The 144,179-nt window shown below is 39.3% G+C and overlaps 7 protein-coding genes, 1 long non-coding RNA gene and 1 pseudogene across 12 annotated transcripts; 5 read left to right on the top strand and 4 right to left on the bottom strand.

The window, feature by feature from the left end:
• The first annotated feature begins 33,260 nt into the window (after positions 1-33,260).
• LOC132126512 (low affinity immunoglobulin gamma Fc region receptor III-like) lies at positions 33,261-81,242 on the top strand. Its single transcript, XM_059537822.1, has 7 exons — positions 33,261-33,371; positions 33,983-34,018; positions 78,934-79,206; positions 79,279-79,413; positions 80,172-80,339; positions 80,482-80,760; positions 81,078-81,242. Exons 1-7 carry the CDS (start codon positions 33,341-33,343, stop codon positions 81,206-81,208), a joined length of 1,053 nt encoding a protein of 350 aa, XP_059393805.1. The 5' UTR covers positions 33,261-33,340; the 3' UTR covers positions 81,209-81,242.
• On the top strand, positions 59,040-68,540 carry LOC132130259 (Fc receptor-like protein 5). Its single transcript, XM_059541980.1, has 5 exons — positions 59,040-59,078; positions 60,198-60,387; positions 61,252-61,422; positions 67,766-68,047; positions 68,204-68,540. Exons 1-5 carry the CDS (start codon positions 59,040-59,042, stop codon positions 68,464-68,466), a joined length of 945 nt encoding a protein of 314 aa, XP_059397963.1. The 3' UTR covers positions 68,467-68,540.
• A 1,211-nt stretch (positions 81,243-82,453) lies between the features above and the next one.
• On the bottom strand, positions 82,454-83,122 carry LOC132126459 (uncharacterized). Its single transcript, XR_009427399.1, has 2 exons — positions 82,917-83,122; positions 82,454-82,825 (listed from the first exon to the last, which is right to left on the bottom strand). It is a non-coding gene; the product is annotated as an uncharacterized LOC132126459 (long non-coding RNA).
• Positions 83,123-89,909: 6,787 nt separating this feature from the next.
• Positions 89,910-103,959, bottom strand: LOC132152690 (uncharacterized; annotated as a pseudogene).
• Positions 103,960-105,262: 1,303 nt separating this feature from the next.
• On the top strand, positions 105,263-107,704 carry LOC132152699 (small ribosomal subunit protein uS7m). Its single transcript, XM_059561513.1, has 5 exons — positions 105,263-105,423; positions 105,694-105,882; positions 106,130-106,193; positions 106,885-107,052; positions 107,343-107,704. The coding sequence occupies exons 1-5, from the start codon at positions 105,380-105,382 to the stop codon at positions 107,562-107,564; spliced, it is 687 nt and encodes a 228-aa protein (XP_059417496.1). The 5' UTR covers positions 105,263-105,379; the 3' UTR covers positions 107,565-107,704.
• Positions 107,705-108,891: 1,187 nt separating this feature from the next.
• Positions 108,892-111,009, bottom strand: LOC132141949 (MIF4G domain-containing protein B-like). Its single transcript, XM_059551623.1, has 4 exons — positions 110,020-111,009; positions 109,684-109,691; positions 109,452-109,544; positions 108,892-109,357 (listed from the first exon to the last, which is right to left on the bottom strand). Exons 1-4 carry the CDS (start codon positions 110,099-110,101, stop codon positions 109,130-109,132), a joined length of 411 nt encoding a protein of 136 aa, XP_059407606.1. The 5' UTR covers positions 110,102-111,009; the 3' UTR covers positions 108,892-109,129.
• A 7,058-nt stretch (positions 111,010-118,067) lies between these two features.
• LOC132152682 (somatostatin receptor type 5-like) lies at positions 118,068-124,036 on the top strand. The gene is made up of 3 exons (XM_059561493.1): positions 118,068-118,646; positions 120,402-121,550; positions 123,242-124,036. Exons 2-3 carry the CDS (start codon positions 120,459-120,461, stop codon positions 123,320-123,322), a joined length of 1,173 nt encoding a protein of 390 aa, XP_059417476.1. The 5' UTR covers positions 118,068-118,646; positions 120,402-120,458; the 3' UTR covers positions 123,323-124,036.
• Positions 124,037-129,975: 5,939 nt separating this feature from the next.
• On the bottom strand, positions 129,976-133,162 carry LOC132152651 (E3 ubiquitin-protein ligase TRIM35-like). Its single transcript, XM_059561434.1, has 6 exons — positions 132,686-133,162; positions 132,465-132,560; positions 131,431-131,661; positions 131,290-131,312; positions 131,091-131,212; positions 129,976-130,928 (listed from the first exon to the last, which is right to left on the bottom strand). Exons 1-6 carry the CDS (start codon positions 133,076-133,078, stop codon positions 130,444-130,446), a joined length of 1,350 nt encoding a protein of 449 aa, XP_059417417.1. The 5' UTR covers positions 133,079-133,162; the 3' UTR covers positions 129,976-130,443.
• A 1,881-nt stretch (positions 133,163-135,043) lies between these two features.
• LOC132152660 (lipopolysaccharide-induced tumor necrosis factor-alpha factor homolog) lies at positions 135,044-140,407 on the top strand. 5 transcript variants are annotated; one of them, XM_059561446.1, is made up of 7 exons: positions 135,045-135,178; positions 136,176-136,436; positions 137,045-137,077; positions 137,171-137,203; positions 137,288-137,320; positions 138,109-138,256; positions 139,098-140,407. In XM_059561446.1, exons 2-7 carry the CDS (start codon positions 136,187-136,189, stop codon positions 139,201-139,203), a joined length of 603 nt encoding a protein of 200 aa, XP_059417429.1. In that variant the 5' UTR covers positions 135,045-135,178; positions 136,176-136,186; the 3' UTR covers positions 139,204-140,407. The 5 variants fall into 5 exon arrangements, with proteins under 5 accessions (XP_059417456.1, XP_059417446.1, XP_059417466.1 ...); XM_059561454.1 differs by having other exon boundaries at positions 135,104-135,174; XM_059561473.1 differs by lacking the exon at positions 137,045-137,077 and having other exon boundaries at positions 135,044-135,178.
• The last annotated feature ends 3,772 nt before the right edge of the window (positions 140,408-144,179 follow it).

Here is a 144,179-nt window from a genome sequence, read left to right as displayed (position 1 = left end):
TCAGGTCTAATCGTAGGCCATTCTAATGCTTTCTTCATATAAGCAGAACACATGCTGAATTCATCTCCGAAGTTTTTATGTAGCAAATCTCTTGCTCTTTCAAAACCTTTATCTGGGGTCATATGAAGACAACTTATTACCAGATCTCTGGGAAAGCCACTGGTATATTGATCAAGAAAGTACAGTCGGTCAGCACTGCTATTTGTTTTTAGCTCAATGCCATATTCAAAAGCTCTTATGAATGGTCTGTACTTCAGAATATCACCATCGAAGATTGGGATATCTCTCTGAGGAAGACTTGAAAGCTGATGCTGCTTCACTAGAAGGGATGCTATGTCATTTTGCCGTTGAAGGATGTTTACCAAGCTACTCAGATGTACACCAGAACTCGCAACAGACTCTGAAGACTGATCTGAAGACTGGTCAGATGCACTGGCTGTGGCTAGGTTTGACTGTGCATGGAGATTACCTGGACCAGGTGGTTGAACCTCCTTGGCTTTCTTCCTGACTGCATTGTGGCCATTTGAACGCTGTGGGATAGGACTGGGTTAAATATCCTTGGGACGAACACTTGGGGTTTGCACAACAGAAATGGCTTTAGCGACCTTGTCCAAAGAAAGGAATTCACACTCTGAAGCATAACTCTTTAAATAAACTCTGAAGCATAACTCCTTGGCACGTTCACGTCGTGAGGATTAGATGTTAAGCCTGATGCTGCTGAGGCTCCGTGATATTTACCAGCGGACTTCAAAACTGCGAGTTTGGCTGATGAGGCATCTAGCTGTGCTTTCAGCTCCAGAACTTCACATTTTTTCTTTAATGCTTGCCTCTCTTTGTTAAGTGCTTCTTCTCTATCCTCCAAGTCATGTTTTTCTCTGAGTGCAGCCACCTTTGCTAAAACTCTCTGCTTCCACCTGTAGACTTGCAAAAGCAACTGGAAACGCTCTTGATCTGGATTTACTGGAAATTTGAGATATGCTGTCTTTAAGGGCAACTTCAATCTCCTGAGGTTCCACAGCCTTAGATACTCCAGAAAGCCATTCAGAAACAGAAGAGAGAAAAGTGTTAATGTCTGCCATTTTAGGTTTAAACCATTCTACTTCATCTTGCCTTGCTTCCTCTTCTGACAACAACTCCTGATAGGTTTCATGTAGAGATTTAAAATCATCCAATAGACACACAAATTTATTCAAATTTTCTTTCACTTCTTGCACACACGAAGCATCTTCCATAAGTTCAAGCATTATATTTTTTCTTTTCGTTAAGTGGGCAAGCTTTCCTTTTCTAGCATTTCGTAGCTTAGGCGCATGACCACTAATCTCTACATCCATAACAGTGCTTGATAAGTCACCCTTGACTTTCTCTTCATCAAACTCATTAGCGCTGTCTTCCATACTTGCCACTTGTTTGCTAGTTCAGCACATGGAATCAATATGCATGGATTTGCTATGTTGCCCGGCCCAGCAGACTGATATAAAATCATCCAATGATCCACTTTTCCTATAGTAGACTTCCAATAATTTGCACGGTTTTAAAATCAAATCACTCCATAAGCAGATTTCCATTACATATGAATTTCTGTTCTGTTTCCTCTTCTATCATTTCAAGGACTTGATTCAAGAAATGCATAAAGCCGTACATACCATGCGGTCCAAACAAACAGTCAGTCCATGTGTTCATTGATATCCATGCACTTCACTTCTTCAGTTACAAGCACATATTTTGAGATATCTTCAGCTTGTAGGAAGTAGTCTTTGACTTTTGTAGCAGATAAAAATTCCACTTTGGTGGCTGAACAAAAAAAAGGCTTGACGCTCACTTTCCAAAATTATTCCATTGTCTACAGGATAGATTTCCAAACTGAAATAATATTTATTACAAAAAAGTATGTTTATACAAAATCAAAAAATCAAACTCTCATATAAATAAAGGATTGAAAAGATATAAGGTGGATTGAATCAATCTGTTTACTATGGAGTCAGGCCATGAGGTCAAAGACTGTTACTTCCGGTTCTGGCCACGCCCTCAGGTGAAGTCACAGGTCCTTTATTTCCATCTCCTGCTTCAACCCCTAGGTGGTGCCAACTCACATACTATTGGGTGCAATAGTTAATTATTTAACAAACAAAAATAAACCTTATTTTAGCTCCTACAACATTTAATCATTTAACAGATGCTTTTATCCAAAGCGACTTACAAATGAGAACAATAGCAGTAGTCAGGTCAACAAGAGAACAACAACAGTATACAAGTGCCCTGACAAGTCTCAGTTAGTGTAGTACAGAACGCATAACATATATATATATATATATATATATATATATATATAAATATGAAAGACAAAAAAAGAAGGAAAAGTGCTTGTATTAGTTGGTTAAGTTCTGGTGAAAAAGATGAGTCTTTAGATGTTTCTTGAAGATGAGTAAAGACTCGAATTGAATTGCTGTACGAATTGAGATAGGGAGGTCATTCCACCAGCTGGGCCAGGAAAAGGTCCGTGAAGTGATTTTGAACCGCTTTGGTATGGCACCACAAGCTGTCGTTCACTTGCAGAGCGCAATCTTCTGGAGGGCACATAAGATTTAACCAGTGAGTTTAGGTATGTTCACAATTTTTCACAATAACTTTGATATTGTAAAATATATTTAACTGAAAACTGAATGCAAAATAAATCACAGATAATTTTCACTTTACAGTTCAGCAACAGTGAGGTTGGAAACAAAGTGGACAACACTTTTCATTAAACACTTATTTAATGTATTCAGATGAAAATGTACAATATTAACAAATTATTCATAAGCAGTGTTTTCAGAGCCCCCAGTTACAGTACACTCTTTTAATCAGAACACTAGCAATACAGTGTAATAAAACAAGTAAAATCAAATTCAGTAAATTTTTATTAAACTAAGTACAATCAGGCGTGCAGATGGCACTAGGGACGGGGGGGAACCTTGACCCCCCCCAGATTCATAGTAACTCGATCCGTCCCCCTCACTGTCTCGATGAAATGCTCTATTGGTAAACAGAGGATTAATCTGAGGTTCCGCTATGTACATTAGTCTAAGTAGTGGCGAGCCGGCCCGCCGCTCCTTAAAGGTGTACTAAACTATTTTTGAAACACGCTTTTGACCGCAGTGGCTGACCGAGTCCCAAAACACACTTGTAGCCAATCAGCATTAAGGGGGCGTGTCTTGTCCTGATGGCGAGAAGAGAGCGCTCAATTTGAGTGCATAGGACGCATATTACATTACAATTACATTTAGTCATTTAGCACACGCTTTTGTTCAGATTGAGAGAGATGGCAGATAAGAAAGAGGGTTTACAATCAGGCAAGAGGTAGGACCCGCGTAAATATCGAACCAGCTTTCCAGCAGTGGAGAGAAACTCAAGGATTGGGAACGAATTGGATGCCGAAGTTAATTTGTTTCTTTTTGATAGGTGAGTAACGTTGATTTTGCATTGTTTCACACAACCTATCCATGTTGGCTTTTGTTTGAATATGTTTTTTGTTGAATTATGTCATCTTCGCTTGTTTCTGCAATCGTTTTTGCCAAGGTTGTGTATGTACGGAGATGGGTATAAACAGAGGTCGGAGCCAGCTCCAAATGGGCGGGTCAGCTCCAAATGGGTGGGACTTCAGCTACAAGTGGGCTGTACAAACCTCCAGAGTCTTTTGATTGGTTTATTTAATGTCATGGGGTTAATGCACGCTGCGAACCCCGACACCCCCCACCCCCACCCAAAAAAAAAAAAGGCAACGTCAACTTCCCTGAGACAGGGGTAGCTGCAGCCTGGAGCAATGGGCGCGCCGAAAGGTAAGGGTGTGCCAAAGGTAGGGGCGTGCCAAAAGGTTTCTCATTGCTGAAAGGACTTTTACTGTGCTGGCCAATCAGCAGTAAATATACATTTACGTAATTTCCTTAGACAAGGTGGCGGCGATAAGACGTGAGGTAATTATTCGTCGTTTATACGTTTATCTATACTTTATATACCACAAATATGTATATTAAGATAAGTTTGTTACAATACGATCATAATTTTTCCTTTGCGTTATATCTTGCAGCTTTAGTAATTAGTTTATTGTTGTTGACAGACATATGTACATCGAGACAAAACGATGACTGCATCATCTGCGAATCCTTCAGAGATGATAATTTATATATGCATCCTTTTTGTACAATAGAGTACAGAATACATCCTGTAAGTATAATAATTATTACCACCTTTATTGCAACTGCACTATGATCAATTCACAATCAGAAGACGATTAGACAAAATAAAAATAAAAAAACTCTAATTTAGAGTTTGTTTCTACCTTTCTGCCAGGTGTCCTACTAATGCAGAATATATTCAAGCTGTCAACACACTGGTTGTGAAGAACCCTTTCCAGAGAAATATAGAAAAAAATGACTGTGTAAGTTAAATTGTTTTTATACCATTGATTTATCTCTATTAACATAATCACACACAATATTGTAGTAACAAGATGTTGTAATCTTTATTTGCTGGAAAATGACAATGTGTTTTGAGCACATCTGACACATCCCTAAACCTGAAATGTAAAGCAGAACGTGCTCCACTAGCAGGTTATTGTAGAATATGTAAGCACACTGCAATATGCATAATTTATTTTTGCACTGTTAATCAATTTTACATTTTCACTTAGTGCAGGTTAATGTAAGGAAGATACTGTACTACAGATATTTAAATCCTTTTTGTATGTACTCCACTTCTTCACTGCCTGACCATCATCTTAATGTTTATGCAGTTCAATGTTTTTATTATTTTTTATATCTAAAACACCTTGTTCAGTAAGTATTTAGATGTTTTTCATATCTGTCACGATCTAAGCATGATCTGTTTCTGTTGTTCTGATGAAGGAAGCTTGTGTTGGGGAGGATTCAGTGTCTGTTGAGGCACATGTGAATGACCACACGACAGGAACATGCTCCTGGAGACGCTGAGAAAGCACGGAAGGAATGTCTGTGGAGGATGTACTCAAAAAATACACATACTCAAGGACAGTATATTAAAAAAAACTCATCAACTGTAAAATATCTTGTTTCAAATCTTTTCAGGTAATATTTTATTCTTCTGTACCTTTTTAGCCCATCTGTTAAAAATTTAAAGCAATAGTTTTAGAAAACAATGTAAGATTTATCAGTTTATACAAGAACATGAAATACATCGTATTGTGAACCTTATACATTAGCTTCTGATTGTTTCTGCAGTGCTGCAGTGTATGTAGCTACACTGTCTGAGCCAAAGAGGCAACGTTTTGCAATTTGGCACACTCATAGAGGACAATATCAACATTAACCACAGCACGTTTAGAGACTCTGACTCCAACTCTCTAGCGCCACCACTTGTCCAAAGATTAAATGTTTCTATAATAATAACTTTTGAACCGTAAGCCACAAAAGTACAATTATTTTTCCTCTGAATACTTGGCTCATTCGAAGTCAAATGAACACCAAAATTCAAAAATCGCAAGGTTTAGTTTTTTTTGCTATATTTTATTGTTCGTAAAACCTACTTTTTCGAACTCGTCCTAGACGGTTAGTCCGATTTTCACAAAAATTGGCACAGATCATCTTCAGACGATGCTGGCAAAAAGTTAAGGAATTCAAGTTGATTCGTCCAACCGTTCTCGAATGACACGTGAACAAATTTGACGTAAAGCACGCAAGAATGCATGCGAGGCTATATCTCGGCAATGGTTTGGCATATTGAGACCAAACTTGGTGTGTGTTATAATAACCATGCCCTGAGACTACCTGCAGCGTTTCGATGCAGCACCACCTAGTGGTCAGGAGATATGAAAAAATCATATTTTTGCTTATAACTTCTGAATGGTATGGCCAAAAATCACACACCTGGTCTCTTTAGATTCAGTGAGTCATGTCGAGTCGTTTTTCCGTGTCAGCCATTTTAGGAGTTGAACATTTTGAATTATGTTTTAAAATGCTGTATTTTTTGAAGGCAGCATTGTATCGTTACGAAAATAATTACAAAAATATTCGGCTCCATGCCCTGAAGGTATTCAAAAAGTTTAGTGGAAGCGCCACCTTGTGGTCAAGAGTTATAATGAAATATCAAAAAAATGATAATAACTTTTGAATAAATTAGACTATTGAAATGAAAATGGTCTCCATATATTCTTTGTGGCATGCCGAGAGCATCGATACCGATTATGCAAAAATAAGCCATACTTCCTGTCTGCCATTTTGATTAATGTTGAAAACCTACTTTTTCGAACTCCTCCTAGAACGTTAGTCCGATTTTTACCAAATTTGATGTGGATAATCTTCAGACTATCCTGGCAAAAAGTTATGGAATTCGTGTCGATATACAAAACGGTTCTCATTTAGCGCATCAACGAATTTGCTGGAATGGTGCCAAAATGCATTTGAGGCTGTATCTCTTCAAAGCTTTTACATATTTGCACCAAACTTTGTATGTATCATTGTCACCTCACACTGACCATGCCACATAAATTTGGAAACAGCGCCACCTATTGGTCAAGAGTAATAAATCATTCATTAACCATGAATAATTACACTTATAAAAATGCTTATTACTTTTTAATGCATTAACCTATTAGAATGAAACTGGTCTCAAAATATTTCCTGGTTTATGCCGACAAGATAGATACCAAATAAACCAGATTAAGCTGAACTTCCAGTCCGCCATTTGGATTTATGTTGAACACCTACTTTATTGCACTTCTCATCAACCGTTGGTCCGATTTTCACCAAAATTGATTCAAATCATCTTCAGACTGTGCTGACAATAAGTTATGGATTTCGTGTCGATAGACGCAATCATTTTCATACAGTGCCACTATGAACTTGAAGCAATGTGTCAAAATGACTCTAAGGCTATATATATTCAAAGCTTTGACATACTGACACCAAACTTTGTATGTGCAATAGTCACCTCACACTGACCATTCCACACTAATTTGGTAACAGCACCACCTATAGGTCACACGTGATAAGCCAATAAATCCTATTACTAGTTGTTGTGTTTATTGTTTTCAAGCCATTTTGCCTAAAATAACCTTAAAGCGGTTTTATTTACTCATTCCTGCCGTTTGTCTGAAGCTTGCTTCTGTAGTGCTTGGCCCCGTAATTGCTGCTTGCAGCTATATTTATTATTATTGTTGTTGTTATTCTTTTTATTTATTTATTTTATGAAAGGGGGACCCGGCTACACCTTTCCTACCATACACATGATGGATACTGACTGTAAAATGGCAATCATAGGAGGAGGGTGTGGTGACAGAAGATGGAATAGATGTGTGTCAGTGCACCAGCCTTGATGAAGCCTTCATATGTGTATTTTGCTTTTAACATTGCATATCCACCACACCTGAGAAAGACACTGACTTTCCTTCAGAGGCACATTGTCAACATTAGAAGATGGAGACAAGCACTGTCAGTAACTTTACTCTGAATGATTAGCCTCTTGTATTAGATCCTCATGCCTTGACTGTACCATTGCCCAAAGTGCACTCGAAGGACATTCACTCTTTTGAAGTTAATCCAACATGCTGGAGTGGTACATGCACATGAACGAAATAGCGTGCTCTATTCTTTTTCTATTCTATCTGTTTTCTTTTTATTTATTATATTATTTAAAAGCCCTTACTACGTGTACTGTGTTAAGCTAACTGAGACTTGTTATAGCTCTTATATATCATTGCTCTTTTTGTTGTTTTTGATTGCTTCCACTTTGTCCTCATTTGTAAGTCGATTTGAATAAAAGCGTCTGCTAAATGAATAAATTAAAATGTAAATATTAGTATAACCTGTGGTATAGATGAGTGCCAGTCAACTTTTTTCTGATTCCATTCTTTTAGAAACCATGCACAGGAAGCATATGTAATTTTGGTACTCAGTGAAGAGTCAGTAGTACAGTTGTATTATAATATAATGGAGAAGGGTCTGGCTGCAGACTTGCACTCTCAGACACTTGCGCTTCTTTTTTTATTGGATATTTTATTCTACTTATTGGTTACTTCTTTTTTAAATCTCTCAACATTTGTTTTTCTCTTATGTAGGTATGGTTGACTACTACAGAATGAATGAATGAATGAATGAATGAGTGGTTTATCTATCTATCTATCTATCTATCTATCTATCTATCTATCTATCTATCTATCTATCTATCTATCTATCTATCTATCCTTTTACTTGAATTGGTGACTGAAACTGAAAGCTAAATAAATGTTTTAGTGGATAAAGCTGTGTCTGTTTGCTTAATTGGTTAATGGCACTTAAAACAAGGTTAGTTAACTCTTATGACTAATTTTTTAATTTGATTATTTAATGGTTTTGTCATATTTATTTTTCTCTATCAGGCAAAACCTAGTTTTCTAGTGTAACACTTTACAATAAAGTTTCATTTGTTGACTGATGTATTAACTAACATTAACTAAGAGCAATACATTTGATACAGTATTTATTAAACTTGGTTAGTTAATGTACTTTGTTTGTTCTTGTTAGTTCACTAATGTTAACAAATACAGCTGACTTTAAATGACTCTTAACTGATTAAGCTTGACTGTAACAAAGCTGGTCATTGTTTCAAAACCTTCTGTTATATTTTTTAAATGTTATCTATTTTTTACGTGTAACGTTAATCCAAATAATGTAATGCAATTGAAACATTTGGTTTAATTACCAAATTCATTTTTCAATTTAATAATCATAACAGTGGATATATGAGGATAACTGCAGTGTCCACTACCATGCATTAGGCTACATATCAACAGTATAAGGTGTAGAATTAATTTTGTCATTGTAGGAAACACAAACAAACAAAAACATTATGTGTAAACTTTGTGTTACAGAAAGTTCAAGTCTGGGTGGCCAGAAGTTAAATTTCAATGACCTGGTTACCGCCTCTCTCTGCAAACCCAAAGGATCACTTTCCTGTAAGCTTTTTTTTTCTTTCTATGCATCAAGATGTGTAATTTATTGTGTCTAAAGATGTTTGACTAATGTGTGTTTGTGGGTGGGTCTTTGTGTGGATAAATTATGTTCATACTTTAAAGGTGGACATTTGCAACAGCGCTTGTCCCTAAAATTGCTCCAGGAGTATGGTCAGAGACTGTCCTAAATGACAAATGTTGGAATGTAAATGACATTACATTCTGTGAACGTCTCACATAAATGTGCATTGTACTTTAGTTCATGTTAACTTGTCAACAGTGAATTATTTTAGGATGTCATTAGACTGAATGTTTAGTGACTAATGACACTTCATTCCAGTAAAAATATAGCCTAATCCATAGCTTTGGAGTGAAAGCAGCAGCAAAGTGTTCCAATGCTGATAAAAATCCAGCAGGTTAAAACCTCAGGTTCCTTAAATATCTGTTCTACAGTACAGTTTGGGGTTGGACAGATTTTGTAATGGTTTTGAAGTCTGATGCTCACCAAGCCTTCATTTATTTGTTCAGAAATGTAGTAGAAACAGTCATATTGTAAATTGTAATAATATTTTACAATAACTCTTTTCTATTTGTGTATTATAGTGTAATTTACTTTTGTAATGGCAGAGCTGGAGTTTCAGCATATAGTCTTCAGTGTCACATGATCCTTCAGAAATCATTCTAATATTTTAATTTGATGCTCAAGAAACATTTATAAAAACAGTTGCTGCTTCATATTTAAACATTATATATTTTCATATTTGGTGGTAGATAAACTTTATCTTATAGTCTAGTTGTGACATTTAAAAGGAACATATCATTAAAGAAAATAAAAGTATCATTTATTTGGCCTCATGCCATCTCTCGGGGCTTAAACGTTCTAGTCACATTTCACTTGCATGGCATGGACCTACAGAGCTGAGAAATTGTTCTTGAAACTGGTATCTGTTTAACATGAGAAATAAAGTCATGTACATCTAGGATGGCATGAGGGAAGTAAATGAAGAGACATTTTAAATTTTGGGTCATCTATTACTTTAATGGCAGAAGAACAAATATACTTAATGTGCTTCTTATCTACCAGTTTATGCTGGGAAGTGCAGACAAGACGAGCTGCGTGGATCTATTTAGAAGCCTTCTATCCAGGATTTTGCAGTGTCTCATGCATCCAAGCCAAAAATAGTAATTAGTGGTTAAAATATACAATGAGAACACAGTGTCAGTCACGTTCATCAGTATCGACTACTGAAATGTTTAATTTTTCTCTGAGTGACTTGTAAATGATTTAATTATTGCGAGACAATTATTGTCGATAGTGGTGATGGGCCTCATCTCCAACAACAATGAGGTTGCCTACTTTGATGAGGTAGAGAGTCTGACATAATGGTGCCAAACAAACTGTCTCTTTCTGAATGTCAGGAAAACCAAGGAGCTGGTTGTGGACTTCAGGAGGAGGCAGCAACGGATCTACACCCCACTCATTATTAACGGGACCCCAGTGGAGAGAGTGAGCAGCTTCAAATACCTTCAAATGCCCTGCAAAGAGTAGCTGAGCGCATCTCCAGAACATCTCTCCCCTCTCTGCAAGACATCCACACCAGAAGATGTAAATCTAGGGCTGTTAAGATCCTTAAAGACCCCACCAACCCTGGAAATCCACTCTTTCATCTGCTACAGTCCGGCAGAGGCTTCCGCAGTCTGATGGCAAAACGGAGAGGCTCAGGAGGAGTTTCTTCCCTCAAGTTATCAGTCTACTAAACATGGACATTAAACACACTGAACTTTATAGACTGGTTGTTTAGGGCTACCCAATAACTCGCTGCACACTGCGCTTTTTTGATAACCTAACTATGCAACTCATCCTCACTGCATATTGTTTACATCTCTGCACATCATCTGTGCAGCAGTTTCTGTGTAGCATCTCTACAAATCATTTCTGTAGTAGTTTAATATATTGTGTATATGTCATTATTTGTATTTAATTATCTCCCAAAAAATTTCCTTTTTATTCTTTTCTGTTGTTTCATCATTTGTATTTAATTTTTTCTTATTTTTTGCACAGTCTAAAAAGAGTATGCCAGACCTACATTTCACTGCTTTTTGTAAGTCATATAACAAATAAAACTTGAATCTTGAATGGTGTGGAGTGTTACCTGTGATTGAGTTGGTGATAAAAAGGAGAGTCTTAAATTGAACTTTGATACCATTAATATTTTCCTCTTAAGTCTTGGAATGTTTTTTTTTATTATTATTTTATTAAATGTTTATTTGTAAAATTTACTTCCATGTGTGGCCTTTTGTTATGTTGCTTAACCTAGAGCCAGGTGGTTGTAACAATCTAAACATTCACCCTCAGATTTCAAACTTGCATTAAAGAAATACATTAAAGACAAACAATATACAGTAAACATTTTATTGATCTAAATTACTCATTCATTTTCTTGATACTGATATAATTATAAAAGTAATATAATTTAATATACTTTAATGTTTGCAGTTGTCACAAAATTATATAACAACCTCTTGTTAATAAAATTTAAACTACAATGAAAAACAATAAATCTGTTTTTCATTAGCATCTTCATGCCATCCTCATTCGCGCGCACCCCGGCAATGATGCAATGTGAGATTTCAGCTTAAACCCCGCACATTTGTAAAGTCCCGCCCACTAGCGGCAAAAGTTCCACCCACTTGGAGCGCTCTGTATGCGGCTCTGTTCACCTTCACCATTCTGATCACGACTCACTTGTTTTTTTTTTAAACTAAGAACTATGTGAAATCCTGTACTCGATAAGTTAGTGAGATATGTATGTGTCGCTCTGTTCATCTGTCCTTTGGAACTTGACCTGTTTACTTTTGAGATAGCAAAACTGAGAACTGTGTGTTCAAGTTCAACACCACGAGGTTGCCTATAAGCTGCTCTTTTGGTAAGAGAATGTCAGGTTAGTATGCCGCGGTATACATAACGCCCGTAGTGTTAACTTGTTAGACACACTAGGTTAGGAGTGAGCGCCACTCCCTGTATGTTTTGTTATTTAGCTAGTTTATTTAAGTGCCCGCATGCACTGAAGATCTCGGTTTTCTTTTCACATTTTTCTTTTTTTAGGTTTAGGATTAGCATAAGGATTGTTTTGTTATACTCTGTTCGTTTCTTTGGCGTCACTTTATGTTCTCTTACTAACAATTTATTGTAAACTATTTTCTACTCTTGAGGCTGTACATAGCGCACTACATTTAACATTCACGAATTGGATCTAGCGGCTTCGGCTTTTTGTAATAAATTCCAGTTTTAATTCATCAAATTGAGTGTGTCATGTGTTTATTCCATCTTACTCAGACATCAGCAGTGGTTTCAGAATAAGTGTTGCGAAATACCTTCTAGACATTAAAAGTTCGTAACATTTAATGGGGGCTTGTCCGGGATTGAAATATTGATATTAATATTCATATTTTTTTTCCCGAGTTATTATTTGAAATATTTACTGCTGGTGTGAGTGGTGGAATGACCATGACAGAACTTTTCGTTAGAGTCGATGTTTGTGATGTAGCCTAGTGAGCGGATGGGCTGGTTGAGTATATTAGTGATTTGATAGGAATAAGTATGGCTGACTTTGACTTGGATACTTTTGTTAGCGCACCCACAGAAGAACAACTTAGTAAATGCAGGAAAGAGGATCTGGTACTGATCGCTGCTCACTATAAACTTGCTGTCTCGAAGCAACTGCGTAAACTAGAGGTTAGGTCTGCTGTATCTCAGGGGTTGGTGGAATTAGGTGTTCTAAAATTGTCCGCAGGTGTCGGTGAAGGTATCTCCGATTCTGACGGTCGCCCTGGTGAGGAGGAGTGGAGCGAAACGGCTGAGGTGGAGGACTCTGAAGCCAAGGCTGTTTTGCCGCCTTCCGATCCTTTTTCTCCTGGCTCAGATGAGTCTGAAGGAGGTGATGCGCGACTGAAAGTTCGTTTAGCGCGAGTGCAAATGGAGGCACGCGAATGGGCGGAAAGCCGTCGAATTGAGGCAGATCTGAAATACCGACTTGAAATCCGCAGGCTCGAAATCGAGGCGGAGACACAGATTAAGCTGCGTGAACTTGAGCTGAGTGCAGCTAATAGGACACCTATTCCGGTTACACAACCCTCGCAGACTGCTGATGCTGGCACGGCGGGGACCACTTTTGAGGTCAGTAGACACATTTCACTAGTACCACAGTTCCGAGAAACAGAAGTTGATTCTTACTTTAGTGTATTTGAGCGGATTGCATCTACGCTCCATTGGCCTAAAGAGGTTTGGCCTCTACTATTACAGTGCAAGTTAACCGGTAAAGCTCAAGATGTTTGTGCTACACTTTCCTTAGAGGATAGCTTGAATTATGAGCTAGTAAAAGTTGCGATATTACGCGCATATGAACTCGTACCAGAAGCCTTTAGAAGTCACAAAAAACACTTCAGCCAGACCTTTGTTGAATTTGCAAGGGAGAAAGGAATTTTGTTTGATAAAGGGTGCACATCTAGCAAAGTAAATGATTTTAAAGACATGCGAGAACTTATTCTTTTAGAAGAATTTAAGAATTGTATTCCTGAGCGTGTTGTCGTTTACTTGAATGAACAAAAAGTCACGTCTTTATCTCAAGCCTCTGTCTTGGCAGATGAGTTTTCCTTGACGCATAAAAATGTGTTTACTTCAGTACGTTCTGAGAAGACTGCTGTCCAAGTGAGTTCGAGTAGTCCGTCTCGACCGAAACCAGTTCCTTTTAAATCCAAGGAGGATCGAGAATGTTTTTATTGTCACAAACCTGGCCATTTAAACGCTGATTGTATTGTGCTGAAACGAAAACAGTCGAGTTCTGCACCTAAGAGTGCTGGTTTTGTGAAACGGATTGATTCTAAAAAGATCGAGTGTAATGACAAGCCTGATTCCAGTTATGCACCTTTTCTGATGGAAGGGTTAATTTCAGTTACGGGAAATCCTGAGGAACGAATTCGAGTTCAGATGCTCCGTGATACAGGGGCTATGCAGTCCTTTATTAGTGGAGATGTACTGCCGTTCTCTGAACAAACCTTCTGTGGCAGTAATGTCCTAGTGCAGGGCATAGAGATGGGTCTCGTTCAGGTTCCGTTACATCGAATTCACTTAGAATCAGAACTCTGCACGGGCTTTGTGAAAGTAGCTGATCGTGAACGCCTACCTGTGAGTGGGGTACAAGTTATCTTAGGCAATGATTTAGCCGGTGGGAGAACTATGCCTTTGTTGGAAGTCCTTGACAATCCAGTTGCACCCATACAGCCTGATGTATTATCACAGTCATATCCTGAAACCTTTTCAACTTGTGTAGTTACGCGGGCTCAAGCTCGTAAAATAGATGCTGATGATTTAGCTGCATCTTTTATTGCACCTGTTTTTATTGATGATGTTTTGCCGGAGGAGAGTAAAACTGTTGAAAATGTGCTTGTTCAAGATATTCCGTGTGAAAAAATGCATGTGACGCGTGAGAGAATTATTGTTGCTCAAAAGCAGGATAAAAGTCTTCAGAAATGTTTTGCTGCTGCTGTTTCCCCAGAGAAAGCTCTAGAGAGAAAAGCTGCATATTTTGTTGAGAACGGGTTACTGATGCGCAAGTGGTGTTCAGAGATAGCAGATGATGCTGAGTGGAGTACTGTGTATCAGATCGTGATTCATTCATGTTACCGACAACAAATTTTGTCGTTAGCTCACGATCATGATCTGGCAGGACATTTAGGGATTAAGAAAACTTATCACCGAGTTTTAACGCACTTCTTTTGGCCCAGAATAAAAGCTGATGTCACACAATTTTGTCGCACCTGTCACGTTTGTCAGATTACCGGCAAACCGAACCAAGTAATCCCGTGTGCTCCTCTCATTCCTATCCCGGTGGTTGGAGAACCATTCGAGCATGTCATTGTTGATTGTGTCGGTCCATTACCTAAATCTAAGACTGGTAATCAATTTTTATTGACCGTGATGTGTACTGCGACCCGGTTTCCTGAGGCGATTCCCTTGAGAAAGATTACGGCACCTGTCGTAACTAGAGCACTTGTTAATTTTTTTCTACGTTTGGTTTACCAAAAATTGTGCAGACAGATCAAGGCACTAACTTTTTGTCAAAAATTTTTACTCAAGTGTTGTCCAGTTTAAATGTGTCACATAGGATCGCCAGTGCCTATCACGCTGAAAGCCAGGGGGCACTCGAACGTTTCCACCAAACGTTAAAGTCAATGCTTCGAAAATACTGTATGCAAACAGGTAAAGAGTGGGATGAAGGTGTACCATTACTTTTATTTGCGATTAGGGAAGCAGTTCAGGAAAGTCTCGGATTCAGTCCTGCTGAATTAGTATTCGGTCACACTGTTAGAGGTCCTTTGAAAATGCTCAAAGAGAACCTGCTGTCTGTTGAGTCTAGCCCGAAAATGAACGTGCTGGATTATGTGAGTAAATTCCGTGAGCATTTGCATCAAGCTTGTTCTGTGGCCAGAGAGTCACTTGAAGTGGCACAGAGAAAAATGAAACATTACTACGATCGTAAATCTGTACAGCGTACCTTTAATGAGGGTGATTCGGTGTTAGTTCTGCTACCTATGATAGGGTCTGCTTTATCAGCACGATTTTCTGGACCATACGAGGTCGTTAGAAAACTTAGTACTACCGATTACGTGATCAGAACTCCAGATAGGAGAAGGAAGACTCGTGTGTGTCACGTGAATATGTTAAAGCCTTTTCACTAAAGAGAAGCTGTCCAGAATGTTTCACCTACAGAGATCACTGTTCCAGCGTCATCTCCTGTGTCATCTCCTGTGCTCGCTTGTGCTGCTGCTGAGATCATCGATCCAGAGGATGATGGAATAGTTTTATGTCATACTCATCAACAATGTGCTCAGCTCCAGAATTCTGAGGTATTATCTGATCTTCCATCTCATGTATCTCATCTATCTGAACGACAAGGATGTGATATTATGCAGTTGATTAACAGTTTCCCTGCTTTGTTTAATGATGTACCTTCTCGCACTACAGTTCTGGAGCACGACATCAATGTGGGTGATGCTGCTCCCATTAAACAGCACGCGTACCGTGTAAATGCAGCGAAACGAGATGTAATGCGAAGTGAGGTGGAGTATCTATTAGAGCATAGTCTCGCTCAGTTCAGTAAGAGTCCCTGGAGTTCGCCATGCTTATTAGTGCCGAAGAGTGATGGTACCGCGCGATTCTGCACTGACTATCGGAAAATAAATGCTGTGACTGTTCCCGATTGTTACCCTTTGCCGCGCATGGAAGATTGCGTCGACAATCTCGGTTCAGCGCGTTATGTCAGTAAGTTAGACCTGTTAAAAGGTTACTGGCAAGTTCCTCTTACAAGTCGCGCTTCTGACATTTCAGCCTTTGTCACCCATGATAGTTTTCTCCAATACTCCGTAATGGCTTTCGGCATGCGTAACGCACCGGCCACCTTTCAGCGACTCATTAATCTTGTGTTGTCTGGAGTACCTAAGTGCAATGCGTACTTAGATGATTTAGTAGTTTATTCGACCGACTGGGAAGAACACGTTTCGTCATTGCACACAATTTTTGAGCGTCTTGAGAAAGCTTCACTGACTTTAAATTTAGCCAAATGCGAGTTTGGACAGGCCACTATCACGTATCTTGGGAAGGAAGTTGGTCAAGGTGAAGTGCGCCCTTTAGAAGCTAAGGTTACGGCTATAGCCGAGTTCCCTGTTCCAACCACCCAACGAGAGCTCCGTCGATTCTTAGGGATGGCTGGCTATTATCGTGGCTTTTGCCAGAATTTTTCAACTGTTGCACATCCGTTGACTTCGCTTCTTAGTCCATCCCGTACGTTTCGATGGTCAGAAGATTGTCAGTATGCTTTTAGTACGATCAAGGATCTTCTGTGTAATGCACCTGTTTTAGCCGCACCGAAATTTGACTCTGCTTTTAAACTCGACGTAGATGTGAGTTCTGTTGGCGCTGGAGCCGTTTTGATTCAGACCGGTGAGGATGAGATCGATCACCCGGTCTGTTGTTTTTCGCGGAAATTTAACAAACATCAGTTAAATTATTCGACGATCGAAAAAGAAGCATTAGCACTGTTAATGGCTCTCCAGTATTTCGATGTATATGTCGGCTCGAGTAATTTTCCTGTTACTGTGTTCACTGATCACAACCCGTTAGTATTTCTGTCGCGCATGTATAATCAGAATCAGCGCTTGATGCGCTGGTCTCTGATTGTACAGGGTTATAATTTAGTGATTTAAGCATAAGAAGGGTGTCGAAAATGTGATCGCTGACGCACTATCAAGGGTTGCCTATTGTGGTATTTGAGCGTAAGTATTTGAACAACTATATGTTTATTTGAGCCCATATAGTTGATTCTTAAGGGGGGAGGTGTTACGTTTCACGTGGGTTTTGTTTTCATTTAGTCTAGAGACTAGCGACACGCTAGTGTGCTTTGCACATGTGAATGATTGGTGCTCATCTTCTCTCTGTGTTTTTAGTCTTCACTCTGCTGTGATTGGCCTAGCAGTATGTCACTCATCATTCCCTCATTAGGGGCGGCGTCTGGGAACCAATCAGAGTTTGCCAGATGACTTCAAAAGAACGACCTGTTCATTCATGCTCGCTCTCTCTCTCGCAGCGTGTTGAGCGCTCTGTATGCGGCTCTGTTCACCTTCACCATTCTGATCACGACTCGCTTGTTTTTTTTTTAAAACTAAGAACTATGTGAAATCCTGTACTCGATAAGTTAGTGAGATATGTATGTGTCGCTCTGTTCATCTGTTCTTTGGAACTTGACTTGTTTACTTTTGAGATAGCAAAACTGAGAACTGTGTGTTCAAGTTCAACACCACGAGGTTGCCTATAAGCTGCTCTTTTGGTAAGAGAATGTCAGGTTAGTATGCCGCGGTATACATAACGCCCGTAGTGGTAACTTGTTAGACACACTAGGTTAGGAGTGAGCGCCACTCCCTGTATGTTTTGTTATTTAGCTAGTTTATTTAAGTGCCCGCATGCACTGAAGATCTCGGTTTTCTTTTCACATTTTTCTTTGTTTAGGTTTAGGATTAGCATAAGGATTGTTTTGTTATACTCTGTTCGTTTCTTTGGCGCCACTTTATGTTCTCTTACTAACAATTTATTGTAAACTATTTTCTACTCTTGAGGCTGTACATAGCGCACTACATTTAACATCCACGAACTGGATCTAGTGGCTTCGGCTTTTTGTAATAAATTCCAGTTTTAATTCATCAAATCGAGTGTGTCATGTGTTTATTCCATCTTACTCAGACATCAGCAGTGGTTTCAGAATAAGTGTTGCGAAATACCTTCTAGACATTAAAAGTTCGTAACAGTGGGGTGAAGATTTCAAAATAGGGGTGCGCTGCTCAACGCGCTGCAACTTCACAAAATGCGTTCAAATAGAAAAAGCACCAGCAAAGTAAGAAAAGATTTGTTTGTATTGTGAGTATTTGCAGCACGTGTTGTCAAACTGATGAAGATGTTTTCATAAATTGCAGGTATTTTTGTCATTTGCAGCACGTTTAGCTCTCTCGGCCACCATAGCAGGTCCTGTTGGGGTATGGGTGTGTTTGTTTTGGTGCTAAAGAATCGGTTCAGGCCAGACGCAGGCTGAAGCACAATAATAATCTAACCATTATTTTGTACCCACCTTCTCACTACATGCTGTTCTGTTGTCAAACACATGATGATGGTGTTGCCACTGATGTTTACATTCTCTGTGTTTGTATTGTTATGACTCCTGACCCCGGGGTCCTACGAGGAGCTGGTAGCTGCCTCAATTGTGCCTGTAGCTGTAACCATAATGATCATATACAGGTGCATCTCAAAAAATGTTAATGTCATGGAAAATAATTGAAAAAAGCAAACTTTCTTATATTCTAGATTCAATGCACACAGACTGAAATATTTCAAGAGTTTTTTTTTTTTTATTCTGATGGTGACATACAGCTTAGAAAAATTAAAAGTAGTAAACTTTTAAAGAAAATTTTTAATCCAAAGTAGGTTTAATTATGCACTCAATACTTGGTTGGGGCTTCAGTGTGGCGTGGCACTGCTGAGGTGTTATTGAAGCCCAGGTTGCTTTGTTAGCGCCCTTAAGCTCCTCTGTATTGTTTGTCAGATGTTACTTCTCTTCCTCTTCACAATACCCCATAGATTCTCTGTGAGGTTCAGGTCAGGTGAGTTGGCTGGCCAATCAAGCACAGTTATATCATGGTCCGCAAACCACTGGGAAGTGGTTTTGGCACTGTGGGCAGGAGCTAAATTCCTGCTGGAAGAGGAAATCAGCATCTCCATAAAGCTTGTCAGCAGATGGAAGATGAAAGTGCTCCCAAAAATCTCCTGGTAGATGGCTGCATTGACTTAATAAAACACAATGGAGCAACACCAGCAGACATCATGGCTCCCCAAATCACCTCTGACTTCAGAAACTTCACACTGGACTTTTGATTCTGTGCCTCTCCAGTCTTCCTCCAGGCTTCAGACATTGATTTCCAAATGAAATGCTAAATTTACTTTCATCTGAAAAGAGGACTGTGGTCCACTGAGCAACAGTCCAGTTCTTTTTCTCCTTACCCAAGGTGAAATGCTTCTGTTGTTTTTTCTCGTTCAGGAGTGGCTTGGTTCTAGGAATGTGAAAGCTGTAGCCCTTTTCCTGAAGACGTCTGAGTGTGGTGACTCTTGATGGTTGCTTGTGCACCTTTTCCTACCACACCTTTTCCTGTTAGTAAACTGTCTAGGAATATATTTTGATACAACACTCTGTGAATAGCCAGTCCTTTCAGCAATGACCTTCTGTGGCTTAACCTCCTTGTGTAGGGTGTTGATGATCGTCTTCTGGACAACTGTGAAGTCAGTCTTTCCCATAATTGTGGTTGCATGTTCTAAACTAGTCCAGGAGGTACCCTGTATTTATACTCAAAATTAATCAAACTATTCAAGCTCAAAATAGAATATTCAAATTTTTGAGATACTGAATTTTTTATTTTCCTTAGCTGTAAGTCGTAACCATCAGAATTAAAACAAAAAAAAAATTGAAATATTTAAGTTTGTGTGCAATGAATCTAGAATATAAGAAAGTTTGCTTTTTTGAATTAAGTTACAAAAAATAAAGACCTTTTCTATGATATTCAAATTTTTTTAGATGCAATTGTACTGTCATCTATGACTGAGCTGGTGATTTTTCTGGACTGAAAAAATTTGACTGCTGGACAGCTTGGTCCCCCCCAGTTAAAAAATCCCATCTGCGCCCCTGAGTACAATCAAAACCTATAACAAAAGGTCAATTAATCTCTAGCAGAAGTGACAGTGCAGTGTAGCAGATGAACAATTTCTTACCAATGTTTCAAGAACAACTGGATCCTTGATGACTCTACAAGGGGAAAGAAGAAATGGTTTACTGAAAGTTCTTAAAAAGCAGGATTTCATTTTATACCGTTTCTTTAAACCAGTGGTTCTCAAACTTTTTATACCAAGTACCACTTCAGGAAATATTTTATAAAATATTAAGTTCCACCATAATGACCAACATTAAATTTCAGCAGCGTAGTAGGCCTAACTATTCGGCTAAGTTACAGCTCTAACGTACAGTTAAAAGATGAGGCAGTTTTATTCTAATAAGAATATGAATTGCTGTCAGCCACTTTACCATGGGAAAAACAGTTTGAACATTAACACTACACTGTGCTTACATACAGGTAAATGAAAACTTAAAGTTTAAATTAAAATGTAGTTTTAAATGTAATTATGTAACAAAAGTTACAAAACTGTATGTATATTAACTGTAACATACTTAAATGTACAAAAAAAAACTTACTCAAAGATTAAATTAAAATGTATTAACATTAATTAGTTTAATTTAGTGATTCACCTGCATAATAGTGGTGGAAATTATGATTCTTTCAAGAGATTCGTTCATTTTCAGTTAGTTCACCAAAATGATTCGTTAATTGATTCGTTGAGTTTTCATTTCTTTGTATTACACAAAATATGCCAGCAAGTGGCAAAAAAGTGTATTATGTGTTATGTCTTGTCAACGAACGTATTCACTTGTTACAAATACTGATCTGGCTTTATTAAAATGTGTGCATAATCGCATTCAATATATAAAGTCTAATTAACTTGTTCAGATGAACAAAGCACAAGGTTTTCTTGCCTAATTAGCATTTTAATTGTTTGGTCAGATAGGTTGTATATTATATATTCACATTCATAAATCGGGGATTAAACGTGGAATTCTGTATGCTAAATATGAAAACAAGCGTATGTGCACAGTACTTGTAAGTGTGCTTTTCATTTTGCGAGACTGACATGCTAAATGGCAAACTAACCCGGTTTACTCTCATTCATTTTGTTCACGAACGAGATAAGCTATACCAGTTCATTTCATTCACGAACGACGTATCCGTTCATTCAACTCATTCACGAACAGTGTTGGGAAGGTTACTTTGGAAATGTAATAGGTTACAGATTACAAGTTACCCTATTTAAAATGTAATAGTAGTGTAACTTTTTTAATTACTTTAATAAAGTAATGTAACTAATTACTTTTGAGTACATTTTGATTACTTTTATAAATGTCTAATGAATGTTAATTTGCAACTGTTAATCATCTTGAACCATTTTACACCATGCAGGTTTAACCTTACAGTAGTGCTCAATACTGTCAGACTTTCATCATTCTTCATCACCTGAATTGAGATGATCACATTTGAACACATCCACCACACAATCAGACTTTAGTAGTGCCTTTAGATTGATCTGAAGTTCAAAGCAGATTTAAAATCAAAAGAAATAGTTTATAGATACTGTTTTTGAAACCAAATCTTTGCATAACTACAGGCATCTAACTGCATTTAACAATGGTTTGGGGAAAAATAGTTAATAAAAAAAATAAAAGCATATACATCAACTCAAATACGGTTAAAGCATGTGTCCTATTTTGTGTACTAAACTCCTGAAACATTGGTGTCTTTTTGAAACACTGCTGTCTCTTTGTATATGATATGATGATAGTTTCTCAAAATAAGTAAAAAATGCTCATGAAGTGACTGTTCTAGAGATTAATTTCCATGAGGGGCGGACTGGGAAAAAAAATAGGCTGGGAAATCTCACACTCATACACCCACAACCCATTCTGAAACATGGACAACCCTATTTTTTTTTGGACCTGACATGAAAAAGATTTGAATCCTTAGGTTGGGGGACTTGCAACATAATCAAGAGTTCTCTCCTGAACTGCACCTTCACTTCTATTATCCACCCATCTCTCTCATGACTTTAATACTGAAGATTTTTATTTGACTTTTACCATGTTTTGTAAGTGCAATTTTGTTTTTTTGGCAAATGAATTACCACTTGTATTTATTTTTACTACAAATTCCATAGTTAAACCACGGTTAGTGCCATACCATAGGCTACATTAATTTTCCTAAGGGTTGTGTTTTTGTATCCACTAGCTCCCCCTAAACCTATGATAAAATATGATGATTTGTCTGCTAACTTACTACTGTAACATTACAAAAGATAATAATGACGTCGTTTATACAGTATTTTGAGTGATTGCGAGCAATGTGCTGTTGCTGCTGCTTGACTAAGTAAACAAAGACAAAACTACATTAGCATATTTACAGATGAAACTGACCTGCACCTGAAACCCTGAACAGAAGTGTCGCTTCTCTGCTCCAGCTGTGCGCTTACACAGTTCACTCCGGTCTCTCTCTCTCGCATTGATTACTCGGAGTCTGATCCAAACCGTTCGGCGGAGGCGCGGAGAGCGCGCGAGCCCAACCATTGCCAGTCACGACTAACCGATTCATGATTTATTAGAGATTTAATTATCGAATGGTGGATTCGGAAATAATCGCTTTAGTATATTCGGCCTGCAATTATACAATAACAATATTAAAGTAGAAGGCCAAATCGTCTGCCAGGCCACCGGGAATAGTCCCGGTTCTCACAATGTCCAGTCAGCGCCTGATTTCCACAGACACGCAGAATGTGCAGGATTCATATTCAGTCTTTTTGCGGCTTAATATTTACAGACATCAGTCCATATCGGATTTTGATTCAAGTGTACTGACCTACTTTTGATTTATTCGTCCAAAATGTGGCATATTGCGTCCGCGTTATAGGCTGAATTCCATTTTTATGACTGGATTCTACGAATGTGTTTTCCGCGTCTCGGAGATTATGGGCCATATGTCTTAGTATGTGGATGTGTGTAAATAAGTAAGCTGTATGTGGATGTGTGTAAATATTCAAATGTAATCCTCTTTGTAATCGTTACAATTTTCATAAGTAACTGTAATTTAATTACTCATTTTTTCTTAGTAACTGTAACTGATTACTGTTACATTTTTTTTGTAATTAAATTACGTAACGCCGTTACATGTAACTAGTTACTCCCCAACACTGTTCACGAACGACATGTCTGCCAGTTCAGTCATTTCATTCACGAACGAGATGTACTAAATCATTCAACTTGTTCACGAATGAGATGGGTATCAGTTAGGGTGACCACCTGATAATAAGCCCAAGGGGGGACAAGGGGTATGTTTCTGAGGGACAATGTGGGACACTGCCTTGCGCGGTGGTGCCCCCACCCCATGGGCAGACTCACTGATAGTGGTTTACCCATTTCTAGCACATACCACCTTACATGGTATATTAATAATGCCCTATTCCCCTAAACATGTGTAACTGATGATATATGCTTATGACAGAATCGACAAATGCACTTCCACTTACAATTTACTTTAGCTATTTAATTTTATTTATTTTTCATTACAATTTATTCACTTTAAATAAATTATAATATAAAATTATAGGATTAAAATGAATTGTAGTTGCTCAATACCACAGGAACAGTCTAAACTCACAACTCCAGAGTGTTGCGTCTGAATAATTATCCTTCTTTTAAGTCCTCCCCTAGATGGCACTGTTGTTCATACATTTTCTATTGTAGGATAGCAATGTGGAAGAAGAAAGTGAAGTAAAGACCTAGTATGGTTCAGTAGACAACAGTCGTGGCCAAAAGTTTTGAGAATTACATAAATATTAGTTTTCAAAAAGTTTGCTGCTAAACTGCTTTTATATCTTTGTTTCAGTTGTTTCTGTGATGTACTGTAATATAATTACAAGCACTTCATACGTTTCAAAGGCTTTTATCGACAATTACATGACATTTATGCAAAGAGTCAGTATTTGCAGTGTTGGCCCTTCTTTTTCAGGACCTCTGCAATTCGACTGGGCATGCTCTCAATCAACTTCTGGGCCAAATCCTGACTGATAGCAACCCATTCATTCATAATCACTTCTTGGAGTTTGTCAGAATTAGTGGGTTTTTGTTTGTCCACCCGCCTCTTGAGGATTGACCACAAGTTCTCAATGGGATTAAGATCTGGAGAGTTTCCAGGCCATGGACCCAAAATTTCAACATTCTGGTCCCCGAGCCACTTAGTTATCCCTTTTGCCTTATGGCACGGTGCTCCATCGTGCTGGAAAATGCATTGTTCTTCACCAAACTGTTGTTGGATTGTTGGAAGAAGTTGCTGTTGGAGGGTGTTTTGGTACCATTCTTTATTCATGGCTGTGTTTTTGGGCAGAATTGTGAGTGAGCCCACTCCCTTGGATGAGAAGCAATCCCACACATGAATGGTGTCAGGATGCTTTACTGTTGGCATGACACAGGACTGATGGTAGCGCTCACCTTTTCTTATCCGGACAAGCCTTTTTCCAGATGCCCCAAACAATCGGAAAGGGGCTTCATCGGAGAGTATGACTTTGCCCCAGTCCTCAACAGTCCATTCACTATACTTTCTGCAGAAGATCAATCTCTCCCTGATGTTTTTTTTGGCAAGAAGTGGCTTCTTTGCTGCCCTTCTTGACACCAGGCCATCTTCCAAATGTCTTCGCCTCACTGTGCGTGCAGATCCTCTCACACCTGCCTGCTGCCATCCCTGAGCAAGCTCTGCACTGGTGGCACTCCGATCCCGCAGCTGAATCCTCTTTAGGAGACGATCCTAGTGCTTGCTGGACTTTCTTGGATGCCCTGAAGCCTTCTTTACAAGAAATGAACCTCTTTCCTTGAAGTTCTTGATGATCCTATAAATTGTTGATTTAGGTGCAATCTTAGTAGCCACAATATCCTTGCCTGTGAAGCCATTTTTATGCAATGCAATGATGGCTGCACGCGTTTCTTTGCAGGTCACCATGGTTAACAATGGAAGTCAAGTCTGCTATTCTAACCCAATCAGCCTGACATAATGATCTCCAGCCTTGTGCTCGTCAACATTCTCACCGGAGTTAACAAGACGATTACTTAAATGATCTTAGCAGGTCCTTTAATGACAGCAATGAAATGCAGTGGAAAGGTTTTTTTGTGATTAAGTTAATTTTCATGGCAAAGAAGGACTATGCAATTCATCTGATCACTCTTCATAACATTCTGGAGTATATGCAAATTGATATTACAAAAACTTAAGCAGCAACTTTTCCAATTTCCAACATTTATGTAATTCTCAAAACTTTTGGCCACGACTGTACTACTTGTTTTCTGCTTCTTTATTTTACTGATTCCCAAAATAACAATTGGCGACGAGGATGCCAGGATGTCTCTGCTCTCTCTGCAACCCCCAGTAGGTTGTTTCTGGATTGCCCAGGTGAACCGAAAATTCCCTTTGATGCATGGGAAAAGTTGTTTCAAAACTACCTGCTTGCTATCGGTGGCGAGGAGTTTTCCGCCGAGAGGAAGAGAGCATTACTAATACACTGTTTGGGAACAGAAGGGCAGCGAATTTACAATACTTTGCCTCTTACAGCTGATACATATAATGGATCTTTACAAGCATTGAAACAGTTCTTCTCCCCTAAACTGAATGTTGTTTCCGAGAGATATCGCTTCAGGCAATGTGCTCAAGCCGTGGGTGAGTCTACAGATCACTACGTTGCTGCGCTTCGTGAACTGGTAAAAACATGTGCTTTTGGCGATTTGGAGCATGAAATGGTCCGTGATCAGATTGTGGAAAAAACGTGCATGCCCCGAATTCATGAAAAACTGTTATTAGAGCCAGATTTAACTCTTGAAAAGACGCTTATTATTGCAAGACAAATTGAAGCAGCCGTTGCAGATGCCAAAGTCATTGCTGAAGGGGAATCGAAACAAGTATCAGCAATTCAAAAATAAACTAACATGCGGATGCAGAAAAGTAAACAAAAGAGTAAATCGAGAGAGGATAGACGCATAAAGGGTCAACAGCAATGTTACCGCTGTGGTTCTGTGAATCACCTTGCAAATGACAAGTCCTGCCCAGTAAAAGACTGCAAATGTAGAACGTGCGGGAAAATCTGACATTTCTCAAAAGTGTGCAAGTCATCACCGAAGTCAGTCAATGAAGTAAGCCTTCCTGAAGTGACGGTCCTCAGTGTGAATGGCTGTAATACAGATGATGGAGCTGCAATGGGCACTTTTACTGTAGCCACACCCATACTCCCTGCACAGTCTTGCACCATTAAGATGATGGTAGATACAGGCTCTGGTGCATCAATTCTGCCTCAAAACATTTACAAAGAACACTTCAGTTCATGCGCCTTGTCTCCATCCAAAGTGCAGCTTCTGAACTATTCAAGGGACAGAATACCTGTTTGTGGCTCCTTGACACTGAATGTGACATACTATGGAAAAACAGTTGTCGGTGAGTTCAACATAGTAAAATCAGGAACACCTCTAATTGGACGTGACACATGTAAAGAACTGGACATTGTAATTAAAGGTAGTCACTTGATCGAACCAGTCACACACTGTGCAATGCTTCAACTGCCTAGTAGTCTGCCTACAAGTACAGATGGCCCTGCTTCTATATTAACCTCAAAGGGGTTTGGCTGCGCGAAAGACTTTATACACAAAGTAAAGGTCCACTCAGAATTTAAGCCTGTACAACAAAAAGTACGTCACTTACCACTATCAGTACGAGCAGCAGTGTCAGAGGAACTGAAAACACTGGAAGAGAATAGAATCATTGAAAAAGTCGACGCATCCGAGTGGGTGTCACCCATTGTCGTCACAAAGTGAAAGAATGACAATTCGTATGTTATTTTAACTTAAGGGAGCCCAATAAGGCTATAGTACCAGTTAGCCATCCCTTACCATTGATCGAAGACATACTGTCTGCACTACATGGATCAGGAATGTTCTCTTCTCTCGATCTCAGGAATGCATATTACCAGTTAAAGCTACATGAGGAGAGTAGAGGACTCACTGCCTTCATCACTCATGAAGGCCTATACCAGTTTTGTAGAGTTCCCTATGGCCTGTGTTCAGCACCCTCTGCTTTTTAGCGTATGATGACAATGATCTTAAAAGGCCTTGAAGGTGTACAGTGTTACTTGGACGATGTAATTGTCCATTGTGCGTCTGAAGCCATTCACAATGCAAACCTCCACGCTGTTCTGCATAGGATCAGTGAAGCTGGCCTGAAACTAAATCCGGACAAATGCAAGTTTAAATTAACTTCACTAAGCTTCCTTGGTTACAGACTCTCAGCTGCTGGCCTGTGCCCTGATGACTCCCACACAACTGCAATTACAAATGCACCGCACCCTACAGATGCAGCTACACTACGGTCGTTTTTGGGCCTCACTGCCTGGTACAGCAAGTTTGTCCCTGCCTATGCTACTCTGGTTGAACCGATGAGAGCTTTACTTCGCAAAGATTGTGAATTTCAGTGGACGGTTGCAGCACAAGAAAGCTTTGATCAGGTCAAAAAGGCTATAGTGAACAGTCCTGCACTTTCCCTCTTCAACCCCAATCACAACACAATACTTTCCTGTGATGCTTCCGATTATGGTGTAAGTGCTGTCTTGACTCAGCTTGATGACCAGGGAATAGAGAGAACCATTGCTTTTGCTTCGCACTCCTTATCTGACCCAGAACGAAAATACTCCATCGTGGAAAAGGAGGCTCTAGTCTGCGTCTGGTCTGCGGAGAAATGGCGTACGTGGCTGTGGGGAAGGCAATTCATGTTACGTACCGACCATCAAGCTCTTACTACTCTACTCAGCAGTAAAGGTAGTAGTCGAGCTGGCTTACATGTTGCCAGATGGTCTGCACGTTTACTTGAGCTTAATTACGACGTGGTTTAAATCATACTTATATGACCGCCATCAGTTCGTAGCAGTGAATGAAGATGTATCCTATCGATCACAAGTGCAGTATGGAGTACCTCAAGGCTCAGTACTAGGGCCGCTACTCTTCACGCTTTATATGTTACCCTTGGGAGATATCATCAGGAAACATGGTGTTAGCTTTCACTGTTATGCTGATGATACTCAGCTCTATATTTCTTCTCAGCCCGGTGAAACACACCAATTTGAAAAACTAATGGATTGCATAGTCGATATAAAAAACTGGATGACAAGTAATTTCTTACTGCTAAATTCTGAAAAAACAGAGGTGTTAATTATAGGACCTAAAAACTCTGCTTGTAATAACCTAGAACACTGTCTAAGACTTGATGGTTGCTCTGTCAATTATTCGTCATCAGTTAGGAACCTAGGTGTGCTACTTGATCGCAATCTTTCCTTAGAAAGCCACATTTCTAGCATTTGTAAAACTGCATTTTTCCATCTCAAAAATATATCTAAATTACGGCCTATGCTCTCAATGTCAAATGCAGAAATGTTAATCCATGCATTTATGACCTCAAGGTTAGATTATTGTAATGCTTTATTGGGTGGTTGTTCTGCACGCTTAGTAAACAAACTACAGCTAGTCCAAAATGCAGCAGCAAGAGTTCTTACTAGAACCAGGAAGTATGACCATATTAGCCCGGTCCTGTCAACACTGCACTGGCTCCCTATCAAGCATTGCATAGATTTTAAAATATTGCTTATTACTTATAAAGCCCTGAATGGTTTAGCACCTCAGTATTTGAATGAGCTCCTTTTACATTGTAATCCTCTACGTCCGCTACGTTCTCAAAACTCAGGCAATTTGATAATACCTAGAATATCAAAATCAACTGCAGGCGGCAGATCCTTTTCCTATTTGGCGCCCAAACTCTGGAATAATCTACCTAACATTGTTCGGGAGGCAGACACACTCTTGCAGTTTAAATCTAGATTAAAGACCCATCTCTTTAACCTGGCATACACATAACATACTAATATGCTTTTATTATCCAAATCCGTTAAAGGATTTTTAGGCTGCATTAATTAGGTAAACCGGAACCGGAAACACTTCCCATAACAACCTATGTACTTGCTACATCATTAGAAGAATGGCATCTACGCTAATATTTGTCTGTTTCTCTCTTGTTCCGAGGTCACCGTGACCACCAGATCCAGTCTGTGTCCAGATCAGAGGGTCACTGCAGTCACCCGGATCCAGTACGTATCCAGACCAGATGGTGGATCAGCACCTAGAAAGGACCTCTACATCCCTGAAAGACAGCGGAGACCAGGACAACTAGAGCCCCAGATACAGATCCCCTGTAAAGACCTTGTCTCAGAGGAGCACCAGGACAAGACCACAGGAAACAGATGATTCTTCTGCACAATCTGACTTTGCTGCAGCCTGGAATTGAAATACTGGTTTCGTCTGGTCAGAGGAGAACTGGCCCCCCAACTGAGCCTGGTTTCTCCCAAGGTTTTTTTCTCCATTCTGTCACCGATGGAGTTTCGGTTCCTTGCCGTTGTCGCCTCTGGCTTGCTTAGTTGGGGACACTTCATCTACAGCGATATCGTTGACTTGATTACAAATAAATGCACAGACACTATTTAACTGAACAGAGATGACATAACTGAATCCAATGATGAACTGCCTTTAACTATCATTTTTGCATTATTGACACTGTTTTCCTAATGAATGTTGTTCAGTTGCTTTGACGCAATGTATTTTGTTTAAAGCGCTATATAAATAAAGGTGACATTGACATTGACGTTGAGTACAGACCTGGCCCCCTGAACAGTGTTGCTGATTGCTTGTCAAGAATGCCACTCCCTAACACTGATCATAACTATGCTGAAACAATTGAATCTGTTGCTTTGATCTCATTTGCTTCTAGTGCAATCTCAAGGGTGATTTCCAGATTGCATGCTACAACTGCCCAGTGTTGACTAAACTGCGTACATATCAGCAGACTGGCTGGCCAAAGTCCAGGAAGGATGTTGACCTGCGAGTACAACCCTACTTTCCAATCCGTCATGAGCTTGCTGTAGTGGAGGGATGCATAGTCAGAGGTACACATCGTCTTTTGGTACCTGAGTCACTACAGAAAAAACTCATAGACCTTGCGCATGAATCGCATCAAGGCATGGTTCGTACCAAGCAGCGGCTTAGGCAACTGTACTGGTGGCCGAAAATGGATAGCCAGGCTGAAGCTCTGATACGGGACTGTTCCACATGCAAACAGAATGATAAATCGGCTGTTACATATGATTCACCGCTCAAACCTGTCGAGTTGCCATCAGCTGCATGGGAGACGGTTTCCATTGATATTGTAGGTCCATTTGAGACTGCACCAGCAAACTGCAGATATGCCATAAAACTGGTTGATTACTTCAGTAAATGGCCGGAGGTTGCTTTCTCACCCAGAGTTGACACAGCTGCTGTCGTACAGTTCCTGACTTCAGTTTTCGCCCGGTGAAGGGAATCCAAAAGAACTCATATCAGATAATGGATCTCAGTTTATTTCCTCTGAGTTTTCTGAGTTTCTTAGGGATAGAGATATACATCATTTCAGATCTGCTGTGTATCATCCACGTGCAAATGGAGAGGTTGAGAGGTTTAACAGGGTCCTAAAAGACTGTTTGCAAACTGCTTCAATTCAGGGGGAGCCTTGGAAATCATTCACTTAAACATTCCTGATGAACTACAGAAGTACCACTCATGCTACCACTGGCGTTACACCCTCAGAGTTGCTCCATGGTCGATACATGAGGACAAAACTACAAATCATGGAATACCCTGTAAAAGATATAGACAAAAACACGCTACGACAACGTGTGAAAAGGAAACAAGACAAAGTCAAACAGTACACTGATGCCAGGAGAAACGCAAAGTCCTATACACTCCAACCTGGAGACCTGGTGCAGATTAAGAAACCCTGGAAAGTAAGGAAAGGTGACCAAAAGTTCACACAACCAAGATCTGTTGTGCAGAAGAGAGGTGAGGATTCCTACCTCCTGAATGACGGTAAAATATGGAATGCTTCACGTCTTGCTGGAGTGCCAGAACCGAGAGATGCTAACACTTATGAAAAACAACAATCTGCATCACCAATTGTTAACCTTCCGAGTGTGCCATTTAGGTGTACTAGAATAAGGCAGAAACCTATCTGGACTAAGGACTATGTTTTACATGAGTAAGAAAATAAAGAGAGGTTGAAATGTTAAAATAATTGAGTCAAGAAGATAAAAAGTTAAAATATTTGATTGTGTTTCACAGTACCTGTTTATTCTTGGCTTATACATATTTCTGTTATTTAAAGCCTGCTATATTCTTTCTGTAGAGGGGAAGATGTTGCGTCTGAATAATTATGCTTCTTTTAAGTCCTCCCCTAGATGGCACTGTTGTTCATACATGTTCTATTGTAGGATAGCAATGTGGAAGAAGAAAGTGAAGTAAAGACCTAGTGTGGTTCAGTAGACTACTCCTTGTTTTCTGCTTCTTTATTTGACTGATTCCCAACATAACACACAGGTTCACGAGGAGGAAGGATGGTGAACTTGCATGTTAGTAAAGGCAGGCGCATGAAAAAGAACCCAGTTTGAAACAGGACACACCTTCTCTTTTATAATTGATGATGGTGGTGCCTCAGAGTCTCTTTCTCCATTTTTTGAATTGGAAACAAGCATCTAAAACTTCCTTCCCAGTGTGCCTGGTATGCACGTGCGTGCACTGTCATGACAACAACGAAAAAGTTGACAACAACCTAGTCAGCAGTTCAACTGAGGTGTGGGTGTGGCAACAGTAGCGTGCTGAACTGTCAAGTAATGTTCGTTTGGCTGCCTGGGGCTCGAGGATATTATAGAGTGACCAACTTTTTTTGAGCAAGCATTGATTATGCGTGACACAGTCTCAATTTGTGGGACGCATGAATTGGGCTTCAAACGCTGTGCGCGCACGCGCTACGCGGGACGGTTGGTCACCCTAAAACAGACTGCCAGGCACGGTAGAGGAAACACGCTGCAGCTGGAGAACCAAGGAAAATACAGTAGCTTCCCGAGTCACAGATCCTCGACTGAAGTGTAGCCCAGCATAAACTGGCGGAGACAGTCTCGCACGGCAGATCAGAACAGCAGAAACACGATCGAGCTCTGGGCAGGAACTAGGACTCAGATACTGAATAAAGGCTGCTAACAACACAAACAGAGTAATGGGAGAGAGAGAGAATTGTCACACTCGCGTTAAACAATTCCCGGATATAGACAATAACAGAGAACAGGCAGAAGGAGGCAGCGCGATCAGCCACAGAACAGGTGCGTGCTCAGGTGCACGAACGCCAGCGGTAACAGGGAACAGCTGAAACCAATGAGAGATTAACCACAGGGGAGAAAAAGACACCCAGAAATGAGAATGATCCAACGGGCTCAATGACATATTGTACTTGTGTGTTTGGCATCGCTGTGCTTTTGTTGTTGTTCAGAGCCTTCAGTATCTCACACATTGCAGTGCGTTTACATCCACGTGTAAACTGTTCAAATGACAATAAAAGACTCATGACCTTTTTACACAATTGAACAGACGTCTCGGAGCTTTATAATAATCATTAATCAAATTGTTAAGAATATGGATTCATTTAGAGGAACTGAAATCATAACCATTAAATGTGTTTCATGCACACCACTTGTCTTTGTGTATGAATATTAAACTGTGGAAACTAAATACCATCAGTGTCAGAGTTTGATAGATAGATAGACATGAGCTCATAGTTGTGGTTTGGTTTGTTCTCTGTCAGCTCCACCACACTAACCAGTGAAGGAGGAGCAGCAGTTGTTCATTTTATTGCCGTATTAATACATAATTATAACAGCTATTATCACAATAACAATAAAGAGCCATTAAAAGATTTTCATTCACCTTGTTCATTAAGCACACTAGAATATAACTTTTCATAATAGCAAATAAATATTGTTCAATTTGATACTGAATGAGTCTTGAAAACATTTTTGTAGAGAATGTTTAGAAAAAGTTTAACATTTTGTGAAAACATATAACAAGATAATCAAAAACATCAAAATATTTTCAGTCACACATGATGTACATTTGTATGTCTTGTATTTGTCCTGATGTTTCTAAAGATCGACTGCAGGTTTCAGGAAGTCTTGAGACTTTAACACAGTCTGTGTCTTTAACTGTCTGTCATCATTCAGTCAGTATGGAGCTCCGTCAACTTCCTCTTGTGCTCTGTGAGTATTATTCTCTCTATGTATTTTATGTATTTAAATATGTTGATTATATTATAAAAAGGATAAAGTTTTTTTTTAGTGATTCTGGATTTTTTTTATTTTCTTGCTGCTTTCTGAGCCCAGCTCTAGTCGAGGAAATACTGTAAGAGTGAGAGATGATTTTGAGAGAGGAAGTGTGCAGTTAGTGCTGTTTGTGAAGAGAAATACACTCTTTTGTGTTGTAGATCAGTGTGTTTGTTCAGTCATTCAGTTTTGTGCTTTGTTAAATCAGTTCTGTTGGTTTGTTGTACACTTATTGTCGCTGCTGCTGTAATAAGCACCTATACTGGACTCCTAGTCTGGACTCATATGCAGTCCCCAACACAATATCTTGATATTTTTTTATCTTAATAAAAATATATATATATTATTTTAAAGAAAATTCCCAAGTTCCTTAAAACTGAAATTCACTCAAAACTCAGAAAGAACACTACTTTTGGAATTTTGAATCTTAAATATTTTAACTGTATTACATGTGTACAGATGCCATCAGCTCTAGAGCAGTTATAAAATGCTATAAATCCACAGTTGACTATGTTCACACTGTAATGAGTTTTCTCTTTGTGTTCTAGTGCTGATTTCAAACATCCACTATGGACAAACTGAAGGTGAGTAAATTTGATTCATGTATGTTATCACATGAGTGATTCTACAGTTACTGTTACAAACCAACTGAGAATCACTTACACACAAACGCATGTTAATTAATGACTGATTTCTGTATTTCAGATAGAGCAGAGGCAGTTTTAAGTGTTTCTCCACAGAAGTGGTTGACTGAAGGAGATCCAGTGGCTCTGATCTGTGTGGTTAAAGGCTCCTCTACAAGCTGGACATTCAGCTGGTTCACTCTAACTGTTTCATCAGGTAAGATAGAATGTGCTTTATGTGATAACATCTGAATAAACTGGTTTCATAAAATATATTACAGAGTTAAAAAAAATATGAAATCAATCTGAATACATTGATTATACCGTCTGTTCTGGAGTATGACTAAAAGGACTGCATTAGGTGAGGTCTGATATCTAGCCTTGCTCAAGGGGTGTCTGTCAAAACAGAGTCTTATCAGTTCAATCCAAAGAGTTTAATTTCTCTTAGTATAGGAGTAATTTGCAAGATGCACACAACACAGCTGTACATGGGCATTACAGGTGATCAATTGGGTACTTGTTGTGAGTGTGTGTGTGTATGTGGTCTACAATAGGAAAGGAATAAGAGTTGGATTAAGTTACATGTTTCAAAAATATTATTACAAAGACATTCACATGAAGTACTTAGTTTCTTATTAAATTCTCAGGTCAAATGTCGAAGAATCAAACTATATAAACAATGAAACTTTATAACACCACTACCACCTAGTGGAAAGAAATGGCAACTGCTTTCATACTCAAACTGCTTATGAGGTAATTTACATAAACGGCACATAGGCATGAATCACATAACTTAATTTTGTTCACTGATGCGCACATCAACCCACGCAGTCTTTTTACTTTCCTGCTGAGTCACTCTCGCCCTTTCTGCGCATGCAGCCATATCATAGGCAGTGCATGCGCAAAGACCCGACCTTTCTAGCACTGTCGCCCCCAAATTTGCCCTGTTGAAAGGTCGATATTATGCAGTCTCAGTCACTGGCAGGAGTGTCATCTTCATCATTAGGGATATCTGGCTGTACAACTAGGCGAGCTATGGGCCTTGTGTAGACTCTGTCATTTAACTGGATCTCAGCTATTCGTACACGTTCATCAGCCCGAGGGAAGATATTTACTACTCAACAAATTTGCCAGATTGCCAGCATGACGACTGTTCTGGGTTTGATGTCTGCTGATGGGTAATGCCACTTCCCTCTGGTTTGCAATCCTGGTAAGTAGTGCTTTATGAAGGCCATCCAGAATCTGTCAGCCAACACTTGTGAATGCCTTCATCTCCGTCTTCCTAGGAGTTCTGACACTGGATAGACAACTTGGGGCAGGGAACCATCTGGCCGCCCCATTAGAAGGCAATTTGGGGTGATCGGATCTAAATCAGCAATGTCCGGTGATACGTACTCAAGTGGTTTGGAGTTTAAGATGGCCTCGATTTCTATTAGGACAGTTTGAAGAACTTCTTCAGTCACTGTATCTGATCCCAGAGTTGTGTAAAGTACAGCCTTAACTGAACTAATCTCTCATTTCCACACCCCTCCAAAGTGTGGAGCAAAAGGAGGATTGAAATGAAAGCTAATCTGTTATTTAGTCAAGTCAAGTCACCTTTATTTATATAGCGCTTTAAACAAAATACATTGCGTCAAAGCAACTGAACAACATTCATTAGGAAAACAGTGTCAATAATGCAAAAATGATAGTTAAAGGCAGTTCATCATTGAATTAATTGATTTCATCTCTGTTCAGTTTAAAAAGTGTCTGTGCATTTATTTGCAATCAAGTCAATGATATCGCTGTAGATGAAGTGACCCCAACTATGCAAGCCAGAGGCGACGGCGGCAAGGAACCGAAACTCCATCGGTGACAGAATGGAGAAAAAAACCTTGGGAGAAACCAGGCTCAGTTGGGGGGCCAGTTCTCCTCTGACCAGACAAACCAGCAGTTCAATTCCAGGCTGCAGCAAAGTCAGAGGATGAAAATGTGCAGAAGAATCATCTGTTTCTTGGGGTCTTGTCCTGGTGGTCGTCTGAGACAAGGTCTTTACAGGGGATCTGTATCTGGGGCTCTAGTTGTCCTGGTCTCCACTGTCTTTCAGGGATGTAGAGGTCCTTTCTAGGTGCTGATCCACCATCTGGTCTGGATACGTACTGGATCTGGGTGACTACAGTGACCCTATGATCTGAATACAGACTGGATCTGGTGGCTACGGTGACCTCGGAATAAGATAGAAACAGACTAATATTAGAGTAGATGCCATTCTTCTAATGATGTAGCAAGTACATCGGGTGGTATGGGAAGTGTTCCCGGTTCTGGTTTACCTAATTAATGCAGCCTAAAAATCTATGGAAGGCATTTTCTGCCAAATTTAAATAAATAAATGAAATGATTAAAATTAAAATTAAAACCAGATTAACGATTTCATTACAGAAAACTGTACGCAAAATATGTGACAAAATTGAGAATGAAATTAAATGAGTTCATTTTCACGGTGACATACCTGTCAAATTGAAAAATAAAATGCAATTGGTGATTTCACATTTCATTTTCAATAGAGTCTCGAGGCAAGACTGCCAATATTAAAATGAAAAGCCAAACGTGAAAAAGAAACTACACATACAGTTTTAACAAAGCTCTTTATTAACGCACACGCAATAATAGTGACACAATTCAAATTTAAATGTAAATTTTACTTGTCATTTTAATTCCTCTTTTATTTCACTGTTTTCATTTTCGTTTTCATTTTCAAAGACAACCTGCATGCAAATTATATGTTAATGAGTGGGTGTGGCTCAATTACGTTGTTACGTGGAGGAGCTATGAAAAATAACCATGGTTTTATTATAGTAAAACTATGTTTTTTTTGGCGTGTTGACTACCATTTGTATAACCACAGATTTACTACAAATACCATGGTTAAACTATGGTTAATTTAGCAAAACCATGGTTAATTTGTGGTTACCATGGTTTAACTATAGTAACCATGGTTTTTTGGTTTTATTTGTAGTAAAACCATGGTTAATTTTCACAAGGGTATAATGGCGGTTATGGCCAGTATAGCAGCAGAATTAAACCAGCTAGCAAACATTTCGGATGACAATGACTTCATTTTGCTACGAGTTGAATCCATCTTGGATAGGGGTGCTCCGATCACGATCGGCCGATCGTTATGAGCATCTTGTCAGTAAAGCCGGTTCTCTAATCAGCGGTTAATTCCATCAGGTGCGTGATTTCACATAGAGCAGCTGTTACTACACAGAGCCATTGTTAACTGAGAAGATGCGCAAATCCACATTCATTTTCAGCGTTTATTGGCGCATCTTCTCAGTTAACAATGGCTCTGTGTAACAGCTGCTCTATGTGAAATCACGCACCTGATGGAATTAACCGCTGATTAGAGAACCGGCTTTACTGATGAGATGCGCATTAACGATCGGCTGATCGTGATCGGAGCACCCCTGATCCTACACTTGGACATTTTGCAGCCGTCACAAACTCAGCAGACAGCAGATTTTCCGGGGAGTCTCGTGGAGGCTCAGGCCAAGGAACTGCAGTGGGTCGAGGGTTTGACGCATGCTGGTCAGGCTGCCCAGACAACAAATTAGGTCTTGCCGACGTTGGGGCGCATGTGCCTGCCCGACATAAAGTGCCTCGGTGAGATGTCTTATGGAGATCGGTAGCTAATCGGCAAGACATCGGGAAGACGGTGGCATTAGAATGATCGCCGACCGTGAGCCAACGTAAATCCGACATGATCGCCGACCGTGAGCCAACGTAAACCCGAAATAATTATGACCTATGCGGCGCGATCCTACTAGAGCGGCGAAAAGCATTCAGACGCCTCGCTCCCTTTGACTTAACACTGGAACAGCTGATTTTCGGCTGCATTGCTGGAAACGCCACAGCATGCTTGAAAATCAGCTGTTCCAGTGTTAAGTCAAAGGGAGCGAGGCGTCAGAATGCTTTTCGCCGCTCTAGTAGGATCCCACCGTTATATTAGGTCTTATGGATTTGTTTAGGCTAACTGCTGTCAGATTGTGTTCCAAGGACACAAGTTTCCTATTGTGTATCAACAACACTCAATAACAGTTTATGTGATGTGTTAATCATAAAATTTATTCCCTAACAATTTGTCAAGAGCTAGTCAGGGGCGGCCTTAAGCATCTGGGGGCCCGTTTCAATAACTAATATGGGGCCCTGCCCACATAAAATGTAAACATAATAGAGCAGAAAAAGCAAGGATTCCTGTTGGTTTGCATCATATTATTTTATTACTCGCACTTTCAGCTTCATTAAAAGGCAGCTTTATACAAACTATATACAATACAGCGTTTTACGTTGGAATAAGCCTCGCCCTTTCACGGAGGGCAACATCACTGCTTATTTGATTTGCGCAGTAGCTATATTTTCAGCTGTCTGGGCTGACTTAAAAAAAAAAAAAAAACAGCTCAAACATCCCCTCAACTTGCCGTATTACGGAGCCCCGGAAGTCACCTGTGTAAGTAAAAATAATTTTTTAAAAATCCGTGACGACGGTTTTGGCAATCCGTGCGCCCTAAACCGTACTCACGAATTCTCAAACTGTTCCCTCGGTTTAACAAATCGTGCCCACGGATTAATAAACCGTACCCACGAGTTTCTAACCCGCGCTCTCAGATTTGTAAACCGTGCCTGCAGTTTATGAAATCTGTACCCACGAATTCATAAACCGTGCCCACGCTTTCGCAATCCGTTCCCACGGGTTTGTAAAATGTACTCACGGATTTGTGGCTCACTCATTTTAGAAGATCATTTGAGAGCTACTTTTTAAAAATGAAAGTGGCCGAGAGCTACTCATGCAATAATTAATTCTCTTAAATAATGTCTCATAACTCTCATATTAACAACTATGCTAACTGTTTTAGACCTAAAAGAGTTATTGTAGGCCTATATATGTCCCCCTTAATTGACATAGGCTATATATATCAAAATATTATACTGTAAAAACACATAATTATTGTTGATTTTATAGTGCATCATAACTAGAGATAAAATGGTATGAAAATGTAATTTCATGATTATAGTGACCAAAATGAGCATGGTTATCACATAATCCTGTTCAAAAAGTACTAATACTACACAATAAAATAAATTCACCAAGTTTTATGTAGAAAACCAAATAACAAATAAACTTACCATCAATATGCACTTTTTGTTTACATGAACATTAAAATAGTAACATTAAAAATGATGGCCAAATTTGAAGGGAGTGTCTTGCAACATGTTATCTAACATGTACACGTTCAAATAAAGTTTTGACAAAAAAGTTTTTATAAAAAGATAAACCTCGCATATTTCAGCCTTTAAATCATTTTTATAGAAAGAATGATTAAAAAAAAAGACAAAATACTGACATTTACAATGAACATTATTAGCTTATCTTTTATTATTAATAGTAAAATTCGGTTCCCGTGGCGTCTGTCGTTGCTATGCACCATGCGCTCTCCACAACGACAGAGAAGTTTTAATAGCTAATGGATTTCCACCACCGAAAAACGCTTTGCTGTAGCTCTGCTAGAAGATTTATTTAGAAAAAACACCCGTAGTTTGGGTGCACCCCCATCCTTCATGTTGACTTGTTGCGCCTGGAAAAAAATGAGCGCGTCGCTTCAATTATTTGATATAATGAACTTGAGCGTGCAAAAGACGCGATATTGAACGGCCCTCGAGCTACCTCCAATCAGGTCACGAGCTACTCTCGCGAGCGACGTGTTGGAGACCACTTTAGACATTATGTCTGAAAATCAATATCCTAGGGAGAAAATGAATGGGATTTTCCTGTTCTGTTGGGGGCCCCCTTGGAGGGCGGGGCCCGTTTCAATTGAAACGGGTGAAACATAGGTAAGGCCGCCTCTGGAGCTAGTTGAGAAGTAGGCAACTAGCCCACGCATGCGAGACTCCGTGGCTGTGCAGTCTGCAGCCCCTTCCTTATATTTGAGTTGCCAGGTTTTATGACAAAAAAAGTTGAAATTTAAAGTAAGTGATTGTTTATGTGTAGGGTGTATTTCATACAACCTGGGAAATGTCAGTCTAACCTAAAAAAAAAATGGATCAGTGATTTTAAAATTAAGTTTGATGGTTATGCAAATTAGGCTACAGGAGTTTTCCAGGAGCAATAACAAAACAAAATAAAAAAACAGGAGGGCACCGGGAGATGACCTTGAAAATGTATTTATTATATGTTTTATATTTATTTTTTATTATATTTTTTACTTTGTTTTTGCAAAAGCAGTATCATTTATTTTAACACTCTACAAATCACACAGAAAACAACAACACAAATAAGAAATAAGAAAATAATAAATAAAATAATAGAAAGAAAAAGCAGTCCAATCAATTATCAATCATTTCCCTTAAGATGCTTGCTCGCCCCGCCTTTGCCGCCCCCCATTCCTGTCCCTGCTCAGCCGCAGCCAGTTTCTCACGGTCATCTCAATGTCAGCCTCGGTGGAACTTTGTTGAGCCGGATTTCTTAACACAGCACCTAAACAAAAAATAAATAAAGCAACAGGGGAAAAAATAAGACAGTAGCACAAAAGTCTGTATCTTCATTTCTATAAAGACAATTCCGAAAAGTCAGAGCATATTACACAAAAAAAAAAAAAAAAAAAAAAAAAACCTTACAAGACATTTGGTTGAGAATAGTGTGAGGACAGTATATAAATAGTGACAGAATGTTGCTTCAACACATTGTAGGACTTACTCAGGAGTACCTGATGAACAGGCCGTGATTTAAGGCCTGTCTTCTGACCCCTACCGCACCAGTTCTGCTGGGTTGAAAGATTCTGATCAAATATTTTTGTGCAGACTCTCCAAACGGTTTCCTTTAAACTCTTCCCACCAGACAATGACAGTTTAGTTATCTGTAAAGTAAAAGATACATTTAACTAATCCCATTTCACAACCTGCTGTATTACATTGTCTTTGACTGCCCTCCCATGCCCACATCCATGGCTGAAGTGCCCTTGAGCAAGGCACCTAACCCCTCACTGCTTCCCGAGCGCCACTGTAGCACTGCTCTGGTTTGTGTGTGCTTCACCTCACTTCACTGTGTGCTCTGTGTGTTTCACTAATCATGGATGGGATAAATGCAGAGACCAAATTTCCGTCACAGGATCAAAAGAGTATCTATACTCTATATATAGGTGTCTTATCGGACGATAAATCAGGGCTTTTGTGAAAATATTTAATACGCGAACATATTAACAGTCAGTTAATAATAACAAACCAAGTCAACAGTTAGCCTAGTTAAAACAACTACCTTAACCAAGTCTAAAAACACGTTACGTTAGCTGCTAACGTTTGCTAATCCTCCGGCGCCAATTTCTGTCATCCGTTTATCGAAAACATTTCTCAGAAAACTCGACGTTTTTCCAACAAAAGAATATTTTTCAATTAAAAAATAAGTACACAAAACAAAATAAACACATACAGGCCTGAAAATTTTGTGTTTGAAATGGATAAACATACCTGAACACAAGAGAGTCCGTTTTTACTACCGAGGCGATGCTTCTGTGTAGATTTGATCACGCGCATAAAAACGTGCGTGCGCGCGCCACCTAAACGCCCCCTTGGTAAAAAAAAAAAAGGCAATTTACTTTTGTAAATCACACTTGAAAAATTCTACTCAAAAGAGATGCAGTATAGATTTTGGCCCGCGCTTGAAAATTAATTTATATAAAGATAACATTAAATCTAAACAAAATTTCTCACAAAGACTATATGTTTACGTTTTTTGAATCAGAACTCATTTTGTCGTTTTAATTGCAAACGTTTTTATATCTTTTTTTCTGAACCTGTTTTGGATGTCTCATGTTTGTTGGGTATTATCATCATATAAATTGTGGCATACAGATTTTACAAAAGTTCAAAACCTTCGCGCTTACATGTGGACCAACGGTTAGATCTAGGCAGCAGCATTGTGAAAAAAAAAAAATTTGAAAAAAAAAGAAGCGGGATCGGCAAAATGGTTCCTCACGGTTCTTCCGCCGATCTCCAGAGTGTGCATGAATTGGAGTGGCTGTAGACTCATCCCGCCGATGGTTTACCCACCTAAGTTTTTTGGTGTGCAGGGGGAAAAACCCCTTCCGATACTTTGCCGCTGGTGCCCTCCAATTGCCAATGTTGGTAAGACCGAACGTGCTGTCTGGGTGGTTGTTTCTTCCACGTTCTAATGCTGCAGCAGCTTCCTGCAAAAGCTCACTAACAGATTCGCCATGTCTCGATTACAATATATTCACATTTTAATGTCGTTTCACACATTGTTTCAACCACCATTCAACTCATGCACACGAGACTTCGACGATTGTCTCTAGCGCCGTTACTTGAATAAGCCACACCCACTCATTAACATATAATTTGCATGCTGGTTGTCTTTGAAAATGAAAACGAAAATGAAAACAGTGAAATAAAAGAGGAATTAAAATGACAAGTAAAATTTACATTTAAATTTGAATTGTGTCACTATTATTGCGTGAGCGTTAATAAAGAGCTTTGTAAAAACTGTATAGTTTCTTTTTCACGTTTGCTTTTCATTTTAATATTGGCAGTCTTGCCTCGAGACTGTATTGAAAATGAAATGTGAAATCAGCAATTGCATTTTATTTTTCAATTTGACAGGTATGTCACCGTGAAAATGAAATCATTTAATTTCATTCTCAATTTTGTCACATATTTTGCGTACAGTTTTGTGTAATGAAATAGTTAATCTGGTTTTAATTTTAATCATTTCATTTATTTATTTAAATTTGGCAGAAAATGCCTTCCATAAAAATCCTTTAACGGATTTTTGGGAGATATCATCAGGAAAAGCATATTAGTATGTTATGTGTAAGCCAGGTTAAAGAGATGGGTCTTATATCCCGAACAATGTTAGGTAGGTTATTCCAGAGTTTAGGCACCAAATAGGAAAAGGATCTGCCGCCCGCAGTTGATTTTGATATTCTAGGTATTATCAAATTGCCTGAGTTTTGAGAACGTAGCAGACGTAGAGGATTATAATGTAAAAGGAGCTCATTCAAATACTGAGGTGCTAAACCATTCAGGGCTTTATAAGTAATAAGCAATATTTTAAAATCTATACAATGTTTGATAGGGAGCCAGTGCAGTGTTGACAGGACCAGGCTAATATGGTCATACTTCCTGGTTCTAGTACGAACTCTTGCTGCTGCATTTTGGACTAGCTGTAGTTTGTTTACTAAGCGTGCAGAACAACCACCCAATAAAGCATTACAATAATCTAACCTTGAGGTCATAAATGCATGGATTCACATTCCTGCATTTGACATTGAGAGCATAGGCCGTAATTTAGATATATTTTTGAGATGGAAAAATGCAGTTTTACAAATGCTAGAAACGTGGCTTTCTAAGGAAAGATTGCGATCAAATAGCACACCTAGGTTCCTAACTAATAACGAAGAATTGACAAAGCAGCCATCAAATCATATACAGTGTTCTAGGTTATTACATGCAGAGTTTTTAGGTCCTATAATTAACACCTCTGTTTTTTTCAGAATTTAGCAGTAAGAAATTACTCGTCAACCAGTTTTTTATATCGACTATGCATTCCATTAGTTTTTCAAATTGGTCTGTTTCACCGGGCCGCAAAGAAATATAGAGCTGAGTATCACCAGCATAACAGTGAAAGCTAACACCATGTTTCCTGTTGATATCTCCCAAGGGTAACATATAAAGTGTGAGGAGTAGCGGCCCTAGTACTGAGCCTTGAGGTACTCCATACTGCACTTGTGATCGATATGATACATCTTCATTCACTGCTACGAACTGATGGCGGTAATATAAGTACGATTTAAACCATGCTAATGCACTTCCATTAATACCAACAAAGTGTTCAAGTCTATGCAAAAGAATGTTGTGGTCAATTGTGTCAAACGCAGCACTAAGATCCAATAAAACTAATAGAGAAATACAACCACGATCAGATGATAAGAGCAGGTCATTACATAATTATAAAGAGCAGGTCAACTCTAAGGAGAGCAGTCTCAGTACTATGATGCGGTCTAAATCCTGACTGGAAATCCTCACATATACCAATTTTCTCTAAGAAGGAATATAATTGTGAGGATACCACATTTTCTAGTATCTTGGACAGAAAAGGGAGATTCGAGATTGGTCTATAATTAACTAGTTCTTTGGGGTCAAGTTGTGGTTTTTTGATGAGAGGCTTAATAACAGCCAGTTTGAAGGTTTTGGGGACATATCCTAATGACAATGAGGAATTAATAATAGTCAGAAGAGGATCTATGACTTCTGGAAGCACCTCTTTTAGGAGCTTAGATGGTATAGGGTCGAACATACATGTTGTTGGTTTAGATGATTTAACAAGTTTATACAATTCTTCCTATCCTATGGTAGAGAATGAGTGGAACTGTTCCTCAGGGGGTCTATAGTGCACTGTCTGATGTGATACTGTAGCTGATGGCTGAATGGTTACAATTTTATCTCTAATAGTATCGATTTTAGAAGTAAAGTAGTTCATAAAGTCATTACTGCTGTGATGTTGGGAAATGTCAGCACTTGTTGAGGCTTTATTTTTTTCGTTAATTTAGCCACTTTATTGAATAAATACCTGGGGTTATGTTTGTTTTCTTCTAAAAGAGAAGAAAAGTTATAGGATCAAACAGATTTTAATTATTTTCTGTAGGATAGGTTACTTTCCCGCCAAGCAATACGAAATACCTCTAGTTTTGTTTTCCTCCAGCTGCGCTCCATTTTTCGGGCTGCTCTCTTGAGGGTATGAGTATGCTCATTATACCATGGTGTCATACTGGTTTCCTTAACCTTCCTTAAGTGTAAAGGAGCAACTGTATTTAAAATGCTAGAAAAGAGAGAGTTCATAGTTTCTGTTACATCACCAAGTTGTTCTGAGGTTTTGGGTATGCTAAGGAATTTGGATACATCAGGAAGATATCTTAAAAAGCAGTCTTTTGTGGTAGAATGTCACGCTGTCTGGTCTCTGTTTCCCTGAGTCTCCACTAGTGGTCTCACTTCCCCATAGGCACCTCACCGTAGGCACTACAATTCCCACAAAGCCTTGTCCCTTCATCACAGTAATTGCACTCCTGTTAATTGCACTCAGGTGTCTTCACTTGATAGTCATTACCCTGCCTATATTAATCGGTCTTTTTCTGTTTGTCTTCATGGAGTCCTTTCATTCCGTCATCCAGTTTCCTCGCCTTCCGAGTCTCCTCGTCTTCCGAGTTTCCTGTTCCTGTACCTTTCCCTATTTGTTGTTTGTTTGGATTGATTTCTGGTTTTGACCCCTGCTTGTTGGATTCTGATTTGGATTACCCATTAAATATACCACACTGCGTTTGGATCTCTCGTCTCCTGTGTTTCCCTGGGTTCCGACCATAACAGAAGGACTCCATCCATGTCGAGATCCAGTGGTGTGGGACTTCATTCCTGTTCCCCAGCCAGTATGGTGGAGTGGAGGGCGAAATATATAAAATTAACCACCCTCCGCCAAGAGGGGAATGAGGTGGGTGCTATGGCACATGTGTTCTGGACCCTGGCGGATGGTATGGGATACAATGATGCGGCCCTAAAGGACATTTTCAACACCGGTCTGGATGAACCGGTGCCTCGAAGGGAAATGGACCAGTTGGACGCTTTTAATTTCTGGGAGATTGTTTTCTACCTACAACATCGGTCTCCGTGGAATACCCCAGCCACACCTGTCACCCCGGTGGTATGGCCGATTCTAGACCGGGGTCTACAAACAGGAGGACCGCCAGCCCAGCGCCACTGCACAAGATGGCCGCCAGCCCAGTGCCACATCACAAGTGGATGCCAGCCCAGCGCCACTGTGCAAGATGGCCGCCACAGCACAAGGTGGTCGCCACAGCAAAAGGTGGTCGCCAGTCCAGCGTCACGGCGCAAGGTGGCTGCCAGCCCAGCGCCACTGCACAAGATGGCTGCCGGCCCAGAGCCACTGCCCAAGATGGCCGCCGGCCCAGTGCCACTGCCCAAGATGGCCACCGTTCCAGAGTCATGGCACAAGATGGCCGCTTGTCCAGCGCCTCTGCACAAGATGACAGCCACATTTGACCCTCCAGAGTCGAGTCAGGTTCCCGTTGACCCTCCAGAGTCGTCAGGTTCCCGTTGACCCTCCAGAGTCGAGTCAGGTTCCCGTTGACCCTCCAGAATCGAGTGAGGTTCCCGTTGACCTTCCAGAGTCGAGTCAGGTTCCCGTTGACCCTCCAGAGTCGAGTCAGGTTCCCGTTGACCCTCCAGAGTCAGGTCAAGTCACCGTTGACCCTCCAGAGTCAGATCAAGTCACCGTTGACCCTCCAGAGTCAGGGCAAGTCACCGTTGACACTCCAGAGTCAGGTCAAGTCACCGTTGACACTCCAGAGTCAGGGCAAGTCACCATTGACACTCCAGAGTCAGGGCAAGTCACCGTTGATCTTCATGGGCAAAGTCAAGTCACCAGTGTTCTTCATGGGCAAAGTCAAGTCACCAGTGTTCTTCATGGGCAAAGACAAGTCACCATTGATATACATGGACAAAGGCAAATCACGATTCATCTTTATGTGCAAGGGCAAGTCACCAATGATCTTCATGGGCAAAGTCCAGTCACCAGTATTACCCTGCCTATATTAACCGGTCTTTTTCTGTTTGTCTTCATGGAGTCCTTTCATTCCGTCATCCAGTTTCCTCGCCTTCCGAGTCTCCTCATCTTCAGAGTTTCCTGTTCCTGTACCTTTCCCTATTTGTTGTTTGTTTGGATTGATTTCTGGGTTTGACCCCTCCTTGTTGGATTCTGATTTGGATTACCCATTAAATATACCACACTGTCTCCTGTGTTTCCCTGGGTTCCAACCGTAACATAGAAGTGATGGTTCTTCCATACTTGTAACAAGAAGTAGAATTTACAATTTTGGCTATATGAAGTTTGCACAAAACTAAATAATGATCTGAGATATCATCACTCGGCTGCATAATTTCAACACTATCAACATCAATTCCATGTGACAGTATTAAATCTAGAGTATGATTTTGACAATGAGTAGTGTGATGAGACGTGGGAACAGGAGCGAGGCCGATAGAGTGATTGGAAATGAGCGACACCTGCTCGACCCACCGGTCTCAAGTCCCACGGAGGAGATGGAGGGATATAAAACCGGAGCGATGACAGTGACGGACGAGAGAGGACCAGGCCTGGGTTTTAGTTGTGTTTGGTTTTTATTTGTGCGCGTCAGTTGTCCGTGAGGGGCTGACACGCTGTTTTGTTTTTATTTTGTCATTAAAATATCATTTGATTGTCCGCTGGTTCCTGCCTCCTTCTTCCCGTGATCATGGAGTTTTAATTTGCTACAAGTAGGTCCTGAAACGTGTTGTCTAACCCCAAATAGAGTTCAGAATGTCTATAAATGCTGATCCCAATGCATCTTTTTCATTATTATGCCTGTATACTGTAGCCAGTACAAACATAACAGGGGATTTATCATTGACATTTGTTTCTTTGGATAATGTTATATGAAGCACCATTACTTCAAACGAGTTATACTTGAAGCCTTCCCTCTGAGAAATCCTGAAAACATTATAAATTGAAGCAACACCTCCCCCTTTGCTTTTTAGGCGCGGCTCATGTTTATAACAGTAATCTTGGGGGGTGGAATCATTTAAAATAATGTAATCATCAGGTTTTAGCCAGGTTTCTGTCAAACAGAGCACATCTAAATTATGATCAGGGATCATATTATTTACAAAAAGTGTTTTCATAGAAAGGGATCTGATATTCAATAAGCCAAGCTTTATCATTTGTTTATCCGTATTGCATCTGTTTTGTATTTGTTGAACCTCAATTAAATTGTTAATCTTAACTTGGTTTGGACATTTTTTGTATTTTTTGACACATTCTCTATAGTGTGATATCTAGGTGAAAGAGTCTCTATGTGCTGAGAATTAGCTGACCTCTGTGACATGAGGCAGCTAGCACACGGTCATTTTAGCCAGTCTGTCTGCTTCCTGACCTGGGCCCCAGTTAGTCAAGTATAAACACTATATCCCACACTATAAAGACTATTTGCCATATTTGTAGAGAGAAGAGTGGCGCCACCCCATGAGGGATGAAGACCATCTCTTTTCAACAGGTCAGGTCTGCCCCAAAATCTCGTCCAATTGTCTTTGAAACCTATGTTATTCTGTGGGCACCACTTAGACATCCAGCCATTGAGTGATGACAATCTGCTATGCATCTCGTCACCACAGTAAGCAGGGAGGGGACCAGAGCATATTACAGTGTATGACATCATGCTTGCAAGTTCACACACCTCTTTGATGTTATTTTTTAGTGATCTCCGACTGGCGAAGTCGAACATCATTAGCGCCAGCCTGAATAACAATCTTGCTGTATTTACGTTTAGCATTAGCCAGCACTTTTAAATTTGCCAAGATGTCAGGTGCTATGGCTCCCAGTAATCATTTGACTATGGTGGCTGGTGTCTCTATATTCACGTTCCGTACAATAGAATCACCAATAACTAGAGCACTTTCATCAGCTTTCTCAGTGGGTGCATCACTGAGTGGGGAGAACCTGTTTAATGTTTTGATCGGAACAGACGAGCGGTGTTTTTACCCACGACTACGCTGCCCCACTGTCACCCAGTTGCCCTGCTGCAGGGGCTCTGTTGCCGGAACCGAACAATGTACAGGAATCCCTGAGCTAGACGCATCCAAAGCCATATCTAGAGCCCTAAGATTCTTACTGTCCTCAATTAAAGTTTGGATGCATGCCTCTAATTCTGAAATCTTCTCTGTCAGCCTAACTATTTCCCTGCATTTATCACATGTGAATTCCTCATCTGCGACAGAGATAGATAAACATCAGTGAAAATGTGGATTTCATAAGTGACCTCAGGGTGGTACATGCTGGATGGGGTGAAGCATCAAAGAAGTACTACAAGAGGTAAATACTGAAGCTCAGCTTCCCATACTTTCCATGCTCGTTGAAGATCCTCGGGAAGTTCTGGGTCATCCCAGTTTCTGTTCTTGACCCAAAGCTGCTGAACAACCACCAATGCACGAGAGGTTTTGGCATCAAGATTTGGCATCTGGTGGCAACCCACCTAGCAAATGTCTTCTGGCCCAGATCCGGGCCACACAATGACTTTTCTCTCAGCCAAAGTACCACAAAGAATGACGGCTCGGAAGTGGCCCAGAACTGGATTAAAGGCCTGGGCCACACATGGGCCATAACCGGCCCGAATCTCAGCCAGTTAATCAGCCTTAGTTGGCCCTGATCTCGGCCAAAACAGGTTTTATTATTGGTGCCAATTTTCAGTCTTAAGTAAACCAGAATCCCCAAATCTGAGCCTTATATAGCCCAGACCCAACCCAGACAGCAAGCAGTGTCGGCCCAGATCCGGCCCGAATGGATTTCACGCGGGCCAGATGAGGGCCGGATCTGGGCCAACACTATATTGCTGCATGGGAATTTTAATATTTCATATTATTACCTGGTATATTACTATGATCACAATTATTCATTTTGTGTCATGGTTTAACATAGACACAAACTATCCGGGCCACACAATGACTTTTCTCTCGGCCCAAGTACCGTAAAGAATGACGGCTCGGAAGTGGCCCAGAACTGGATTAAAGGCCTGGGCCACACATGGGCCATAACCGGCCCAAATCTCAGCCAGTTAATCAGCTTTAGTTGGCCCTGATCTGGGCCAAAACAGGTTTTATTATTGGTGCCAATTCCTAGTCTTAAGTAAACCAGAATCCCCAAATCTGAGCCTTATATAGCCCAGACCCAACCCAGACAGCAAGCAGTGTCGGCCCAGATCCGGCCCGAATGGATTTCACGCGGGCCAGATGAGGGCCGGATCTGGGTCAACACTATATTGCTGTATGGGAATTTTAATATTTCATATTATTACCTGGTATATTACTATGATCGCAACTATTCATTTTGTGTCATGCTTTAACGTAGACACAAACTATGCCAATAAAATACATTAAACTGAATAGAAAATTAGACTTAAAACCTACACATCATGTAACTGTGCAATAAAAAAAACGAATTGCATTGGTTTTTCTATTTATTTTTTATAAAGATCAAATCAACCAATAAAGAGTGAGTGTATAAAGTATAATGTTACAGTCTATAAGAGAAACGTAACAGATAGACATATGTTACTTAATCATAATAATTTATTACAGATGTGACAAAGAGCAGTACCACAGTAGTCCAAACTGACATGCATTGCAGTTGCAGTCCACTCTGGCAGAATATAATAGTAGTGCGAGGAGCTGTCACGTTTATGAACTTTTGGTTTCCTTATTTGGTCATCTTCCTTTTCTTGTTTAGTTAATTGATTGATCCTCACCTGTCCCCAGTTCCCTCATCACCTGTGTGTTTAAATACCTGGTCTGTTTTGTTCTCCTTGGTCCGTGATTATTGTTGTTTAGCCTTGTTGATATGTTCGTTGTATGTATGCTAAATGTAATCCTGTTAATATAGTCTGTACCTTCTTCATCAGTAAACTCCTTATTTGTTCCAGTTCCTCTTCTCTCCATTTGTTTTACGTTTAGCACCACCACATCTGTAACAGAATCACGGACCAAAACAGTATAGTTAATTTAGCAGCGTTTTTCTTTCTTTTTGGTTTTTTATATTTTTTTCCCTCTCCCGGAATGGCCATCCCAGCAGTCCGTCTCCTATGCCTGGAGCAACTGGACCGTTCGCTGGAGGACCACACCAGGGACTTTCTAGATCTGGCGTGCCTTACTCACTTCCCCGACCGCTCGCTCTCTAACTTTTTCTACACCGGCCTGAGCGAGCGGAGTAAGGCACGCCTACCAGCGAACGGTCCCTGAGAGGATTTCGCCGATTTTGTGGAGTGGGTGCTGGAGAAGAATGGATCTTCGTGGACCATCAGCAACGCCGAAGAGGATATCTCCAGCCCCACTCCCCTGTTTTTCCGCTGGTTCCATCCAGCCCTGATCCCCTTGTATACCCTCTCAGTCTCCCACTCTTACCTCCTCCAGTCAGCTCCTCTGCTCCATTTCCGCTGGTTCCGTCCAGCCTTGAATTTTCTGTTTCTCCGCTGGTTCCGCCCAGCCCTGAATTTTCTGTTTCTCCGCTGGTTCCGCCCAGCCCTGAATTTTCTGTTTCTCCGCTGGTTCCGCCCAGCCCTGAATTTTCTGTTTCTCCGCTGGTTCCGCCCAGCTATGAATTTTCTGTCTCTCAGCTGGTTCCGTCCAGCTCTGAATTTTCTGTCTCTCCGCTGGTTCTGTCCAGCTCTGAATTTTCTGTCTCTCCGCTGGTTCCGCCCAGCTCTGAATTTCCTATGTCTCCGCTGGTTCCGCCCAGCTCTGAATTTCCTATGTCTCCGCTGGTTCCGCCCAGCTCTGAATTTCCTATGTCTCTGCTGGTTCCGCCCAGCTCTGAATTTTCTGTCTCGCCGCTGGTTCCGCCCAGCTCTGAATTTCCTATGTCTCCGCTGGTTCCGCCCAGCTCTGAATTTCCTATGTCTCCGCTGGTTCCACCCAGCTCTGAATTTCCTATGTCTCCGCTGGTTCCGCCCAGCTCTGAATTTTCTGTGTCTTCTGTACTCCTTCCCAGCCTCCCTCTCCCACCTCCTCCTAAAACTGCCAGTCCCTCTGCTCCACTACCGCTGGTTCCGTCCAGCCCTGATCCTCCTGTGTATCCTCCCATCCTTCCTCTCTCTCCTCCTGCTAGACCAGCCAGTTCCTCGTCATCCCTGCTGGTGCCAGTCAGTCCCGCAGCTCACCCTCAGTCCGCGCCATCTGGGCGCGATGGTTCGCCGCTGGACTGCCAGTCTCCAGCTCCGCCTTGGCATGTTAAGGCCCTGTCTCCGCCTCCAGCCTCCGAGCCCTGGACTCCTCCTCGGTCCTTCCACCCAGCGGCTCCGCCTTGGCTCTTAGCTCCCTCGTCTCCACCGTGGCCTGTCATCCCACCTGCTCCACCGGGCTCCCTCATCCCTCCGGCTCCACCTTGGTCAGAAGTCGACCATCCGCCACCTCGGGACTCCACTCCTCTGGTTCCACCTCGTCACTCCATCCCTCCGGCTCTGTCAGGCTCCTCCTTCCCTCTGGTTCCACCGTCATCCTCAGTCACTCCGGCTCCACAGCGGTCTTCCAGGACCCCGCCTCCGCCTTGGTCGCCAGAGCCTTCTTCTCCACCTAGGCCCTCCGAATCCTCGACGTCACCCTGGCTCTGCGGCTGTGCTGCTCCATCTTGGGCTCCTCACCCACCGGTGCAGTCTCTGCCTGTCGGCCCCCTGGTGTCGTCGACCCCTTCACCATGGCTCCTCCCGCCGTCGACTCCACCATGAATCTCCGTCCTGGCTGGTCTCTGGTGGACCATCTGGCTCCTCCTGCTCCAGGCTCCTCCCTGGCTCCTCCCTCCATCCACTCCGCCCTGGTTCCTACCTCCATGCTCCCTCGTCACCTGCTCCTGGCCTGCTCCTCGCCCGCCTCCAGAACCCCCACCCTCCCTCCGCTGGTATTCCTCTTGCGGTGCGAGGACGCACCTTTCCGGGAGGGGGCGAACTGTCACGTTTATGAACTTTTGGTTTCCTTATTTGGTCATCTTCCTTTTCTTGTTTTAGTTAATTGATTGATCCTCACCTGTCCCCAGTTCCCTCATCACCTGTGTGTTTAAATACCTGGTCTGTTTAGTTCTCCCTGGTCCGTGATTATTGTTGTTTAGCGTTGTTGATGTGTTCGTTGTATGTATACTAAATGTAATCCTGTTAATATAGTCTGTACCTTTTTCATCAGTAAACTCCTTATTTGTTCCAGTTCCTCTTCTCTCCCTTTTTTTTACGTTTAGCACCACCACATCTGTAACAGGAGCAGGGCATAATTTAATTTGTTAAATGCTGAAAATACAGTACTATCCCGATCCACTCCTTCTAGGCAAGCGTTTCTCATTCAAAACACCCATCACCAGAAACACGGCATGTCGCAATCTCTGACGAAACCGACGAGAGCCAATGAGTGTTTGATATTGCTGCTGTGAAACTTGTTGTAAAACCTCTTAACGGCACATTTTTTAAATAGTTACTATAGCTACAGAGGAAGGAGATACATATTGCCGAATGCGATTTGAATTTGGATCTGCTCCTCACAACAAGTATCAAATGGATACAGGATTTAAATAAAAATAAAATTCTCTCGTGATCATTTTATTTAATGCTTGTGCATGACAGCATACTAATACAAATGATGTGCCCCCACTCTCTATTGTAGATCAGTGTATGTCCCATAGTGAACCAAATAAATATTACATGATAATGGTTAAATACTCTCTCTCTCTCTTTATTTTCATGTAAGGATTCTAATATTATTTGTATCAAGAATAATAATATAAAATTTAATAAAATTATAATTCAGTGCAGTTTAATGCACTTGACTGTTTTGCTTAATTTTTAAATGATAATGTTTCATTCTGTTTTGACTTGCCATTTTAAAGACTACATTTTAACAATACAACACTCCATTAAAATGTATGTGATCATTTAACCATTATCATGCAATATTGTATTTATCATGTTTATCATGGGTCACATAATATGCTGCCAGATCTTAGCCTGATTTGGGCCACATATCACTGGACTGATCTGGGCCACACTCCTCCCATCAACAATCGGCCCTCTTATTATTTGCCGGATCCCCGCTGTGCCGTCATTGCCACACATGGCCCAGCTCTGGCTGTAAGGGTACATGCCATTGCTGACAAGAGGCCAGCAGTGCCACCTTGAAGCCACATTTGGGCCAAGTCTGTTTGCTATGTGGGAAGTTACTGATGACATCTTGCACATTACTGGCCCACTGACGGATGTCAAACCCTCCAGTTGCTAGTGGAAGGAGCAATTAAACACAACACGGCCCTTTGCATTATGGCTGACCAAATGGTGTGGGATATACCAAGACTCCCCTGTTACACTGCCTCCTTCTGCAGGGAGTCTAGCACCTGCACCATTCAGTTCCAACTTCTCTATCTCTGTGTTGTATATGGCTGCATTCTCTGGAGTTTGAATCAGTCGTCGCTCCATATTCTTAATTTTTGGCATCACCGCCTCCTTTGGAGGATGGAAAAAGGGGAAATCCTTTCTGCGCAGCAAGGGTGTCGCATAGCAAAATATCCCATTTACCTCCACATGAGTCGTCCTGGTCTCTAGAAGGTTAATGGCTTGCCGATCCTCTCTGGATCTTGTGACCTGCTTCTCGGAAAGGCAGAACATCAAGTTGCCATAACTTCTCAGCATCTTGTTTGAGTTCCAGTAATGCGGGACCATGAGACAGGAAAAGGCAAGATTGTCCAAGAGCTTGACTGGTCTCTGCAGGGTCCATCCAAGCCTTTTTTTGATGGCAGCCGGACCACCGGGTGGGCCAAGATGGACAGGTTCTATTAGTGTTATCAGGTGGGTATTATCAGCCCAAATGAGCAGTAGAGAACATACCTTTTCAAAGGTCTACAGGGGAAGATCTCTCAGGTGTTTATATTTCTTAAGAATGCTCAAAGGATATGAGTGATTAGCCAAACCAAGGCGTTTGGCAGTAAAGGCAGCTGCAATCTTAAATATCTTCTGAGGCTGATTTGCTGGAGATACTGTATGTGAAAGGAAACCGATGCACCACTGACAGTCTGCACTTCTTGGCGAATTATTGCCTTGTATTCCGAGCCCACTGGCGGCATCAGGAAGAAGTATAGTCCGCTCAGACCCCTCATCCATGACAGCATAGGTGTTGAGTGTTTTACCTCTGTAGCGTAGCAAGACTCTGATGACTTTCAGGAGAACACATCGGCAGTCAGTGGGTCTATCCATGTAAAGGGTCTCTGCATTCGCATTGAAGCTCAACGTCACCTTTATCTCCAAGAGTCTCCAGCATTCCAACAAGACCCCTTATCTGCAAAGCAAAATTGTCAAATGCCTCAGTATCACCCTGTCTTATGTCTGGAAAATCCATCACTTTGGCAATCTTCTTAAGTGCCAACTTGTGGTGAACCTTTCATTTAGGGCAGCCATGGTATCTGAGTATGGGAATGATGAATTCAGGTAAGAGTCTGCCACCAGGTGAGCTTCATCCAGCCTCAGATGATCTAGCAGGATTTGGTATCTGAATAGTTATATGTAGAATGGTGTAGAAGCCTGAATCTGATCTTTCATGATTTGGAGTTCACTCATCACCACCCAAAATGGCTAGTCAATCTGAGGATCTACAGTTTTTTCTTCTGCTCGTTTGGGCAGATTTTGATAAACAGTCCCCTGATTCAAACTGAGTGAGGAGCCTCCAGTCATAATAGGAAAGGTTTGGGGTGTCCTCATGGAGGGTGCTGTCTGTTGTTGCTGACTATAGATTGGCTGGAGCCTTGACATAATCAACATAGACCCTTGATGGGAAGATGCAGTTTCATGATGCATGGGAGGTCTATCCTCTTTAGTGTAAAATGTCTGTGGTAAAGGAATGGGCTGCTGTACTTCCCATGGCCAGTAATATGGAGGAGGCTGATGATGGTGAATAGACTACAATAGGGTGTAATTGGGACAAAGTGGCTGCAGTTTAGTGCCATCCATATTCTGAAAGGATTGTTCCCTCTCATAGGCAACCGGCCATTCATCCAAGGTGTTCCATGGACCTTGACTTATCGGACTCGATACTCTTGAAGAAGGTAATGGGATGTTCGATGTCTCCATGCCCATGTGCACGCTGTGTGAGAGAATACTGGCTGGCTGGCTGACTGACTTGTCTTTGCTGTCCAGTTGTGAGATCATAGTCTTTAAGGTAGGCGGGAGGATGAACCTGACGTTTGGGTCTTACAACTTGTGCAGATGCTTCTTCTGGTTGCATGTTGCTACTGATCAATTCTTTGTCCATGATAAATGCCAGATCCGGCTCGAAGGAACATTGTTCTGGAGTATGACTAAAAGCACTGTGTTAAGGAGATCTGATATTTAGCCTTGCTCAAGGGGTGTCAGTCAATACACAGGGTCTGATCAGTTGCATCAAAAGAGTTTAATTTCTCTTAGTACAGGAGTAATTTGCAACCAAGATGCACACAACACAGCTGTACATGGGCATTACAGGTGATCTATTGGGTACTTGTAGTGAGAGTGTGTGTGTATGTGGTCTACAGTAGAAAAGGAATAAGAGTTGGATTAAGTTACATGTTTCAAAAATATTATTACAAAGACATTCACATGAAATACTTAGTTTCTTATTAAATTATCATGTTAAATATTAAACTATATAAACAATGAAACTTTACAACACCACTACCACGTATTGGTTAGAAATTACAACTGCTTTCATACTCAAACCGCTTATGAGGTAATTTACATAAACTGAACATAGACATGAACATTGTGTCCATAAAGATAAAATAAACAGCAATTTATTTACTAATATGGCAGTTACATGCAGTGGAATACGAAATCTGACATTTGTTCACACCATATTTTGAGAGAACTCTAGTCATTATGATCATGACAGCAAGGCATATTCAAACATGCTTGAAACTGTACGATTGGTGATTAACACTGATAAATACACCTTTCTGCGCATGTGAACATGTCAAAGGCAGCACATGCGCAAAGACCTGGGAACGGTTCCCCAAAACGTTCCTATCACTAAGTAGTTCTTAACCTATTCCTTAACCTCTTTCTTAACATTATGGCATGATTCCCGACACGTTCGTACACTAAGTATATCTTCTGTAAGTCACACTTTCGTAAGGTTGGTCTGGACCATTCATAAGCTCTCTCTTAGTGTTGTTTGAGCTCAAGACGTTAGTCACCGCCACTGTGCAGCAGTCTTTAGAAATCAGCCAGAGCCGGCCCTAGACCTTTGGGGGCCCTAAGCAAAATTTGGTTGGAGGCCCCTTTGACCGTTTTAAGTAAGGCCTACAGAAATTAATGACTACCTTGTAACTATACTGTACATATTATATCTACTATGTTATTTTTAAATTTTTTAGTCTATTAAATTATGTTTTAATTATTCTATGTATGCTGTATGTTAATTATCTTTTTTACGCTGCTGGCCCTGAGTAAGTATTTCGTTCTTATGTGGCAACATGTACAGAATGACAATAAAAGACCTTGAGTTCTTGAGTTGAGTTCCATGTTTGATGTCTAACAGGAAAATTATGATACCACTGAATGGCAGTGCAGTGCAACGAACACACACTGATGAACTTGCTGAATAAAAAGACTGATAAAGTGATTTTCACTGACCATAAAAGAAACATTTTTAATTGACACCAGAGTTTAAGAAGCACAAACAACAGCCTTTATATAGAATTTAAATGAAATAGAGCAAATAGAATAACATTTAAATAAAATATTATATATAATAATAAATAGAACATTTAAATGTTTGAATTTTTCGAATACACAAAATTAACAATAACATCTAAAACACCACAAACAAGATTAATAGTACCAATAATAAGAATTAGGTAACATTTCAATAGAACTATTAAAATCCAAACTTGTGTATTTGTGTGTGTGCACATGCATACGTGTTCTCCTTGGAAAAAAGTAATTTGCTAAAAAACAAAAAATTGAATTAAAGGTTGTATCAGTGATTTCAGGCCCAAAAAAGGCCCACTTATATACCCACGCATATACTTTAATAGTGCCTCTGGAAAGGGGACATAAGGAGTAAATTAATGTTAGCCCTTTAGTGTAGAAGCCAAACTGGGTTTATATTGTTCTGTTAAATGCTTTAACATCACAGCAAATGTATAATACTAAACCAATTTTATGCATCATGTTATTAGCATTTATTACATGGCTTGGTTGAATCCCAATGTAGAATGCGGTTTGTTATTTCTTGATAACAGACCGCTGCGAAGTAGAACACACCATTGCCATGAAAAACAGAGCATTGCTATGGACGCGAAGCGGACTATTTTCTTTAACATGGAGTCACAGTGTGCAGCGCTGCGCTGCTCAAGTGCGCATTTAAAAGTTCACGGCACAAAGCGAAGAAATGTCGAGCGCACAAATCCTAATGTATATCTGTCCAACAGTTTATTGATTATTTGTTTCTTCACAGTTTTAAATTCCAGTTATTGTGCGTTTGATAAATAAAGTCATCTTATGCAAATCCACAGCCTTTTATCTACAGATCAAGCATTATAATGTGAATATATCATATATTGAAGAGAGTTTTACCATGCACAAAGTGCGCGCGCTGTTTGAATAACGTTAAGTGAAGTGAAGTGAAGTGAAGTGACATTCGGCCAAGTATGGTGACCCATACTCAGAATTTGTGCTCTGCATTTAACCCATCCGAAGTGCACACACACAGAGCAGTGAACACACACACACACTGTGAACACACACCCGGAGCAGTGGGCAGCCATTTATGCTGCGGCGCCCGGGGAGCAGTTGGGGGTTCGGTGCCTTGCTCAAGGGCACCTAAGTCGTGGTATTGAGGGTGGAGAGAGAACTGTACATGCACTCCCCCCACCCACAATTCCTGCCTGCCCGGGACTCGAACTCACAACCTTTTGATTGGGAGTCCGATTCTCTAACCACCAGGCCACGACTTCCCCACAGCCAAGTATGGTGACCCATACTCAGAATTTGTGCTCTGCATTTAACCCATCCGAAATGCACACACACAGAGCAGTGAACACACACACACTGTGAGCACACACCCGGAGCAGTGGGCAGCCATTTATGCTGCGGCGCCCGGGGAGCAGTTGGGGGTTCGATGCCTTGCTCAAGGGCACCTAAGTCATGGTATTGAAGGTGGAGAGAGAACTGAAGGTGGAGAGAGAACTGAATGGAGAATAATTGACGAGGAAAAACGAGTTTCCGTAAACTTTAATTTAATGATGTAAATAGTCTTCTGTCCCTCACAATAAGGTATGGAATGGCTTCAGATGACTTCGTGAAATTATAATCAGACGGACCCTCTCAGATCCAAGTCACCCAAAATGACGAGAAAAAAAGCGGGAGGCGCCGAAAAGCGCGCTGTAAGTGTTTGCATCCCAATATAAGACTTTTAGACTGCAGATTATCTATACAGGTATCGGAAAATTAAGCCTACAGGTTTACGTACCTTTATCTTCTTGCTTCTTCTCTTCTTCCAGCCTTTTCTTTTGTCGTTTTTCATGGCCAGAAAGATATTTTCGTTTTTTGTCAGATATCATCGACGCTGGAGTAACTGACTGACAGACACTGACCGGGTGATGAGTGACATCATAGGGGTCAGTCAGGGTCAAGATTCGCGGGGAACTCGCCATAATAAAGAACTAAATAAAAAACAACTGTGCTTATCATGATGCCTGATAAAGAGCGCTGTAGGCCCATTTCTTTTTATTTATTTATTTTATGTTACTTTTGATGTATGATTTTTTTCACCCACTATATAGCAGTGACTCAAGGGGGCCCTCTGCTGGCCACGGGGCCCTTTGCAATTGCAAGGGTCACTTAGTGGCTTGGCCGGCTCTGAAATCAGCGCAGTGCAGTACAAGTCAAACTATGGTATGTTGACAATATTGTGGCACAAAAATGATTTTATGTTATGGACATTTTAAGAATAATAGTAAAATATGTTCGCAATGGATACAGGCCTCTTTATGAAGTTGACTTTACGTGGTATCAGAACTGATATGGTGGTAATTAGCCTAGACTATTTCGTAATGTCATTCAAGCGAATTGGCAGTCACTTTTGATAATTAAAACCTGGCAAACAATTTGGCTCTAAATGGCTAAGATCTATAAATGGGTAAGCATGGTAGTGTCCAGTAAGCGACCAACTATGGCAGCGATCCAACGTGTCCCTGTATTGAATGAAAGACGGCACCGGCCGTTTAGTCCATGTGAATTTTTTTTTATTCGGCAAAACGTAAGACCTTTTGAAATTTTGCCTGACATGGCTATATTAAAAAAATTTCGCCTCCCAAAACAACTCATTATGGAGCTGCTGGACCTTAATGCGTCAGAATTTTGCTTAAAGCCCTGAAGTCCAGCTCCTTGCAGCGCTAAGATTTTTTGCTACAGAGAGCTTCATCGAATTTGTGGGAGAGGGCTACGGCCTAAGCAAGACCTCGGTGTGGAGGTGCATCCACACTGTCACCATCACCCTTTAGTGCCATGCCAGGGATTACATCCAGCTGCCTGCAACACCTCAGGAGGTCCAGGAGGTACAGCAGGGCTGTCATGCCATTGCTGGCATCCCCAGAGTCTTGGGCCTGGTGGATTGCACACTCATCCCTATCGCCAATCCATCAGTGCTTGATCAGGGATTAGCGGCCATGCAGATTATAGTGGACCATAGGGGTGTGATCTCGGACCTGGTGGCAAGGTCCAGCAAAACCTCAAGTTCCTCTGACGAGAAGCTTGGTGCCCATTTTTTTACGTTGCTTCCCCAACATATTCTATATCTAACGCTCTCTCTCTCTCTCTCTCTCTCTCTCTCTCTCGGTTCATTCTAGATAGGTTACTTTTTATTGAAAATATTAACCTCAATTAATACTGCATTAAACAGAAGTAACTGCAGCTGCTTGCCAATCAATTCTGATTGTAAAGTAACCTACCATTAATATAAAAGTGTATTACATAATTTTTAGAAGTTAAATTCATGTCAGGAAGCAGCACAAGTGGCACAACGGGATAAGGAGGGTGGATGATAAGTGAGGGATACCCGGTTCGTCTACCAGTCACAACATATCGTGTGAACATATTACTGACAATTATGATAATTTAATTAATAGTCTATATTTTACTGATAACTTAAACTATGATAAAATAAATGTTACTGGAATAAATTGAGGAATGTTTCATTTGCATAGAACATGTTGTCTTTCTTAACGCCGTAATGCACCTTCGCGTGAAGTGGAAAATGGATTCCTGAGCAATCGATGCCAACTAATTCAGCACCTTCACTTGGGACAGCGCCTTTGTAACGTCGAACGTAAGAGACAGCGTATTAAGAAGCTTCCTAAGGGACACTTCGGGGAACCCACTTAGAAACATAAACAACTTTGGTAAATATATCTTTCGAGGCTTCTTAGCGCGCTAAGAGTGAGCGTTATCGGGGAACCGGGCCCTGACCTTTCTAACACCAACAAAGGTAATTTCTAAGACTCATGTAAAAATGACTGATCGTTTCTTGAGGTAACTGCACATTCTCACTATTTACAGACAACAGCTATCGTTATGAGCTGCTCTCAGACAGCAGCAGAGGAGCTGGAGGAAACTACACTGTCAGTTCTGCTGCTCTAAAACACACAGGAGTTTATGTGTGCACAGCAGAGAGAGGAAAACCACCCTTTTACACATGGTACAGCAACAAACAACCACTTTGGGTCACTGGTGAGTTCAAACTGAATCATAGAATGAGACAGTGCTGAAATTTTCCTTTATATCTTTAGAGCTTGATGTGCCTTAAAATTATATTCCATCATAGTAAATGCCTATTTTTAATGGTGTTAATAGAGAAAGATGCTTTTGCTCTCGTGTAGTTGCTCAACAAGCAGAGACTATCGGGTCAAACAAATCACTATTACCTTGACTACTGCAAAAATGAAAAACATGTAATTCTACTGTTGGAAAATATTCATAAAAAATATACTGTATATAATTTGATCCCTCTAATAAAGAATATTTCCATTATGATATTTTTATATTTTTATTTTCATGTGTTTGACTACATCTTGATTAATGTGCACATCAGCAAAAGATATAGGATTGACCGTAAAAACACTTGATCAGTCATTTTGTAGATTGACAAATAACCATTAGTATAAAATCCCTATAATTATATCTTCGTTAATTAATATACAACAATTTATATTAAATTGATATAATATAAATACATTTATATTAAAATAAAATATCTGCACTAATAGCATACCTGTACATTTATCTAAACAATTATCTTTTTTTGCTATACTTCTATTTCTCCATATATAGTACATTATTTAATTTTTGATTCCTTTATATACAGACGATTCTCAATAAATTAGAATGTCGAGGAAAAGTTTATTTACCTCAGTAATTCAACTCAAATTGTGAAACTCATGTATTAAATAAATTCAATGCACACAGAATGCAGTTGTTTGAAGACTTTGGTACTTTTAATTTTGATGATTTTGGCTCACATTTAACAAAAACCCACCAATTCACCATCTCAAGCCCATGGAATGTCTTCACGAATGCTGTCCTATGTGGGTGCCCTGGTTGAACAGGACCTACGCAATGGACACTTTTGCAGTACCCACTTTTGTGTTCATTTTTGAGCATTGACCTCCAAGACTCCTCTGGATGGATTTACAAAGACACAAATTCAGGATATTCTAGAGTCCTTGTATGGAGCGACCATATTCAGCACATTTGATCTTAAGTCTGGTTACTGGCAGGTAGGAATGGATGAGGACAGTATCCGAAAGACTGCCTTTGTCACCAAAAATGCCTAGTACTTATTTGTTTGTCTAAAAACGCCACTGCAACCTTTCAAAAGCTTATGGACAATATTCTGGGAGACTACATAGGAAAGTTCTGCTTCGTATACCTTGATGATTTAGTGACCTATTCTATATCTGTCCAAGACCCCTTTCAACATCTCAAACAACTCTTTGCAACCCTGGAAGTCTCAGGATTGACACTCAACCTCAAGAAATGTTCTATGCTGAAAAAAACTCATCACCTATCTAGGACATGTTTCTGAAGAATGGTAAATGGACTGCATTTATATAGCGCCTTCAACAGACCACATGGCCATTCAAAGCACTTTGCAAGTTTCCTCACATTCACCCATTCACTCACTCATTCACACACCGACAGCGATGTTAGCCATGCAAGGCGCCATCTAGCTTGTCAGGAGCAGCTGGGGTTAGGTGTCTTGCTCAAGGACACCTCGACACTTGTTCAGGTGGAGCCGGGGATTGAACCACCAACTTTCCAGTTTGTAGACAATCTACATGAACCACTGAGCCACTGCCGCCCCAAGAAGTGGTCCGTACCAATGTACCCAAGAATCTCAAAGAGGTACAAAAGTTTGTAGGTCTTGCAAGTTGGTATCACCATTTCATCACCCACTTCTCCGAGCGAGCAGCCCCTTGATATGCACTAAAGGCTAAGGATGCAACTTGGATTTAGACAGTTTTACAGCAAGCACCAATTTTAATGCCTCCTGATTTCACCAAGGATTTTAGAGTATAAACAGATGCCAGCAATATAGGATTAGGAGCTGTAATTTGATATTGCAGACATCCCAACCTGCAAAAGGTCATTTCAGGGAGGTATCCCCCCCCCCCCTCCCCAAAAAAAGGGAAGGAAATAGATCTCAGCTGTAGTCACATTCTCAGTGAGACTTTGCCTATCTGAATGGGAGAACTGAGATATATTGGAGCAGCCTTCCCTGCGTTTAGCCTCCCTAACATGTTGTGGTCCCTAAAAGATATAAAAGCATGAAATATTATTTCTATAAGCTATAGGCCTATGTAATTATTCCTTAATTATGTTTAAATATGTAGATTACTTTTACTATTTATATAATCGATTTATACAATTTATGTAAACTGCATTTATTTATTTTCCATTGCAACTTTAAACAGGTCTAAGGAGTTTGTTGTTTTCATGTAGCCTTGGCAACTAGCCTGAATAATATGCAGATGAAATGAAACTTGTCAACTCACCTCAACATGCCTTTTGCAATCATATAACGCCCCATGAGCAAGACTGTCATTATGTTTAACACCTATTAAGACAGGGGTACACTTTCGTGTAGTCTGCCGTAAAATGTGTCTTATACTTTTTTTGTTTTGTGGCACTCTCCCTCTGCCATGGTGCTCCTGTTTCTAGATAGACATAACTGATTAATTTTGTTCGGGACTCGGGAGTAGAGATAAAAGCCCGCCCACACTGACAATTGATTGGTTGATTTGCAGAAACAGGCCAATCAGGATGCTCTCTGTCTTACATGCGCTTCGCACACATGCACATTAGCACACACACGCAAGGACTCTAGCTCCCTCTCTGCCGTGCGTGCGCTACACGGTTTCAAATACAGTATCTGTTTCGCATGCGCGCTTTTGCTCGCTCGGTCTAGATTCCGGGAGATTTTAACTAATTCGCGGGTCTCAGGGAGCCGCTTTCAATATGCGGGAGACTCCCGGAACTTCCGAGAGACTTGGGATGTCTGATATTGACAGGATTTTGATGGGGCAGAACATGATTGCCTATGCTTCGTGACTTTTGCACGGAGCAAAGAAGTTATACTTTACCTCAGAAAAGGAATGTCTTGCAGTAGTATGGGCCGTGGAAAAGTAGAGGCAGTACTTGGAGGGAAGGAACTTTGAAGTACTCACAAACTATTCTGCACTGTCTTGGGTTCTCAATCACCCTATACCATCCTTACGCTTGACCAGGTGGGCTTTACGACTGCAGGGTTTCAGTTTTGTGGTAATGTAATGAGGTACCTGATGCCCTATCTAGAGGAGTACCTGTGGAAGAGGATGTAAGCCACATTGCCCAAAAGCTAGATTCAACTTTGCTGGCTCTATGGGAGTCATCTAAACAACCTACCACAGATTCTGACCGCATCGCTTACATTATAGAGAATGACTACCTATTTCACAGTGTGCCTGACAAGCACCAAAGATACACTCATCAAATAGTCATACCTGCTTTACTTTGGGAAATAGTTCTGCATTTAGCCCCAGCATACCCAGCGGCCCTCAGTTTACTGCCCAGTTACTCAATGATACTTGCAAGTGATGGGGTGTAGATCAAAAACTCAGTACAGCATATCATCCACAGATCAACTTAACTGAGAGGGTCAACAGGACCTTAAAAACAATGATATCATCTTACGTTCATGACAACCACCGTGATTGGGACAAGTGGATACCAGAGTTCCAGTATGCAATTAATCCAGCATGGCAAGAGAGTTCCAGTCTCACTCCAGCCAAGATTGCATTGGGACGCAAGTTAAAGGGTCCACTTGAGAGATTGCTCCGCAAACCTCCCAATCCCGACCATGTGGCCTACAGTACTGATCAAATAACACTCGTCAAGACTTTCTCTTCTCTTCTTAATCTGCCGCCACCAACCCCTCCATCGACTCTTACAGCGGACGACTTTGCAGTTTTCTTCACAAATAAGACAAGATCCATCAGTGACCAATTCTCCACACCGCAGACTGAGGACAACTTCACAATGACCGACGCACACTCTTTCTCCTCCTTCTCACCACTCTCAGAGATGGACGTCTCCAAACTTCTCCTGTCCAATCATCCTACTACTTGTCCACTTGATCCGATCCCCACTCACCTCCTTCAAGCGATCTCTTTTTCAGTCATACCTTCACTTACTCACATTATCAACTTCTCTCTACACTCTGTAACATTTCCCTCAGCATTCAAGCAGGCTCGGGTAAGCCCACTGCTCAAGAAACCATCTCTAAATCCAGCGCTTCTTGAAAACTACAGACCGGTATCCCTTCTTCCATTCATTGCAAAGACACTTGAACGAGCTGTGTTCAACCAGCTTTCTATGTTCCTTGTACAAAACAACCTCCTGGACAGCAACCAATCTGGCTTCAAAAGTGGCCACTCAACTGAGACTGCCCTGCTCTCGGTTACTGAAGCCCTGCGACTAGCAAGAGCAGCTTCAAAATCCTCGGTACTCATCTTACTGGACCTGTCTGCTGCTTTTGACACCGTTAATCACCAGATTCTCCTGTCCACCCTCAGAAAGATGGGCATCTCTGGAACTGCACTCCTGTGGGTTAAGTCCTACCTCTCTGACAGATCCTTCAGTGTGTCTCGGAGGGGTGATGTTTCAAAGTCACACCCCCTTGCTACTGGGGTTCCTCAAGGCTCAGTACTTGGACCACTTCTCTTCTCCATCTACATGACATCATTAGGATCTCTCATTCAGAATCATGGCTTTTCTTATCACTGCTACGCTGATGACACCCAACTCTACTTCTCATTCCAGCCAGATGACCCGACTGTAGCTGCTCGCATTTCACCCTGTCTGAGTGACATTTCTAGCTGGATGAATGACCATCACATTCAGCTTAACCTTATGAAGACAGAACTCCTGGTGATTCCAGCTAACCCATTGCTTCATCACAACTTCTCTATACAGCTGGGTTCATCAACCATTACTCCTTCGAGGACAGCCAGAAACCTAGGAGTTGTGATGGATCATCAGTTAAGCTTCACGGACCTTTTCCTGGACTGTGCCCAGCTGGTGGAATGACCTCCCAATCTCAATTCGTACAGCTGAATCTCTACTCATTTTCAAGAAACATCTAAAGACTCATCTTTTTCGCCAGCACTTAACCAGCTAATACTAGCACTTTTCCTTTTCTTGTCGTTTCATCTATTAAAAAAAAAAAAAAAAAACTTGGCTATGCGTTCTATAGTAGACTGAGACTTGTCATGGCACTTGTATACTGTTGTTGTTCTCTTGTTGACCTGACTGCTTCTATTGTTCTCATTTGTAAGTCGCTTTGGATAAAAGCGTCTGCTAAATGATTAAATGTAAATGCAAAGACAAAAAGCTCTTCTTGACCAAGTTAAGGAGAAGACCAGCCAAGCCCAAGAGAGACAATGCAGATACTACAATAAATGTAGGAAGCCAGAGTCCTTCGTGGAAGGAGATCTGGTTTGGATCCTCACTCACCCTCTATCTCATGCTGCAGATTCTTTCATGGCCAAGTTAGCCTCAAGATGGCAAGGTCATGCAAAAATCATGAAAAAGGTGAATAATGTAAATTACAAAGTAGTAATGCTTGACAACCCGAGTCAATGTGATACTTACCATGTTGAAATACTAAAGAAAGTTTTATGTGATCATATAACTCTTTTCTTTTATGGGGAGGGGTGTGTAACAGTTTTATTCCCATTATTGGGAAATCCGGCCCATTTCTTCTTCTCCTTAGCCCAGGTAAGAAGCCTCTGACGTTGTCTGTGGTTCAACAAATTCCTTGACATGTCTGTGTGTGGTGGCTCTTGATGCCTTGACCCCAGCCTCAATCCATTCCTTGTGAAGTTCACTCAAATTCTTGAATCAATTTTGCTTGACAATCCTCATAATGCTGTGGTTCTCTTGGTTGGTTGTACATCTTTTTCTTCCACACTTTTTCCTTCCACTCAACTTTCTGTTTACATGCTTGGATACAGCACTCTGTGAACAGCCAGCTTCTTTGGCAATGAATGTTTTTGGCTTACCCTCTTTGTGAAGAGTGTCAATGATTGTCTTCTGGACAACTGTCAGATCAGCAGTCTTTCCCATGATTGTGTAGCATAGTGAACCAAACTGAAAGACCATTTTGAAGACTCGGGAAACCTTTGCAGGTGTTTTGAGTTTACTAGCTGATTGGCATGTCACCATATTCTTATTTGTTGAGATCGTGAATTTGTGGGTTTTTGTTAAATGTGAGCCAAAATCATCACAATTAAAAGAACCAAAGACTTAAACTACTTCAGTCCGTGTGCATTGAATTTATTTAATACAAGAGTTTCACAATTTGAGTTGAATTACTGAAATAAATGAACTTTTCCATCACATTCTAATTTATTGAGATGCACCTGTATTAGAACTGTCATATTTTTATGAAAAGCTGCTTTCAAACAGTGTACATTGTGTAAAGTGCTATGTCAATAAAACCATCTTGATTTCCAAAATGTAATTGTCTTCTCAGGTGTTTCTCCTCCAGTCTCTTTGATCATCAGTCCCAGCAGAACTCAACACTTCACATCTGTCTCTCTCTCTCTGAGCTGTGACGACCAGACTAACTCTGATAGATGGAGAGTGAGAAGATACTTACACAATGAGCTGCTGGAAGATTGTTCATCCTCACTGTGGGGATCACAAACAGGATCTACATGTACAATCAGCTTCACCATTCCATCACACACTGGAGTGTACTGGTGTCAGTCTGAATCTAGAGAGAATGGTCATCCTGTTAATATCACTGTACACTGTGAGACTGTGTTTCTGTATTCATTAATTTCTTCTTCTTCTTCTTCTTCTTCTTATTATTATTATTATTATTATTATTATTATTGTCATCACATTGTTTATGTATTCCTAATATATTCTTACTATGTGTCAGCTCATGTTGTCTCTGTTTGTGTAGCTGATGTGATTCTGGAGAGTCCTGTTCATCCTGTGACTGAAGGAGATTCTCTGACTCTACGCTGTTTATATAAAGATTCAACTCCACCAATCCTCAGAGCTGATTTTTATAAAGATGGATCACTCATCCAGAGTCAAACTACAGAGATGATCATCTCTACTGTCTCAAAGTCAAACGAGGGTTTCTACTACTGCAAACACCCAAAGAGAGGAGAGTCACCCAAGAGCTGGATCTCAGTCAGAGGTGAGACTGTACATCAATAAACACTTCTGAAATATTCCTCTATAATTTATAGATGTTAATTGCTCTTATATTACAAAAGGATAAAGTGATTTAGTGTTCCTGGTTTTTCATGCTGCTCTAAGATTTTCAAATCCAGCTCTTGTCCATGATATAAGAGTGAAAGATGAGTTTGAGAGAGGAAGTGTGCCTTTATTGTTTTTAGTGAAGAGAAATACACTTTGTTGTTTTGTAGATTAGTGTGTTGGTTCAGTCATTCAGTCTGTGTTTTGTAATCAGATCTGTTGGTTTGTTTTTCATAGTTAATGTTGCTGTTGTCTTAAGAAGATATTCACTAGTACATAGTAAGAGTGATTTATTTTTCTGTTTGTGTTCAGACTGTTGGCTTGACATTTCGTAAACAGTTATCTGCTAATATGATGAAAAGGGGTGGGGATGATACAGCAGAGTATAGTGATACTTTCTTGGTGATAATGTATCAGTGTACATGGTAAACCAAGTATTGAATATATAAATATATGTTTTAAAATAAATATAGAAATAGACATTCTTAAACACACCTGAGCATGCTAATCAATGCCAATCAATGTCTTTGGGATCATTCGAAAATCGCAGACAGGTGACTTTGATCAGGGTTGGAGCTAAACTCTGCAGTGCATTGGACCTTCAGGGCAAGATTTGAGGAAGGGGGGTTTAGGAGGTTATGTCGTCCATGTTGTTGCTTGTTGCGCTTCAGTGGTTGTCTTGCAATGTGCCTGCTTAGATGCTGTCGAAACAAACCAACGTGGGACTACAGTGATTGGATGTCGTGCAGGCAGAGCGCGTGCTCTCTGCATGCATACAGGTGGCGCACATTTTTTTCACAGATTCAGATACACTGAGAGCAGCGCGGCCGTGTGAAAATTTTTTCCCCCAGGTTTTCATGGGAAGTAGCAAGTCTTCTCGAGTCAAAAGGCGCAAGTCTAAGTGAAGTAACGAGTCATTGATGTTAAAGTCCAAGTCGAGTTGCAAGTCTTTGTACATTTTGTCGAGTCAAGTCTGAAGTCATCAAATTCATGACTCGAGTCTGACTCGAGTCCAAGTCACATGACTCGAGTCCACACCTCTGACAAGAGGTGTCAGAGGCCTCGGTGGAAGATAATGTAGGGAAAGATTATAGTGGCTACAGTTTAGAACAAATGACGGATTTCTTACAAAAGGAATGAGAAATGTTGAGGTGATAGATTTTTTTACAGATCTTGCTATGTTTAGTGATTCAGCAAAACTCGTAATGAAACAAAAGGGTGACAAGTGTTTGTTGAATCCTGGGGTATATAGATTAAAGAAAATTCTGCAAAGAGTACAGACTCAGTACAGACAATGCAGAATGGGTCACAAGCATAGTGTAATGATATGGTGTTTTTTTTATATTGCTGCTCTCTTCCCTCATAATGAGCACATTTTAAATAGCCTCCCTGAATGTTAATGGGATGAGGGATGTAAAAAAAAAACAGTTGCAGCAAATTTACATAGGTGCGTAATGCCCTTACTGGACAAAGGGTAAGCAAACTCTGCTGATCTGCCTGTGAAGGGGGTTGAAATTGAACTATCTCCAGAACTTGATTTCTGAACTGAGGATTAAGCACTTTTGGTAAAAAGGCAGGGTTGGGCCAGAGCATTACCCCTGTGCCATCTGGCCTCCAACGTAAACAATCCTCACTAATAGATAGCACACACAATTATATATTATCACCCTTTTATATTATATTTTATATTTACTCATTTAGCTGATGCTTTTATCCAAAGCAACTTACAATTGCTAAATATGTCAGAGGTCACACACCTCTGGAGCAACTAGGGGTTAAGTGCCACGGTTGGTAAACCGTGATCTCTGGGTTTTGCACTTTGTGGTGAAGTCTGTGTGTTTCGCGTCTGCACTGATTAGTTTGTGGGCGTCTCCGTTAATTGTCATCAGCAGCAGCTGTCACTCATTACTCTCCCTCTATATCATGGCTTGTCTCACGTCTGGTATTTGTGAGAGCGTTGTTTCATGTCGGTTAACTGTGCTTTGCTTTGCTTTTGTGTTGTTCTGCATTTGGATGTCCGTGTCTTCCCCCGGAACCTTGTCCACTCATCGCAACCATCACAAGCATCACCACTTACCTTCGGCTCTTACAGTTCCTGTGCCACCCTCTCCTGCTGCCAACTCACCACCACCACCTGGATTCCTCACCGCCTTCCACCATCTTGGATTGTATCTTCTTCCCGGCGTTGTTTGTGTTCCAGTTTGTTTTGTTTTTGTCTTTAATTAAAACTTTGTTCATACTCGCACTTGTTTCCAGCTTCTCCTTCACCCAGTCATCACAGAACGCTCTCACCCATCATGGAAGCAGCGAGCACCACCTCTTTGTCTGAATTTATCCACCACAGCATCAATCGTATGAATCAGCAGCAGGAAAGCCTCTCAAACACCGGACGCGCTATCCAAGCGCTGGTGACACAGGTGTCCGAGCTCACCCAGCAGATCCATCAACTCACCTCTCCCACTGCGCCCATCGCACCGCCTGCACCGCCCGTCCCCCGGGAAACCTTACAGGATCACTTCCGGCCAGAGTCGCGACTTCCGGCGCCAAAGAATTATTCCGGTGAGCCAGATTTCTGCAAGACTTTCCTTAACAAGTGTTCCATGCACTTTGCCTTACAGCCCCGCACCTTCGCTACCGAGGAGTCGAAGGTTGCGTTTACCCTAACCTTACTATCCGACAAAGCCGCCTTTTGGGGGACAGCGGTGTGGGAAAACCAACATCCGTGTTGCGCCTCGTTCCACACCCTCTCGGATGAGATGAAACGGGTCTTCGATCGGGCCGTGGCCGACAGGGAAGCCGCCCACCAGCTCTCAGACCTGAATCAAGGTAGATCTTCAGTCACAGATTATTCCATCCAGTTCCGCACCCTGGCGGCCGCGTGCCAGTGGAACGAGGCGACGCAGTGGGATCGATTCCTGCATGGGCTGGCCGACCGTGTTCAGAAGGAGATCTACCTCCTCGAGCTGCCCCCTACACTCAAAGGTCTCATCGACCTGGCTCTCCGAATTGATGCCCAGATTAATCGTCTGGGTAGACAGACCAGTCCTACACGCCATCCCATCTCTCCAGAAAGGCGCCGCTCAAGTCGAGAGAACCCGGTCGGTCCCGTCGACGACCACGAACCCATGCAGTTGGGTAGAGCCCGGCTGTCCCAGAGGGAGAGAGAGCGGCGGAGGTCCCAAGGACTGTGTTTATACTGCGGAGGCTCAGGACATCCCATCTATTCCTGCCCAGTAAAAGAGCCAGCCCGGCAGTAAAAATGAGGCTACTATCGGGTGGGATCTCCGCTGGGAAGTCCTCAACTACAACATCGACTCTCCTTCCGGTGAAACTGCGGTGGGAGAAGCACATTCACGAATGTCACGCCCTTCTGGACTCCGGAGCCGAAGGTAATTTCATCGACTCACTCCTTGCACGTCACCTGAACATTCCTGTCCTGCCTGTGTCTCTCCCCATCCATGTCACCGTACTCAACGGCCAGGAACTACCACACGTCACCCACTATACTGAACCCATCACTCTGCTCACATCAGGCAATCATTGCGAAACCATATCCTTTTTTCTCATGGACTCCCCCGTAGCTCCAATTGTCTTAGGTCACCCCTGGTTAATTAAACATAATCCACGAGTGGATTGGGGTTCCAACACTGTCACATTGTGGAGTGAAAGTTGTGATGAGTCTTGTCTGGTTTCTGGTTGTCCTGTTGTCCCTGTCTCTGTCTTGCAGAAGGAGAACATGGTATTATCAAACGTGCCCGCAGAGTATTTGGACCTGAAGGAGGTGTTCAGTAAGTCCCGTGCTGCTTCTCTTCCTCCGCATCGTCCCTACGACTGTGCTATAGACTTAGTGCCAGGTAAGTCTCCGCCTAAGGGCAAACTATACTCTCTTTCTATTCCGGAGAGGGAGGCCATGGAGAAATACATTTCTGATTCTTTGGCATCTAGGTTCATCCGCCCTTCCTCTTCAAAAGCCGCTTCGTTTCGGCTCCCATCCTTGTGGCCCCTGACCCCACATGGCAGTTCGTGGTGGAGGTCAACGTATCAGAGGTGGGGGTAGGAGCAGTGCTGTCCCAACGTGCTGCCTCGGACGATAAGGTACATCCATGCGCGTTTTTCTCCCATCGTTTATCTCCTGCTGAACGCAATTATGACATTGGTAGTAGAGAATTGTTGGCCCGCAAATTAGCTTTAGAGGAGTGGCGTCACTGGTTGGAAGGCTCAGGGGTACCTTTCATTGTTTGGACCGATCATAAGAATTTAGAGTACATCAGAACTGCCAAAAGACTCAATTCCAGGCAGGCTCGGTGGGCACTTTTTTTTTGGTCGTTTTGATTTTACTCTATCGTACCGCCCGGGTTCCAAAATTGTCAAACCCGATTCTTTATCACGTCTTTTTGATCCCTCCGCCCGGCCGGTGACTCCCGAGTGTATTTTACCTGAGAGAGTAGTTGTCTCAGCACTCGTATGGGAGGTCGAGTCGAAGGTCAAGACGGCCTTAGAAGGGGTAACGCCTCTGCCCGGTTGTCCACCGAATTGTTTATTTGTGCCGGAGGAGTTAAGGTCCGAAGTCATTCAGTGGGGTCACTGCTCTAACGTTGCTTGTCATCCAGGGATAAGTCGAACTAATGGGTTAGTTAAACAACGATTCTGGTGGCCACTTATGGCTCGTGACGTCCACGATTTTGTTTTGGCTTGCTCAGTTTGCGCCAGTGGTAAGTCATCTAATCGACCTCCTGATGGGCTCCTTCAACTGCTGTCTGTCCCTTCGAGACCCTGGTCCCACATAGCACTAGATTTTGTTACCGCCCTCCCGCCCTCTAATGGCATGACGGTCATTTTGACCGTAGTGGACCGGTTCTCAAAGGCGGCACATTTCATTCCCTTGCTCAAATTACCGACAGCCAAGGAGACAGTGGTCACTGTCCTAGAGCACGTCTTTCGGCTTCATGGCCTCCCGGTAGACGTGGTTTCTGACAGGGGATCTCAATTTATATCCAAATTTTGGAAAGAATTTTGTAAGTTGCTAGGAGCGTCAGTTAGCTTGTCTTCGGGTTATCATCCCCAGAGTAACGGGCAGTCTGAGCGAGCCAACCAAGATTTAGAGAGGACGTTGCGATGTTTGGTCTCCAAGAATCCTTCTTCCTGGAGCCAACAACTCTCTATGGTGGAGTATGCTCACAATTCGTTACCAGTGTCAGCCACGGGCCTCTCTCCATTCCAGTGCAGCTTAGGTTACCAGCCACCAGTTTTTCCCAGTCTGGAATCTGAAGTCGCGGTCCCCTCTGCTCACGCGTTTGTCCAGGGGTGTCACCGCACCTGGACTAGAGCCCGCGAGACTCTGCTCCGGGTGAGGGAGCGCATTAAGGCCAAGGCCGATCGCCACAGGTCAAAGCCTCCCATTTACGTCGTGGGTCAAAAAGTGTGGCTTTCTACCAATAACATTTCTCTGCGATCCGTATCTAACAAGTTAGCTCCCAAATTTATTGGCCCGTTTACTATCACCAAGATCATTAGTCCGGTGACAGTCCGCCTCAAACTACCTCCAGTGTACAGGAAGATACATCCCGCCTTTCATGTGTCCAAAATTAAACCCGTGTTGTATACACGTATTTATCCGCCTACTCCGGTTCCCCCGCCGCCGCGTCTCGTAGATGGGGAACCGACTTATTCGGTTAATCGCATTCTGGACTCAAGACGGAGGGGGCGAGGATTCCAGTACCTGGTGGACTGTGAAGGTTACGGTCCGGAGGAGAGGAGTTGGGTACCTGCTAGGGACATATTGGATCACTCCCTTATTGATGATTACAATCAGCAGGTAGGCCCTTCTGGGAACTCCAGGAGGCGTTCTTAGAGGAGGGGGTACTGTCACGGTTGGTCAACCGTGATCTCTGGGTTTTGCACTTTGTGGTGAAGTCTGTGTGTTTCGCGTCTGCACTGATTAGTTTGTGGGTGTCTCTGTTAATTGTCATCAGCAGCAGCTGTCACTCATTATTCTCCCTCTATATCATGGCTTGTCTCACGTCTGGTGTTTGTAAGATCGTTGTTTCATGTCGGTTAACTGTGCTTTGCTTTTGTGTTGTTTTGCGTTTGGATGTCCGTGTCTTCCCCCAGACCCTCATCCACTCATCGCAACCATCACAAGCATCACCACTTACCTTCGGCTCGATTCCCTGCAGTTCCTGTGCCACCCTCTCCTGCTGCCAACTCACCACCACCATGAGGATTCCTCACCGCCTTCCACCATCTTGGATTGTATCTTCTTCCCGGCATTGTTTGTGTTCCAGTTTGTTTTGTTTTTGTCTTTAATTAAAACTTTGTTCATACTCACACTTGTTTCCAGCTTCTCCTTCACCCAGTCGTCGCATTAAGTGTCTTGCTCAGGGACACATTGGTGTCTCACAGTGGATTTGAACCCGGGTCTCTCACACCATGTGTCTTATCCACTGTGCCAACACAACTTACATTACCAGTGACCTTATATTGACAGATATTCCCAAACCAACTCTGACTGTTGAGCCACAGAGTTCACTGGAGACTGGTTACTCTGAGATTGTCACAGTGATCGAGTCTCGAGATCCAAGTGCGAGGGCAAAGGTTTTTGCATTTGCAACTTTTGCTTTTAGCAGAGCATATAGCCAAGAGAAAAGCTGCATTGAGAGTAAAAGCTTTCCCTGATAGCACACGTACATCTAGGAGACGTCTATTTGACATGTGCATTTACAACTTCAAGACGTATTTTTTAGTGTTTGCTCATCTGCAATACGTCTATAGGACGTTTCCTTTTAGATGTCAAATAGATGTCTATTAAATGTCTATAAGATGTTTATGATTTGAATTGTATGCAAAACTGACATCTGAAAGACGTCTGTCAGACGTTTGTAGACAGCAGATGCTTTCCAGATCAACAGATCTTTAACAGACATCTTGCAGACGTACGTGTGCTATCTGGGTTTAAATCTGCATCCGCCATAGGCTCGTACGGGGGCTTAGTGAGAGAGTCTAGTACAAAATGCAAATCCCAATTGGGTACCCGCAAAGTGCGATTAGGACATAACCGACAAGCTCCTTTCAGGAACTGACCTACCAAGGGATGTCGGCCTAATGGCTGGCCATCCACTCCCCCATGAGATGCTGAAATGGCTGAAGCATAAGCATCGGCCGTTCGTTATGAGCATCTTGTCAGTAAAGCCAGTTATCTAATCGGCGGTAAATTCCATCAGGTGCGTGATTTCACATAGAGCAGCTGTTACTACACAGAGCCATTGTTAACTGAGAAGCTGCGCAAATCCACGTTCATTTTCAGCGTTTATTTGCGCATTTTCTCAGTTAACAACGGCTCTGTGTAGTAACAGCTGCTCTATGTGAAATCACGCACCTGATGGAATTTACCGCTGATTAGATAACCGGCTTTACTGATGAGATGCTCATCAACGAGCGGCCGATCGTGATCGGAGCACCCCTACTAATTTTCCTAGCTGCCTTTCCTTGATCCAGTTGAGCTTGTAGGAATCTAAGGACAAGTGGCACAGATCAGATTATTGGATCAACACTCATGCCTAAACACCAGTCTGAAAATATTCTCCACTTTATGGAATAGTTAGCCCGAGTAGATGGAGCTCTGGTGTGTTCAGAATACAGGCTTCAATAGTGGGTTCTTGACCATAGTCATACTGACCTTAGAAAATGGGGGGGGGGGGGGGTTTGAAACTGTAGCCGATATCCGTGAGTTATTGTAGATAAAACCCACTGGTCTGAGACCACTCTCTCCCAACTGGCCCGTGAAAGTTGAGAGGTACAGTTGACGGCCAGCCCCTGACCTCTATGCACCACCCCTTCGTGAACCTTTCTTTTTTGCTCCCCCATGGGACTGAAATTTCCTCTGGGGATAAGTTGCATTTTCTCTTGGGTACGAAAGCTCTGCCCTTGAATACTAACAGGATTGCCACTTATGTGTCTAGACCAAACCGGTTGCTGTGGTCTTTGTGTCTCTCGAGATCTTGGTCTGAAGACTGGAGCTGGTTTATGACAAGCCCGCTGGACAGCTTCTCTCATTGTAATGGAGCGTTCAGCTCTATCCAGCACCTCCTTAGAATTTTAATTAAAAACGTGACTGGGAATTACCGGCAGATTCATCAGTTCTCTTCTTATGGTCTCTGGCAAAGAAGTTTGTGCCAACCAAATCAGTCTAGGACATAAAACAGCTGAAGACATAGCATCCCCCACATCACGTGTCAATTGTGAGTGGGCTGCCAAAGCACAATCAACAAGGTTCCTAGAATCCTGGTCCTCCACACTTATTGTTTTCCGTAAAGCTGCCAAGAGGATAGCCAAAGCATTGCCTGTCCGAGCTGCACGTGCCATGGCATTAAAGGATCGTGAGATCAGACAGTCAGTTTTCGCACACTCCTTCTTGGGACAGCGAGGGTTAGAAGATGCATAAGCTGGTCCCAGAGTAGTCCATGATGCTATTTCCTGTTCCACAGGTGGCATACCCCCCAGTCCAGTTTCTTTTGGGTAATGGGCATTGGCCAAACGTCTGCAGCCTGCATTGAACTGAGGCTTCTGCGTTGGTTTTTTCCATGCTGTCTTCAACATGGAGGTATAATCATCTGCCACTACCTTCCCAGACACCTCCGACAGGAGCTGGATCAGACACAGAAGGCTGTAAACAAAGAATCTTTGCTGCACTAAATACTCTAGCAACAAGGGTGTTTGCTGGAAAATCATCCTTCCTGGTTGATTCTCCATCCACTTCGGCAGAATCTGAATGGGGCCCTTCTCCCTGGCTTCCTCCTTCCACCTGCTGCGCACCATCAACCAGCGAGTGGGGAACAAGAATAGATAATACATCAGCATCTTGTGCGTCAGTTTCAGGATTACCTTGCTGTGCCGGTGGAGGAATGTATTCCTGACCAGGAGGTATTGATGGTGAAAATGAGTGACGAGCTTCAACTCGATCCATCCTCTGTGCTAAACTCTGAATAGCAGCCAGGATCTGTAGTTGAGTGGGATGGGAGTTGGGCGTTTAGCCACTTTCACCACCTTCTCATGGCATGAGCTGTGCGATTCCTGGCAATCACGAGAGTGTCTCCGAGAACGCTTATGACTATGCTTGTCTGATGAGCGTTCCCTCGCCCTACCACGCTCAGGTAAAGAACTGCATATTCTATTAGCGCGGTGAAGTTGTTCTCCTCTAGGCAGGTCACAAGCCGCACTGCAGGGTATATCCACATCCTCTCTTAAATGAGCCATCCCCAGGCATGAAGGGCATTCCCTATGCCCATCACGGGGGTCCATTGCTGATTGGCAATATCGGCAGCAATGAGAGGCCATGATTCCCTCAGACTAGGTAAGGCCACACACAATCCCACTGACTGCGCACAGTAGTGAAGGGAATACCCAGCCTACACAAAGCAAAGAAAGGCCTGCACTAGTACGCAAACGTATTTTAGCAGGCCTCTATCAAACCCCAACAGCTGCAAACAGTGATATAGAGCCCCAATGTTTTTATTTTTATTTTTTCATGAAGTATATTCACTAGTTACAGGTGGATACTCTGAAAGAAAACAGAAATAACCCATAATATTGAATGGCTAGTATGTTAGAAAACTAGCCTTAGAATATCTGAATAATACAATAACTAACCTAAATTCTTAAGTACATATAGCATGAATTGAGTGGTTGTATTAAAATATTGAATAGTTAGTATGTAGAAACCTCAATATCACAATCATACATTGCAAAAAAATAAAATAAAAACACCACAATTCACAGGGGCACAAGGCACCTGCACCACTTTTGGGTGATGAATTGAATGGTGAATTAACAATATTAATCCGATTCCTACCTGCACCAGGTCTCTAAGGTGAGAAAGGTAAAGAGAACGAGCTGGAAGTTTAACTCGCCTTTTATAGCGCGTGACGTTCAGCTTCCGGGTTCATGGGCATGACTTTGTTTACATAAGGTCTCGAGAGAAGGCGGAACGAAGGTTATCATCTTATTAGACTGTAGTGACTGTCAGAGTGAGGTCGAAACAGATCCGTGAACCGTTAAAGAGATGTGAAGTGGATCAAATATGGGTTAGATGGGCATTTATCTGGAGAAAAGGCTCAAACACTGAATCTACTAAAGCTGAAACTAAAACAATTAATTCAGCGACAGTCTCTGATGGAGGAGAAAACAGGCACAGAGCACAAAGAGCAGGACTTTATACAAATTACAGTGAACCAGTAAAAGTGACAATATACAATAATTATTTTTGATCACATAAAATGATTCATAAGACACTGTACAAGTGACTATAACAGTTATAAAGAACAACACTTCAGTCTAACTTGATTTAGCCTTTGTTTTACAATTAAGTAACTGTGTTTATACTGTAAAAACAACATATTATATTCATTGTGAATTGTTGTCATTTTACAGAGAGACCAAAAGCCAAAGTGAGAATTAAACCTGATCAACATGTATTCAGAGGAGAGACAGTCACTCTCAGATGTGACATTGATGGTGAAGGAGTAACTAGCTGGAAATACAGCTGGTATAAAGACGGTTCAGACAGTGTTTTCAGTGAACTACAGGAACACACATTCAGTTCTGTTACTGAGTCTGATGCAGGTAAATACTCCTGTTATGGAGCAGAGAGAGGAGGATCACGAACATCAAACATCAGAGATGAAGTTACACTGACAGTATCAGGTGAGTTTGATCATCTCTTCATAAACACACACAAGTTTAACATGTTATCAATGACTGATTTCTGTATTTCAGATAAACCCACACCAGTTTTAAGTGTTTCTCCACAGAAGTGGTTGACTGAAGGAGATCCAGTGGCTCTGATCTGTGAGGTTAAAGACTCCTCTACAGGCTGGACATTCAGCTGGTTCACTGTAACTGCTTCATCAGGTAAGATATAATGTGATTCATGTGGTGTAAATTATCTAGTTTTAATTAAATCAAAATTATTTATTTAAGCTTTACTAGGGTACTACTGGCATTTCTATCAGCAGCTGTTGTTAAAACACAAAACTGCACATTACGAGATGTTCTTTGGTGCTGCTATCTGTGCAGATTAATCTGATATTTTTAGAAATTTCTATAGTTACGGGTGATCACCGTAAAAACATCATACAGGTCAAGTGGCATATCTGTTGATACTTGCAAAGACTTCCTTACTCTCCCTTTTTGATTGCAGACCCTCCATAGTTTGAGTTTTCTGAGCAGTGAACAAGACTATTGGTCACTAGAGTTCAAATTCTACACAACAACACTGTAGTAACAAGCTACACAACCAGTCTTCAGCTCCCAGATATTCAGTGTTGTAGCCAGACCTTCTGTTCTGTGAACAAAAATGACATAAACACAAAAGAACAAATGAAGTTTGAAATTGTCATTGAAATCTTATTAAACACAAAATTGAAATCAATATTGAAGGCTCACCATAGTGAATTGTGGTAAAGCAAGAAAACAAATGAAAACACATATTTTGAAATGAAGATTCATGCATCTGCATGTACTGACCCAAATATGCACTGGATGGCCACATGATCCATGATTCTCCACTGGTATACAACATGAATATCTTAATTATGGTCATTGATTGTGGTCAGATCAGATAGAGATATCTCCTTGAAGTGATCACTGAATATTTTCACTATTTACAGAAAGAAATCATTATAAGCTGCTCTCAGACAGCAGCAGAGGAGCTGGAGGAAACTACACTGTCAGTTCTGCTGCTCTAAAACACACAGGAGTTTATTCATGTGAAGCAGAGAGAGGAAAACCAGTCTATAACACAACCTACAGCAACAAACAGCCACTATGGGTCTCTGGTGAGTTCAAATACCAGTAGGAATCACATTTCCTTGATCTTTTCATAAGTTAATGTATGATTAAAACATACTGCAATTATCAGAATTCAAAACTTCATCCTCAGTCCACACTATGCTTGTGAAGAATTTATTGTCTTCTCAGGTGTTTCTCCTCCAGTCTCTCTGATCATCAGTCCCAGCAGAACTCAACACTTCACATCTGTCTCTCTCTCTCTGAGCTGTGAGGACCAGAGTAACTCTGATAGATGGAGAGTGAGAAGATACACAGACAGATGGGGGCTGGAAGATTGTTCATCTCTGTGGGGATCACAAACAGGATCTACATGTACAATCAACTCCACCAGCACATCAGATACTGGAGTGTACTGGTGTCAGTCTGAATCTGGAGAGAACTATCATCCTGTTAATATCACTGTACACTGTGAGTCTGTTTCTGTATTCATTCATCTCAAAGGCAGTTCGCAATCAACACATGAAACAGGTTGATTAAACAACTGCTAGTTATATAAAATTTAATCTGTGCTACTGGGACTTGAAGTCGAAATATTAGATAAAACTAAGCTCTTTCAATAAATGAAAGACAGATCCATCCCTATTTTAGAACTAGAGACTATAGCAGTTTTAACTTAAGATAGTTAGCAGTTTCCCAGCTGTGTTCTAGTGATCAGAACACCATAGAAACATATGTTCTCGTTCAGATATAGTGCTTGATAAAGTGTTTGTGTGTCTCTTTTTCAGTGTCTCATTCAGAATCCCAGATCTCTGTCCTCCACACACTCAGTTCTGTACTGACAGTTTGTCCATATCTGATAGTGACAGTTGTGCTGATCTTTAAATGCTGCAGGATGAGAGGTATAACAGCTGAATGATTTATTACATGTCATTATAATCATATTTTACTGAGCAACAATTATTATCATTAATGCTGTCTGGCTGAATTTGCATGTGGTCAAATTAACATTTGTGTTTGTGTGCATGCACCACTGTCCTCCTTTGACAGGGTCAGATTAAACTCTGTGTAGTGAAATAAGTGTTAAAATAACACCAGCAAATTGAAAACAACTCCCGAATATTAATTTCTCGTATCCACAGCTAAATAATTCACATATGCTTATACTGTTTTTCTGACTGGTGTGAAAATGTTGCATACTAGTGTTTACTTAGTGAGAAATGTCAGTTGTGGTCATGTTGTGATGGTTTTTAACTGCTACTGAACAGGAACACATGGTGCCAAAGGAGGAATGTGTGTTTAGAGTTGTGAAACTCAAGAATAGTGTTAATAGTTCTTAGAAATCCTTTAAAAAATGGTATTTCATTTGTGAAGTTTGGCTTAAATCATTAAGTCTAGTGTCTAATGAATTGAGGAAAAATTGTAATATGGATAGATAAATAATTAAATAAATAAACTTTAACCATGTTGATGCTTCTCATGCACCACTTCATTTTGTGTTTAGTTGTACTGACATTTCTTAAATATAATATCACTTAAGTCTAAGTATTTGATACAATGGACTGTTCTTTTCTTCTTATCAGACATTTTCATTATAGGTCTGCAGTTATGATTCAAAATAATCTGTGAAAAGTCATTAAAGGTGTTTTTAAATACATAATAAATAGTTCCTTCAGCAGACATCAAAAACGTCAGCAAGAAAGACAAGACGTTGTTGTCATGTTATATTGTACTTGTGTGTTTGGCATCGCTGTGCTTTTGTTGTTGTTCAGAGCCTTCAGTATCTCACACATTGAAGTGCTTTTACAACCATGTCTAAACTGTTCAAATGACAATAAAAGACTCATGACCTTTTACACAATTGAACAGACGCCTGGGAGCTATAAGAATCATTAATCAAATTGTTAAGAATATGGATTCATTAAGAGGAACTGAAATCATAATCATTAAATGTGTTTTAAGTCCCCACCAGGATAGAAAACCAGACACACACACTTGGTTTAATTTGTATCTTTGTCTTATTTATATATTTGTGCTATTTACATGATCGGCCTGCAAACCCCAGCTATGGTCCTGCCGGGGCTCATAAGATAATGTCATGCATCATATATTACTATGGACATCATGTCATTTAACTAAAGTCAAATTAAAGAATTGATAAAGCTTTTGTGGTCTCATGATTTTTATTGTGATATATGATGATTATATCTCATAATCTTGGAGACTTCAATAGAAAGTACTCTCAACATTTATTATTATTGAAATGCACATACACACACATAAGCTAAAGCAATTAAGATGCCATACAAACTGCTGGAGTGTCTTAAATGTTACATTAATACATTTACATAGCTTTAAATGTTGTACAGATCTGTTTAACTTTAATATTAGCTGAAACAGAAAATATGTGGGCTTCAAACCACTGATGCAATAGATTTACTAAACATGTTCAGCTCCCTCTTATTTAACGGAAAACTCAAAGATGAAGAAAAAAGTGCATTTTTAATAACACAACACATTTACATAATAGCTGTACCTCAATCTGTTTATGAAGAAATGGTTGCGTTTTGTTCATAAGAATTATTTACTTTTGAAAAGTGTACCAGAATGTCACCAAACCCTGTGACTTACAATGTAGTATTCAGTATCAGCTTGTTACAGGATAAATGTACACAGGTTGGATTCTCATATCTGTGTCTGTGAAACATCAGGATCAGGTGCAGACAGATTCTCCGTTTCATGATTTTCTGTTGTGCTCTGTGTTCAAAACAAGACATTGTTGTTTGGCAATTACACATCTGAACTCCATCATCTGAACCAACATCTGTGTAATTATTACTGTCACGACCGGTGATACAAGGATACACGGTGAGATATCCAATTGCAGGTACGTCTTTATTTAAGGGGTAATCCAAAGAGAATAAACAGTCCAGGCAGGGGTCGATACCAGACAAAACCAAACCAAACCTAAACAAACAAGAACACAGGGCAAGAGCACGACAAGACGACGGACATGAATTAACAAGGACTCCATAACACATACTAAGACAGACCGGGTTAAATACACAGGGAGAGACGAACGCAAATGGGAAATTGACAGAGTGTAATGATTGATAACTAGTGACAGCTGGGTGCAATGTTTTAGGCAGGGACGTGAGGAATGTGATTAATGAAGTGACAGACACCGTGGGAAAGGAGGACATCTAGTGGAAACCCAGGGAACACAACCCAGACACTGTGACAATACCCCCCCTCTACGGAGCGGCTCCCAGACGCTCCACGACAAGACACAAAACAGAGACCAGGAGGGAGGGAGGGACGGAGGGCCAAAAAAAACATGGGGAACAGACACCAGAAGTGTAAACACAAAACAGGGAGACCAGGAGGGAGGTGGACAGGAGGAGGTTCAGGGGGAGGGACGGAGGGCCAGGCTAACAGGGGGGAACAGACCGAAAAAACAAAAGAAAACAACACACAAAAAACATAAGTACATGAAGGACATCACGTGACGCCCACCAGGGCGGAACAGAAGACCACCACATCCTTGTGGTCGAGGCCGGAGTCCCCCAGGGCGGAGCAGAAGACCACCACATCCTTGTGGTCGAGGCCGGAGTCCCCCAGGGCGGAGCAGAAGACCACCACAACCGTGTGGTCAGGGCGAAAGCCCCCCAGGGCGGAGCAGAAGACCACCACAACTGTGTGGTCAGGACGAATGCCCCCCAGGGCGGAACAGAAGGCCACCACAACCGTGTGATCAGAACGAGAGCCCCCCAGGGCGGAGCAGACGTCCGTGCAGCCGGACCAACGGGACGACAAAACTCTGGTAATCCCATGGTGTTTCTACTGGATTCCAGAAGATCGGTGCTGGCCTGACTCTGCTCACGAAGATCATTGGTGACTGGCATTTGTTCATGAAGATCATTGGTGACTTGCATTTGTTTATGAAGATCATTGGTGACTTGACTCCGTCCTTGAAGATCACCGGCGACTTGACTCAGTCCTCGAAAATCACCAGTGACTTGACTCAGTCCTTGAAGATCACCAGTGACTTGACCCGAAAGGTCAACGGTGACTAGCCTTGTCTCTGGAAAGTCCATGGTACCTAGCCCTGACTCTGGAGGGTCATCGGTGACTAGCCCTGACTCTGGAGGGTCATCGGTGACTGGCCCTGACTCCGGAGGGTCATCGGTGACTGGCCCTGACTCTGGAGGGTCATCGGTGACTGGCCCTGACTCTGGAGGGTCATCGGTGACTGGCCCTGACTCTGGAGGGTCATCGGTGACTGGCCCTGACTCTGGAGGGTCCACGAACACCTGACTCGACTCTGGAAAGTCAACCTCAACCGGAATCTGACTGGACTCTGGAGGGTCAACCGGAACCTGACTCGACTCTGGAGGGTCAACCGGAACCTGACTCGACTCTGGAGGGTCAACCGGAACCTGACTCAACTCTGGAGAGTTCACTGGAACCTGACTCGACTCTGGAGAGTTCACTCGAACCTGACTCGACTCTGGAGAGTTCACTCGAACCTGACTCGACTCTGGAGAGTTCACTCGAACCTGACTCGACTCTGGAGAGTTCACTCGAACCTGACTCGACTCTGAAAGGTCAACTGGAACCTGACTCGACTCTGGAGGGTCAACTGGAACCTGACTCGACTCTGGAGGGTCAACTGGAACCTAACTCGACTCTGGAGGGTCAACCGGAACCTGACTCGACTCTGGAGGGTCAACCGGAACCTGACTCGACTCTGGAAGGTCAACCGGAATCTGACTGGACTCCGGAGGGTCAACTGGAACCTGACTCAACTCTGGATAGTCAACAGGAACTTGACTTGACTCTGGAGGAACAACCGGACACTGACTCGACTCTGGAGGGTCAATGGGAACCTGACTCGACTCTGGAGGGTCAACTGGAACCTGACTCGACTCTGGAGGGTCAATAGGAACCTGACTCGACTCCGGAGGGTCAGCTGTGACTGTCATCCTGTGCAGTGGCGCTGGGCAAGCAGCCATCTTGGGCCATGACTCTGGAAAGGTGGACATCTTGTGCTGCGGTGCTGGGCTGGCGACCATCTTGTGCTGTGGCGCTGGACCGGTGGGTAATTTGGGCCTTGGCGCTGGGTTAGCGGCCATCTTGTGCTGTGGCGCTGGGCTGACAGCCATCTTGTGCTGTGGCGCTGGACTGGCGGCCATCTTGGGCCATGACTCTGGACGGGCAGCCATCTTGGACCGTGGCTCTGGACCAGTGGACATCTTGGGCATTGGCGCTGGGTTAGCGGCCATCTTGTGCTGTGGTACTGGGCTGGCGAACACCTGGTGTTGTGGCGCTGGGCTGGCGGCCATCTTGGGTTGTGGCGCTGGACCGGTGGCCATTTTGGGCAGTGGCGCTGGACCGGCGGTCATCCTGGGCAATGGTGCTGAGCTGACGACCACCCCGCCGAAAGAGACCGGAGTGGTTGGGGCATCCCAATATCAAAGATGGCTGCCGTGTAGTGAGTGAGTGCTGAGAGCTCTAGTCTGCTGGCTCAACCATTTCTTTAATAAGGATGTTGTAACTTATACTTCCACTTATATTTGTAACTTATATTTCCACAAAAAAAAAAAAAAAAAAAAAAAAAACATTTTTTTTGGTGCTAATGATCTGTGGTGAAACAAGAAAGAACTAAAACTGCTTCAAGCCTCAACCCTATGAGCTTTGTGATTTCACCCTTCCTCTTGTGTGAGTTGAAACGTGGCTGGCATTACAATGGGTGAAACAATTACTCTTCAAAGTATTTTTGATATGATGCAGCAAATGAAGCTCGACATGATTTCACACATTGACTCTAAAATAGACTCACTTCGACCCAGCCTGGAGAAAATAGATGACTCACTTCATATGCTTGGAGATCAGGTCAATGAGATTCAGTTGAGAGTTAGCGCAAACGAAGATAACATAGCTGATCTGGTCAAACGTGTAAAGGTGCTCGAAAAGGAAAATACTGACCTTAAAGCATGGACTGAAGACGCCAAGAACCGAAGCAGACGTTCTAATCTACGATTTATCGGCATACCTGAGAAGGCAGAGGCCAAAGATCTCCTCGGCTTCAGGAGTCATCTGATTCCACAGCTCCTAGGTGAAACAAATTTCTCCGTTCCTCCTATGATTGAGCGTTGTCATCGCATCGGAATCATGGATAACGTTAAAGCCAAGGGTCCCAGGCCTATTTTTGTAAAGTTTCAGCATTTCCAAGATAAGTTAAAGATAATGAAACTAGCCAGAGACGAGAAGGACCTCCTTCAGTACAAAGTGAGGGCTGTGAATAAAGAGGGCTCCTTGAAAGAAGTTCGAGTCCATATTTACCCGGACTTCTCCGCTGGAGTAGTCCAGAGACGCCGAGAATTTAATACTGTGAAGAAAAAGTTCTGTGATCGGGACATTGAATATGGACTGATCTTTCCTTCCACGCTGAGAGTCACCCACGCTGGTAAGAAGCACTTCTTTCATACTCCTGGCGAAGCGGAGAAATTCCTTGATGTAATTTCTTCTATTAACTCCTCCATTGACTCTGATATGGCAGCAGACTGATGGCTGGTGACTTTTGGAACTCTTCTGTTATTCATATCATATGTTTAATCTTGTCGTTGATAGAATCACTGTGCTGGCGACTGCTGCCTTATTTTTGCTTTCTTTCCGGCAAAATTTGTTTATGTGTGATGGCAGCTGCCTTACTATTGTTTGCCGTATAGCATAACACAAGTGTCGTAAAATGGCTTAACAAAAAAGATGGGTAATCGAAATGATGTAAACTGGGTATGAAAGAAGCCAAGAAATAATTTGTTTAGAATAATTATTTAATTGCCTACTTTTGGGGTTATGAAGCTAATAAAATTATGAACCATATTATTAGCTTATTTTTGCTTGCTTGTTTTTGGATGACTTCATAAAGGTTCTTTTTTATTAAATTTTTTTGTATTTTTTTATTTTATTTTTTTACTGTTATTAGGTTTGGACCTTTTATCTTGATATGCTCGCATTATGCTGAGCCATGCAGACTGAGTTGCGAATTTAGCTATTTTTTTTTATTTTTTATTATTACTTATTTGGAAAGAGAGGTATGTGCTGGTTCCTATGCCGTATGCGCTTTCCTGTCTGGTCTATGTGTGAGTGCGTGTGTGTTTGTGTCTGTTGCTCTCCTTCTGCCTCTCTCTCCACCCATTTCACTTGTTATATACCACAATCTGCGATGATGCTCTGTGTGCATTTTCACTGCCTGATTATACACATAGGCCTACTTATTCAGTTATTTTTTGATGAATTGTGCTAAAGGGATGTATGTTATTCACTTGAACATTAGGAGTTTGCCACCGAAATTGGATTTATTGAGAGCCTGGCTTACCTATAATAAACCCCATGTAATTACTCTGTCTGAAACATGGCTAAACAGCAATATTTCTGATGACGAAATCAAACTTGACAATTATGTTGTATTTAGGAACGATAGAGGTTCAAGAGGTGGGGGCCTCCTAACATATATATCATCTAATCTGACTGCAGAACTTGTTCTTCCGAATGAGAATCCCCGACATTTTGAAGGCCTTTTCGTTAAAATTATTTTTCATGAAAATAAACGTTTAATCATTGGAAATATTTATAAACCTCCATCTGCGCCAGCAGAAACTACTGATTGTATTTTGTCTACCATTAATTCTTTAGATGATAACTGTGAATTGATCATATTAGGTGACTTCAACTCTAATTGGCTTGACCGCTCCTCGCAAAAAGATCGTAATCTCTTTAACAGTATAAATCTAACTCAACTCATAACTGAACCTACTAGAGTCTGTCCTAGTTCCTCGTCTTTGCTTGACTGGATTTTAGTCTCCCATCCTGACAGAATTTTACAATCTGGGGTTCTACCTGATTCTTTTAGTGACCACTCTATGGTTTTTTGTTTTTGGAAAATCAAAGTACCTCGTCTTTCTCCTAAATTGATTAAAGTAAGACAATTCAATAAAATTAATCCTGTACTTTTCATACAGGATATATTAAACATAAACTGGGAGAGATTTCAATTAATTCCATTTGTGGAAGATGCTTGGAGTTTTTTTTATTACGAGTTTTTCGAGATTATCAACAAGCATGCTCCTTGTATATCAATTAAGGTCAAGGGTCGACATTTACCTTGGATCAAGGGTGATCTCATATATTTATTCAAACAAAGGGACAAGGCCTGGAAACAATACCGCAACACAAAGGACTCTAATGATTGGAATGCATATAAGGAGTTGAGGAACAAATGTAAAACCAAGACAAGAAATGCTAAAGCAAATTACTATAAGGATCACCTATTAACTGATTTTAAGAACCCGAAGAAATTTTGGAAGATAATTAATGATATTACCAAAAAAAACACAAAAAGCTCTGCTATGCATATTAGAATAAATAATCAAACTGTGAGTGAACCCTTATTAATTGCAGAGGCATTCAGCCAGCACTTTTATCATTTATATGCGGATGACACTGTATTATACTTTTCCAGTTCTGACATCTCACAAATTCAAAACTCTTTACAATTTGATTTCAATTTGGTTCAAAGATGGTTTTTGTCAAACAAGCTTCTCCTGAATAAGAGAAAATCATATAACATGTTGTTTTGCACTCGACCTGATTCTTCGTTGTTAACTAACTGGTCTATTACCCTTCTTGATGGAACAACTATAGACAAAATTGAAGAACTTAAATATCTAGGCCTCTGGCTTGATTCCCGGCTTTCCTTTAAATATCATATTAATACGATCACTAAGAAAATATCTGGTTGTCTGAAATCACTTTATCTTTCGGCTGATTGTTTTTCACAAGAAGTTCGGAAAAGAATTATAACACAACTAATATTCCCAATATTGGACTATGCTGACGTGATCTATGGTAACACCTCTGAAACTAATCTCAGTCCTCTTAACGTATTATATAATAGTCTATGTAGATTTGTGCTCAGGTGTCCTTATAGAACCCATCACTGTTTAATGTATGAGTCCTTGAACTGGCCTGCACCGAAGTACAGAAGGCAACTCCACTGGTTAACACTCATTTTCAAATGTTTCTATTTTAATTTCCCATCATATCTGAAAGACCATTTAATCCCTCTCAGCTCTCAATACAGCCTCAGGCACATGGGCCAACTGTTTCTAGTTACTCCTAGAATCAGTAAAGAAATTGGTTGTCGTGCTTTTAAATTCAAAGCTCCATCAGATTGGAATAATCTTCCTTCCTCTCTTAGGTCGATTACTTCTTTTCATATTTTCAAATCATCTTTAATTACCCATTTTCAAACATCCTGTTCAACTTAATGTTGATCAGCTCAACTTGTCTTACAAAAACAACATTTTGTGTGTATTCTAAAAATGTCAAATTATTAATTTAGTTATCATGTGAGCTATCATGTATCACAAGGATCTAGAAAATACACATTACTCACTGTCCCAGGTCAAGATGATAATAAACTAAATAATAGTAATAATAATTGTCCATACATAAAAGACAAATCTGAGATTTCCCACAACAAATCAACTTAAACTTTTATCTTTACAAATCTATATATGCTTTTTTAACAATGTGTTTTAATATGAAAAATTAAAGATAAAGGCAGCATACCCTTCTCTCTTTCCAATATGGCTGGAAGAACATAAATCAATAGGATGATATCCAGGAGTGTTATTGTTATTATCCCAAATAATGTTATCCATCTACGGTGGAGAACTATGAATATAAACATGGTCATCAGCATTTGTTAAATTTCACATCACAAAATAAAATTGATCTCAGATATGATACGAATCAATTCATGTTGGCATGAATTTAAAATTAATCCAATTAATGTTCTTAAGAAGTGTTTTTGGTGCTCAATTTATTCTTGCATTTCTTTGTGTATTTTTTTTTATTTTTACCTCGCAATCTTAAAAGAAAAACAAAATGTCATAACTACCTCTTCTTATGACTCACTTGATGTCTATGATACAACATGATATTCTGGGCATGCAGCTGTTAAGCCAAAAGCACGTAGGCCTTTAATCTGGTAAACACAACTCCCTTTTCAGAATACAACCAAAAACCAGTGGATAAAATTAAGTCACATCCAATTATTATTATTATTTTTTCACAGTAGTTTCACTCATAAATACATCACAGTTTGGTAGTAAAATGGGCGACAACTTCTGTTTTATACCAACTTAAGTACCGTACATATTATAACGTTTGTATTTCTATTCATAAAATGAATATTTTTGAGATTCACTCTTTCCACACCTATACAGATACAATAAGAAGAACTTATTTCAGCATGTACTTACATTTGAATTTTGCTTGCAGACGAGGTAAAAAGAATATAAAGATCAGCAGTAGTGACATAACCTTTACCACAATGATAATTCCTAAAATAAGAGAATAATTCATTAATCCATTACTTTCCCATCCAAACAAATCACCAGTTAAATGTCATTAAAACACACGATATGATTTGTTTAGAAGTACTAAAAGATAAATGTTAAAATCACTGAAATGAGAGTCTAGAGTGGTTTTCTTTGTGGAATACGTAATGACTTAATTCAGTCTGTACATTTATGTAAACACTGAATGTAATTTTCAAGTTCTACATCAAGGTGAAACTGGCTGAATTATAATTATATATATTTTTTAAATGTTTATATTAAAAAAATATATTTAAAAAGCATATAAGCAAGATACATTTTTACAAACTACTTTTTGCATATCAGTTTCATAAATTATGAAGGGATCAGTATTTAGGTGTTACCTAAAGAGGGATATCCAAATAAGTACGTCAGCTGAAACAACTGAAAAGGAGAACATAAATAGATGCAAACTAAAATCCACCTTTTGTTTTTAAAACCTAAAAAAGGGAGAGAGAAGAAAGACAAACGTGAATGGAAAAATATATTAGAAGATTCCACATAGAGTCTGTCACAGTGTGGGATAACTGAGGTCTGCTGATTAATCAAGATAAAGGTCTCAGTCTCGATGATGTCACATGACAACATGATGCTCCTGTTGCTGGTAACCCTCAATCGGTCCTTGGGGTCTATATGACCCCAATCGACTTTTCATTAGTTAAAAAAAAGGATTCCCTTCATCTCAGAGGATTAAAATTTTGTGACTTTTCCTACATTATCTATCTATACATACACAAAAAAACTGGGCTTGATTCGGTTGTTCTGAAGATGTGTAAAAAAAAAGTTGCTTAATCTGGTCATTGGGGTCAATATGACCCCAATTGAAAATGAATGGGAAATGCAAAAAAACATGTTTTTTTTCCATTTGTCCCCCCAAAAAATAAAATAAATGCAACATAAATCTGAAAATTTTCACACAGAAATTAAGGCCTGGTACTTGAGCACAAATGCAATGTAGAAAACACATGCTCACACACACACACACAAACACACACACACACAAACACACACAGGTATGCCACAGAGAGCATTTGTATAGAATTTGGCAAATACGATTTGTCAAATAAAATCAGCCACACATGCAGAAAAAAAGATATAAAGGGGTGAGACCTAATGTGCACACACAAACACACACACCTACACAACCCCACACACACACACACACACACACACTCAGAAAGAGACGCTCTCCACTCTACACGCTCTCTCTCCCTCTCTCACACTCTCTCACTCACTCACTCACACACACACACACACACACACACACACACACACACACACACACACACACAAACACAAAAGACACTTACACTCTCACACACACACACACACACACACACACACACACACACACACACACACACACACACACACACAAAGACACTTACACTCACACAGAGACCCAGGCACACTTGCCCTCTCTCCCTCTTTCTCTTACTCACACTTTCTCTACATCTCTCTCTCTCTCTTACACACACACACACACACACACACACACTTACACTCACACAGACACACAGACACACAGACACACACACACACACACACAGACACTCACACAGAGACCCACGCACACATGCTCTCTTTTGCCCTCTCTCTCTCTCTCTCACACACACACACACACACACACACACACACACACACACACACACAAAAACACTTACACACACACACACACACACACACACACACACACACACACACACAGAGAGACACACAGGCACACATACTCTCTCTCTCTCCCTCTCACTCACACTCTCTCTCTCTCAAACACACACACAAAGACACTTACACACACACACACACACACACACACACACACATAGAGAGAGAGAGAGAGAGAGAGAGAGAGAGAGAGAGAGACAAAGACAGAGAGAGAGAGAGAGACACAGGCACACATGCTCTCTCTCCCTCTCTAACTCACATTCACTCACAAAATGTGTATGGAATAATTATTTTATGTGTTTTACACCATGTATTTCACATATTTTTTGGTAGTTTGGTATTGCTTTTATGTTCAGTGTTCAGAATGTCATTGTAAAAAAAAAAATATTTGTTGTAGGCCTATACTTTTACTCCTGTTTATTTCTGGATATTGCTGTTGGTTATTTACACTTTTTTTTATTTTGTTTACATTCTAAAGTTATTTTTTTATTTTATTTTTTATGCATTTGAATCATTCAAATGTTCAATAATATGCAACTACAGTCTGACTCAGAGTTGTGTCCTTTAGGTGTGACCTAGGTGGCATTTATGAGCAGTTGGCCACATCCAGTAAAATGAATGGCTTTCAATGGCCCTCTGGTGGTCAAAACAAGTTATTGCTTAAATACTAATCTCCTTAGTTTTTTCACTAACCTCCAGATGGCAGCATTCTACACATAGCACCTAGATCTATATCCAGAAACAGTTTAAAATAAATTTAGATAATAATTTAAGTGATTTTTTAATAAAAAAATGATATTTCACATGCAAGCTAATGGTGTAGTTGCAGATTTGTGTGTTAAATGGGTACAAAAGTACTTCAAATCTCCCAAAACACAGCATAAATGCATAGTTGAGGAGTAAACAAAAAAAATTATATATTATTTGTATTATTGAAAATGTATATTTTTTCTACAATTATGCTTTCAATTTTGGGGTCATATATACCCCAACGACCAGATTCGTTAACAGGAAATGAGGACCCTTTTAGGTAGCAGAGGGTGATAACGGTGAACAACAGAAAATATTCCAGATTTATTTTCCCTTTTGTTTTTATTTATTTTTCAATTCAGTAACACATACTTTTGATTAAACTTGATTAAACTTCTTTCTAGAATTAATAGTACTTTGCAACTCTAATAACTCAAATTGGAGTAAAACACAAAGAATGTGTTAACCACTCTTGACTTGGACGACCTTAAGACATCAACTAAAAATCAAACGTACCAAACACAGTTAGGCCTGAAAGGAAACTGTCTGCATCTTCTGTATGCATTTGAGTATAATTTTTGGTAATTGCAGAATTAAAAAAAATTAAATGAACAAAACCATTGGTAATAAATCACCCTAATAAATCTTTGCGTATATACTTAGCATGTCACATAACTTCAGTAATGTAAGGAATCAAATCATACTGAAGCTCTTACCTCTATTCAAGATGAGACAGAGCAGCACAACAATTCCAAAGTACAGTCCAGAGAGTACATGAGGTACGTGTGCTCTCTTTCTCCAGCCATATGTAAAAATAACTATAGAAATAAATAAACATTAAATGTCACACAAGACAGATGATGTTGAAGTTGAAGTTGTTTCCACTGTTGATAGGAAATGCAAGGGTTCGCGCCCGTGCCTCCTTGCAGTGCGCGCTCCATAGCCTACGCCCCACAAACCCTTGGATATGCGTCAAAATCTTGTGTTTATTTGTGATAATCTCTGCCCTGTATTATTATTGTCTAACCTGTATTATGAATGAAATTTGATCAATTACTTTGTTCGTTTTTTTTTTTATAAAAACGTCTTCTAAATATATAGCCTAAATATAATAATAATGATCATTATTATTTGCGTTTAACTATGAGTTAACTAAGACAGTAATAGGCAATATTTATCATAAAATAATTTATTAATGTTCTATTTTTATATAACCTAACCTTTTACTGTTTTGGAAATGTGTTTGTATTAGGCCTAGCCTATATTTCTTTTTTATAGTCTTTATTTGCCTATTCTATTATACTGAGCTTTTTCCTCCGAAAAAAATGACTTTAAAGATAAAAGTAGCCTGGGCTAAATATCTTTTTTTTTTTTTTAGAAAATTCAAGAAATTATCCATTTAAAAAAAGTAAGTTTAAACAAAATGCAATGCATCACGCTTCTAAACAGGTGGTCTGGTTGAATCAGACGGCACATTCTGGGGGAGGGGCCACAAATTCCGCTACACTACAGTTTACAAACCCGTGGGACTGGATTGCGAAAGCGTGGGCATGGTTTGTGAAATTGTGGGTGGGCTACAAATTGCTAAAACTGAAGGCATGGTTTACAAATCTGAGAGCGCGAATTAGAATATCGTGGCTAGGCTTTTTAATCCGTGTGGGCACGATTTGTTAAACCGATTGTGGGAACAGTTTAAGAATTCGTGAGTAAGCCTAGCCTACGGTTTATAAACTGAGTGGACGGATGCAAAACCGTCCACGGATTGTTTTTTTTAATTTGTTTTTGTTTTTCACTTCGCGGGCTCCATATTATCTAAATGTTGCGGGTCAACGCAAATAAAATGCAGAAATCAAATTTCATATTTTTGTAGAACGGAAAAAAAAGTTGTTTAAATTATTTGATTTTCAATTAAATGCTTATATTATATTAGCTTATATGCTATGGGAAATAAGTTTGTATGTGAATATTTTTTTTCACCAGTCTAAAAACGAATAAAGAAGAAAGCATGTTATTCGTTTTTCCATTATGAGTTAAAAAAGGAAAAATGAATGGACGCAAAAGTACACGGACCATTTTGATCATTTCATTTGATCAGAATGCGATACCGAAAAATGGATTTTTTTTTTTTATAAATTCGAGATTTTGGCTCGATTTCTTATTTTTTCATTTGAGGTTTACAAATCATTTTATGGCTTCAATATTTCATTCGCACTTGTGGGCGGAGCTGAAACACTGCTTTCATCTGATTGGTTGAATCGCTCCACCTTCAGCACGGTCTTTTTTTATTCTTTCGGCAGAATAAGAGTCAGTGCGAGTGAAGCACTGTAATGTCTGAAGCCACCACTCACTGTTAATTAGCATAATATTTGAATCAGATGTAGCTGGGCACATAAGTCGCACTGCTGCAACCTGCAAGTGACCCCTTTAAATTATTTCTAGTTTATAGTATTGAATGAATATTGTCCCACTGATAAATACAGTTAAAATAGTTTTGTCTCCTTGGATAAAAGTGAAGTGGAAATAAAAATCAATAATAGACTGAACAGTTCCATGATAACATGTCTGTAACATTTACCACTCTCGTATTTTAAGTCAAAAGGCACTAGGTATGTGTGTCTGACATTAATAAATAATTGCGAAAATTAATATAGTTAAATTTATGAAATAAATTAGTAATATTAGTTTTATTACATACTAAATTGGTTGATGTTTCTCTTCTTAGTCTTATTTGTTGGGCTTGAGAAAGCCAACATTTATTTGAACATTATTATTATTTATTATAATAGTAATTGACACCGACTAGAACTTTAATGTTTCACCAAATTCAGCTCAGATCTTCTGACTCCCGTTGCTGTATAACTGGTCAGACTTAACTTCCCAAAAAATCCTAGTGACTTTTGTTATCTGACCAATGCTGTCCACTAGAGGGGGCGACAGGTTTAAAAAAATTCTAGTCTACACTTTTTCTGTTTACATCAGTTTAAATGACAAATAAATACATGAATTTCATGTGTACTGCCATGAATATGCCATATATTTTAGTATGACATTATAATACCATTCATATTTTAACTTATTTTATAATTTAAAGAAGAAACCAATCATGTATATTGGTTGTATATTTGACATTTGAGGTTTAATACTATAGAAAAACACTAGAAGTTATTCAGTTAGAGTGTTTTCAGCTTGTTTATTTTCATATAAAAATACGGCATTTAGTTGTTTCAAACCATGGTATTAGCATCATTCAATGTAAATTGTGATAATCGTATTTAATAATCGCAATTACAATTTCAAGGGAACAATCAACAATTATGATTTTTGTTATTATCGTGCAGCCCTATGCGATATTCTAATTTTGTGCCTTAGTTTTGAGGGAAACAAAGCTAATGTCAGAATGTTGTGTGAAATGTGCATTTACTTACCTGAATAAAAAACGACTGTAAAAATAGCAAACTCTCTGGTTATTTTGAAAAACTTTATCCATGTTTTAAGGTTGTCTGTTGACAAAAAGGGTTGAAAACATCAAATTCATATTTTGTTACACACCAATGCACTGTCATGGTATTGATATTGGCATTAGTATATCTGTCTATAAAGAACAGCATTTTCTTACTCCCAAAATAAAAAATGAAGCATGGTTGTGCATCACCCTGCAGATGCCAAATCCCTCAGATACTTCATAACCAGGTTTCTTAGGCATGCATTCAAAATATTTCTGTTAACAAGATTCATGGCTATTATGCATCACATATTTCTTCTATTGCTTGTACTCAGCATTTAGACAGTATTACGTTTTGGGTAGGACAAAGTGTATTATTTCACTACAAATCCTACAATATTCCTGACACATTCAACATTGCTGCCAAAAATATAATTAGAAAATAATCTTGAGGCTGAGTTTGTGGTTTAAAAAAAAATGTCATGCTTCAGTAATTGACACTTGAATGTATTTAACTGCAAAGGAAGTAATGACTAACAATATTGTAATGTATCGTGTTAATATGTTGCTACAAAATGCATTTACTGATCTCCTTAAAACAAAAAGTAATAAAAAATAATCTTTAAATCTTAACATACCTTGAAGATACTTTAAATAAGGCATGGCCCAAATCAACATGACAGGCCTTAGAAAATAAAGAGCAGAGCAAGTGATGGTCTCACTCAGAGATCCTGGAACAGAATAATAACTAATTAATGACAATAAAAACTGTGTCATGTGAAAGTTTTGAAGAGTTAAACCATTACAGAATATATACACACAGCATACAAACAAGCTTGCTACATTGTTAAGATTAAATAAATATTATTTTATGTATCAATATTATAATTATTTTATTTTACTATTTACAAATAACTAACACTAAACTACTCACCTTCAGTAAAGCCCCAAAGGATGAAGGCCAAGAACATACAGATGTTTGGACAAAAGACCAAAGAAAGCTGAAGGTTCCAGATTTTGTTGCTTGTAGCTGGAGAGAAGATGCAGAATAATCACAGTTTAATTAACAAAACACTTTTTTTGTGCCATACAGAGTTAAATCAAAAAACAATTCACTTACAAACAGTGTTATTTGATCTGCAGTAGATCAGAGAGAAGAGCAGAAGCACAGCTCCAGAGCCAGCAGCGAAACAGAAGAACAACACGGCTATGCGCCGAGAAGAGAAACCTGTGAAACAAACATCAAATATAACATTTGCATCTACACTGAATCAACTTGGTGTATTTAATCATTGATTCTTATATAATTAGGAAGTTTGCAATCAAGGCAATTCATTATTTAAATAACCTCCTACAACCATTTTGGCAGTTATATGCACCTTACAGTGCGTGGTTGATACTATTTAAAACAAGCAGTTTTAACAAGCATCTTGTTTACACCAAGTGCAAATGATGACAGAGGCAATGATCAAATTGTGTCAACAGAACAATATTCAAATTATTTGAACGGTTACAAAAAATGTCCATTGCCAACAAAGTTGTCTATTTAAATTTGCCACAAATAGACATTGTTTTACTTTTTACTATGTTTGTGGACTCACCCAGTTGCTCCAGAACTACAGTTGCATTGGCTGAAAGTCGTCCAGCAAACACTTTACACATGTAAACTCCTTTATCCTCAGTTCTGACACTCTTCAGTCTGAGAGAGAAGTTTTCTTTGGGGATTTCTGCAGTGAAGAAGTCAACTCTGTCTCTGTATCTCTAATGTGATGAATCTGGAAAAGTCTTGTTGTATTGGTACAGAAGAACTAGAATATCTTCATCTTCATTTGTTTTCTTCCATGAAACCTCTTCATTGTGTTCAGGTGTGATGTGAGAGTCCACAGAGCAGTTCAGAGTGACATCCTCACCATCATATGCAGACACAGACCGATCTGATCCTGATGCTAGCAAACGCTCTGAAAGAATAATATATGCCTTAAATTCCATCAGATAAAATTAATTCATGTCTTTAATATTTTCAGCAGAATTCAGGTGGCTCTCACTCACCATGCTTTATTTGAAACACAGTTTCTCCAGAATCCTTTTGACTGTGAACTTTACAGGTGTATTTTCCCTCATCTTCAGGCATCAGATTGTCCAGACGGAGGGAGAAGTTTCCATGTTGAATCTGATCAGTAAAGAAATGAGCTCTATCATGATAATCCTGATGCTGGGTCTCAGGTCGACTCTCACCATCTTGATACAGATGAACCAGAATCTCTGAGTCTGTTCTTCTCCATTCTACCTCCAGATCCTCCATTGATAAGAGTTCATCAACATAACAGGGCAAAACCACTGAAGATCCCAGAGGAGCAACCAGAGGACCAGAGGGACCGCGCACAGTCAACCCTATCAAGAAACAGACTAACTAAGTAATGTGTTAAATATCGCGTATAAACATAAAAGTGATAATACTTACCATCAGCGACCATCATAATAAGTAGTGATCTTAAAATACAGGTAAGAATGTCCATCATGAATTAAAATTAGACAAAGTTATTATTATATCATAATTTATCATGAAAACGAGAGCCTTTTCGACGAGGGTCACGGGAGGAAAGGAACACTTTCACTTTCGCTTTGTTTAATATGCGCGCGTCAGGACGCGAGATGAACCTGTCATGTATTAGAATGATGGTCTGTATCTTTAAGATGTGAGTGTACTAATATGTATGCAAGACCGGATGTAGAGGGGAGTTCACGTTAAGAGGGGGAAAAGTAAAGACGCCGTTTGGAAAAGTTATCAAGCGTGTGACTGATTTAATTCGGCAGAGTGTGTAAGAGATATCTGATTACACAAGAAAGCAGATATATAACATTGGCGACGAGGATGCAGCAAAGTGGGTGTGAGCACTGATTGCACGCGATGGAAAAGTCTGGTATTCCTACGTTTGAGTGCTACAAAGATCCTGCCACTCTTGGTTCGAGATGGACGAGGTGGCTGACATCGTTTGAACTTTATGCGGACGGTAAAGGACTTATAATTGAAGAAAATGTCGCTGCTGCAGTTCGTCAGCGGCGCAGAGCACTTCTTTTGCATCACGCTGGACCTGATGTTCAAGATATATTCTCCACTCTGGCGGATACGGGAGGTGCTGCCGATTACGACGCGGCCGTTGAAGCTTTGAATGCATACTTTGTGCCACGAGTGAATACTGCGTATGCAAGGCAGTCTTTTTATAAACTTTCCCAAAACCCAAGTGAGACGATTCAACAGTTCACAACACATCTCAGACAGGCAGCAAAGGACTGTGCATTTGCGGATGACATGACTAATCAAATCAGGGATGCCATCGTAGGCAAATGTTTATCAATGTACGTGCGTCGTAAACTTTTGGAGGAAGGACCTAATCTCACGCTCGATCGTGCGTTGGAGGTTGCTGCCCTCTGTGAACGGATAGAGGAACAGATGGCTGCATCATCGGTGAGTGACATATCAAAGCCTGACACTGAGTCTGTGAATCGCGTCTGGAAAAAAGGGGGAAAGATGAAAGGACAATTCAAGGGAAAACAGCAAGCTGAATGCAGTAAGTTGAACAAACAATGCTACAGATGTGGAAATACAGATCATTTGGGACGAGATTTAAAATGTCCTGCGAGAGGCCAGACATGCCACAAATGTAAAGGAAGAGATCATTTCTCAAAAATGTGCAAAACTAAAAATGTGAAGCAGCAAACAGTTAACCATGTTGAAGGGCAAGCTGAATATGCATTTGTCATTCAAGACGACTACATGGCGGATAGAATGAATATCTGCTTGGGAAATGTCAATTTTAAAATGCTTGTAGACTCTGGTGCGACCAGCAATATCATTGATGAAAGAACATGGGAGGAACTGAAGGAAAATAATATTAGATGCCATTCGTACATTCCGGAAACAGAGAGGAAATTGTTCTCTTATTCGTCTAATCAGCCATTACCACTAAAGGGAGCTTTCAAGTGTGAAGCAAGAATGGGCAGCCGGTCGGTATATGCTGAATTCATTGTAATTAAAGGGATAGGAGAGCCACTGTTGGGGAGAGACACTGCCATGAAACTCGGAGTACTGAAGATCGGCACAAACGTTGCAGCTGTAACAGACCTCAAACAGTCGCTCCATTCACAATACCCAGAAGTGTTTCAAGGAGTTGGTAAGCTGAAAACCAAGCAAATTAGTTTATACATAGACCCGAAGATTCAGCCAGTTGCCCAGCCTTTAAGGCGGATTCCATTTAATTTAAGGGTTCCTGTTGAAGAAAAGATAAAAGAACTCTTAGAAATGGACATTATTGAAGAAGTGAACGGGCCTACTCCGTGGGTTAATCCGGTTGTGATTGTTCCAAAAGCAAATGCTGAAATTAGGCTTTGTCTTGACATGCGACAAGCCAATCGAGCAATCATTAGGGAAAGATACCCCATTCCCACTGTAGATGAGCTGCTACAAAGTATGAATGGGTCTATGGTCTTCAGCAAATTAGATCTTAAATGGGGATATCACCAGTTAGAGTTAACGCCAGAGTCCCGCCAGATCACGACGTTTGCAGTTCACAATGGAGTGTACAGATACAAGCGGCTCATTTTTGGAGTATCTTCCGCAAGTGAACAATACCAACATGAGATCGCGTCGGCCCTTGCTGGAATAGAGGGAGTTGAAAACATCTCTGATGACGTCATTGTGCATGCGCCTGACCATAAAACACACAATCACCGTCTACATGCTGTCATGAAACGTCTGAGAGAATGCGGGCTAACTCTGAATCCTGCAAAATGTCAGTTCAGTATGGATCGCTTAAATTTTATGGGGATTCTACTCACACAAAAAGGTATCGGGCCCACTGATGAGAGAGTCAGGGCTGTGGTAGAGGCTCGAGAGCCACAGAACGCCTCAGAGGTTCGGAGTTTTCTTGGACTTGTCAATTACAGCAGCAGATTTATTCCACAATTTGCAACCTTGGCAGAGCCCTTGAGACGTCTTACCAGAAAAGATTCCAAATTCATCTTTGGTCCTGAACAAAAAAGTGCATTTAAGGCTCTGAAAGGAGAACTTGCAAAATCAGGGACCTTAGCATACTTTGACAAAGATGCACCAACCCAAGTTATAGCCGATGCCAGACCTGTAGGGTTGGGGGCTGTATTGACACAGTGTCAAAAAGGACAAATGGTGCCAGTGTGCTACATCAGTAGAAGTCTATCAGATTGTGAGAGACGGTACTCCCAGACTGAGAAGGAGGCCCTTGCCCTTGTATGGGCCTGTGAGAAGCTTCACCCATATGTCTATGGAAGACAATTTGATCTGGTCACGGACCATAAGCCATTAGAGACAATCTACAGTCCACGTTCTAAGCCCTGTGCCCGCATTGAGCGGTGGGTTTTGCGTCTTCAACCATACGACTTTAAGGTAGTCTATGTTTCTGGAAAAGAGAACATTGCAGATCCCTTGTCAAGACTTCTAGGAAGCACAGCAATGAGAGAGAAGCACTTACATGATTCGGATGAGTATGTGAGATTTGTAGCCATTAATGCCACCCCGAGAGCCCTAACCACAAGGGAAGTGGAGGAGGCGTCAGAAAAAGATCCCGAACTAATAGAGGTGAGAAAAGCTATTGAAAGTGGACACTTTGAAAATGTATGACATACGCAGCTGTTGCTAGGGAGCTATGCGTGGTAGGTTTTTTAATACTACGTGGAACACGCATTGTTCTTCCAAAAACATTACAACCACGAGCAATAGCACTGGCCCACGAGGGACACATAGGTATTGTTGGGACCAAACAGCACCCGAGGAGCAAAGTATGGTGGCCTGGCATGGACAGAGCTGCCGAGAGATATTGCAAATCATGCCATGGCTGTCAAATTGTCTCTCGTCCCGATGCGCCAGAACCATTGCGACCCCTACCGTTGCCAGATGGACCATGGCAAGATCTAGCAGTAGATTTATTGGGTCCTCTGCCATCAAAACACTCAATCCTAGTTGTGGTGGATTACTACAGTAGGTATTATGAGTATGACATACTGACCTCAACCACGGCAACAAAAGTGATTGACAGCCTTGAGGACATATTCAGCCGACATGGACTTCCTGCCACACTAAAATCAGATAATGGACCTCAATTCAAATCAGATGAATTCAGGAGTTTCTGTGAAGAAAACGGGATCAGACACCTGAAAACAACGCCTAAATGGGCTCAAGCGAATGGTGAAGTCGAGCGCCAGAATGCCTCCATCATGAAACGAATTCGCATTGCACAGTCGGAAGGACTTGACTGGCAAAAGGAACTCAGGAAGTATGTTACAGTATACAGAGGAATTGTACATAACACCACAGGCAAAAGCCCCGCTGAACTTCTGTTTAAAAGAAAAATGAGAGGCAAGTTACCTGAACTCACATCAGTAGACAAATATCTCGAAGTTCACGACCATGACGCTGAGAAAAAAGGAAAATATAAACTGTATGCAGATGAACATCGCAAAGCAGATTTCTCAAATGTAGCTGTTGGAGATCGGGTTCTGATCAGGCAGGACAAGACGGACAAGTTTACCACACTGTTTAACGCAACACCCCACACAGTGGTCAGCAAAGCTGGGAACAAAATAACTGTCGAGTCACCCACCGGAGCCCAGTACAGTCGCAACACAACATTTGTGAAGAAATATGTAGAAAGCGAGAAAGGGAATGCTGACTGTTCCACAGATTCAGATCAACAGACATTGTCAGAGGAATCAGAGAGACTTGTGCCTATGGTTGAGTGTCACCAAGACATTACATATGTCAAGCCCCAAAGACAAAAAAAATTACCTCAAAAATTTGCTGACTTTATCGTTGGTTGAACTTTTGGATGCAGATTAAATGCAGACAACGTTGTTGATATGTTCATGGTTAATATTATAAGTGAGTTTAAAATAAGTTGAAGAATGTGAAAATCATCAGTTAGATGAACATGTTATTTGTTTGGCAATACTGAGACTACAGTCAAGTGTTAAAGGTCTCTATCTGACTTTGGAGGGGATGTCATGTATTAGAATGATGGTCTGTATCTTTAAGATGTGAGTGTACTAATATGTATGCAAGACCGGATGTAGAGGGGAGTTCACGTTAAGAGGGGGAAAAGTAAAGACGCCGTTTGGAAAAGTTATCAAGCGTGTGACTGATTTAATTCGGCAGAGTGTGTAAGAGATATCTGATTACACAAGAAAGCAGATATATAACAGAACCGATAAGAACAGAAGCTGAAAATACGGTTAAAATATCACTGCCCCACCGAGAAAATTGGCATCCTTCTATGCTATAACATAACGTTACTTCATTATTTCTACTGTGTGAGTTGAGACCGAGGGCCAACCTCCTAGTGATGGGTCGTTCGCGAATGAGCCGACTCTAAGAGCCGGCTCTTGTAGGTGAACGACGGGAGCTGGCTCGCATATCTGAAGAGGCGACTCCTTTAAAAAAATATATAGCCTATAGAAATTAAATCATTATGTAATAATGAAATAATGGATGCATTTTATTTTATTTAAAATAATTGACTTATTCAAAGAACAAATATATATATATATATATTTCGACTGTCTGATCAGCCTCACATTCTGTTCCTGTCAATCATACACCAGGTGTCAACCAATTATACAGCATGAGGGAGGGGCCAAGCCATTACACACACACACACACACACACAGTGTCAAACTCGGAGGAGAGGAGAGGAAAAACACAACAGCTTTTGAAAACAAAACAAAGGCAGGAAAATGAGTCGGAAGCACAGCCGCATTTGGAATCATTTTAATGATCATCAGCCCCTCGATCGAAAGTAAGGCAGCTTGCATTTCTGAATGCAAATCTCTCATAAAATAAAAATATGATCAGCATTGTGTGTGTGTGTGTGTGTGTGTGTGTGTGTGTGTGTGTGTGTGTGTGTGTGTGTGTGTGTGTGTTCATGCTAGTAATACAAAACATAACTAGTGAGATAGTTCATATAACATGCCAAAAAAGAGGGACCAGTTTAATTCTTTGTTATTTATTTTTCTTTAATATGGGTTCTATTATGTTGTTCAGATTCAGATTGTATTTGTTTTGTAATGTTGTTGTTTCTATACATTCAAAAGTTGTAATTTTAATGCAAATGTTTAATAGTATTCTTTTTTCTTAACAAATCAAATTTTTAAATAAATTATGAGTATGATTTCATTTAATAATTTAATTAGAATTGTTTTCACACCTATCATAGTCAAAACATTATTGTTTTTTAAAGAGCCGTTTGTGAGCCAGAAGAGCCGGCTCTTTTCAGTGAGTTGAGTCAAACGATTCGGCTCACGAAAAAGAGCCGAAATGCCCATCACTACAACCTCCCACTCTCTCTCCTAAAGCCAGCATTCCAGCTAGAAAGTGACTAAAACTGTAATTCATCGACCGGCCGCTTGAGGCTGGCTGCAAAATGGAGTCAGTCCCATAAACTCCCCATGTTAAAATCTCTCTTTTACTGTCTATGGTTAAAATGCCGAACTTTACAGCAAGAAAAACATGTTTACAGCCTGGTGCAAAAAAGGACTTTGGTCTATAAAACTAATTTTGCCCTTCTTGACAAGCGAGTGGCATTATTTTACTCAGGCAATATTTTAGGACGCATTCCTTCATCTGAGGTCCTTCACGGTCGCGTCAGAGCGAGTTTAACCGCTGATCTGAGATCTGTGTTTGTGTTTGTCCTCTAACCGTGGATATAACAGTTTGGTCATCCAATCTGATCTGAGACAAAACTATTAGATTGTCCTTAAGATGGCAGCCTCCGTCAGACAGTTACTGAAACCTAGGACACCGAGGTACATTTAACTAGTTTTCTGTATTTATATTTTGCCAGGAATGTCCGAAATATGATATAGGTCACACTAACTTTGCTGTGTAATTCATAATTTGTATGATTTATCGTTGATTCCATGTTGTTCATCGCAAACTGAACCATGTGCATAAGTGTGTCTCTCAGTCCACGTCTCTTCTGATTTCTCTGTGTTACAATCATATCGAGTAAAGTTTGTCTACTCTGCATCTGTCTCTCTTGAGTAATGTTCGTCTACTCTGCATCTGTCTCTCAGTCTGTGTTTGGTGAGATGGAGTCGGTATAATCCATACTATCTGGATCCTGATCCCAGTAAAGATGCTCGTGTCCCAGAATCAGAGCTCAGTCCTGAAGATAAAGAGCTGCAGGAACTGAAAACAGTGAGTCCGATCAAAGCAGCTCTGTCCAGCGACACCAGCTCTGCTTTCAGTGACCCTCTGATCAGGTAACGACAGAACGAGCTCAGAAATATTATTATAGCTCTGTGACCTGAATGTAAACCGAGTGGGGGCCAAAAGATACATTGAAAATCTAGAATATAAAACAATTTAACTAAAACCATTGTAGGTTGTTTGCTTATATTATGCTTATTGTAAAACTGTCTGAACTTTGCTGTGGTCCCAATATTTTGGACCCCACTGTACGGTATATGGATCTTTCATGAGCACTGATTATCTGTTTTACTTCAACAGCAAGTTCATCAACATGATGATGGAAGATGGAAACAAAATCCTTGCTAGAGGAATCATGACACAGGTTTTTATCAAATCTCATGAAACACTCACTAGTAATCAAACATTTGGTGTAATTACAGTTTTTAATGTTTTTTTATTCTGCTCAAGGCTGCTTTTATTTCACCAAAAATTCAGTTAAAAACTGTAATATTGCGAAATATTATGACCATTTAAAATAACTTTTGTTAAAATATATTTTCAAATGTAATTTATTCCTGTGATCAAAGCTGTATTTTCAGCATCATTACTCCAGTCTTCAGTGTCACATGATTCTTCAGAAATCATTTAAAAATGCTGATTTGCTGCTCATGAAACATGTCTTATCAATGTTGAAAACAGTTGTGCTGGTTCTTATTTTTGTGAAACTGTGTTAAGTTAATGTTCAAAAGTTTGGGGTAAGTTTTTTTTTTTTTTTTTTTTTTTTTTTTTTTTTTTTTTTTTTTTTTTTAAACAAACAAAAACAAAACATGTTATAATGTTATGAAAGATTTAGGTTTCAAATAAATGCTTTCTTTTCATCAAAAAACTATTCCTGTATGATACATTTTAAACCAACATTACACTAATAATAATAATAATAATATTGACCCATTAGTGATAATTTATTTCTGAAGATCATGTGGCGCTGGAGGAATAATTATTTCACAAATATTAAAAAGTTGTTGATACGAGTCTTTTGACATAATTTCTGCTTGGATGTTTTGTGTCTTTAGACGCTGGAGACCATAAAGAGAAAACAAGTGGAGAAATACCACAAATCTCCAGCAGCTAAGAGAGAAGAGATCGAGTGTAATCCATACACCGTCTTCAGTCAGGCCCTAGAGAACTGCAAACCCATCATTGGACTGGCCAGTGTCCAGAAAGGAGGCAAATCTTATCAGGTCAGTGAACAACCTTTAATATTCATTTCACAACTCTGGGATGATTTAGTCAGATGTTTGTAGATATGTAACTCAGAATCAGTGTTTAATCAGTGGGTTAGCAAATGGCCAACACTTTTTTTTTTCATTCAAAAAGTGAAAATCATTTATCACCCTAAAGATTATCATTATATGACTGATCTTCTGTAAAACAATTAGTTTTCAAAATCAGATCTTTCCCATACAACGAACAGTACGGTTGAGCAACAGGAAAGACAGATGTAATATTTAATTGTACTCTGGTCCTGCAGGTGCCCGTTCCTCTCACGGATAATCGACGGCGTTTTCTGGCCATGAAGTGGCTGATCACAGAATGCAGAGACAACAAACACCGTCGCACACACATGTACGAGAAACTCTCGCAGGAGCTGCTGGCCGCCTTCGCTAACGAAGGAAATGTAGTGAAACGCAAACACGACCTTCACAAGATGGCCGAAGCCAACAGGGCATATGCACACTACCGCTGGTGGTAGAGAGAGGACGTCTGGACTCCTAGTTCACCCACAGACGTGACAGCATCAGGAGTTTGGGATGGATGGGCATCTCAAAAAAGGACATGACAAAGTATCTTATCTCATCTTCGTGTGAAAGTAAATAAAGCTATCAAAAGTCACATTTCCATTTTTGCCAAGGATTTTTTTAACGAGTTACAAAGTGTTACAAAAAATCTACAACACATTTTTTTTTTAGATTTCCAATACAGACTCGTGTAAATCTTATGCTTAAAAATAATTCATTGTTTCTTTATTAAAAACTTGTGGCATGAAGACAACTATACCAGTCACTGTTTTGGCCTGAGGAATCAGTGAGGCCGAAACAGCTGCACAGAAGCTTCATTTTTGACTTTCAAATACAACATTTAGTCATATGTTAACCCTGTTAACATTTCAGGCCAGTGGATCTTCATCAGATTGAAATGAATTCAAAATAAGAAAAAATAAATATTAACGTAACTGTGTGAATTTATGCAAGCTTGTGACATTGTCTTCATCCAGCCCCTGTAGAAGTTTTTTTGATATACATTCACTCTTCTTTTAGTAGTATAAAAATATTAGCCTTAAGGAAACATTATATTTAAATATGACTCTTATAAACTGTTTTTGGTTCATTAAAAACAACAAATATATGAAGCAAAGTTATCTTTCTATACAATAGAAACAGCTGTTCTTCTACAGAAGCAAATATAACTTGTTAGCTGATTTAAGAAAATCAAACTACTTAAATTATTAAATATATCCCTCCATCTCTATTAAATAAATTCATCTAATCATCTCGTGTTTAGATTAAAGCCCTTGACACTAATAGAAGACCTAAATAAAATTAATCATGATTGTAATGCTCCTATTCTGACACTTCAATTATCAAATGGAGATGTACTTGAACTTCATTCACTTTCAAACTGATTAACTAAAATGTCTAAAGATCTGTGACCAATGACAACTAAATATACTGTGATTTATAGCCAAAAAATAAGCATTAAAAAAGCCCTTTAGCTATAACTTTATGTACCTTTTTTCTATAACTTTCTACTATTTTTCTACTTGATTTAAAAGTATGTTTAACCATGAGGGAACTGCATTATCGCACATTAATAATTTGTCCTGGGGAATGCTGGGACATATTTCTAACATAACATGGACTATTTTTGCAGATTGGAAAAAAACTGCAAGACTTTGTAATTGGGGAAATGCTACCAGCACCCACTGATTAAACCCCAAGTGGCCTTGGGTGTCATTTCAGAGATGATAAAGTTATAAAACTTTGATCTAAATAAATTATGAATATTGCTTTTTTTCCCCCAATAATGTGAATGAATAAAACTATATTAAACCAGGAATGAGTATTAAAAAAGTAAATATGATGAACTTCATGTCACTTCAAGTCAACTTCAAAAAGCCACAACAAAACCAAAACCCAGTACTGCAACTAACTTTGACCAATCGTGACAAACCTCATGCCTAGTGAATCTCCAAGCCTTCATCAAAGGTAAATATAAAAATTTCATCCCGCCTTCTTGTTTCTCTGATTGGTGGAGGCCTCAGTCCGTCACTTCGCTGTAGTAGTATTTCTGAGCAGTTTCGTCGAGAGTCCAGCCTCCTGCACGAAACTCAAGGATCTCTAGCAAGAGCAGACGACCCATGGAGCTCAGGTCCTCCTGCAGGAGAAATCCATCCCTCAGGAGATTGAACAGCTCATCCATGAGCTGCAGGTTCATCTTCTCCAGCTGATCTCCAATACGATGCAACTGTAACACCAGGCAGTCCACCTGAGAGACAGAGGGAAGGATTTTGTGATCCATTACTAATTTACTCTATTAGTCTATCCAGTTCGATCAACCAGTAATAATGTTGAAGATTCACCTCCTCCTCGTTCTTCAGGGCATCAGATTGGGCCAGTCTGAACAAACAGTCATAGACGGGGTGCACCAGGGCCATCATGGGCATGTTGTTCACCTGCAGCAAACAGAAGAAAGTTCAAAATTAAGCACTTCAAATAAATTTGCATATGCATTTTTTTAAATAATATAGTTACCTTGAGTACATTCCTAATTGTGATTTTGAAATGAAAAATAAAAAAAATTAAATTACTCACCCTAAAGCCTTCCAAGATGTACAGAAGAGAAATTTACATCACTTGTTCATCAGTGGACTTGTTTTGGCTTGTAAACATGCTTCATCTGTGCATATTTCTCTCCTGATTCAGATTAGACCATTAAGCAATTTTATGGATTACGGAAATAACATTTTCAAGTTAGAAACGTCTTAATTATGGATTTGTTTCTTATAAACATGGAGCTTTTCGCTTCCCTAGATTTTAGTTGATTGACTGGAGTGGATTATTTTTATGTTTTTATCAGTTGTTAACAACTTTTGTGAGCCCAACAGTAAAATATATAATGCAAAACTGCTGCAGATTAAAGATAATGACCTTTCAAGGCAATTTTGAGGAGTTTCTGTGTCTCCAAATCAAACGACTGGATCGTGTACTCTTCTTTAGAGGAGTTCTCCATTCTGTTTACAATGGGAAGACAGGAAAATCAATCAATCAATCAATCAATAACCAACCTTCAAGCACATAAGATCAGTTTTTCTGTGAAAAGAACTGCAAATATCCCAAACAATGTACATTGGTTGAACAATATGGAAGAACAAATTAAGTTGAGCTACAATTAACAATCCTGTTAAAGACAAATACTGTGTAGTCAAATGTCTTGTCTGCAAACTTTAAGAAAGAAGACCATGATTTATTTAATGGCAATGCAACTCGCACCAATAACACACTATCTCCATATTGTCGCTGTGCTCTCGTGAAACAGGTGATGTGTGAAATATGTGCAGTCATCATCAGTCTTACTTTCAAAGGGAATCAGAGCAGCTCTGTGTTAAACAGGGATAAACGGATTAGGACAAACACCATTGACACTCAACAAACGCAACAACTTCATTACAAACGACTCAAAACTACTGATTATTATGGACCACAAGCACTGTTTTCTAAGAGCGATAGCAAATGTAAGTTTACAGTCGATTGTAAGGCGTAAATCGTTACTTTCCCACGTGCTGTCGAAGAGTTAGCGAATAAATTATTTATTATTATGGTTCAAAGCACATAAAACAGCCCAATAAGACAAGTAAAACTACATTTAGACAGTCAGCGGCAAACTAAAATATTTATAAACAACAAACCAGGAGCACACCTAACCGTTTACATGCCAGCTGGATACGATAGAAGCGGATTTTAAACATTCAACAACACTGCGAAATGCATATAAAATGTTTTATACTACTAAAAAAGCGAGAGAGGTAATATTACATGTTCAAAAGGACATAAGGAAAATCTTTTTCACATGTCTTATCCTCGCTCTTTTCCTGCCGTCTCCCCTGTAAAGCAAATTTACGTTGGACGGCTGGTCTTATGAATATTAATTACGTAATGTGACGTTGTCTCGGTTGAAGTAACTGATTGGCTGAAGATGGCTAGTTCTATTTTAAATATTCATTGCGTTATCCTGGACCCCATAGAAAGGACGAGAAGCAACTTTTGTATGGCCGTAGTAATATTAATAAGCAAAACGTGTCTCTCAATTACGTAAAATAGAAAAGAAATGGAAAATGTTGGACACAATCAGGCCTGCCGCTTGGGGACGCGCAGCACAAAAATATTAATAATAAATTACAAAAATATTCTAATAATATGTAATACATTTCAAAATACTCCTGATTAATAAAATAAACCTGTGTATATAACACTATCCTGTATAACAAAGGTCTTCTTACATTTAAGATGATATTTTACACAATTTCATCAGAGGTAGAATATCATTAATCTTGTCATATATACAGTAACACCATCTCAGAAGTCAATGTGCATAAACTGAATTTAAAAAGGCAGAACATTTTCACATTTTTTTTAAGTGAGTGGAAAAAGCAACAGAATAGCATATTATGTTATACATTCAACTCTGGATCCACTTTGCAGCTTACTCTAGCCAGAAACATACACCTAACTATTGAAAGAGAGTCACAAAACAGTTACAGTAAAATTTAACATTCCTCAATATCCATTTTGATATTACAGAACAAAAATAATAGCACTGATTACTTTAGTAAATATTCTAAAAAGAAAAGTCAGCAATAACATAAGAACAAAGATGAGAAAGTACACATTTAACAAATTACATATGTTAAGTAATTTACATATATACATACAACTATGTATACATTATATATATAGGCTATATATATATTTAAATGCATGAAAATATAAATGCTTGAGAGTATATAAAATTTGTTGGAGTCACTTCAAAGTATAATTCAGTATAGTTTGGCAACCACAAACAACATACCACAACATCAATGGTACAACATTGCAGATATAAAAAATAATCCAGTCCGAACCATGATGATGTGCACCAGTCTCTGGTGCTTATAGTTATGTAAACAAAAAAATGACCCTTGCCTTCAGAAATGTTTCATAGCATGTCAGATCTTTTAGAAAGTGCAGTTCACTTCATTGTAAGTCAATCTTATCTTCTTGAGGCTCCTCACTGTTCCCAGGTACTTTTCTCAGAGTTTCCATTTCATGGGATTCTCCAGTCGTCTGGTTCATATCTATACTAGTGTGCTTTATGCCAGGAGTCCTGTCGGCACCTGCAATTAGGCTTGAACAAATCCTGCCACACAGACCAGTCCTGCGTCAACTGTAAACAAAATAAAAAGTATTCATTACAAAGCAGAAAAGTGATTAAAAAGAGACCTACAAATGATTTTATATTCAAAAGACAATGTTTAAAATGAGCCTTTACCAAAATTAAATGTACATACGTTTCTAACAATGTTTTAATAGTTTAAATTATTAGAGATATATACATATACCTTCTTTATTTCTCAAGAGCATAATGTAACAATAAACCATATCTCCAGTCATCACAATCATCATTGACCTTATTAATATACATTGAAAACGTTGATCTGAAAAGATGATATAAACAGTGAAAAACATGCTACAACTCAAGAATAAAACTTCCTTAGCAGAACCAAAGATTGTGGTGTGTCAAACAGCTGATTTGGAAACACTGAGGACCACAACTTGTGAAACGTTTATTTATGGTTCAGAGAAACAAAACCAGTTCTGACACTTTTATGTGTACATTAACAATTATTTGAAAAAAGTGACACATTTTAATACTTTATGATATATATATATATCATCTGATTTATTTCTGCATTCATAACAGAGCAAAATATAGTTTCTCATACTTACAGCATTGATCTGTAAACCAATGATGACTGTTCTGATCACTGTGCTGATGTTTTCAAAATGTTCAGCTAAAAGTACTGACACAGATGTAGAGTATTAATTTACACTTAATGGTATACTGAACTACTGTGCTCTGTAAAAAAAAAAAAAAATCTTTCTCTCTCATTCCTACATTTACATTTATTCATTTAGCATACGCTTTTATCCAAAGCAACTTACAGATGAAGACAGTGGAAGCAATCAAAAACAACCAAAAGAGCAATGATATATAAGTGCTATAACAAGTCTCAGTTAGGTTAACACAGTACACGTAGCATGGGATTTTAAATAATATAATAAATAAAAAGAAAACAGATAGAATAAAACATAAAAATAAAAAAGAATAGAGCAAGCTAGTTAAGAGGTCTTTGCACACACACACACACACACACATACAATTGCATAATAAATGAAAAGAAAATAGAATATAAAAAGATTAGAAAGGTAGTTAGATTTTTTTAAGATTATAATTAGAATAGTGAGTGTTAAAGTTAGAGGGTCAAATAAAGATGGAAGAGATGTGTTTTAAGCCGATTCTTGAAGAGAAAAAATAAATAATGTGTGTGTATGGGTGTGTGTGTGTGTGTGTGTGTGTGTGTTTATATATTTATGTGTGTGTTTTCATAGTGGTGGCCAAAATTATTACAACACTAGTATTTTCAGCAGCTAAAATGGTTTTCAATCAAGTTTTTATATCTTTTGCTGTAGAGTCAGTAGGAAATATTTTACATTCCCAAACATTCATTTTGCCATTAATTGTAATACTCGAAAAAGATTTTTGTCTGACAGCCAGTGCTGCACACAGAGATCTGATCTCAGCATCATCGGTCTGTCTGGAATAACATGAAGAAACAGAACAAACTGAGACAGACTCAATCCAGAAGAACTGTGGCAACATCTCCAAGACACTCCAAGAAACACACCTGCAACCTGAAAAATGTTGATTTAATTTAGTTAATAAAAGTTAATTAATAAAGAAAATCTATTTATTTATTATGTTACATTGTTTTTGACAGAATCTTCATTTTACAGCATTTTTACACAAGTGCCTTAAACTTTTAACAGTATACTGTATTGCATAGGTTTCTTGGAGCATTCTGACGAAACTGTCATTATTTCCAGTGTAACTGATAAGAAACGAGCTATTTCTTATGGATCTCAGTTCGAAACAAAGGCAACCGTTTTGCTTAACTCAAAATATAGATTAACTGATTTATTTTCCTTTTGGTCAACTGTAAAAAGTGGTCTTATACAGCCATCTAGTGGTTAGCAGAGGAGTTGACATTGGAACTCAACTATAAGTTTTTTTTCTTCTTCCTCTTCTTCTTCTTCTTCTTCTTCCTCTTCTGCTTCGTCCTCCTCTTCTTCTTCTTCTTTTTCCTCTTCTTCTTCGTCCTCCTCCTCTTCTTCTTCTTCTTCGTCCTCCTCCTCCTCCTCTTCTTCTTCGAGAAAGTCTATTGTGTGTTATGTATGTATGTGAATGCAAAAAAATAAAAAAAAGATATTCCCTTTGAATTTCATGTATTTATTTAATAAGTGAAATTAATTTATATCAAGAACTCACCAGTAACTTCAGACAATGACTTTAACAAAAAAGAAAGACTCTGTATTTAAATATGAGAAGTTTGAAGTTTTTTATTAGAGGCAACCAAAGAGCTCGTTCATATGTTTTCTTAATAAAAGTTTGATGATTTTGTATTTTTGTTTTGCAGGGCTTTTTTCAGATGTTGTGGATCTTAGTTACAGTACTGCGCATCATACTCTTATCAGCAGCAGTACAATAACAGCCAAGGTGTGAGTTTTACTGTCATAACGATCTCACTTAAAAAATAAAAAGTCACTTTTCTGAGGTGGGATTGAGTTCATTTAGCCAACATTAGCAGCAGCCAGAGTCCAGAGTTTGGGATGGTGTCATGACAGAAGCAGTGCAGTATCCAATGGGAACGTGATATAATGCCATAAAAAACCTGTTAAGCTCAGAATGGATCTAAATGAGGTTTTAATGCTTGTGTCAACATGGCCAAAAAACTTGCTTTCTGTCACATTGGAGTAGCAGTGATAGTTTACAGAGAAGAACTGTGTGTGTGTGTGTGTGTGTGTGTGTGTGTGTGTGTGTGTGTGTGTGTGTGTGTGTGTGTGTGTGTGTGTGTGTGTGTGTGTGTGTGTGTGTGTGCGTGCGCATGTGTGAGAGCACCTTGTTTTTATATCCTGCTGGGGACTAAATACACACAAACTCATGGGGACTTATGTCACAGTGGGGACCTATATTAAAGGTTTATACATTTTTAATTACATTTTTAATTAAATGTATTTATTTATTTATTTGCATTTTATTTTATTTATTTATTTTTTGTAATGTAAAAATGCAGTGAGGGGTAGGGTTGGGAAAGGGTGATCGAATATATGGTTTCTGAATAGCCATTACACCTATGCAGAAACCCTATAAGGAATGCAAACCAGACACAGTTCCATGAAAGATGCAGAAATAATGTTTTGTGCTAATGTTTTGAGAACACAATTTAAGACCAAATAACATTCTACAGACCTTCTGTTAATGTTACTAGAAGAATATTGTTATTACCAGAAGATATTGTTAAGCATTAACATCTTGATGTTACATTTATCATTGCCATTTTTTGTAAAGCTGCTTTGAAACAGTCTGTATTGTGACAAGCACAATTCAAATAAACTTGACTTGACTGAGAGGCTGTGTTAGTGTTAAAGTGAGTGAAGTATATCTGTTATCTCTAGCTGACACATGGTCTCACAGTAGGCTATAGCATTATATATGCACCTTATACATTCATCAAAACACCAACATACCAGAGCCATCAGGATGATGTAGGTATGGATTCTCTGTCTGTTTGACCTTTTTTTTTTTAAGTCTCATGCTGGTTAGGAAGGAAACAGCCTCCATTCCCTGCTCCTCCTCTTCCTGTGTCTGTGTGTTTCCCTTCTTCTGCCCAGATCATCCTGAAATTTATTTTTACCATTTTAATGATGCCCTTTCTCCATTGATCTGTGGAAAGTCCACAGATGTGTCTGCCTGTGTTCTATAATAATCAAGACGTACTGATCTATAGTCATTTATGGACTTATCAGAGAAGATAAAAGGAACATTTTGATAATGCAGCTCTGATGAAAAGGGAGAATTCACAACAACAACAGAAAATAATAATATCTCATTACATTTGAACAAACTTGCATGGCTTTATTTGTTTTTGAGAAGATAAGAGAGAATGAGAGAATTTTCATTTTAGGGTGAACTACTCCTTTAAGACTCCCAAGTCAAGTGCCTACTGATTAGAAACCACAGAAACACCAAAACATTTTCATGATATGAAACTTCCTTTTCCTCCTTAACTTTCTGCTTTTAGACCAAAGTGAACTACCATTGTCCTCAATGGAAGCCTATTTCTGCACATAAAAAAAACAAAGCATAATTATGGAATAAAATGCAATTAAATAAAAAGTATAAATAATAAGGTAAGTGGAAATTATGACATACCAAGTCTTAATTATGACATAAAGAGTCAAACATTAGACTATATTATAATTATGACTTTTATCTCATGATTTACATGTCGTGAATATGATTTAGTATGTGCTAATTTTGATTTCTTAATTTCTTCATTTTTTAATTTTTGTCATAATTTTCTGAATTTTTACTTTTATGTCTTAATAATGACATTTATGTCATAATTTAATCTTTTTATCTCATATTTATCTCATATCTCATATATTCTTTAAAAATAATATCTATGATTTACTAAAGTATTTTTCTTATGTGGTGGAAGTGTTCGTCTATTCTTGTCAATATAAATGATATCAAATAAAAACATAGATATTTGTTTAATGTCTTAATACGTATATCCTCAAACACATCCAGTTTAAGTCAATCAACATTTCTGACAGTCAACATTACACTGTAAAATGTTCTCTGCTTCAAAGAGTTATCTTGCTTCTGGGATTTGAGCTCAGCGTGTGACTTTTATTACTTGCTAGTGATTCCCAACCTGGTTCCTGATGCCCCCCAACACTGCACATTTGGCATCTCTTCTTTGTCCGACACACCAAGCTCAGGTGGAGTCTCTACTAATGACCTGATGAACTGAATCAGATGTTTCGATTACGGTGTCGTTGACATGGAAAACCTGCAGTGTTGGAGGGCCTCCAGGAACATGGTTGGGAACCACTAACTACTACTTATGCAATTTATGCACTTTCACATAAGCCACTGTGATAAGAAAGCTGCAAGGATCACTGATGTAACTGTCTCACATCTGCGCATGCAGAGACATCACTGGGTGGAAATTGAACATTACTGAGGAACATGCTCTTATAAAATCTGCCAGTCACATAAACCCACAAATTAGCTTGTTCGTTGGCAAGTAAACAGTAAAAAAAAAAAAAAAAAGTCCAAACTTCAAGCACAACAATTAAATATAAATAAATACAAAAATATTAAGTAATATTCAACTGGACTTCCACAATGGAGATCCAGGTTCTACCTTTAAATACTGAAAACCATCCGGAAATTGGCACAAATGTAAAAATGTAAAAAAAAATATATATATAATAAAAAACCTGCACTTAGTATAATCCTAACTGGCATATCAGAGCCTTCTGATCAAATAAAACACAAAGCATTTCTCGTTTACTGCATAGTAAACCTCAATTTGCTATTGGAGCTCTGCAGCTCTATATTGTGAGAGTGGAATGCAGGCATACACACCCTTGCCATTTCTTACATCTGTAAAATATGGCTTTAAAATACTAAAACAAAAGAGTTTTTCGGCGGTTTTGAACACTGGGTTGTTCACCCTGCCAGTAAAGATTAACAATTGAGACATCTGACCCTTTCAAAAAGGACAAATGTCTGGAGAACACACAATACTGAACCCTGCAAGAGGACTAAACACTCCTGTAATGCATAGAACAAAATACTTTAAGACACTTAATGGAGAACAAATAAAATCTGTTAAATTTGTACAAATTTTTAATTTGATGCCTTTTCATTTTTTAGTAGGTACAATAAGAATTAGCACTTTAGAAAATGCAAGTTTGTCTAAGGCGCATGTACAGTAGTTTGTATTTCAAAGGCGTAGTAAAAAAGACCATAAAATGTTACACTGCTGCGTTTTCGTTGTCCGACAGTTTTATGACCCGACACCTGCTTCAGCGGGGAATGACACATTTATATAGCTACTTCAGTGAAGACTATCAGTAAAATCACCATTAGGAGCTCGGTGCAACGTGCAGATCCATGCATGACTATAAGGATATAGCCTAGGTCAGAAAAACAGAAGCTGGTTTGTGCCTGTGACGTATGAAGTGCTGTGCTCTGGTCCTGTTGCGCGCAGAAGACTATAAAACCGCGCGCGCGTGGAGAGAGCAGCACCTCTCCACCTGAACCGACCTGAATGAGTCAGCCGCTCCACGGAGGAAACCACTACAAGACATTTATTAGCTGTACAAATAGTTGCTTTAATGGTTGGCCAGATGTGGATGCTATAATCTTGTGGTTTCCTCGAAGAAAAACGATGCGGATTATGCGCGCACCGCAACACAACGCCTGGTAGTGAACTCATTTAAACTGGAATCTGGGATGAAGGTGATGTGCTGGCTCTTGATGTTGGATCTTAGACAAAGAGACATTGAGTCATCTAATCTTTATTGATCACAGAAACGGAGAAGAGTCTGATCAATTAGTAGAACCGCTTCTGAAACCCAGAAGACCGCGCACTGCGTTTGAGGTAGGGTTGCTATAATTAAATAAGAGTGAAGCATAGCTTCATTCTGTGGCCGAATTAAGCTTAATACTTTGCATGGCATTTAGTGGAAATGGTCGTGTTATCAACATTAATTCCAACATTACAAATTGCATTTTTTTTCTCGTGAAAACTTTACCCATTGCAACAAAAGCATGTGAGCTGTTTTGATTGGTATGATCATCTACCGCAAATAAGAGAGCTAAATTTACACTTTGTTTAATGCTAGTTTAAACATATAAACATTTTGTTAGTTTTCCCATAAAAGGCAGTAAATCACAGTGACTTTCTAGAGCTGAATTTCCATATAGATATTTCATAATTAACCATTTATATTAAAATTAATGCGTAAAGAAGTTCTATAAGGAATTTCCATGAGTAATTTTAGGGGTGAAGTGACTCGAGCTACAGCTATCGATTGATTGATTGATATATAAACTACAAAATGATAATGCTTGAATGCAATGGTTATTCCCTCAGCGAACTGTTAAGTGAAAATTCGCACCCAGTAATTCGTAACTTTTAAAATGGTTGAAATCTTATATTAGCATATATAAGCCTAATTGGCGAATAAGACCACCCTGCACAAAGAGATCTATCTGGACGTGCACCATTGATGATTCGCAAGCAGAGCAAGGGCTCGTGATTAAATAAGCCGTCTGTAGGCTACTCTGTACCATATTATTTTACAGCTGGCCCAAAGATGCGAGACAAAATGAGTGGATGTGTCGGCACATCAACACGGCGTTTTGTTACAGTCAGGATCAGAGCTTGTGGCGTAGACGACAAGTTAACTATTCACCTGTGAAATGCGGACGGGTCATATTAATTAGTGTCCACTGGACTGTTTGTACTCATAACAGTGACATCGTTACCCTTTGTTTCGATTTAAGGTCCAGCGCATTTCTGAGGCTGTGCTTTATTTGTGCAACACATTTGTGTCGCTCCGCTCACTTTGCACACCTCATATCCAGCGCGAGGGCCACTTAAAAGTCAAGGTCAAGCAACCCATAAACAACAACTACATTGTTCATGCAATGACAATGCGATATGAATATACATGTTTTTGAAACACGAAAAAAATGCCAATTAACTGGTGAAAAGCCCCATTTTTGTTGGGGTTGTTGTTGGGTTAAGAGACTTTTATTCTAATGTCTATGGAGAAAAAAAAAAAGGGGTGCAAGTAGAAGTGCTGCATGTCTGAAAATGGGCTAAAAGTTTACAACCTAATGCCATAGAAGAAGAAAAAAGCTGCTTATTTTCTAGATCTTCATAAAACCATTAATGTATCAGAAAACAATATGCTAATCTGACGTAACTCTAAAAAAATCATCTTTTACCCCAAAGAACCATTGAAGAACCTTTATTGTTAGGATTGAAAATCTTGTTGAGCCTCCATCTTATTCTTATGAATTATACTGAATTTGGAAGGTATTTCCAAGTCAACATACTCTCAGAATTGTTCACTTCAAGTTTTAATCATGTTTTAGAATGTTTCTGTGCACTAATAAAATCTGTAAAAAATAAAGCACAGTGTATTGTGTTTGAAGGAATTTTCCATATAGATTTTCCCATATTTCGATTTCAGCATTGCATTGTGTTAAAGGAATGTAATTGATAAACTTATCACATAATGCCTTTTTTTTTGTATGGATTTTTAGTCAAACAAGCAAGTTTAATTTCTTATTTTAAATATCATGCTGCTGAGATATACCACTTTTCTCATTTTGTTCTTTATAGCCCTTTGATGACTCAAAAATCAGCGATTCCTTGCCAAATCGGTGCCTGTATCTAAATATGGCAACCCAGGGGTCCATGTGCAACACCTCGATCTCAGACTATGCAAACCAGTCCAATGAATTCAACAATACTTCCCACCAACTGAATGGAAGCTCGATGGCCGAGGAGGACAGCACAAAGATTCTGGCCGTTATCTACCTCGTGGTGTTTGTCGTGGGTTTGACGGGCAACTCTCTGGCCATTTTCGTGGTCCTGCGCTACACCAAAATGAAAACGGTCACAAACATGTACATTTTAAACCTAGCAGTGGCCGACGAGCTGTACATCCTGGGACTTCCATTTCTCACCGCCCACAACGTGCTCACCTATTGGCCGTTTGGCAACTTCCTCTGTCGTATTCTGATGTGGGCAGACTCCATCAGTCAATTTACTAGCACATTCTGTCTGACAGTTATGAGCATTGATCGCTATATGGCTGTGGTGCATCCTATCCGCAGCGCGCGGTGGCGGCGGCCCAGAGTTGCCAAGGTGATAAATAGCATGGTATGGGCACTGTCCTGTCTGCTAACGCTGCCAGTCATCATTTACTGTGACGTTCAGCCGGAGCTCAACACCTGCAACCTGAGCTGGCCTGAACCGCGTAATGTGTGGTCGACCGCTTTCATCCTCTACACCGCCATACTAGGTTTCTTCTGCCCACTTATGGTTATCTGTATTTGCTACCTGCTCATTGTAATCAAGGTAAAGTCAGCCAGTGCGCGAGCGGGACTCTCCAAACGCGGCAAGTCTGAGAAGAAAGTGACGAGAATGGTGGTGATCATCGTGGTGGTGTTCGCCCTGTGCTGGCTGCCGTTTTTCATTCTCAACATCCTCAACCTGATCAGCACCCTCCCGGAGAACAGCCTCATGACCGGCATTTACTTTCTCACTGTCATCCTGACCTACGTCAACAGCTGCGCCAATCCTCTGCTCTACAGCTTTCTGTCAGACAACTTCAAGCGGAGCTTCCAGCAAGTGTTGTGCATCCACAAGGTCAACGGGGTCAGCAACGGTCACCCTGGTCGTGAGCGCCTCAGCAGGAACCAACAGAACGAGGCCTTTTTCCCTCCAAGGAGCTTTGATTTCAACAACCATGTCCAGACCTATCAGGTAAGGGCCTTTGATTATTAAACACATCCTTAGAATCATCTTTTAAACAATGCAGCCATATAGTATGAAGACCAGGGTCAATGTCAGTGTTGTTATCATTAACTATATATATGATCAAAATATTGAAATTTCAAAAACTTAAAAAAGTTTACATTGAAGTATTACAATGTAGGGATGCTTGTTTCTGCTACTAAATAAAAAATAAAAAAGGTCATTACGAATGTTTATCTCACAATTCTGACTTTATAACTCATATTTGTGAAAGGATTTTTTTCTTCTCATTTCTAATAGGAAAACTCTCAAAACTCTCAAAATAAATTTGCAATTCTCTGAGAAAATAGAATTGGATTTCATAACTCACAATTTTGAATTTATATTTCACAATTCGTTGAAAACAAGTTCGTATTGCAAAATATAAGCTTAGAATTGTGAGTTTGTATCTCGCAGTTTCAACTATTTTTCTCGCAATTGCAAGTGCATATCCCGTAATTCTTAATTTATAACTCATGATTGCGAGTTTATCACACAATTCAAAAAAAATAAACGCTCACATGTAAATTCACAATTGTGTGGGGAAAAAGTCAGAATTGTGAAAAAAAAAAAATTGCAATTACTTAGTGGCAAAAATGGGCTTCTATATAAACGATTCAAATTGAAATTAAAATAAATCTAACAGAAATATTTACAAAAACCAATAAAAAAGTAACAAAGGACATAATTATAATTTAATTTACATTTAAATTTATTTCGAATTGTATACTCTAAAAATGTATACTCCAACAATTACGTTTTTTGAATTTCCCATTCAAATGTTCATGTCTTTACTCATCTGCCTATGAATTTGATGCTGATTTTTTTGCAATGTATTTGTAACCTTCACTGACAAACCAGCATTCAAAAGTTTCTCTAAGGCCTTTATTTTATAACATATAGCACTATGACAAAAGAGGGAAGGATGCTCATCGATAATGGTCATAAATGTCAGGCTTATCAGAGCAAACAGGAGAGAACATCAAATCACTAAATCTTCTCCAATCAAACAGGTCTGGCCCAACACACCTCAGTCATCAGATTATGAAACATTGTCCTCAAAGAAGTGATATAGATCATAAACACAAAACAACCAGGTACATGTTCCTTTCTCAGGCAGCGTCAACATTCCAAACATTCTAATTAGAAAACATTTAGAATGTTGAGAAACATGGAAGCTTTGAATGCTAGTATATGTCATGCTAGTGAACAGGTCTGGCCCAACACACCTCAGTCATCAGATTATGAAACATTGTCCTCAAAGAAGTGATATAGATCATAAACACAAAACAACCAGGTACATGTTCCTTTCTCAGGCAGCGTCAACATTCCAAACATTCTAATTAGAAAACATTTAGAATGTTGAGAAACATGGAAGCTTTGAATGCTAGTATATGTCATAGCCTTATAAAACAACATTTCTATTAAATGTTCACTATTGCATAATGGACTCTAGAACACTGCTGAAGGCATGTAGATCTCAACTGGTTGCTCTGTATAAATGTCCCTTAAAAGTAGATCTGAAGGAAAACAAATACTCAGATTACATATGAACTGCATTTGAAGAATAGATTCTTAGAATTGTTGCTGCAAGGCTTAAGGCTTTATTCTTTCTATTGTTTTTGCTTTCTGAAATCCTATACCTACCTTTTCCTTTTCAGTCCATTGGTTTGAAGGCTGAAGCCTGCGATAAATCGGAAAACCACCGACCTGGACCACAGCCAAGCAGCCAGTCCATATAAAATAAGAAAGTTGGATGGATTTTTTTCCCCCTTTTAACACACATATTTTTTTTGTTCCGAGTTGGTCGTCCAATCAAAGTCATTATGACATGGTCAAAATATACGGCTTTATACAAAATAATTGTTGTCTATGGCTAGAGCAAACACTCTCTGGTGCACAAACACAATACATTTCCATATAAATATCACTCTGTGAAGAGGAGATATCAGTGATGTTATATATGACTGTAAATATGTATTATAATGGCAAACGGTTCATCATTTTGTTCCGCATGACTGAATGAAACTGGGAAACTGTTCATCCTCCACATTTGAACCAATTTGGACAATTGAGAGAGAAAGAGGCTTCTGCTGTTACATTTTGATGGACATTGCTAATTTGATGGCGGTTCTGAACATTTTCCCTTTCGAACAAGTTCTCCTGGTGGTTTTCTGCATTTCAAAGCTGGGTGAAACACAAGGTTTGGTGAACAGCCTGTTTATTAAAGGCAGAATGTCTTATTTATGATGGATGGAGATTCTTGGAGCTAAAGCAATGGCCAAAACATCCTGAGAGCAGCAACAAGCTGCTAAGGCAGATTTCAAGATTTTTATTTTTTTCTTTAGTCTGGGTTGATAAGATGTACCTGTGTTATGTTACCTTCGTCTTGATGTTGTTTGTATCATTCCTAATAAACCTGGATTTACAGGATTATGATAAGTTTCAAATGGAAACAGGGGAATCTTGTAATAATTCTGTAGTAAAAGACAGGTATGTTATTAGATTATTATGTGCTGTATAGTAAACAATACTGTAAAGTGAATTACTTTAAAATAGAGGTCCAGGCAAAATGGTTTATATTTACCTGCTAATCACACTGTTCAGAGTTCTACAAGTACATAAACAGCTGCTTACAAGTACATTAAACAGTGTATTAAACAGCTGCTTACAAGTACATCAAACAGTGTATTAAACAGCTGCTTACAAGTACATTAAACAGTGTATTAAACAGCTGCTTACAAGTACATTAAACAGTGTATTAAACAGCTGCTTACAAGTACATTAAACAGTGTATTAAACAGCTGCTTACAAGTACATTAAACAGTGTATTAAACAGCTGCTTACAAGTACATTAAACAGTGTATTAAACAGCTGCTTACAAGTACATTAAACAGTGTATTAAACAGCTGCTTACAAGTACATTAAACAGTGTATTAAACAGCTGCTTACAAGTACATCAAACAGTGTATTAAACAGCTGCTTACAAGTACATTAAACAGTGTATTAAACAGCTGCTTACAAGTACATTAAACAGTGTATTAAACAGCTGCTTACAAGTACATTAAACAGTGTATTAAACAGCTGCTTACAAGTACATTAAACAGTGTATTAAACAGCTGCTTACAAGTACATCAAACAGTGTATTAAACAGCTGCTTACAAGTACATTAAACAGTGTATTAAACAGCTGCTTACAAGTACATTAAACAGTGTATTAAACAGCTGCTTACAAGTACATCAAACAGTGTATTAAACAGCTGCTTACAATGATTCAAAAATATCTCCATCCTTTAACATCTCATAACTTGTTTATTTATATATAATATTTGTCTGTATTTCACAAGTCACCTTTAAATCATCAAATTCCTTATTTGTATCCAGGGCCAGAAGGACAGCAGATTTTCCATACTATATTGGCTTTAGATTTACAGAGCCTGTACTCATTAATAGACACTTCTGGGTCAGTTTAGCCAATTATCAACTATAGCCCCCAGAAGAAAAACAAAGAGGCACGCATAAGGGACAATACTCAAAACGAGATAAGTATGCAGACAAAATGTTACATAGACAAGACTGTCAGCTTAGACAAAATTATGTTTCTCCATCAGAACAGATTTGGAGAAATGAAGCATTATATCAGCAGTGGATCCTCTGCAGTGAATGGGTGCCGTCAGAATTAGAGTCCAAACATCTGATAACTCACCACTCCTTCAGTTAACATCTTGTGATTAGAAAAGCTGCATGTCTGTAAGAAACTATCATTTTAACTTTAAACCATTGCTTTTGACCCCAACAAAGTTGATAATCCATTTTCTAGTGAAAAAGTTTATCCCCTCTTGTTCTCTCACATCTAAATCCACCAACATATTTGTTTAAACTTTTCTGGAGGTTTTTTTTTTTTTTTTTTTTGCATGTAAACAGTTTTTGGTCTTCTATATCAGACAAATGTATTTTTCACTGGAGAAAGCAATGAACATAAATAGAGGACTTTTTCCCGGATGCAACGGTTTGAAGTAAAAAAAAAAAAAGAAAAAGAAAACATCTTAATGATGGATTTGTCTCTTACAAACATGCAGCTTTTCTCTTCACCAGTCATTTACTGATGGACTGGAGTGGTGTGGATTCTTTGTGGATTACTCTGATGTTTTAATCAGATGTTTGGACTCTCATTCTGACGGCACCCATTCACTGCAGAGGAACTATTGCTGAGCAAGTGATGTAATGATACATTTCTTCAAATCTGTTCCAATAAACAAACTCATCTACATCTTTGATGGCCTGAGGGTGAGGATATTTTGAGCAAAATTCCATTCAGAGGATGTGTTTCTCCGACCAAAAAAATGAGTCCGCTGCAAGATCAGTTCTGGTTTTACGTGACATCATCTTCATCCAGTCAGCAAAAAGATCCAGACCAGACCAGACCAGACCAGATCCCTTCTTTCCACTGCTTTTCTGCAATACTATGGTGAAGTAAGAACGTTTAACAAATGATAAAATATTTCTATTAAATAGTTACTGTTGTACTTTGGACTGTATAAATACCATGCCCTTTCTGGCATGCAGGCAAACCTATAGATCATCCCGTCTTTACAAGTGCACCATTTACTCTTTCATTTTTTCCTTCTCTTAAAATGTTTCATTATGCCGAACAATAATCCTTATAATCCCTGTTTATTGTTGGTGTATTATCAACAGGTTCTGGCTGTTAGTTTTTCAGGTCATATGCGTTCAGTGTTTGTTTTGAGTTCAGTCACTCATTTGCCACTAGCTGTAGTGGACTTGTCAATGTTAGAACCAGACACAGCCTTGACAAACCAGTTTCAACACAGTGTCGTTCCACTCTCTATCTCTTTGTCTACATGCCCCCTTTTCTCTCAGTTTTGCCGTCTCTACCCGCATGTTGATGTTGTTTACTGACAACCCATCTCTCAGGGTGCAGGAGGTTACAAGTTCTCAATGTCAAACTCTCAGAGGACCCAGCATGCACTGAAAAAAGTGCTTTAAATTGAAATAATTGTAATCAGTAAAGATGTATCAACATCATTATTCCTCCTAGTTTGCAGTAAAATAATTCTGTCAGAGAATTTGTTCCCATATATTAAATGTAATGAAGTAAAATATTTAAAGTGACCAAGTTGGTAAATCTATGCATGCGCATGATTCATATGCTCATTTGTACATTACCCCTGCAAGCCTGCTAAGTAATAACACACAGCAGCATACGAAGTAGTCATTCCCTAATGATTGAGTTAGAAAATCTCATACTGTTCAATGTCACCCATTTCTCAAAAACACATACAATAACATTTAAATCTAATATTGAATTTACATTCAACATTCACTCTTGCCATTGATTCCCATGCAAAGCATGCTGGGAATTACGCATCCCCTGGCAAGTTTCTGTTCAAAATCAAAATGGTATATCTAGTCCAAACACAAACTGATTACTGTGGGCTGAATGCAAATAAATTATGTTTAATTTGACAAAATGTAAGAGTTGTGCTAGCTTATTTTGTGAAGAAGAAAAAAAAATGTAAGTGCACTCAACTGGTGCTACATGAATCGAAGTTGAATGAAATACAGTAAAACAATATACAAAATACTCCAAAATATAAATGTGTCAAGTACATATAGTAAAATAAATCTAAACAGAAGGAATTTCCCTTTGCTTGATGTCTGTGTGAAGTGTTGTTGTTGGTTAGTCCTGTGGTGACGTGTTGCTGAGCAGAGAGACTTTGTTGTTGACAACCTAAATTACTACCAAACAATTTGTCAATCTCAAAAACATTGTAGAAAATCAGATTTAAGAAGTAGTTCACTCAAAAATAAAGGCCTGCTGAAAATGTACTCACTATCACAAGTTATTAATCAGAACAGATTTGAATTTAGCATTACATTATTCGCTCACGAATGGATGCTCTGCAGTGAATGGGTGCCATCAGAATGAGAGTCCAAACAACTGATAAATAAAAAAAAAAGTCCATAAAACTGTTTTTTTTTTTTTTTTACAAACATGCAGCATTTCACTTCACAAGACATTAACTGATGGACTGTCTGGTCTCTCATTCTGACGGCACCCATTCACTGCAAATACATTTTCAGCAAATTTTCCTTTTTTGGGGGGTGAACTCTTCCTTTAAGCATTTTTAAGAATTGTGAATTAATGCAAACAGAAGAGGCTTTTTACCTAACTGTAAACATAATTGTTACATAAAGAAAGGGAAAAAAGACCAATTATCCTGGTGAATTTGAACTCTTTTAAAGTGATAGTTGAACCGCCCTGCAAGAGAAAACTGCGTTTCGTCACCTGAGCTCTCTTGCACACAAAGGCGGATATGGGAGTGAACATAGTTTTCCAGTCTCCTTTAAACCCTGTTGGTTTTAAATTGGCTAATTTAGCAAAGCCCCACTGATAATACAATTTCAAGGACCATTCAGCAAATAAGACTTTTTACCTTCCCTTCATGTGATTTGAAAAGAAATGGGATTGTAGGTTATTTTGGGAAGCTGTTAGCAAATTGCATTTGCCTGAATGGATGGAATCGGAAAACCGCTTGAGCCATCCAACATCTGGCCTTTCCCAAAGTCACATTTGGCATTCATTCTCATTCTGAACTTTACCTTAAGGTCAGAACACCGCATATATGTGTCTCAGGTTTCTGTTTCAGTATTGTAAAGAATATCTGATAAATGCTTTTTTGACTCCACTAATCAAAGCAAAAGTTCAAAGTGTTTTGAAGACCGTTAATGCAAAACGTTCTGAGAAATCATTGCTATTTTCCAAGCAGAGTTTGAACCTATTAATGACAAAGTGCCAAATACCAGGAGGTCATACATCAATAAGCATGTCCATCACTTCCTGGAAACAATTTCCCCTCATAGGAAATAATCCCATTACATTTTGTCAAGCACTATTTGGTCAGTGCATTAAGGTCTACATACATCTGATTATAATGTTGTGGAAAATGACTGCTGTGAAGAGTTGGAGGACTTTAAAATAGAGCATTATAGAGGGAAAAAAAGAACTAGATTACTGAGTGCAACAAGAGGTGGGCACACTTCAGATGAAGGGAAAGGATGCATTTAATCCTGAACTGAACGGTCTGACATGAAAAACGAGATAAGTATGCAGACAAAATGTTACATAGACAAGACAGTCAGCTTAGACAAAATTATATTTCTTTATCAGAACAGATTTGGAGAAATGTAGCATTACATCAGCAGTGGATCCTCTGCAGTGAATGGGTGCCGTCTGAATTAGAGTCCAAACATCTGATAACTCACCACTCCTTCAGTTAACATCTTGTGATTACAAAAGGTGCATGTCTGTAAGAAACTATCATTTTAACTTTAAACCATTGCTTTTGACCCAAAAAAGTGAATAATCCATTTTCTAGTGAAAAAGTTTATCCAGGAAAAAACGAATTTGATCATTTCTGTTTTCATCTCAACAAGAACTGAAACATAATATGCCACTGTTTTTTCTCAAATAAAACGTATTCAAGCAAGCAAATGTGTTAACATCCAACAAAAAGTCAAAATACACGTCTGTTTACCACACTTACTATTTACACTGTAATGGAGCCTATATAAATGTAAGCAGAAAAAATGTTGTATGTAAACATAACTATCTTTTCATGCACTCAAACAGGCAACATCTGTTTGATTTTATGTTCGTTTTGTATTGTAAGAAAAGTGATGCATTATTTGTGGTGTAAAAAGTTTTAGATGTAGAAAATAAAGGCAAAAATACATTTTTTTATTCATTTAAATTATTAAAATAATTCTGTGGTATTGTTGTGTGCCCTTATACTATTTAATTTAATGTTATGCAGTGTAATTTAATTTAACATTGTAAGCTAAATGTATAATCAATTATGCTGAATTTAACCGAAGGCTTTCAAGTGAGCATTGAAAGCTGTATGTATAATTAATAACTATGGATTTCATTTAATCTGTGGTATTTTTGTGTGCCCAAATTTAATTTAATTTAATTTAATTTAATTTAATTTAATTTAATTTAATTTAATTTAATTTAATTTAATTTAATTTAATTTAATTTAATTTACGTGAGCACTGTAAAGGGCATGCATACTTATAATAAACCTTGGCAGCTCACAGTAATTATCTGACAGTGACATCTAGTGGCCATTAAAAGACTAAGGCGGATACCTTAACTGTCAATGCAAACATATTTTAGTCAGTTTCTGTATTTTTTTTTCCTCTTAGTGATGATGCAGAATTGTAACTGTCATTTTCTCAGTTACTAAGTTGCCAGCCACAATTAAAGTAATAAAATCAGAGACAGCAAGGTCGTCAGATGGCCAATGAGTCTACTGACTTCTTATCTCTGACGTCACAACATAGAAACTGAACACTCACTGCCAGACACATTCAACTGATTTCAAAGAATTCATGGAAGATGCTTTTTGCCACAATGTTTAGTTTCTATGAAGGCCATTCATCTTTTTGCACAAAGTGGCAGGGCAACTGAATATCAAGCCTGATTATCCTCATGTGCTCATATCATACACTTCATAATATTCATGAACATTATACATTACTGGAATTAACAGCGGTATCATACATTGTCAATGTTGTAAACAATGTAAATTCTGTGTCATCTTACAGTGTGTAAAATGCCATAAAACAATGTTACTGACAGGACTGGAATATATTAATTATGGCTGACAGTGACATCTAGTGGTTAGAAGTGCAAACATTTCAATTTATACTTGCATCTATTTTGTATCTAGGTTAATATGAATAACAGATGCTAACACTGTTGCTGGTAGCTACCATCAGTGATTTGATCAGTTTGATCATCAGTGTCACTGGATGGATGATAAGAAGACTACATACTACATTTTGAACGGCAAGACTCTCAGAGAGGAAGCGGTTTCGAAGAAAGGAAAGACTGTGTCGGTGAAGGTGGTTGTGAATGTGTGTAGATGTGTGTTAGTTACAGGATCAGAGAACAACACTATTCCTCTGTCATAGTCCAGATACACTCTCACACACTCAAGACCCTGTTCAACAGGAAAACCAGACCTTATATAAAGTCCATACTGCACACTCCACACATCAGTGTCAAAGAACTCACGTCCCTTCCTTCGGTTCGATGCTGTCGTTACTCCAAGAATCCAGTAGGAATTCCCTTCAACCTCCACGTCCCAGCAGTGTGTTCCTGAATTAAACCCCTCTGAACCCAGAACACAGGGATAGCTGTCGAATCTCTCTGGATTATCAGGAAGCGGTTGTTTGTTCCAGCGGTCTTTCACACTGGTCAGATCATCAGAGAGGACAAGAGATGGATGAGCCGTGTTTGGATCCAGAATCACAGGAGCTGATGAGACACAGTACAAATCAACAGATGCTTTTATTCTGATCTTCATGTAATGATCAAGAGTGAACCAAACACAGATTATTATGAATTAAATGTTATAAATATTCCAGAATATGTCGTGTCCAGTGTATGTTTAAGAGCACAGATCGTCTCCAGACTCACTGTATTGGATGATGTCCCTCATTTTCTTCCAGACTCTGAAGGCAAGGTTTCCCAAGTATCGTGGCATATGAATCAAAGCTCCAGAAGGAGTCTGTGGATCCGGCTCTGATGGGATCTGGACTCTGGAAAAACATTCAGGATCAGAACTGACCTTTGACTTCAGAAGCAGAGAGACCAGAGACACCAGCAGATCACTCACCTTTCCATTGAGACTGGAAACTCCTGCAGAACAAACACACCATTGATCATCAACAACTCAATCAATCAATCAATCAATCAATCAATCAATCAATCAATCAATCAATCAATCAATCAATCAATCCATGATCTGAAGTCAGACCTTTAGAAAGGAGACGTCATTGGCTTCCATCATCTCTTCTGTCTCTTTGATTGTGTGTGAAAGAGCTGAGATGTGTCTGTTGATCTCCTCCAGCTTCTCCTTCATCATCTGCTTCTTCTGCTCCTCTTCCTCCCTCAGTGCAGTGATTGCAGCTTCTTCTTCATCTCTGAGAAACTGATGAAGCTTCTCAAACTGCTGTTTAATCTGACGCTCTGTGTGCTCAGCTTGAGACTGAAATCAAACAACATTCACTTCAATCATCTCAGTCAACACACATCACATCATTTACACAAAGATTTTCAAGATATTTGAGTTGCTATAGACTCCCATTTGTTTTACTTCATAGGTTAGGGTTATTTAACAGTGTAGATAACAGTCATTTATTGCATTTCTTCTGTACTGGGGTGTAGGGCTGCAGAACCTCAGAGACTTTAATCTTCTGAGAGATGGACATTTCCTTTTTTTTTATCTTCCCGGAATTTCAGGAAGGTTTCAGTAAAAGGTTTCCGACATAATCCACCCCTCTGCAACCCAAGTCTCGTTGTGAGCATGTTTCGCCTTCACATCTGCTACAATCTTGACCACTTCCTTCCCTTCAATTGTTTCACTCAGAATGGTTACATGTAGAATACAATGTTCTGTGTGAATGAAAAATAGATTTTCACATTTACGTATGGCATCATTTTAAATGTCTCATTGCAACAACCTTTTAAAAAGAAAATATGTGACATACATTAAAATTTCTGAGATGAGCTAATATTTTGTGGCGTAGGTGACTGGCCTACAGGAGTAAACATGTCTGGCTTGCCCTGGTCAAATCAACTGATGATGGCACGCTTTAATATTTGGTCGCACAACTGGCAGAAAAGGGCGTTTCAATATTTATTTGAGCTGCTTACGTGTTGTCAACTGAGCTGAGTTATTGCTTTAATCTTGATTTTTAAAAAAAGAAAAGAAAAATGGTCGTTTTCTTATTTTTTACACGATACCCCATGCACTCCCTCTTTAAATAATTGATTAGACTGTTTCCTCACCTTGATGTGTTGAACTGTTTTCTCAAATTCCCCTTTAATGTTCTCTTTGTGTTTAAGTTTCGCTTGTAAGGATTTTAGAGCTATATTTAGCTTCTCCTAGAATCCAAGGAAATGAAAACACAAAACGGATCAGCTGCTGAGAAAACACATGAATATGATAACGCCTTATATGTGATCGAAAGCTAAGCCAACACAAACAGAGAAATTTACATTTCTCTTACCTTATACGATGAAAGCTCTTCACTGATGGGTCTGAATTTGTGGTTGTCGTGTGTTTGTGAATCTCTACACACTAAACACACCGGCTGTTTGTCCTCCAGACAGAAGAGTTTGAGTTTCTCACCGTGTAAACAACAGATCTCCTCAGATGCCGAAGGGCTCTCGTTCCTCTCCTTCAGAAACGACTCACACACGTTTCTTAACACAAGATTAGTTGGAGGATCATCCCTCGAGGATCTTCTCCTGCAGATAGGACATTCCTGAGTGTCCTTGGTTCTCCAGAACTGTTGAAGACACTCTTTACAGAAACTGTGACTACATGATAAAACTACAGGATCCTTGAAGATTTCATAACACACAGGACAATTAAGTTCTTCCACAAATGGTGAATCCATCTTTACTCTTTCTTCAACAATCTAACCTTTACTTTCACTTTCGGAATGATGCATTTAAACAGGAATGACCACGGGACAAGTCAGAGAAAAAGACTTCTCAAAAATCCCTTTTGTAAGGGTTTCACTTTCCTTCTCAACTAATCACTGATACTTTGTTGCAGTAGTCAAGACAATAGGGTCTTTGTGGCAGAAAAGAGTAAAAATAAGTGTTCCACATGTCAGAAACGTCAGGATTTCTTCAGGTTAATGTGACTAAAATATATTCAAAGTGAACACATCAGAGAACATGTGGCACTTTACATGTGGCACTCAAGGCACTTTATTTGCTATTATTTGTTATGCAATTTAGCAATTGGTGGTGAAAGCCCCTTCTGTATAGATGTGAATGGAAAAAAGTTGTTTATGTAGAAGATTAGCATAGCAAATATACCCAGGCTTACCTAGCTCACTGTACTAGAGAGTCTGTTCATTTTAGAGTGCAGCATGCACATTTATGACTTATTAATAAAGTGTAAACGTCAGTCTAAAATGAACAAACTCTCTCCTACAGTTTAAGTTTAAGCTCTGTGGGACAGTGTCTCTCTGGTGAAATCTGTTGTTTGCTCTTTTGCTCCCCTTGCTGCTCAAACTTCTCCATCACAACCGTTTTTCTTCCTGGATTACTGCTTGATCATGTTTCAGGACTATATTCTTTTGGTAGCTCTATCTGGTAACCAAATTCAGTGTATTCAAGCTGCACAGATACATTGTGATCTTAACTAAGGAAATATTAAAATCAGAAGAGACTTGGTTACGAAATAGGAAATACATATAAACAAACATATCACACTTCCTTTATGTTGTTAAAGTCAGTTAAGCTTGGCATTACTCTACTGCTTTCATAAATGCTGTCATAAATTACAGAATCAGTATGAAATGTGATGAATGTAAATGATTTCTATTCAGAATTCATAATAACAAAAAAAACACATCTTGTGTTTATGAGAAAGTGACAGACATGGCTATTCTGTAATACAACGGAAACCCTAACAGAACATTAAAAACGAACAGATTTCCCCTTATTTATATCAATCCTGTGCAAAAACACATGAAATAACACTTAATTTCAACATTACTCCTAGAGGCTGAAACAAAGCATGCTGGGAACCAAAAAACAAGCTTGACAAATTGGTCCTCAAACAAATCTAATTATAATTAAACAAATGAAGTCAACTTAAATTAAGTCAACTTATCTATCTATCTACACTGAGAAAAAAACATTCTCAAAAAAATATTTAAGGTAAGTGCTTGAAATCAATTTATTTTAGTTACATTTAAATAAACAAATTTTGCTGAAAGTTAGTCAACTAAATTTGTTTATTTAAATGTAGCTAAAATAAAATGATTGCAAGCACTTACCTCAAAAGAAAAAAAACTGAGTATCATTTTTTTCTGTGTATCTAGGCACACAGGCACATACAGTAGGTGAAATGTGTGAAAATAGTAATACTAATACATATTAAGGCTATAAAAACGATTCATAATACAGTATATTTTTCATAAGATCACTAATTACTGCATTCACTGCTTTTGGCAATTCTATGTCATCAACCAGTTTGTGAATGCAAAGATATTCAAACAACTCTTGCAAAACTAATGGCACGACAAGGCTCAAGAAAACCAAACTAATGCATATAAGCATGAATACATAACCTCAAAACATAAGCAGGTCATTTAAAGCCAACATGAGTAAGACAGAAGAAGCAACTCAAAATAAACAACATAAAAGCCAAAAAACAGATGATGCACAAAAATGTGTATGTATGTGTGATAGAGTCCTTCTGGACGAAATTCACTACTATATGCATTTTTTGTACCTAACAACATTAACCTAGATCAAGTCTGATGGATTCAATGAATCTATTTAGCCACCAAACACCAATCTCAGAAGATGAAGTCGTCATCAGAAGGTTAAAAATCTCCTCCCTTTTTGCTTCCTTTCTTCACCCTCCTCTAGAACTCATACACACCCTTTTCTCCTTTTCCTGAACTCAGTCTCATCTGGTCTCCAAGGACATACAACATCCAGTCTCGAGTCTCACTGATCTCTCATTCTTGTAGGTAAGTTGGCCTGGAAGTAGACTGAATCAGTGTGAGAAAGAGACAAAGATACAGGAGAGAGATATCTGTGAAACCTTTGGTGGTTTTCAGACAAGGCGAGTTCACAAGAGTTCACAGATATGACAGTGATAATCAATGATTACTATTACTATTGCATTGCCAGTTATTCTTTATATAATTATACATGGCACAATGTTGGGTTAAAATCGAAAAAGCTCTGTTTTCTGCCTCTGTTTGCATCATGACAAAAGAGTCACACTGCTGAATTCTTGGGCAGGTCTAATGGAAGTTGATTCATGACTTTAAAACATGAGAATCTCAGTCTATAAGACATATTGTTTGGCAACAAAGTTCATGTCCAACACTAAATGGAAATTGGTTATTGCAATGACGACTACTCATCTTTCTCATCCAGTTCTTCATCTTTTTTCACTCATCAAATTTATAACACTTAAGTCTCATTTTCTTTCTAATTTTGGGATGCTGATTCCAGAAATAGAGCTCACAAAATGATACATTTCATAGCATGTGGAACAAAGTTTTAATAGATTATTTGAACTGAGCATCCTCAAATTGGGTTATATAAAAAAAAAAATTTAAGAAAAAAATATATATTTAAGATGTAATATATCTAACATGTTTTTTATTTGGGACTTAGCAACCTTTCATAATTGTAAACGAAAACTTCTGCGTTGGGAAGCTGCACAACTTGTTTTTTACGAGCTACATCACATCTTAAGTTCCTGGTATTGATGTTGCAGTGGAAAATGTAGCTCTGTTTCCATGACTAAAAGGAAAAGCAGTGCAAAATACTTCACAAACAGAGCATTTCCATGTCGGAAAAATATTTGGATGCACTGTAGAGATTTGAATGAGTCTTGTCAACATTTTTTTGCTGGCATTTGCATTGGGACTCGAGTAGTCCTCACACCTAAAACGACTGAAAGCCTCACTCTGGACTCTTCCTCTGTGTGCTACTGTTGTTTTTTGGTTTAAGGAGCTTAGGTTATGGATAAGGCCGGAGAAGCTGATTTGGATGATTTGGAAACGGTGGAATATCTGGAGGATATGGAGGATATGGAGGATATAGAGGCTATGAAAGCCATCGAAGCTTATGAATCTGCTCCACCCTACCCAGGCCTTCCAGCAGATTACATGGGAAAAGAAAACCCAGGATACAATTCACCTCCATATCCAAATATTAATATGGCATACACCTCATACCCAGAGCCGGGAGTTAATCCAAACTTTCAGGGAGGTACGTTTCTTCTGATAAACCTCAGTTGAATAGGTTGACTGCTCATGTCATTCAGACCCAGAGAGGACTTTCTATTTCCTGAAAATGATAGTTAATGTCATCACGTTGTACGTTGACTTTGCTCACACAGGATATAATATTGCCCCGCAAACACCTTTATTTTAACACATATTTTTACACCTTTTTGAGATTTTCTCCCCACCTTGTTACACTTACGTTGTTCCTGGTCAAAAATGACTGGCCAAGAAGATATTGCTTATAAATGTCTTATTATGCTATATTATTACCAAATTGGTGATAATATAGATTATGTTATTTAAGACACCAAATGAATAAATGAATGAATGGACGAATGAATTAATGAATGAATTAATGAATTTCTCAGACACAGATAAATGTGAACCTTCATGGATTAAAAATGAGAACAATAAATGTTTTCATGTTGTAAAATTTTTATAATCATGCACTCAAATTTTACTCAAAATATCATCTGAATCACATGATTTGTTGCATGTTGACAGCTGAGGTTAATTATGATTGTTTGAATTTTGAAAGACATTATGTACTGTCAGTGACAGCATTTACTGCTTCAAAATCTTTTTCTAAAGCGCCAAATCAAGGGATGTATCCTCAAATGAACAGTAAGTTGCGGTTTTTAACTATCACAGAGAATAATTAATTAATACCAATCACTGGTATTATTGCAATGAAACTCTTTTTACAATTTTTCAAAGGTCCAAACCCTGGGATGTATCCTCAAGCTAACCGTAAGTACAGATTTCAGTTATTAATTTAAAATTAAAAGTTAGATAATCCTCAAAATGGCTCAATATTCAATACTTTTTCCGAAGGTCCAAACCCAGGGATGTATCCTCAAACTACCAGTAAGTTACAATGTTCAACTATCGCCCTCAGACACTCGTTAGGCAACTTTCAATAACAACCAAAAATGACGTTTCTGAAATCATTCACTCACTCTCATGTTGGTATAAACACATTTAACTTTGTTTTAAAAAATTAAGACATTTTTATGAAGCCTGAGAGGGTCTGTCCAACAGGTCCAGGCAACCAAGACTTATAAGCTCCAAAAAGGACATAAAGGTATTATAAAACCAATAAAGCAGTTTAATCCAAGTCTTTTGAATACATGTGTTTACTTTATACAATTAATAGATGTAACTTTTATCCACATCCTTTTTGGAACATACAAAGAGATCATATCTCTTCATAAGCCTTGGATTAAACCACTCATAACTCATTTTCATAATTCCTTTTGCGATACCTTTCTGACTTTTTAGATCATGTTTTGGTTACCTGGATTTTCAACGAAGGGACAGAAAGCTCTCAGGTTTCCTTAAAAATATCTTAATTTGTGTTTTGAGTGGATAAATTATAATTTTTGGGTGAACTAACTCTTTAATACTAATACTACACTCCGTTATATGTGAGATATTCAACTTGATATCTCAGACTTCCAAAAGCAATTCTACTGCCTGATTTTCAAATAATGACAGAGAAAAAATTAAATGGCAAAGCTACTGTTCAGTTTGTTCAGCTGTCAATACAATTTCTCCTAGCAACCAAAAGGAGAAGGATAAATGATGCTACACAATAGGAGAATGGTAGCTTTTCTTTGTATCTGGATCATGTGTTGTGTTTCTGTGCATTACAGCCGTATCAACCACAGTGATGCTTCCCAGTCTGCGTGATTTACCCGCTCAGACCATGTGCCCTCACTGTAAGCACCAGGTGATCACTATAACAGATCACTACTCTGGACTCATGGCCTGGATGGCCTGTGGCTGTCTTGCCCTCATCGGGTAAACATTTCCTTAAACTTGACTATTACACACTCTTAAAAATAAGGTTGGTTCCATGAAGTACCTTTAACATCCATAGAACCTTTTCATTACTCCAAAGGTTCTTTATAGTGGAAAAAGGTTCTTTGAACTAAAGAACACTTTGAACTTTTCTTCACACTAAAAAAACAAAAACAACAAAAAAACTCTTCATTAAAAAAGATCCTTCTATGGCATCACTGTGAAAAACCTACTTTGGAAATTTTATTTTTTTAAGTGCCTTCTAAAGGCTAAGTTAAGACTGCTCTGTGCCTGCTTAAAATCTAGTGTAAATATGCAATAGATTAAATAATGCCAGGTATGACCCACTTCAATCCTTAGTATCAAAGTATACATTTGTGATTGCTTTGTATATCTGTTTATGCCTCCTCTGAGAGTGTGTAAAGAAAGACACCTGAATGCAACTTCAGAAACACTTCTGTGGCACCTTTACACTGTAAATTTGCCATTTGACATAAAATAATTTTTCAAGGTTGTACATTTTAAGGAGTACTTTTTACAATAAAATACTAGTCTTTCTACAAAATAATTTACTTTCTGATTAAGTATTAATTGGTCTTTTTGGTAATTAATTGTGAAATGTACTAACAATTTCAGAGTGGAAATTGTTTACACTACTTTGTTTTCAGTGTAGGCTTATTGAGTTTCAATTGGACATGTGAATGTAAATAAAAAGTTATGTAAATCATATTTTGTCTTGTAATGCTCCAAGCAGACAGCAAGAGCCTGAGAGTAATTGAAGCAGTGAGTGGAAGTCAATGGGGCAGACAGTGACTGATTGAGTCTGATGCCTCTTTTGCAGGTGCTGGCCGTGCTGTCTAGCACCTTTCTGGATGGATTCATGTAAAGATGTTGAGCACCGCTGCCCAAACTGCAACAAGATCTTGTCTTTCTACAAGCGCCTGTGATCTGGATTCAAACATGTACCTCTTGAGCTTTGATTTGAATGGGATCTAATGGGTGTAAAACAAAAGGAAAGTGTCTATGCAACATTACATTCTAACACAGGTGATTTCAAGTAATTTCCCACAAATAATTATCACTTAACCACATGCAACTATTACGACTCGTGTAGTAAGACTATGGTAAGTGTTTACATTGTATGTAATATTTATAGATAATTTAATAACTGTTTTAAAGCTTTACGTTCAGCTTCTTTCAGAGCTCTGCCTGTAGATGTAGATCACAGTCATGTACTGACTTAATATTTTAATGTATCATTTAAAGCAAACTGAAGTTAACTAATGCAGCTTTGATGTCAGTCTGATGTTAATGTTAATAAATGTTACATGTGGAACATTTACAAGCTCATAATGTAACATTGTTTTGCAATGGCACCCAGTTCTCTTCACCTCTTAGCGTCAACATTTCATTATTAGCCTCTCTTAAATGAAGGGTTACAGGGTTAACAACTGTTATTATCATTACGTGATGCTTGATAGATGGTTCAAAGAAATTAAACTAAATATAGTGAAGTAAACTGTTCCTAGAATGAATTAGTGAACCTTATTGACATGTTCCTATGGCTCAGTGGTATAGTGCATTTTGTTAGCAGCGAAAAAGGTTGTGGGTTCAATTCCCAGGGGGAAAAAAAACACACACTGGTAAAAAAACATATAGCCTGACTGCATAAGTCGCTTTTGATAATAGCGTCTGCTAAATGCATAAATGTATTGAAGTTATCAGCCCAACAGTCATTTTGATTCTGACCAATTATCTGTTGTTCAGTTTCCTGTCATTTAGACTCTTTTCCCTGGAGAGAATTACAGGGCAGCCTTAATGATTCATTTGATCACATTCACATTATACATTCTTAATGTACATTCACAGAGAAATTAATGAATGTTTCTTGATTTCAAGGGGCAAAAGAGGCTGAAATGCTTTGTAAATTGTTTTAATTATTGATTTATTTTGTTGTGAAATTGTGGAACAACTGTTAACTTGAATCTAATTTGTACATTTTATTCTGTTAATCCTACAACCTGCGAGAATAATTTATCCGCAGTGTAGTATCTAAAATAATTTCACATTCTATATTAAAAAATATATATTTTACAACTGTGTGCCTGCAATCTGTAAAAGAACCAATAGAGGGCATAATAAACTACTTTAAACAGAATGGAAACAGATTTTACCATATTCATTTAATTTAATAATATTAATAAAAAATGTAATGTCTCATGTTGCTGTTGCTACAGTGTTGTTACTGTTAACTTAAACTAAAATTATAAAAAATATTTTGTTAAAGTGGTAATAAAATTAAATCGGATAAAAAACTAACAAACAAACAAATTTAAAAAAAAGAAGAAATTTTGCTGTGGCAGCTTACAAAATAAATGTTTTAAATTGAAGTATAACAAAATCACTAAATAAGTTGACAGAAGTTGAAGTAACAAAATCACTACAAGATAAATAAAGATTCATTATAGAAATATTTAAATAATAATAGAAACTAAATAAGCACATTACAACATTATTTAAAAAGAGAATTAATAAAAAATATTAATAAATACTAGTAAAATAACAAAAACGAGGCGGTAGATTTTAAACAGGGGTTGTATTACACACACTCACACAAAATAAAACAATACCTTTTGTCTCAAAATAGAGCCAGGTTTTGCTCAGTTTTGCTCAAAGTTAGACCTAAAGATATTCAGACTTGATCTCTTAAAAAAATAAACAAATTTCATCTACATTTCTTTAACATAGTATGATGAGCCCAAAGTGTGTATACAAATGAGAGTGTTTTTCTTTTGAACCTTGCAGTGCATACAGACAGCATATTTATGTAATGCAATTCAATAATTAACCACAGTCTGTTGTGGTTTAATAAGCCCAATAAGCCATCATGCGATTTTAATATTATTTCAATTAATTGCCTCCCAAGAATGTATGTTGCACAATAAGTGACTACAATTTCAATACTGGCTCTGTAGTACAACTAACTGTATTAGTATGCATTATATATGATGATGAGCCTCTCATCAACAGCTTTAAATCTGACTGTCTTCAAATCCCAAACTACGAGAATGGCTAAAAAATGAAGTTATCGTCTTCATTACTGTTCTTTTTCATTATTACTGTGCATAGCCCGCAAGAATGTTTTATCACCCGGTTTGGTGCCCCATAAAACCATTATGTTGGAAGGAGTGAAAGAGAAATGGCGAGGAGAGGCTGTGTGTGTGTTTGAGCCGTAAGGGGAATGGTGGCCACCACTCTGCCGCTTGCAATGCTAATTAATCAAACTGTGTCAGGCAGAGAGGTGTAGAAAAGCGTGAGGTGAGAGAGATTACTGTGCCAGCAGACTCACTCTGCTGAACCCAATGAACCAGACTCACGCCCACCGATGCTGTACAAGCTGCATGAAGAAGGAGCACAGGTGGTGCTAACAAACATAAACAGGAGCGCTGAACACCCTTAAGAGGTACTGTAGCCCAAGGGAGGACAACAACGTCTTCTAATGTCGTCCTCTGGCAGATATATTTTTGAAACTTGTTTAGCATAGCCTATCTATATTTAAAAAAAAGAAAGGTTATTTGGTGTTGATGGTTCCATGAAAAACCTTTGAAATCCTTTGAATCTTTTCATGTCGTGAAAGGTTCTTTAAAATGAAAACATTATTTAATTATTTAAAAAAATGGTTCTTCCATGGCATCACTAATAAAACCCCTCTTTTGGAGATTTTAGAAAGTACAAACAGCAACAACTCACATCTGACGTTTTTTGTTATAGAAGTTTTTTGTTTCTCCACACAGACTTCGAAAAGTCTCCATCTTCTCAGATTTTGTTCTTCTGAGAAATAAAATCCAGTACCCCACTCTGCCTCCTCTAGACTTTCAGAAGAAATCTCAAAATGTGCTCAGATTTACCAAGATGATAAAGTCTGCCATTAAAAGTCAGAGATCTTGGTATGGACTACTTCATCATATACTTCGGAGACCAAATGTCTATTTGTTTTAAAGCATTAATCACTGTAAGAAATCAATCCATTAAAAAATAAATAAATAAACAAAAAAATACCGACAGGACATTATACATTAATTTTACGGACATTTCTGTTAACACTAAACCACAGCAAAATGCAGTATACATATTTACTTTAAAACAGCTTTAACTTAGAAATTGCACTAGATTGCACAAATAATTGCGAAGAAACAGCACCACACTGATTAAGTGCAGAAAAATCTTATTTTATTATGATTTTTTTTTATATAGTGCACTTTTGCTTAAATTTTAGGAAGAACATCTGAGGCAAGGTTACCTAAATGAAACAGAACTATTAAGTCTGCTGAGCTATCGGTGAACAAATGAGCAATAAACGTTGCTCCAGGTGATGCATCTGCTGCACGTGTTCATCGGCAGACAGGTGCTGCAGACTCACCGCGGGGAACAGAAGGGAAAGCACTTCTGACTGATATCCCATCAATGAACATCCATTTGTGTCTCCCGATTCAGAAAATGAATCAAAGGAAAAGCTGGAGGGGGAGACATTTAGGGCTCTGTTTAGAGCTTCAAATCTGTCTGACAAGCCCCACACCACTTCACTTTGTAGGAAAGACAAAGGTAAAAACAGCCCATTTATCTTTCATTAGTGGTGTTATGCATTGCTATTGATATTGCTCCGAGCAAGGAATTGAAAACATCTATTTAAAATGATGCATTTTGTGCCAATTTACCAAGCTAGATTGGAAGTTCAAGCTATAACGTCAACAACAAAAGATAAGTGACATGTTTTTTCCCTCCCTTTTAAAGCAAGACACTACAAGTGAAATGTTTTTTCATGCACTAGTCTATTTTGTCAATTTTGATCTACTTTGCTTGCATAAGTGTTCATTTTATTACAGTTTATCAGCTCGTTATTTATTTTTCTATAAATAAATAAATAAACATATATATATATATATATATATATATATATATATATATATATATATATATTTTTTATTTTATTTTTTTTATTTTTTTTATGCAAAACCCAAGGAATCCAAAAATCTTTATCTCTTATATATCAACAAAAATGAAATAAGAAATTTGTACCTGGCTAATTAGATAATACCTCATTGGTGTCAATTGATTTCAATTACAATGCATATCCTTTAACTCTTATGAGTCAGGAATAATTTTGGCTTCATCCAGTGCTCACATTTCTGTTCTGACATTAATGCAAATTAGAGTGTATTTAAATAGAAAATACATTTGCATAATTAAACATAACAGTTCAGAAAACTTTCAATACAAAACTATTTTTTTATGTAGTGTATGGTACTGGAGAAAGTATGCTGATATCTATTTTTTTTTTTACCCCACATCTCTAGGGTCTTGCCTTCATTGATCAGCTTATTTATTTTGCTTATACTATAATATTTGCATTTAGTCCTGTATTGGCTGTATTTTTTTCCAAGGAAGATAAGAAACTACAATGCCAAAAAATGATTTGCAGTAAGGAAGGCACCTGGCACTCCTCTCTTCCCTTTTAATAAATATTACATGTCCTTTTCTTCCTCCATCCCTCGCTCTGTCTTTGATGTTAAACCGGACCTTGAAAACAAGGGTCCTTTAAAACAAACGCCTTTCATGCCTGGCTAGTGTCAGATATAATCACTTTATAATCAAGCCTTATTTCATCCCTCAAAGTGTTGCATTGCCTGGGCCTTGCGTGTGGCCAGAAGAGCCCGTTGCTCAAAGAAAGCCCCCGGGGGACATGAAACACTGCATACAGAGCTGCACTGTTTTAACTGTATCATCCTCACATGTGGGAGGCAGTGACCTTTAGCTTGCTCCTTTCATAGAGAGGGATGAGGGGCAACACAGAGGTCTACTGCAGCTGTAAACAACAACCACATATTGATAAAACACACGCACAATACTACCTTTACATGTACTG

Source organism: Carassius carassius, chromosome 1 (assembly GCF_963082965.1).
Source record: "Carassius carassius chromosome 1, fCarCar2.1, whole genome shotgun sequence".
Lineage (NCBI taxonomy): Eukaryota > Metazoa > Chordata > Actinopteri > Cypriniformes > Cyprinidae > Carassius > Carassius carassius.
This window is presented reverse-complemented; position numbering and strand designations above follow the sequence as displayed.

Excerpts from the sequence above, each read along its gene's own strand:
- LOC132152682 (XM_059561493.1), top strand. The coding sequence starts at position 120,459 with ATGGCAACCCAGGGGTCCATGTGCAACACCTCGATCTCAGACTATGCA. Across the intron at positions 121,551-123,241 it reads ACCATGTCCAGACCTATCAG|TCCATTGGTTTGAAGGCTGA; the intron begins GTAAGGGCCTTT and ends TTTCCTTTTCAG.
- LOC132126512 (XM_059537822.1), top strand. The coding sequence starts at position 33,341 with ATGGAGCTCCGTCAACTTCCTCTTGTGCTCT. Across the intron at positions 33,372-33,982 it reads TCAACTTCCTCTTGTGCTCT|TGCTGATTTCAAACATCCAC; the intron begins GTGAGTATTATT and ends TTTGTGTTCTAG. Across the intron at positions 79,414-80,171 it reads CACTGTAACTGCTTCATCAG|AAAGAAATCATTATAAGCTG; the intron begins GTAAGATATAAT and ends CACTATTTACAG.
- LOC132130259 (XM_059541980.1), top strand. The coding sequence starts at position 59,040 with ATGACGAGAAAAAAAGCGGGAGGCGCCGAAAAGCGCGCT. Across the intron at positions 59,079-60,197 it reads GAGGCGCCGAAAAGCGCGCT|TGCCATGCCAGGGATTACAT; the intron begins GTAAGTGTTTGC and ends ATCACCCTTTAG. Across the intron at positions 60,388-61,251 it reads GATTATAGTGGACCATAGGG|ACAACAGCTATCGTTATGAG; the intron begins GTGTGATCTCGG and ends CACTATTTACAG.
- LOC132152699 (XM_059561513.1), top strand. The coding sequence starts at position 105,380 with ATGGCAGCCTCCGTCAGACAGTTACTGAAACCTAGGACACCGAG. Across the intron at positions 105,424-105,693 it reads CTGAAACCTAGGACACCGAG|TCTGTGTTTGGTGAGATGGA; the intron begins GTACATTTAACT and ends TCTGTCTCTCAG. Across the intron at positions 107,053-107,342 it reads AAGGAGGCAAATCTTATCAG|GTGCCCGTTCCTCTCACGGA; the intron begins GTCAGTGAACAA and ends CTGGTCCTGCAG.
- LOC132152660 (XM_059561446.1), top strand. The coding sequence starts at position 136,187 with ATGGATAAGGCCGGAGAAGCTGATTTGGATGATTTGGAAACGGTGGAA. Across the intron at positions 137,078-137,170 it reads GATGTATCCTCAAATGAACA|GTCCAAACCCTGGGATGTAT; the intron begins GTAAGTTGCGGT and ends AATTTTTCAAAG. Across the intron at positions 137,321-138,108 it reads GATGTATCCTCAAACTACCA|CCGTATCAACCACAGTGATG; the intron begins GTAAGTTACAAT and ends TGTGCATTACAG.
- LOC132141949 (XM_059551623.1), bottom strand. The coding sequence starts at position 110,101 with ATGGAGAACTCCTCTAAAGAAGAGTACACGATCCAGTCGTTTGATTTG. Across the intron at positions 109,358-109,451 it reads CCCTGAAGAACGAGGAGGAG|GTGGACTGCCTGGTGTTACA; the intron begins GTGAATCTTCAA and ends TCTGTCTCTCAG.
- LOC132152651 (XM_059561434.1), bottom strand. The coding sequence starts at position 133,078 with ATGGATTCACCATTTGTGGAAGAACTTAATTGTCCTGTGTGTTATGAA. Across the intron at positions 132,561-132,685 it reads AAGAGCTTTCATCGTATAAG|GAGAAGCTAAATATAGCTCT; the intron begins GTAAGAGAAATG and ends CTTGGATTCTAG. Across the intron at positions 131,313-131,430 it reads ATGACGTCTCCTTTCTAAAG|GAGTTTCCAGTCTCAATGGA; the intron begins GTCTGACTTCAG and ends TTTGTTCTGCAG.